Raw genomic sequence first — 144,179 nt, 5'->3', positions numbered from 1 at the left:
ACTTCAGCTGAACTACCCTCAATTGGCCCAAAGTGTGACATGACTTTATGCTTATAACCTAGGAAAAATTAGTTCAACCTATGAAAATTTCTATTTCCCCTACTAATGACATCTCCAACTCAGTCTTCATTTCATCTGCAAAACTATTGTTCATGTCATCATTACCTCCAAATATAATGTCATCAACAAATAATTCACTGACCAATATTTCATCTCCTTCAGACTTGAGATAAATGTTGTTGTCATCTCTGGTTCTAGCAAATCCTATCTTCATTAGATGTGTATGAAGTCATTCATACCATGCTCTAGGTGCCTACTGTAGACATCTAAAAATGGTCAATGCTTGCGGAGTCATACTTTAACATTTGCACATTGCCTTATTTTAGGGTTTTTGCATCGCATTAACATTTCTCCTATGATTCGCACATGGTATTTATCATTTGCGAGCATCGAGTCCTTCTTCTATATTCTTCATTTATCTTGCTTTCGAATTTGGTCTTGTCAACAACAATCTTCAGTCATGATTTTGGTCAATCTTATCCTATCGTATCAATGTGCGTGTTCATTTATTGGGCATTGTCAATCCTAATTAGGGTTTTGTCCTCTTATCAATCTTTTCATCTTGTGTTGTAGTTTTCAATCTTATCATCATGCGATCAATTTGCCATTGGTCATTCTTGTTTTCAATCTTGTCATCTTGCGATCGATTTGTCATCGATCATGGTCATTTTAAATCTTCTTGTCTTGCAATCTATTTTGTCATCGATCCTTGTCCTCTTGTCAATTTTGTCATTTTGCGATCAATTTTGTCATTGATCTTCGTCCTTCTCAATCATGTCAATTTGGATCAATTAGTCATTGTTCCTCGTCAATTGGCGCATTTCTCAATCAAATCATTTATCAGCATTGGTCATTTATCAAGTCAGAATCATGATCAAATCGATCCTTCAATCACAACCTAATTGTCATACTTGCATTGCTAGGGTTTCATGATTTAATCATTTAACCTTGTTTGTCATTTCTCTCTCTAGGATTAATAAATTATTTATTTATCCTAAGTCTTCATGTCACAATTAAATGATTATTTAATTGGCTAACTAATTATTCTTCTTTTTGTGAATTAATTAATAAATGACAAATTATTAATTAATTTACCTAATTTCTCCTAATTCCTAATTCCTAATTTTCATCAATTTCTAATTCCTAATTTCTTAATTTCTAATTCACCTAATTTCATGGGAATGACATTTCAATTTGTCATAATTTGTCATAATTGACAATCAATCAATTTTGACATAGAAATTTGTCATAAATTATCAATCAATCATTCTTGCATAGAAAGTGCATAATTTGTCATAATTTGTCATAATTGACATTCTTGATTTGCAATTTCCATTCGAATCTCTTCATGCTAATTTGATCTCTTCTCCAATTTGTCTATAAATTGGATGAATTTCTTCAATCAAGATCCCTAATCCCTGATTACTACTTGGTCGAATCAATCACGCTTTGATTATTCTTGCGCTACTTGTCAATCTTGCTTTCACATTAGGTTTATGCACTTGAAGGTGAGATCCACAAATAAAAGCTATTTGAAGAAGAAAGAAGGACAATGGAGCCACATGAAGGAGACATTCAGATCTGCATTTGGTTTGCTTAGTTTTCAAATCCCTAATGTTTTGCTTTCATGTCTTTATTGAGTGTTTTTAGGATTGATCATTGCATTTGAGCTTTTGTGATTGAGCTAGATTAGTATTGACTTGCTTGTGATGATTTTCTGATTTCCTAGCTACATTAATTGGTGAACCCGATGTGAACTAACCCCCTAACCATGCTTTTGAGTGCCTTTGAGATGATTTGCAGGTCAAAAACCCAAGAAACAGGGTAATGCAGGGCTTTCTGAGAACTTCTGCGCCTGTGTAGGAGCAATATGTGCCTGTGTCAAGCATTTTGTGCCTGTGTCAAAGACTTTTGCACCTATGTCAAAGGGATCTGTGCCTATGTTGCATCATTCTGTGCCTATGTTGCATCATTCTACGCCTGTGTGAGACATTTTGCGCATGTGTAAGGTCAGAAACAAAGGTAAAAAGCAGTGTTTCTTACTTGCAAATTATTTTGTTTTGCATTTTGTTTCTTGCATTCTAGTTTTCTTTGGTACTAATCCTCCATGCAACACCTTGGCATTATGCATGACAAAGACAAAAAATGAAACTACTAACACATTTTATGCAGGTTCGCTAGTCAAAGATCAAACATATCAAACTTCTAACTTCGTGGTTTTGCAAGTTGCCTTGGACTACAGCTAAACTTTGTGTTTGTAATTAATATTTAGGCACCTAGTATGATTTCTAAATAGGATGGAATGAATGTATGTTTGCTATGATTGTTGAGTTTGACATTGGAGTAGGAGAGTATGCTCTCATCCTTCTTAGGGTGATCAAAAATCCAGATCTTTGATACCATGGTCATGTTTTGATTGAGTGTCACCTTTAGAGGGCCTGCCTTCTCGACCATTTGCTTTCTTTTGCAAGCAAGTGACAATCATGAGAAGGGAACAACCCAAAGTGAGTAAAGCTAGAATACCTTGGCATTATAACTCACTATAAATAAATACCTAATGGGTGAAAGCTTTGAAGGAAGGGTTACGTGGGAATTGTAGTTACTTGGGAAGTGATGACCCTTGGACTCTTTCTCATATCAACATCTAAGTAGGACCTCAAGGTCTAAATAATGCTTGTGTGACTACATTTGTTTGGTATCTTGGTGGGCTTAATGTCTCAATCACACTTGCGTGACACCAAGGAGTAACGCTTAATAGAAATCCTTATTAAACACCTTGTATTTAGAGGCCAAAAATCCTTCTAGTTGCTTAAGAAGGACAAGTTTGGATACTTGGAAGAGATACTAAGTTCACCATGGGGAGATTTCCATGGGGACTGATGCTTGGCTGCCCTGAGAAGTGAGTGCCGTGGAGGGGAGCCCGTGGGGTCAAGCATCTATGTATTCTCCTTGAATCTCATAACGAGTCTACCTCTCAAGTACCTATTGTCCTTACCTACCATAAGAAATGTGTGAATGAGCATGATTGTCTTGAGTCTAAGTTAAAATATCTTGTCTTCTTTGCTTGTCAAAAGTTGAGTTGTGTCTCATTTCAAAAACAAGACAAATTGATTCAAAACAAGGTTAAACCCAAGAATTATTTCATTCAACAAAATTCAAAACACCTTCAAACATGGTTGTCAAACATTTTTCAAAATCTTGTCTCAACATTCATGTCACTTAGATTTAGGTTCATCCTAGGTTTGCATTTTGCAAATTCATTGTCAATTTACCAAGGTTAAGTTTCACCTAGGTCATACTCCTTTGCATATCAATAAGGGTCATCCATTTTGCATGTGTCCTCTTGCATTAGAGTAATACCATTTCATAATTCAACCTTAGGTTGACATTGTCGTACATTTGCATGTGCATACCCTAGGTCCCTTAATTAAGCTTAAGTCATTATCATATCATATTAGGGTCATTTGCATAGTAATTGTCCCTTTGCATATAGTGTCAAAACTAGGTTTTGTCATACTTGAGTAATCCAAATCTTTGATAAACCCTAAGTCATTGTTAGGAAGTCTAGACCTTATCAAACCTTTTCTCCTTTTGTCATCAATGTCATTTGGTCAAACCTAGCTTAGTATCCAATCATATAGGGGAGACATTGTCATTTTGTCCTTTTGTCACTTGGTCCTTTTGTCCTTTGAGGTCTAGACATCATTTCAATTTCCCTAAGGGTCTCATTTCTTAGAATTGCATTCATGAGTTTGTCAAAATCTTGAAAAAACAACCAAAAACATAGGTTGCATTCTTGCCATAGATTGCATTTTCACCTATTTAGTTTGCATTTAGTTACATATCATATATTATCCTTGAAAAATTCCAAAAAAAATAAAACATTGCATAGTGACATGTCTATTGAAACAAGGTTCCAAGAACCAATGATGCAACAAAGTTTGATGTATCAACCGACAATGCAATCGAATTTTAATCCAAGTCAATCAGAATTATATCCAACCCAACAACAAGGCAATATCGATCAAACTTTTTATGATGAAACAAGTCTCCAAATACAAAAACTAGAGGAGAAACTAGCTCAAGAAAATGAGATTTTGGAACAAAGAGTGAAAAACATTGAGAAGAATAGATCACAAATGTCCAAAATGTTTCAAAAATTTCTAGGTCAAAATCAAAGATTGAGCCAATTGATGTAAGATCTCTTCTCGAATGATTAGACATACTAGCTCTCCTCTCCCAAATAGAGATGATGAAACAATTTCAAGAAAAGAGACAACATCAATTTCAACATTACGTGCCTCCACAACAAGAACAAGGTGTTTACTATCAATTAGATTTTCAACCAATACAACCAATGGTTCAACCAATTGTTCAACATATACAACCAATACAACCAATGGTCCAATTTCAACAATATGTCCAACCAACTATACAATGTCCACAAATAGTTGAACCAATGGTGGAATATCAACAAGTTCAATCAACATATCAATGTCAACAACCACAACCAAACATTCAAAAACAAAGGTTGCAGCACACACCAACCCAAGTTTCAAACATGTCAGAACAATTGAACCAAGTCCAATATCAAAACATGACATCAGATCAAAACCAACTCCTTGCCAAACAAGTTCAAATTCCAGATTCAACTATATCAAAACCTCAAAAGAAAGGTGGCTTTATTGCAATGATCTTAAGGAAATTACCAAGTGAGTTCTTTGAGGAAGATCAAGATAATACACTTATGTCTAGCAATGCCTCATCTCCCCACAAACAAATTGACTCTCTAATGGCATCTATCCCTACACCTTTAGAAGTTTCACAAGAACCTTCCATATTGTCCTCATCAAACAATACACCCAAGGATGAAATTATCCAAGGGCTATCCATAATTGATTGCCAAGATAATCCAATTCATGATGCACATCCTTGTCATGTTTTAGAAATACAAGACCCAATGCCACAATGCACTTTATTGCCATTACCTATTTTAGAGGACCCCATTTGAAGTCCCTCTTCCTCATGTTCAAGCATTGATTCCTTGTCAGAATCCATCACAAATGTTCAAAGTGCATTTCCTTCATCCCAAAACATTGAGCCCTTGTCAGAATCCTCCATGCATATCCAAAGTCCAACCCCATGTCAAGAGGATAATTTAGAGCATGAAGAAACGTGTCTTGAAATAGATAAAATTCAAGATCTTGAAACCTTATCATCCTATCCAATTGTTGACCAAGACCCCATGTTCCCAGAGACTCATGATGATTCCCCTATTCTTGTCCATCCTATCCAAAGTCCTATTGACACTCCATTCCTTGAGCAAGATCAAGATATCCCAGTCCATCCAATCCCAAATGATCCCCTTCCATTTCATGAAAAAAAATGTCCTTTCAAATCCCATTGACATTCCACTTCCTAAGAAAGATCAAGATATCCCTTCCATCCTTTCCGATGATCCCATTAAAAGTCAAGAGCAAAGCACCTTTAAAGAGGATTCCAATGATCTTCCTCCTTGTCAAGATCAAATTATTCCTTCAGATCCTCCACAAGATTCACTTGTTCCTCCATCTCCACGTCCTAATCTAGCATATCCACTCCAAGATCACATTTCTTTTGATGATCCCATTATTTCTCCCATTCCATCTCTTGAAGAGCCTATCATTAAACCATGTCCACTACACAGTCCTAGTCCCCCTCATGATCCTAATCCCCTTCATGATTCTAATGTGTTAGTGCAAGATGTTCATGAACCCTCAACATGCATAATGGGTTCTTCCACTTTGGTGCAATCCAATCCACTTCAAGATCTCATTATTTCTGTCATATCATATCCACCTGATAATGGACTCGCGTCTTCTTCCCAAAGAAAAGAGTATCCTACAAGTCAAGATATTCATAAAGGCAAAGGAGCAGATCTCCATAAGCAAGAACCCCTCCATATAAAAGAAGATCTTAAGGGTCATGTCTACACAACTCACTCTCAAGACGTTGGTATCCCTTCAAAATCAAAACATACATCTTCCCCATCATACCTTCCATCCATCTTAGGTCCTTATATCCCTTCATCCTCTATGCAAGGTTAGCAAAGGCACACATCCTTGAGTAAATTTCATCCATCCAAAAGAACTCCATTTCATTCATATCCATCCATGCATTCCTTTCCCCCTCCAAGCAAATTGGATGCCAAGTATAAAAGTCATAAGTCTAAAAATCCACATGTATTCAAGGATCAACATGTCCAATCTAATCAACATGTCAAAGCAAAGAAAGATATGATCCAAAAAGAAAAGGAAAAATCCAAAAGGACACAAAGGCCCATTGCTCAAAAACAAAAGTCAAAATATATATGGGTTCCTAAATCCCTTGTGCAAGCAATGCACTCCAAGGAACCACAAAAGCATGAAAAATCAAAAACCATGTGGATCCCAAAGCAGCTTCTTGAAGCACAAAAAGAAAAATCCAACTTGGCATCCAAAATTGCTATTCCTCCATCCAAACCTTCCAAGTCTATTCCTCCATCACCTTCTTCATCCATTTTGGGCCCTTATGTCTACAAATCCCTAGCTATTCCTTCATCAAAATCTCAATATCCAAAACCCACTCTTCCTCCATCAGTCCATCACCCCTCAAGGTGTGTGCCAATGTTGATCTTGCCTTCATTTCCATCCACTGAAGCCCAATTCTTCCAATACCCTACCTATTATCCAATGCATATTTTTCGTCCTTCGATCCCTTTGATCCAATCCTTTGCATAAATCCTCGCCTTAGTTTCATCTTATTTTCCATGTCCTTATCCTACCAATGTCTTTGAGCATACTTTTAAAGGTCATGGTCCATTTTTTTCAAGGCTACTATCCAAACAAAAAGATGCTTGAGTCCTTCTTCCATCCCCTATCATGTGTCCATCTTCTATTGAAAAAGTCAAAATACAAAAAAAAAAAAAGTGAGAAAAAAGAAAAAGAAAAAAAAGTAAAGCAAAAATAATTCGTCCACTAGTGAAAACCTGGCAAACAGGCGCCTTGGGCAAGTACCATGATGAAAACCTGGCAAATAGGCATCATGCGTAATCTATGAACTTCTTGCATACCATACTTGGGGATAGGTTTTATCCCATCATATTCTTTTGTCCTTCATTATTCCATTATCCTATCGAACCCCTGTCATTACCCTTCATATCCTATTGTCCCTCATGTCTAGTTTCCCTTTCCACCTTTGATCTTGACAAGGCTGAGGATCGTCATGAGCATCATGCATCTTGTTTGCAGCTTTTATTCCATCATAGCTTTTGGTCTTTATCCATTTGCTTATTATAACCTTTCATCCATACTCCCTAGCTTATTGCAACTTTTTGCCACTATCCCTTAGCCTACCCCGACCTTTAGTCCATGTCCCTTATCCATTCTTGGTTTTGCTTATCCTATCCATATCTTATCACTATCCATACACTCTTTTTCATTCCTTGATCTTGATCTAACATAAAGACACAAAATTTAAACATGGTTTTAAACACCTCTTGACATGTCCCTCATGCCATGTCACTGCTTTACATTGTCATATCTAGTCTCTTGTCCCATCATGCCATAGCCCTTGAAAATTGCATCCGTATTGTCTCCATGATAAAAGGCCTTTGTCTTCCCTCTATCCACCAACATTTCAACAAGCCTATTTATTCACCTGTCATATTCCTTGCCTTGCTAGACACTGGAAGCAAAATCATAAAAATCGAATAATATCCTAAAATAAATCCAAAAAAATTGAAAAATGTCCTGAAAAAATCATAAAAATTGAAAACTTTCCTGAAATAATCCAAAAAAATTGAAAAATGTCCTGATATAATTCAAAAAAATTGAAAAATGTCCTGAAATAATCCTTAAAAATTGAAAAATGTCCTAAAATAATCCCTAAACAATTGAAAAATGTCCTGAAAAAAGTCCCTAAAAAGTCAAATAAAGTCCTAAAAAAAATTGAACACCAAAAAAAATTGTCAAAACTCGAAAAGCAAAACAAAAAAAATCCCCTTTGTGCATAGATAGATCACTGAGCATCCCTCCAATGACACACAATCACACATTGCGCTTTACTCAGATCATGCATTCATAGATGAACTTTTTCAATCAAACCAGACATTCAAACTGATCACAATTGTCATATCAATCGGATGTTACCACCAATATCATTTGTCCTTGTCACTACTATCATGGGTCTTATACCGGGTGTGGTATACTTGAAACCAGACTATGTCTTGTCTTAGATGGGGTACCACATTCCCTAAAACTAGACAACATGATCATCCTATCAACATGTTCAACTTTTGACAATAAAGATCAAGATGTTTCTTTGACTTGTTGAAATTAGCGAGTCTTATCATTTACTGATTTCTCTTCGATCATGTTCCTATGTTGCTCGATGATGTCACTGAGTGATTTAGAGTGACCAGGATGGTTCATGGTCTCTTTCTTTGTTTTGTTGTGATTGTTGTTTGTCTGCGATGTGTCTGTCTTTTGCAAAAAGGGTTGCATTTCAGCTCTGGCCTTCAATGCCATAATGCTACGCATCCATTTTGCTACATTAAATAAAGGTTCTCACCTACAAAGTGCATTAGTGAAAGCAAGTTTTTCTTCATCTCTAACTGTCCTCTGTCTCATTTCTTCTTACTAACATTTCTTCCATCAGTTTGGACAGTCAGTTCAGTCTAGTTCTCTGATCTCCACACAAACACACATATGCTGCATCCTGCATCCATTTGGTTAGTACATTTGCATTACATCAAGCATCACATCAAGCATTTTATTCATTTCACATTATACATGCATCAAAAAACACATAAAAATACATTCATACATGGTGCATAAGTCATCCATACATAGAAAAATAACTATAAGTCATAACACATTGCATCCCATCATATCAATGCATATCATATCACATATCAAAATAATATCAGAGTACAAAATTGGACTGTCTGTCCTAAGTATGGCCCGCAGGCTGACTATAAAATATCACACTACATAATGTCATCTGTCTATCCTAAGGAGCACGTGCCTCTATCACTGGGTGCTCCCTCTGTCCTCCTCACCCTTGCCATGTCTCAGAGATGATGTCCCTCCTAGTCCTGGCTGTGGTGGCCTCATAGGTCCACTCACCCCCATGCTGCTTAATGACCTCTGAGAGCGTGCCCTACTCCCTATCCTCGATCGTGCCTGATATGATGCTGCTCTCTGCTCTGGTGGAACTACACTCTCATATAGTTTCCTCCAATGGCATATCTCCTCTCTGGTCTCTACCAACATCTGTGCCATCTCACATGCACTGGCATCCCTAATCGACCCAATGTACTCAGTGACTCTCTGCTCTTCTCGCTGTGCCTGCGCTATTCCTGCATCTCAAGCCACTATGAGTCTGGCTATCTCCGCTCTGAACTGATCATGCTCTATCCTCAAGATGCCATTCTGTCTCTCTAATGTCGCAATGTAATCATGCTGACTCGCTATGGTAGCCCTACACAGCTCCATCTCCTCTATCCTAGCTATCTTTGGCTCTATGGGTATATCCTGCAATGCCTCCTGATCGCTTGAATCTGGCTCATAATCATCATCCCCCTCATCATCTCTGTCCTCATCATCCCCCTCCTCCTCATCACCAACCTCATCCTCCTCATCATCCTCATCTCCCTCCTCCTCTCCTATGAGTGGGAAGTCCTCCTGTCTCCTCGGTACTGGAATATCAGGATCTGTCAATGGCACTGGCTGTCATCGTGCAAACCATCACTCATACTCCTCTGTCATCCTGTCGTCCACCACATCTAATCTCCAATCCCACTATCTTTGTTGTAGCTATGTGAAGTCAGCATATGCTATGTGTGGCTGAATCATACTCCCCCACTGACTTTTCTCTTTGTGAGATTGGGCAAAGCGTGCAGTCCTTCTAGGTACCTCCTGCCTCTCTCCAAACTATCATCTAACTCTCTCTGGTAGGTACATCTCAATCAGTCTCTATCAGTTCACTAGTCGCCCAATCAGGTATCTCTCCTATTTGCAATATGGTAGCTCATCACTATCATCTGACCATCCAGGGCAATCAAGATATGGCCTCCATGTGAACTCTCTTAGTTTGTCTAGCTCATGTCGCCAATACAATATGTATCCAAACGGACCCTATCTCAATGCTCCCCCATAGCAGTACACATATGGTCGATGTGGTACTACCTATCTCTCTGTAATCGATTGACATATGGCTATGTGCTCAAATGACCATACCTGTAACAATGTGACTCCACAACTCAAAGTCTGAACTCCCTGATATGCTATCTAATGCAACTGAATATACAGCATAGCCAATACACATGGTCCCCATGCGTACACTGTCCCCTCTATCACCATCCACTCTAGCACTCTTCCCCATCCAATAGGGAATCCATGTCCTCGCCTGTCTCTTGCTAATAAGCATGCTATCACCACTACTATCACCACATATCATCGATCGTACTCTGATGCCATGGTCTCCTAGCCAATCTCCCTCTCTACGATATCCAAATCATCTGCGTCGCACTCAAATAATCTACACAACGCATCTCTCCCTATCACTGGGTCATACTCTATCATCTCCCCATGAATCAGAATGTGGAGGATATGCCATACATCCTCTAGTGTCACCATCGCCTCTCTAGTCGCCAAATGGAAAGAGGAAGTCTCTAAATGCCATCGCTCTACCAATGCGGGCAATAGTCCTATGTTTTCCCTAATCTCGGGCATGAATGTGATATAGTATATCCCCAGTCCAGCTAATGTATCTCTGCCCGTGCTCCTGAGTCTATGTCGTAACATGAAGTAGTCTGGTCAGTTCTCCCATGTGATCAATGGATACTATCGACTCTGCATCACAATTGGGGCATATTTTGTCAATTTTAGGGTTTTCTCCTATGGGTTTCATTTCCTCATTTCATCCATAAATTAGGGTGTTTCTACTCTATTTTGACCTATCCTACCCTTATCCCCCCTTTTCTGGATCATTTGCATGCTATTTTTGACCAAATTAGGGTTGCCAAAGCACAACTGTGCCTGTGTGCTAAGTCTTGTACCTGTGTACCATACACAAGCATAGAAGACCCTACACAAGTGCAAGATTCATCCTACACAAGCACAGAAGTTAGTTTCTGCATCTTCTGTGGGCCCCGCAATGTCTCGCCAGCAAGTCAAATTCATGAAATTGACAATATGGGTTTTTGAGATATGTACCGTTGCTCATGCGTCGTCTGGTCATCTATATGTGCATACATTTTCTTCAAGGTGATCTTCCATTGGAATGTTCACCATCTCTCTGCAAGTGTCCTTCTCCATAGCAACAAATTCTCCTCTTTGGTTAGTGCAAATGAGCAATTTTCACTCTCTTTGTCTCATTTATAGACCTTTGTCAGTGCATTGATGGACGTACACTCTCTCCCTCTTATGTTGGTCACGGTCTTTTGCACCATCATTTGCTTGTCCTTCATGAATCCGATCTCCGATTGTCAGTTCATTCGATCCTATCATTTTTATCGATCAATTGGCCTCTTTTCTGCATGTTTCCGGCCAATTCCTCGAGGGGGCATGCATATGTCATTGTCAGTTGTCTGGGGCATTTTCAGTATTGTTCTTTGAAACAATTCTTAAACTCGCATTGTCTCAAAGAGGAGCAAAATGTAGATGTCTAAAAATAGTCAACGCTTGCAGAGTCATACTTTAACATTTGCGCATTGCCTTATTTTAGGGTTTTTGCATCGCATTAACATTTCTCCTATGATTCACACTTGGTCTTTATCATTTGCGAGCATCGAGTCCTTCTTCTGTATTCTTCATTTATCTTGCTTTCGAATTTGGTCTTGTCGACAACAATCTTCAGTCATGATTTTGGTCAATCTTATCCTGTCGTATCAATGTGCGTGCTCATTTACCATCATTTTGCACATCGTCAATCCTAATTAGGGTTTTGTCCTCTTATCAATCTTTTCATCTTGCGTTGTTGTTTTCAATCTTATCATCTTGTGATCAATTTGTCATCGATCATTCTTGTTTTCAATCTTGTCATCTTGCGATCGATTTGTCATCGATCGTGGTCATTTTAAATCTTGTTGTCTTGCAATCTATTTTGTCATTGATCCTTGTCCTCTTGTCAATTTTGTCATTTTGCGATCGATTTTGTCATTGATCATCGTCCTTCTCAATCATGTCAATTTGGATCAATTAGTCATTGTTCCTCGTCAATTGGTGCATTTCTCAATCAAATCATTTATCAACATTGGTCATTTATCAAGTCAAAATCATGATCAAATCGATCCTTCAATCATGACCTAATTGTCATCCTTGCATTGCTAGGGTTTCATGATTTAATCATTTAACCTTGTTTGTCATTTCTCTCTCTAGGATTAATAAATTATTTATTTATCCTAAGTCTTTGTGTCACAATTAAATGATTATTTAATTGGCTAACTAATTATTCCTCTTTTTGTGAATTAATTAATAAATGACAAATTATTAATTAATTTACCTAATTTCTCCTAATTCCTAATTCCTAATTTCTAATTCCTAATTTCTTAATTTCTAATTCACCTAATTTAAATTATCTCCTATTTGTCTCCTAATTTCATGGGAATGACATTTCAATTTGTCATAATTTGTCATAATTGACAATCAATCAATTTTGACATAGAAATTTGTCATAATTTTGTCATAAATTATCAATCAATCATTCTTGCATAGAGAGCGCATAATTTGTCATAATTTTTCATAATTGACATTCTTGATTTGCAATTTCCATTTGAATCTCTTCATGCTAATTTGATCTTTTCTCCAATTTGTCTATAAATTGGATGAATTTCTTCAATCAAGATCCCTAATCCTTGATTACTACCTCATCGAATCAATCACGCTTTGAGTATTCTTGCACTACTTGTCAATCTTGCTTTCACATTAGGTTTATGCACTTGAAGGTGAGATCCACAAATAAAAGCTATTTGAAGAAGAAAGAAGGACAATGGAGCCACATGAAGGAGACATTCAGATCTGCATTTGGTTTGCTTAGTTTTCAAATCTTGAATGTTTTGCTTTCATGTCTTTATTGAGTGTTTTTATGATTGATCATTGCATTTGAGCTTTTTTGATTGAGCTAGATTAGTATTGACTTGCTTGTGATGATTTTCCGATTTCCTAGCTACACCTACTTTAATCCATACAAAGATTTATGCAATTTGCATACATTGTCTTCCTTATCTATCAATGCATAACCATCAAGCTACTCTATATAAACCTCTTCTTCCAATATCCCATTAAAAAATGTAGACTTAACATCCATCTAGTATAATTTGAACTTCTTATGAGCTGCAAATGCAAGTAAAGTTCTGACACCTTCTAGTCTTGCTACTGGTGCAAAATTTTCTCGATAATCTTCTCCTTCTTCTTGCACATAACCTTTGCAAACTAATCTTGCCTTGTTGCAAACTACAACACCATCTTCATTTAACTTGTTTCTGAACACCCATTTAGTACCTATACCATTCTTGTTTACTAGTCGGGGTACCAAGGTCCAAGTGTTGTTCTTCTCAATTTGATCCAATTCCTCCTCCATAGCTTTAACCTAATTATCATCACCAAATGCCTCCTTAGCACTTCTAGGTTCAAAGGTGGAGATCATGCAAGAGTTCTCTCTTATTCTCCTTCTAGTTAGTACTCCAACATCCTTATCCCCAATCATTTGTTTAGTATTGTAATTCAGTCTCACATACCTAGGAATAACATGATCATTCTCTTTAGGTTCAACTTCTTCATTATCATCTTCTTCTGAATTTATTTGTTCCAGTTGAACAAGTACATCAATATTGTCTTTACCGGTTTCTAATTTAATAGTTTCAGGTTCCAAAAGCAAGATGCAAGGATCTTCATCCTTTTTCTCTGAACTGGTTCCTTCAGAGACTTCAAGACATTCATCTACACGAACATCAGCACTCATTTATAGTCCTAACTCTTGATTGAATAGCCAATAAATATGCCTTCATCACTCTTTGCTTCAAAATTTCTTATGTAATCACCTCTTTTAATAAAACATTGTCTTCCAAATATCTTAAAATAGCTAACATCGGGTGATCTCCCATACCAGTATTCATAAAGGGTCTTGTCCTTACCTCTTTTCATAAGAACTCATTTCATTGTGTAGACAGTTGTACTTACAGCTTCTTTCAAAAAAAAAATTACTACACCTCCTTGTATCAACATAGTCCTAGTAGCTTCAACCATTGACCGATTATTTCTCTCTCCTATACCATTCTGCTATGGTGTCCTTGGTGCAGAAAGTTGCCACTTGATACCATTCTCATCACAGTACTTAATGAATTCCTCATAAGTAAATTCACTACCTTGATCTATTCTCAGACATTTTATCTTTTTGTTAGTCTCTTTCCCAACTAAGGCCTTGAATGCCTTGGATTTACCAAAATCTCCAATCTTATCCTTCAAGAATGTGACCCACGTCATCCTTGAACAATCATCAGTGAAGATCATGAAATATTTGTCACTTTGAATGCTTCTTGTTCTTATTGGTCCACATAGATCTATATGAACCAATTCTAACAAGTGCTCCACTAAGAAGGACTTTCTCTTAAAAGTTAAAGAAGTCATCTTTCCTAACTGACATTGTTTACAAAGAGCATTAACCAGTTTGTCTAGTTGAGGCAGACCTCTTACTATCTTAGACTTGCTCACTTTAACAATATTGTCAAAATTTATATGATAAAATCTCCTATGCTAAAGCCAACTATCATCTATTTTTGTAATCAAACAATTGCTAACTTTAGGATTAAGATGAAATAGATTACCTTTGGTTTGTTTCCTGGTTGAATCAATTCACCTTTGTTGTCAAAGATTTTGCATATACCATTTCCAAACTCTAGTGGGTATCCTCTGTCATTAAGTTGTGCCACACTCAAAATGTTTTTCTTTAGGCCTTCAACCCAATAGACATCATCAGCAGTTCTCTTCCCATTAGGAGAAATAACTCCCTTACCTTTAACCATACATGGTGAGTCATTGCCAAATCTGACAACCTCACCATCAAATTCCTTCAAGGAAAGAAATTTTCTCTGATCACCTGTCATGTGATGTGAACAACAACTATCAATGATCCAATCATTAGAGTTGTCCATCCTGGATACTAGTGCCTTGTGATCTGATATTTCTTCCTTAATAGCTACAAACACAATATCTTCACTAGCATCATCATCAAATTCTTCATCAGTAATACCACTATCAATAGCTACAATACAATCTCTATTGCCTTTATCCTTATACTTCTTAAATTTGTATCTCGTGTATTCATTTTCACCATTAGGGCAATTAGCTGCTATATGACCAATCTTGTTGCATGAAAAACATTTTAAAGTTAGCTTACCTCTATATTTGCCAGTGCCTCTAGGTAGATGTTTCGCCAACAATGCTTCAAGTTCCACAAAGTTGTCTACATCATCAGCATCTCTAATGGATTTAGATTCATAGCTATGGCTGATATCTTTACTTCTTCTCACAGATGGGTTAGAGACAAAAGCTCTAAATGCAGATTCTGGTGTAGAGACTTCTGGTGTTGGTACCTATGTTTGCCTACCTGTATCACATGATTGTAAGGTTGCCATCAATGACAATACCTTCAATCACCTACAATTTCTCATTGGAGTGTGCATTTGCCAACAATCTCCCCCTTTGACATTGATGGCAACACTCATGAGAAAAATCAAAAAGTGTCCAAAAGGAATTTCTTACCAAAATTTTGTTGTCAAACATCCATGCTCCCCCTGAGCTGATGATGTCCTATTCTGATCATTTTTCTCATCTCACTACTCGCCCTTTGACATCAATGACAAAGGTTGTCATTTGTTGAAAGTGGAGTGTAGTACCTGCCTGGATCCTTGTAATCGGTGGGTTACAATCTGAAAAAGGTATGCCAGTACCAAGTTTAGACCATCACTGAACCTTGTGCTATCCTTTAATGCCGCTTCTATTCTTTGAACTGTACTAGTGAGTCTGTTCATTTTCTCTTCTGGTGTCTTTAGTTCGAGAACCAAAGCCTCAGAAATTTCTTTTCTCAAAGAAATGAGGTAATCTAGTTTTGGACCAAGTTTGCATTTTAAGTTCTTTGCCTTAACCTTTATCTCTTCTTTTTCTTTTTCTAATTTTTCAATTTTCTTCTCAAGATCTACAATGTTCTCTTCAATTTCCAAAAATGAATCAGATGTGCCTATTAGATTGTTAGCAATATTATTAATCTCAGTTTGTGTTTTGCTAATCTCTAAATTTATATCCTCTGTCAATATGTCTGTTTTACGTGTATCCCTATATAGTTTCTTGAAATCCAAAATTATTTCTCGTAGTGTTGGTAATAAGTTTTCCATCTTCTCCTTAATCTCCTTCACTATTCCCTCAAAAAAAAAATCTTTTTCTTTATTCATTCTCTCTTTAAATGTATCTTCATTTATTTGATCAACTGTCAAAATGTTGTCAGTGATGTATTTAGACAATGTGTCTAGTTGACTTAAAGAATCTTTGTTATCCACAATGCACTTTGGTGCTATCAATTTAAGAATGGGAATTGTATCATCAATAGACTTATAGGCTTGAGCATTACACTCTATTATCTTCTTTATTGAGTCCAATAAGACCTATGTCACATTTGTAGGTCAGAATTCTACTATACAGGCACCAGATGTTTGTCCAATTGTTTTTACAATTTTCATGCTACCGGTTGTAGTAATAACCTTTCTTGTTTCGACCTCTGATGGGTCAATCTGTGTTTGCATTTCTACTAGAAAAGGTTTAGGCTTTTCAGCTGTTATCAGTGGCACTGCTCCTGTTTGAACCTGTGTCTCAACCTATTTCTATTCCGGTTTCTCCATCTATGTCTCAGAAGGTTTCTTTGAGCTCTTAACTGCCAGTTTCTCAGATGTAGTCTATGTATGCACTTCCAATTTCTCTTTATTTACCTCTGATTGTTTTCCAGTTCCATTTACCAGTGCTTCAGATGATTTCCCAGTGGTGTCCTCTATCTATTTCTCTGTTTTCGTAGATTTTTTTGTGTTTATATTTATAGTATCACTAATTCCAATCTCAATATTTGTAGTCAGTGGCTTAGTAGCCATATCTTCCTTTTTATTCTCAGTGGTTTCTTTATCTACCACAATATTTACCTCTTGTGTATCAATATTCATAGTATACAAAATCTCAGACTCAGGATTTGTATCCTCTTGAGGAGTCCCCATACTCTCTGTGGCTGGTTGACTGTCAGTAGTATGTGCTGGTGGAGTGTTAGAAGGAGGTGGGACTACATTATCAATTATTTTAAGGCTTGGAGGTCCACCTACCTTACCTTTTCCCTTATCCTTCTCCTTTTGATATACTCTATTTGTTTTAGGTCTTCTGAGTTCTTCATGTTTTTCTTTTTCAACAAAGAATATGTCCAATGCATCTATTGTTTCTTCATAAACTTCATTTACTCTTCCTGTCATCAGTGCTACATGCCAGTGAGCAGTTGAAAACACTATTCGGTTAGCCTCACTAATTAATTGGTCTATTTCATCAGGTGACTTAACTAGATGTACTACAAGTAATTTTTCAACTTTTATTTTCTTATCTAGCTCAACAATGGCTCTTCTTCTAGCTTCTAGTCTCATCTATAAATCATTTGGAATTTCATCAACAATCTCCATAAAAAAATTCTTGTAAATGTCTAAGTGTAAAATTACACTATTTTCTATGCTTTCTTTGTCATCAGCAAAAAGTGTGTTATACATTTTTCTAATGGTTTTGAACTTTCCATCCTCTATGTCTTGTTTTACCTTTTTCTTCTTAGGAGTCAACTTCTTTACGGGAGGCCTCACTGCTTGTTTCTTTTGTCTAGTTCTCTTGGGTGTAGGTGAGGGTGTCGGTGAAGGTTTTCTTTTTCTTTCTACCCTTTTGAATACCGTCGGTATATCACTCTCAAAAGAAGTTCCAAACGGTGAAAGATGAGCTTCCGGTTGAAGTCCTTCCAACTCACTTTCCTTGACACTAGTTTGTTTCAAAATATTTGCCTTAATTGCCTTTGCCTATCAGGTTCCTTTCCTTACTATTTGTTCAACTTTCTTGACTCTTTTCCTAGACTAAATTTCACTTTCAATTGATTCTGCATTTCCAAATATTTTCTCAGAGGGTTCCTTTGGTGCTTCAAGGAGGGATTTTGCATAAGTTTCTATGATGTTGTCATCTATTTCATACCCCATTTCTATTACCCAGATAGTCCTAGGGACAACTGCCTCCATCTAGATTTCATCTTTCTTGATTACAAAACATATTTCCTTCTGATATTTGTCCACAATTGCCTGTGACAGTCTTATTCTAGTTTTCTTTCGAGCCTTCAATGCTTGAAAATGTTCATTTATGTTTTTCTCTTTGTCTTCTCCCATGTTGTTTAGTGTATCCAAAACTTGCTTTCCTATCGGTATATCAAAGCCAAAATCTCTCCTACCAATACCAGGTACTTGCTTAGTAATATACAGTATTAAGCATACAAGTAAATTTCCGAATCTAAATGTTCCTTTCTTATGTCCTTTAATCTTCTTTATATTGTCTATGAACTCATCTTTGAGCCATTCACACACATCTATTCTAGAATTATCTTTTACCATGTCATATGCACTTTTGATACATAGGCTATAAACTAAGTTCAACCTACTTGCATGTGTAGCCTTGTAGCCTAAAATCATACTAACAAGTCTGACATTGATATCCTTCACATCATTTACCCTTAGAGATATTTTGTCAAATGTTGAGCCGATTAGGGTTGTTACTATGTCATTAGAGACCTTTTTAGTTCTATTAGGTCTGCTACCAGTGGAAGGTAACCCTATTACTGCCTTAACCACTTCTTTGGTGATCTTATGGATGGAATCCAACCAAAATAAATCGCTATGAACTCTACTTAGCACAATCCTTATAATATCCTTGGGAAAATCCAAGACACTAAGGATTTCAGTAAAACCTAGGGTTTCCACTATCTTATGTTTTGGTTTAATATTTCCAAATTTATCACAAATCATAGTCCTATATATGTTCTTGATCTCATCATCACCTAATTCATCTATATGACAATGTATGTATATCCTAGGGTCTTCACCATATACTACTCCCTTAGGAATTTGAGAAAATGCACCTATGCTATCATCTTTCTTCGCAATTTCGGGGACAAGCTTGAATACCTCAATCTACCTTAGGGATAAGTGCTTGGATTAACTGCTTGACTTCTTTGCTAAAGATGCCTTCACTTGGGAATTTTTGCACTCTCGAAGATTTGAATGCTCAGTGAATGAAAAAAGAGACAAAACACTTGCTTTATAATGTTATTTTCTCCAACTACCACATTTAATGCTTGCCGGTTAAGTCACAACTTAACTCATATGTCGGTATAGAAGTAATTCAACTTCTTACCATCAACTGAGGGTATAATAGTATGTTTTTTTAGTTTGTTTCTAAACCCCCAAAGGATTTTCCTTCAGTTAGATGAAGAGTCTCCTGCCGGTGGAGTGATACTTTGTTCTACCAGTGGAGGAGTATTCCCATCAATATTCTGATCTGACTTTTTGATCCATTGTTTTAAGAATTGTTGTTTTACCTCTTCAACCTTTTCTTTACCTTTCAAGCTAGATCTTTTGTTATTTTCCAGTGATGCCTTACTTCTACAAAATTTTGCAATATGTCCAATCTTGTTACAAGCATAACAAGTTACATTGTTTTTCATAATAGCTTTCCCATATCCTATGTCGTTATGTGTTTTGCATTGATTAGATAAGTGTCTAAATCTTCCACAAACATAACATCTTACATTCATTCTGCAATTCTTTGAATTATGACCAACTTTGTTGCACTTAGAACATTGACTAGTGGGTATGTTAGTGTTCTGATAATTTCTAGATCTACACTGATTTGCTCTATGACCGTACTTGTTATAGTTAAAGCATTTCTCATTAAATTTGTAAGCATTAGGTTGTCTTACCATTTTACTATGATCATGATTGTTTGCAGTACCGGAGCTTTCACCAACTTCAAAGCCAAGGCCATTTGTATCTCCATTGGGTTTCTGGATTTTCAATATGTCATTAAGTTCTTCTAAACTTTTCTTGAATTTCTCCTTATGATGATTTGCAGCAGCTAGTTCACTTTCCAAGATTCCTTTCTGCCTCATAAGTTCATTTGTGTCATTTTGTGTATGCATCAAATCTTTCTTCGACATATCATTTTCATGACTAAGTCTTGTGATTTCATTTCCAGCATCATTCAGTCTTCTAACCAATTCATCTTTATTCTTCTTTCTATCTTCAATTTCTTTACAAAATCTCATAGTCATATCTTGCATCTCATTCTTCATTGTATGTTTTCTTATCTCAGTTTGTTCACTAGATCATTAAGAGTTTCCTTTTCATCATCATTATTTTGCATCTTTTCACAAAGTTCTCTTCTCTTATTCCTTCCAATAGTAAGATTTTCTTGAATTCCTTGAATGATATCCTATGCAGCCTTCACATCATCTTCAAGGTTGATATTTTTCACCTTTTCTACATCATAGTCTAAAAGAGTTGTTTCCAATTTCTTCCTTAGGTTTTCCATCTCTACCGGTGTCAAGATCTTCCTCAAGCTGTTAGGCTTTTGAAAATAGAGGACCAAGCTCTGATACCAATTGTCAGGATTCCCAAAGATACTGAGAGGGGGGGTGAATCAATATCTGACCAGTATAATAATTTACTTGAATTATAACATGAAAAGCATATCAAAATTGTGTACCAGTAAACCAAAAGTAATGTAGTAAATGAGAATAATAACCACAACATAAGAGACACACCATAACACAATATTTTTAACAAGGAAAATCAGTGTGGGAAAAACCTCGGTGGGATTTGTGTTGGGAAAAATGGTGTCTCAACCTTGCATTTATGTGAGGTTACTATTTATAGTAAGTTTTCATTTGAGCACGAAATGGTGCGAAACTCTCCCTGAAGCTTCTGGTTGGCTAGATAAGCATTCTGGTAAATTTTCGTCGCAAGGTCACAGCTAGTTTTGAAGATATTAAAGTTTTCATCTTGGAGGGGTGCAATAAAATGTTTAAACTTAATTTTGGGGACTTTAGAGGCTCCGAAATGCCCTAAAAAGTTGCCGTAACCGGTGAAGTAGGTTATGAGGTGATAGAGCACTTCGCGAGCTTTCCGGCGCTTCAAACGGTTTGTCAATCAGACACCCGGTTCTCAAGTTATGGCCTCCGGAAGTTTGTACTCCTGAAATAGGAAAAATAATTTGTATCGGATACATAAATGAGCTGTAAAAGGGAGCGACACGTGTTGATGTGTGCTTCAACATGTCATAGAAGGGAGATAAGGTCGGCTACACCTTATTGGGTGGTTTTAGCCCATGGTTTTGTAATACCGTTTGACGGTTTCTTGTATTGTATCTCCTATTTATGAGGTGTGTGAGATAGAGGTTGTGTGTAAGAGTCCTATGGTTATTGAGTTGCCTCTGAATCTCTGTTTAGTGCTACTCCTGTGAAGAGCTTGCTCTGCAAGTATTTTGTAATCTGTTTTTGATTGCTGAATAAAATATTGAGCTGCTTTTGGAGGGTGGGGTTTTTCTCCCGAAAGGGTTTTCCCCACGTAAATCATTGTGTTGTGGTATGAATGTTATTATATCTATTTCTATTTTCTGTAACTGTTGTAACGATCTGAAAAAGTTTTGCATTACTCTCCTCTCAAGGTTAGTGTAGGAAGTTGTTTCTGCTACTTTACTTCCTTACAAGTGGTATCAGAGCCTGATCAGCTTTGGTTTCAATTGTGGGCAGTTGGGTTTTTTGAACTATTCCAGATTTGAGTGGGAGCTTGTGCAGAAGACATTTTTTGATCTTGTTGCAGGAATATTCAGATGGCAAGTTCGTCAGGGAGAATAGAGGTGGAGAAATTTAATGGAAGTAATTTTGAGATGTGGAAGCTGAAGATGGAAGATCTGCTAATAGATCGAGATCTTTGGGATGCTGTTGATGCAAATGTCCAAAGGCCCTCAGATCCTACTGCGGCAGCTCAATATGATGTTATGGACCGAAAAGCCAAGGGTCTAATCAGACTGTGCCTGGCAGACTCTATTCTAATCAATGTCCATGAAGAAAACTCTGCAAAGAAGCTATGGACTAAGCTTGGTGAGATGTATCAAGTGAAATCTTTATTAAATCAAATTTTCTTAAGAAAGAAATTGTATTCCTTGAAGATGGAAGAGGGTGGACGAATTGCAGACCACCTAGAAGCATTCAATATGATTGTGGCTCAATTAGTATCCGTCGGTGTTAAGATGGATGAGGAGGAGAAATGTCAGATCTTGCTTTGTTCTTTGCCTGATTCGTGGGATTCTCTTGTTATGGCTATCGGTAGTACTTCTGTTGTTTTGAAATCTAAAGACGTGGTGGGTGCCCTACTCGGTGAAGAGATGCGAAGGAAGGTATCCATCAGTTCAAAGGAAGCCCTAACCGTTCGTGGAAGACCTAAGGAGAAAGGCAAGAAGAATGAGAAGCACGGCAAGTCCAAATCCAAAGGGAGATCAAAATCTCCTGGAAAGTCCAAAGTCATTTGCTGGAATTGCGGTAAACCGGGTCACATCCGTAAGGACTGCAAAGAAGAAAAGAAGAAGAAAAAGAAAAAGTTCGATTCTGATTCTGAGTCCGACAAGGAAGATGGTGATGCATTTATTGCAGCTTTGGCGACTCATGCAGGTAATGATGCCTGGCTAATTGACTCAGGTGCATCTTTTCATATGACTTCCAATAGAGATTGGTTTTCTGAATATGAAGGATTTAATGGAGGTAAGGTGTACTTGGGTGATGATTCACCTCTAGACATTGTTGGTCAAGGTAAAGTTAGAATCAGGTTTTCTGATGGTAGAATAAAAGGGATTAATGGTGTGCTGCATATCCCTGGATTAAAACGAAACCTGTTATCTGTGAGCAAACTAATAGATGCAGGTGTGCAGGTAGTCTTTTCTGAAACAGGATGTAAGATGATTAAGGGTGCTATGGTAGTTGCTAGAGGTGTCAGGTTTGGCACTTTGTATAAGCTTGAAGCATACACTGTTGAGTGTAATAGCACTTCTGTAAAAAGTAAATTTGCGGATACTTCACTAGAAGATTTGAAGGTTTCACCTTCAGCAGATGGAAATGGTTTTTGGGTACCTAAGGGTGCTCTTTCGTCTAAAGCAAAGTTACCTGCAGAGAAGACTATGTTATGGCACCAGAGACTTGGCCACATTGGAGAAAAGGGTCTAAGGACCTTGAAAAATAAAAACCTTGTTGAAGGTTTGAATGATTGTAATCTTGACTTTGATTTCTGTGAGCATTGCATTTATGGAAAACAAAACCGCGTTCAGTTTTACTCGAGTTCTCATAAAACTTGTGGTGTTTTGGACCTTATCCATTCTGATGTGTTTGGTCCAGTAGATGTCTCTTCGATTGGAAAATCCACATATTATGTTTCATTTATTGATGATTTTAGTAGAAGGACATGGGTATATTTTCTAAAGAGTAAATCTGAAGTTTTTAGTCGTTTTAAAGAATTTAAAGCAATGGTTGAGTTGCAGACTGGAAAGAAAATAAAATGTTTGAGAACTGATAATGGCAGTGAGTTTTGCTCTAATGATTTTGATAGATTCTGTAAAGACTGTGGAATTAACCGGTAGAAGACAACTCCGTATTCTCCACAGCAGAATGGAGTTGCAGAAAGAATGAACAGGACACTGATGGAGAAGGCTAGGAGTATGTTGAGTGGTGCTGGTCTCGAACAAAAGTTTTGGGCTGAAGCTGTTGCCAGTGCTTGCTACCTGATTAACAGGTCTCCTACATCAGCTCTTGTTGATAAAACACCTATGGAAGCATGGTCAGGTCACAAGCCTTCATTGAGACATCTTAGAGTTTTTGGTTGCGAGGCATATGCACATGTGCCAAAGGAGAAGCGAACAAAGTTGGAGAACAAGGCTGTGAAATGTATCTTCATCGGGTATAGTTATGGTGTGAAAGGATACAAGCTTTGGGACCCTGTTGCACAAAAGGTAATTCACAGTAGAAGTGTTATTTTTAGAGAAATTAAGTCTCCTTCTGTTACATTGCAACTAGAACAGACTAAAAAAGAAGATGTGATTCAACTTCCTTCTACACCTGAAAGAGTTGAATCGAGACCCCTAGATAGGCAAGAATTTGAGGAGAGCTCGTCTAGCTCTGAATCTTCAGAAGAGGAGGAAGAACCTCCAACTCAGCTTGTTCGAAGGTCTACAAGACATAGACAACCACCTGAAAGGTATTCACCTGATGATTGGAGATGTATTTTTGCTCTGAATACTAGTGTGGATGAACCAAAATTTGTAGAAGAGGCATTAGGTATGAATGATGCAGAATCCTGGAAGATTGCTATGGAGGAAGAAATGGCAGCTTTGAAAAAGAATGATACATGGGATCTTGTACCATTGCCTGAAGGACGAAAACCTGTTGGTTGTAAATGGGTGTTCAAGAAAAAGATTGGTTCAGATGGAAGCATTGAGAAGTATAAAGCAAGGTTGGTTGCAAAAGGCTACTCTCAGGTTGAGGGTGTTGATTACGGTGAGATATTTTCTCCTGTTGCAAAAATGACGTCCATTAGATTTTTGCTTTCTATTGCTACTGCTTATGATTTAGAGGTTGAGCAAATGGATGTGAAAACTGCTTTCCTTCATGGTGATTTGGAGGAAGATATTTATATGACACAGCCAGAGCACTATGTGGTGAAAGGCAAAAGAAATTTGGTCTGTAAATTGAAGAAATCTTTGTATGGCCTCAAACAAAGTCCTAGGATGTGGTACCAGAAATTTGATACATATGTGTTGAGTTTGGGATTTGAACGTTCTAAATCAGATCACTGTGTTTATTATAAATCTTATGGTGATCATTTCTTATTCATTGCATTGTATGTTGATGATATGTTATTCATTGGTAAAGGGAAAGGTATGATTTCAGAACTGAAGTCTCAGCTCGCTGCTAAATTTGAAATGAAAGATCTTGGTGTAGCAAAGAACATCCTTGGGATGGAAATTAGAAGAGATAGGGTGAACAGAAAGCTATGGCTAGGCCAGAGTAAGTATGTGAATTCAGTGTTACAGAGGTTCAACATGCAGAATTGTAGACCATTGAGTGTTCCTTTTACAGTTGGAATGAAACTATCTATTTCAGATTGTCCTACATCCCCATTGGAGATGGAAGACATGAGCAGAGTGCCTTACCAAAGTGCGGTTGGAAGCTTGATGTATTCTATGGTCTGTACTAGACCAGACATTGCCCAAGCAGTGGGAGTACTTTCTAGATATATGTCTAATCCTGGTAGAGTTCATTGGGATGCAGTCAAAAGAGTCTTCAGATATTTGAAGGGTACTTCAGAGTATTCTTTGTGTTATCATGGTAATTCAGTTGGAGACATGACTTCCCTTGATATCCATGGTTATGTGGATTCAGATTGGGCAGGTGATATTGATAGCAGAAGATCCACCAGTGCTTATGTGTTTACTTTGTTTGGTGGTGCAATTAGTTGGATGAGTAAGCGACAGGCTGTGGTTGCTTTATCCACTACTGAAGCAGAGTATATGGCAGCTACTCATGCTTGTAAAGAGGCCATTTGGCTTAAGAGACTGTGTTCGGATATTGGAATAAAACAAGGTACAGTGACAGTTTACTGTGATAGTCAGAGTGCAATTAGCCTAGCTAAGAACCCGACATTTCATGCCCGGACCAAACATATTGATGTTCAGTATCATTTTGTTAGAGATATGGTCGAAGATAGTAGGGTGAAGCTGGTTAAGGTGGAAACTTTGATGAATGTTGCAGATGCTTTAAATAAGGCTGTGAGCACAGAGAAGTTCAGATGGTGTTCAGAGTCTATGGGCCTTATGGCCCCTAGCAATTGATTCATTGTGTTGACATTCCCTTCCACTCATGCAAGGTGTTCGACAAGTGGGAGATTTGTTGGGAAAAATGGTGTCTCAACCTTGCATTTATGTGAAGTTACTATTTATAGTAATTTTTCATTTGAGCACGAAATGGTGCGAAACTCTCCCTGAAGCTTCTGGTTGGCTAGATAAGCATTCCGGTAAAGTTTCGTCGCAAGGTCACAACTAGTTTTGAAGATATTAAAGTTTTCGTCTTGGAGGGGTGCAATAAAATGTTTAAACTTAATTTTGGGGACTTTATAGGCTCCGAAACGCCTTGAAAAGTTTCCGTAACTGGTGAAGCGGGTTACGAGGTGATAGAGCACTTCGCGAGCTTTCCGGTGCTTCAAACGGTTCGTCAATCGGACACCCGGTTCTCAAGTTATGGCCTCCGGAAGTTTGTACTCCTGAAATAGGAAAAATAATTTGTATCGGATACATAAATGAGCTGTAAAAGGGAGCGACACGTGTTGATGTGTGCTTCAACATGTCATAGAAGGGAGATAAGGTCGGCTACACCTTATTGGGTGGTTTTAGCCCATGGTTTTGTAATACCGTTTGACGGTTTCTTGTATTGTATCTCCTATTTATGAGGTGTGTGAGATAGAGGTTGTGTGTAAGAGTCCTATGGTTATTGAGTTGCCTCTGAATCTCTATTTAGTGCTACTCCTGCGAAGAGCTTGCTCTGCAAGTATTTTGTAATCTGTTTTTGATTGCTGAATAAAATATTGAGCTGCTTTTGGAGGGTGGGGTTTTTCTCCCGAAAGGGTTTTCCCCACGTAAATCATTGTGTTGTGGTATGAATGTTATTATATCTATTTCTATTTTCTGTAACTGTTGTAACAATCTGAAAAAGTTTTGCATTACTCTCCTCTCAAGGTTAGTGTAGGAAGTTGTTTCCGCTACTTTACTTCCTTACAATTTGTGACACACAATATTCACTTACTGGCCAATAAGGGAATATTACTGTTTACAATAGGGGTCTGCACATGCAAGAAGGCCAAGTCCCTAGAGCTCACTACTCAGATACAAAAGAAGTCACACTGACTTACAAAATTAGATTATACAAATCCAATGTGTTCTACTGCTTTAGATTAGCATCTACTATGCCAGATTTAGTACCAGTTTAAGCTCTGCTACATACATAAACCCTTATCCAATAATTCATATATTAGGTCTACTATTATCTTTTCCATACATCTCCTTCTAAATTATCTACAATGATCTCATACTTATATGAGTCATATTACAATCTGTCAAGTCGGCTTACAAAAGATTTTACAATTAATTACACAGTATATATACACAAAATTCATGTCGGCCATGGTACCGGTAATCTTCTTTTTCGGTGCCGGTGATCTATATGTCGGTGTAGAGTCTACCAGTGCTGGTGTCTATGTTTGCCTGACCGTATCACATGACTGTAAGGTTGCCATCAATGACAATACCTTCAATCACCTACAATTTCTCATTGGAGTGTGCATTTTCCAACATAGTTATCTTTGTTGAACTTCAGACCTTCTTTCTTCATCATGATCTACAATATATTTTCCTTAAGTTGTTAGGATTTTAGATTAAAGAAGGCCCGAGACGCTCTGATACCAATTGATGGTATGATGAAATAATAAGTATCCAGTAGAATACTAAGAGGGGGGGGGATGAATCAGTATACTAAAAACCTGATACAAAGTTCTAAAACTCAAATTCAATCACACAAAGTAAAGATATCACGGTCAAGATCAATATTCATAAGAATACTTGACATCAACCAGTTTGATTGTTATGACAACTTAACAGTAAAAAACTATAATCTTGTAAACATCAACAATGCTTAATCATATCTCAACATATTCATCTCTCAATGCTTCTAGTTATCATGCCTTATCAGAAGTTAATCAAATCAACAAATAAGATCATAACCACAAAAACATTCACCACTTGACACAAATGTTTATACGTGGAAAACCAAAATAGGTAAAAACCACGGTGAGATGAGACTCACAAGGATAGCTATCTAAACTCTTCTAAAGTTCATGTTGTTAGGAGCCAAGCCTGTTAAATCTTTATAATAAGTCCTGTTAAGAAGTAATTCCAGTTAGGAATCACCCAGTTAAGGGATTTACAAATATGCCTTGATGAAAAGCACAATACCCTATTAGGAGTAACCTCATTGGATGATTTAAGAATACAAGCTAATCGACCACCTTGTTACAGGATTTAATAAGTAACCAAGCTTGTTAGAGCTTACCCGATTAAGGGATTTCACTTCTATTATAATTGTTAGAAAACAAGAAGTTTTCTTGATCTGTCTGAATAGAACTATGATTTCTTGATCAAATCCTTTTAAGCTTCAATCTTCCTTTACTCAAAGTGCAGATCCATTCACCAGTTAAGTAGCTACACACTCAACAGGTTTCTACCAATCTTGCCAACAACTTTTTCAAACAACTTCATCGACCTTAAATACAAACCAATTAGGTCGGTAACACAACAAAAACCTAATTCTCATCATCGATATTACAAACAAGTCAATACAATCTTGACCATTAGAAATCATGACAATATCTTCAAATTCTTCAAGAAAATTCCAACCGCTCCATGATCACTGCTTCATCAGGCTTTGTAACTCATCATGTGCTATGCATTAGATGCAATCCACTTTGCTCCTTCCCTAGACATCAAACAAACATGCCAAAACAATCTGAACTTATCCTCATACAATGATCAAACATGTCTCCATCATTACTGCTCATCAAATAACAAAACAACAAACTTGATCTATTAGGGTTTAACAACTGATAGGGTTTATCGATTACATTGCATAGAAAGCTTTAACCCTTTACACCGGTTTACTGGTTCAACTCACAAACTTAACATACCAGTTTACAACATCTTCCACAAAGCTCTTCTTACCGGTTACTAGCCAATATCAAAAACAACAATATCAATAATAACATGAATACCATTACTAATTCAATTGACATCAATGACAACATATAATTAATGCAATCTATATGCAAAATGCCAACAAAAAAATGGCTGCAATCCAAAGAAAATGATCCAATGAAGCAATCCTCTTTGGTTCAACTTGTCATGCCCAACTTTTCGGCACAAAAACGGAACAACAAATTTTTTTTTTGACCACATGAACTCGCAATATATCCTACAATTATAATAACTTCATTAGAGTTTTGTCTTATCTAGGGTGAAAATAAAATTGTTTACTAAGGTTGGGTTAATTAACCAACTCGAACGAGCGACTTTATTTGGTGGAGATTAATTAGTATCACGGATTAGTTAGCTAGATCAATTACCTTAATTAAGTTGTCGCTAATTAAAAATGAGGGTTAATTGGTTATCTTAATGTATTAAATCGTTTCCGACCATAATGTTATAAAATAATTGATGCACACGGAAACTTATTATTTAAATCCAACCGATAAGGATTCGAATTCCTATAATGCCATTTGCCCACTAAATCCGATATTAGGCTAAAGCCAATTCTAATTTTCCCTAAACCCTTAATTTTTGACGATTTAATTAATCTGGCCAAAATCGGTCTCAAAGGCTTATGGTTCATAAAATTAATTTTCAATTTCTCCTTTTTAAATTTTCTCCATTTACAATATAACCTAACGTCCACATTTAAGTTGAGGATACTCTATTGACTAATTAAATAAATTAATTTGATTTAGTGTATAGTGTATCCAACTATATTAACCCTTCATTTTTAAACCCCTTTGAAATAACTATATTAAAATTTTAATTCTCTAAGGATAATAAGCATAAAATAATTCAATTATTTAAATAACCCTAGTTATTAGTTAAAATATTAAAACTTAAAATCAAATTTCAAAATCCTTTTAAAAAAAAGAAATTCCTTAATTCATAAAATGCTAACCCTAATTATTAATTAAAATATTAAAACTTAAAATCAAATTTCACAATTCCTTTTAAAAAAGAAATTCCTTACTCATAAAATGCTAACCCTAACCCGAAATTGGGTTAGGGTTGCATTTCTATTTATTCCCATTTTGTTTTATTTTCTTATTAATTTATACCCTAACCCGAAATGGGTTAGGGTTTATTTTACCACATTTTTTTTGTTGTGTGTGTGTAAGTGTGTGATTGCAGGTACGGGGATGGATTAGAGTACGGCGGCCATGGACATCGCAAAGGGTTTTCAAAGAGGGGGGAGCGGAGGAAGTGGCACAGGGGTCTCTGAACGCCGCTATGCGTACACACAGTGGCGGGCAACACCGCCCACTGTGTGCACACACAGTGGCGGACGGTATTACCACCGCTCACTGTGTATACACACAGTGGCGGGGCGCCGCTCACTGTGTGTAGCACAGTGGCGGCCACGGCCATTCCACTATGTCTACACACAGTGCGGTGCCTTCCGCGCTGCCCACTGTGTGTAAACACAGTGGCTCGGCCGTGAGCCGTCCATTGTGTGTAAACACAGTGGCTCGGCCGTGAGCCATCCACTGTGTTAACACACAGTGGCTCGACTGGTACCCTCATTTTCCCCCTTTTTTTTTGTTTTATTTTTATAAACACTACTATAACCAGAACATATAAACACTACTATAACCAGAACATAAACATATATATATATATATATATATATAAATATATATTTTAATGGTATCCATGGAGTATGTTTCTTTTTGATGCAGGGATATATATATATATATATACCTAATAGGGTTAGGAAGCTTATTTTGAATAATTTTAACACATAAGCATGCAACCCCTATATTTTATTTTTTTAACAACAATATACAGGTTCATATATTTATATTTTTCTGTTTCACAACTTGCAGGAGTGGGTTAAATACTAGCACATCCACTGATTTTAGATTCTCATTTTCTAGGTGTAATTTATCCTAATATACAACATTCAGAAGTTATTCATATATCTTTTTTTTTTTTTTAAATAGCTATGCAACATGTTTCCTACAGCAATGAATAAATACTAGTTCATTTTTTTCCTATGCCTAAACAGAGTTAACAGCAATAAACTAGCAGTAAATAAACTATGGAAGTAAATATTTAAACCTAATGCATCCCTTTCCTTTTTCTTTAAATTGCAGGAATACACAAGATAACAGACTTCTTTCTGAGACCAAATTTAGATATAGTCTACAGCAACATAATAGGGTTCAAAATTTAAGTAAAATTTACATTGCTTACAGAATATTTAATTACAATGGGCCATATTTAAAATGGGTGAATACTCCAACCAGTCTCTCATTCTTAATCTTGATACAGAGAATAAAAGAAAACAACTCAAAACTTCTTATTTACATATTTTTTTTTTTGCAACAATTCATAAAATTACATTTTTTTACTTTTCTACGTCTAAATAGAAAATATGTATCTGAATAAAAATCTGCAACTCCTAGATTCTTTTCCTAGCAACCTGCATATAAAATTTTAGGGCTGTGACCATGGGGTGCTCACCTCCCAACCTAGGCTTACCAGAAGCCACCCTCGAGCTTGGAGAATCAAGACCTAGACGGGGTTACAACCAAGCAACACAACAAGCAAAGGGGAAAAATCAACACAATAGTCACATCCCTTCCCAGGCTGAAACTCCATCACAAAATGTGATGCCTTACTAAGGTGGAAGTGGACCAAGTACCCTAGCGGAAAAATCTGCTAGATAGAACTTCTAGCCAGCTCATGGCACCCATGAAAGAATAACCAAAAATCATCCTTAATCCCTACACCCTTATAACCCCCAAAAAGGCAAACATGCCATATTTGCTCCCCCTTATGACCCCCAAGTGAAATAACACAAAAGAAAGCAGCAAGCGTCTCATGGACAGACCCTTGAGATCACTCTCATAATTAGAGCCTCTCACCCTAAGGGCTGTCAAGCTCCTTCCACCCCCAAGACCAATCTTTCCTCCCAAGGAAAGGATGGTCTTGAACACTCCCCAAACACAACAATACATAAAACAGAAATAAGCAAGAAATCACATAGATTTTTACAAGTACAACACAAATAAGAAATACAGCAATTTCCATTCAAGCATTCTAGAACATTTTCATATTTACATAAAAGGGAAAAGTAACACCAACCTTGACCTACCAAGGGAAATCTAGGGGAAAGCTTGATGAAGAGCTGCCCAATCCTCAATCTTTTTCTGCAATTCCTTAGCCCCAATTTTGCTATCCCTAAAACTGGTTTTTTTTTTCCTCTAAACTTTCTTCAAAAATCTCCAAGGATGGAGAGTGGGTGATTACCTCACTAAGCTTCCATTCCTAGCCTAAGAAGGCCTCTCTCACTCCTTCCAACCTCTTGGATAGAGTGAGGGATCCCCCATTGGTTTTGTCTTCCCTAGTTCTTACACACTCCTTAACCTAGGTACCTAGAGAAGGGAAATGGAATGGGGAAGAGGGATTACTCCCTTCAAGAAGGTTATCCTACCAAGGATGACACTCCTATAGATGGAATTCGTCCATCTTGGGAAAACCACTTTTTTGGGTGGTTAAAAAAGTCCTAAGGGAGAGACACATGGCCAATTTTGGCCTTCACCCATAGGTACCCCATGACGCCTAATAGAAATACTCTAAAATTGACTCTAGGAGTTGATTTGACCCTCAGAAAGTCCACCTGAAGTTAGCCTACGGGTCAACTCAGGTCAACTCTGAGTTGACCCTCCTTGTGGCTCACTAACCTAGATTTCTTGGTTCCTTCAAGGATAATTAGGAGATATAACAATGAACAAAAAATAAAACTCTCCAAAAAGGTGACATGACAAATTGCCAACACAACATACTACATAGGTGTCAAGTGATACTACAAAATAATTCCACATCACAATACACACGTGGTAATTGTCCCTTAAACAATTTAAACAATTCAATAAATACAATTTACACTCATGCAACATTTTACATTTACGAATAAAATACAATACATATGGGGTGTTGTCTCTCCAAATAGACAACCCCTCGTTTTACTAATGCACATAGGCCTACGCTTGATTCTCCATAATATTTCCATGGTCACATGGATAATTCCCTGCACATCTAAATTTAAACATTAGTACTTCCCAATAGCCTCATATAATATAAAACACATAATTAGAATACAATACATTCATTTGCAAAGACTTGTCATTATAAAATACGATTTGTCACAATTCAAAGCAATTCATCATAATCCTCAAAATTTGATCCATTTACAAGATATGCAAACATATTTCTAGCATTATAACAAATCCCAAAGTTCAGATAATAACATACATCATCACAATGTTACCCTAATCTAGAATCATATAATATTCTCTAATCCACAAGGCATAGAAATGAAGAATCAATATATATCAATATTACCAAAATCGTGGGATCATGTAAAGTTCTATATCCATAGTGTGTCAAAAATAGCATCCAAAATAGTTCCAAAATGAAAGTAACTAAAGAGATAGGATGGGTTAGGGTAGGGCCTCACACCCTCCCCCTCTAGGCATGAACGTCCTCCTGGAGTTCATCAAAAAGATGAAGGTACTGAGATCTCATACGTGTTGCATCCTCCCATGAAGTTGTAACCTCATCATAGCAATCCCACTGGACCCTAACCTGGTCCAGCTCTCGACCTCAAAGGGCCAACGTCTGGTGAGCCAAAATGCGAATGGGCTCCAAAGCTAGTTGATCGTCCGACTCCACCTGCAAGGCATCCCAATCTAATATACGAGACTCATCATAGATATACTTTCTCAAAACTAACACATGAAACACATCGTGGATGCGTGACAGGCTAGGTGGCAAAGCTAGGCAATAAGCTATTGGTCCTATCCTCTCAAGGATCTCAAAAGGTCTAACCAAGCAAGGTGCAAGCTTAGAACCCTTTTCATAGCGGATCAGACTCTTATGCGGTCGCACTCTCAGAAAAACTCTGTCTCCAACCATGTAACTCCGGTCTATCCTCTTTGCATCTGCATATTTCTTCTGCCTATCATGTGCCTCTCTAAGGCGCTGTCTAATCAAAATTACCTGCTGCTCCATATCATAGACCATCTCAGGGCCAATGGCCACTCTATCCTCAATACGGTCCCAAGTCAAGGGTGTCCTACATGGTCTGCCGTACAAAGCCTGAAAAGGTGGCATCCCCAAAGAAGTGTGATGCCCATTATTATAGGCAAATTCTACTAAATACAGATACTCCTCCCATCGGGTCTGATGATCCATGACGTACATGCGAAGCATATCCTCTAACACCTAGTTAACTCGCTCTATCTGTCCATCCGTCTCTAGATGATAGGCGGTGCTGAAATTGAGCTTGGTGCCCAATGCCCCCTGTAATGCCTTCCAAAAGGAAGAAATAAATAGGGAATCCCTATTAGAAATAATCTTGCGTGGAACACCATGAAGCCTGACAATGTCCCGCAAGAACACCTGTGCCACTGTTGGAGCTGTGAAGGTAGTCCGGACTGGTGGGAAGTGGGCCACTTTGGTCAATTTGTCAACTATCACCAAGATAGCATCATGGCGACGAGATGACATAGGAAGACTAATGATGAAGTCCATGGATATAGTATCCCACTTCCACTCTAGTATAGCATGGGACTGGAGTAACCCACCTAGATGGCGGTGCTCTGCCTTGACTCTCTAACACTCAAGGCATCGAGCTACAAATTCGGCGATAAGCTGCCACATTCCTGCCCAATGATATAACTGCCTCAAGTCAGCATGCATCTTCTTAACCCTAGGATGCGCTGCATAAGGAGCTCTATGAGCCTCCATGATAATGAAATCTCACAAACCCCTAGGAGAGGGTACATAGATGCGCCCTCTATGGCATAATAAACCATTGAACTCTACAGAGTAGTCCACAAACTTCTCCTCCAGGGCCTCTTGAGTTTGGATCCTCTGACAAACCTCTAGATACCAATCATCCTTTGGCAATCACTGCAAAATATGGTCTCTCAAATCTGTGCTCATGGATATGGTGTAAACCTCATGTCATCTCCTCCTTAGGGCATCTGTGACCACATTCTCCTTTCCTTTGATGTAGTGAACATCAAAATCATACTCACAAAGGAACTCCATCCATCTCCTCTGACCTGCATTAAGGTTAGGCTGGGTGAAGATGTACTGCAAACTCTGATGGTTTGAATGAAGCTCGAAGTGATGACCTAATAGGAAGTGTCTCCACCTCACGAGTGCATGTACAACTGCTGCAAGCTCTAGGTCATGTGTAGGGTAGTTAAGCTCGTGAGTCTTAAGTTTCCTAGACTCGTATGCTGTAACCCTACCCTCCTACATAAGAACTGCTCCCAATCCATCTAAGGAAGCATCTGTGCATACCATGAAGTCGGCCGTGGGGTCTGGCACAATAAGAATAGGTGCACTAGTAAGTGCCCTTTTTAGATCCTGAAAATCCCTCTCACATTTCTCTGTCCACTCAAATTTCTTCCCTTTTCGCTAGAGGGATGTGATGGGGTGTGTAACTCTGGAAAATCCCTCCACAAAATGTCTATAGTATCCTGCTAAACCCATGAACCTCCTGACCTCTGTCACACTGGTAGGCACCGGCCAATCCATAATGACTCTGATCTTTGATGGGTCAACTGAGATCTCATCACCAGATATAACATGCCCTAGGTACTTGACCTCTGATCTAAAGAAAGCACACTTCGACAAACTGCCGAACAACTGGTTGTCCCTCAAACACTGCAAAACCTACCTCAAATTCTCTTCATGCTCCTGCTGGTTCGGGGAATAGATCAATATGTCATCGAGGAACACAATCACAAATCAGTCGAGGAAGGTACGAAAAACTCTGTTCATGAGGCTCATGAATACAGCTAGAGCATTCGTAAGACCGAATGGGACCACAGTGAACTCGTAGTGGCCATATCTGGTGCGAAACACGGTCTTGTGGATATCACTTTCCACAATCCTCAATTGATGATATCCTGACTTCAAATCTATTTTGGAAAACACTTTAGCACCCTGAAGCTGATCAAACAAGTCATCAATCCTCGGCAAGGTATAGCGGTTCTTGCTAGTTACTTTATTCAGTTGCCTGTAATCCATGCACAAACGAAGCGACCCATCCTTCTTTTTCACGAAGATGACTGGTACACCCCAAGGGGAGATGCTAGGATGAATGTGACCCTTCTCTAAGAGTTCCTCTAGCTGCATCTTGAGCTCCTTAAGCTCATGAGTGGTCATCCTATAAGGTGCTCTTGAAACTAGCTCGACTCCCGGTACCAAACCTATGTGGAATTCAATCTTTCTGCTAGGCGGCATACCGGGTAGCTCAATTGGAAACATATCAGCAAATGCCTCAAGGATGGGATGATCATCTATAAAAGGCTCCTTCTCATTTTCTTCTTCTCTGTCACTGATCGTGATAGAAAACAACTGGCATCCCTTCCGCATGCTCCGCTTAAGCTGCATAGCAGATACAATACGAAGAGACATGAGTCTCTGAATCCCAGTGATTACTATAGGAGCACCATGATCATCCTCACACTCGATCTTTTTCAAGTGACAATCCATCTTGGCTCTCTGGGCGTAAAGCCAATCCATGCCAAGTACGACGCCATAAGATCTAAGCGGTGTAACTCTAAGGTCTACTAAGGTGGTGGTATTACCAATCTGGAGCGGACATCCCCTAACCTCTGAATCCACTAACACTCTAGCCCCTGAAGCTAACTCCACTTCCCAGCTGACACTTTGCTTTACTGCCACTAGCCCACAATGCTCCACAACCAATGGAGATATAAAGGAGTCAGTCACTGCTGAGTCAAATAATATAGAAATACTGCTACCTCTGATCTTACCTACAACCTCGATGACTGTGGCCTGGTGCTCTACCTGGCGGTTGTCAACCACTATGAAGACTCTATGGGACTTTCCCATATCCCCAACTATAGGCTCTAATGTTGCCATCCTCTGATTTCCTGTCGTCTGTCCCTGTGGACACTCTCTTGCCATGTGCCCCATGGCTCCACACATGAAGCAATTACCACATTCCTGGAATTGTGCACCCTAAGGCCTAGAAAAAGGATGTCCACCTGTCCGGCTAGAACCACTATACCCACCCCTGGAGGACTGCTAAGCCCGTACTGGGAGTGTGTATGTACCCTATGCTCTTTGGTCACACCTAGGACCCTATGACTGCCACTGCTTCGGGTTGGAGCCCTGCTATCCTTGAGGGGGCCTCTGTCTCTGACTCTGCTATGACTGTTGTGGAGGAGGGGGTTTATAGGATGCCGAAACATTTCTGTGGTTGCCTTTCCAATGGGGTTTCTGAAACCTGAAAGACTGGGGAGCTGGGTTTCGGTTCTAGAATCGATCCCTCATGTCCTGTGGCCTGATCTGAATCTCCTCGGCTATAAGGGCCTTCTCTAAGGCAACCCAAAGGCTTCTGGGAGCGGCCATTCTCATTGGTCCTGCTATCCCAACATTAAGTCCCCTGACAAATCGATTGACGAGCAACTTCTCATCCTTCAGGTAATCTACATAAGGTAGGAGCTCAATAAACTTACTCTCATACTGGGTCACTGAGAGACCCTTCTGCTGGAGGTCGTGGAACTCATCGATCCTACGCTGCCTGAAGTGCTCTAACAAGTACCTCTCTCTGAACCTCTCTATGAATATTTCCCATGTGATGGTATCTGCACTGATTCTGCACTTGAATTCCTCTTGCTTCCACCATGTGGAGGCTGTCGATCTCAGAAGGTGGGCTACAACTCGTGCCTTCAGATTGCTTTCATAAGATCACAATGCGAAGCACCGATCTAGGCTCAAAAGCCATGCCTCAGCCTCTACTCCATCAGTAGATCCTCCAAAAGATGGTTGCTAGAGGTGCAAAACCTCTCTAATCAGATCTCCTGGTTCCTAACATGCTCTCTCAAGGTACACAGGTGCTACTACTAGAGGTGGTTCGGGCAGGTGAACGAACTCTGGCTCATGCTCTGCCTCGCCCTCTATGGGATTAGGAGGTGGACTCCTACTCCGTTCCCTATCTACTGACCTATGACTCCCTGAGTTCTGATTGTCTGCATGAGGGTCCATTGCTGGAAGCCTATCCTGCACTATCCCAATCAAGTTCTGAAGAGCTAGAAAGATGTCTTAGTTAGGGTCAACCGGTGGTTCGGGAGGCACTTCTGGGTTCCCTTCAGGATCCGGTTCCTCCCTATCAACATCCTCGTGTGCCATACATGTACGCTTAGGACCCCTTCCGCGCTTGGGAGCTTGCCGCGTAGTCGGAGGCATCCTAATGAGAAAAATAAAAATAAAATAAATAAACAAATAATTTAATTTTTAGATATATATATATATTTTTTTTTTGGGGAAAAAATATTTGATTAATATAGATAATTAAAGTGAAACGTAATGGAGAAAGGTTCCTATTGTTGGAAACCTTGCTCTGATACCAAAATGTCATGCCCAACTTTTGGGCAAAAAAACGGAACAACAAATTTTTTTTTTGACCACATGAACTCGCAATATATCCTACAATTATAATAACTTCATTAGAGTTTTGTCTTATCTAGGGTGAAAATAAAATTGTTTACTAAGTTTGGGTTAATTAACCAGCTCGAATGAACGAGTTAATTTGGTGGAGATTAATTAATATCATGGATTAGTTAGCTAGATCAATTACCTTAATTAAGTTGTCACTAATTAAAAATGAGGGTTAATTTGTTATCTTAATGTATTAAATCATTTCCGACCATAATGTTATAAAATAATTGATGCACACGCAAACTTATTATTTAAATCCAACTGATAAGGATTCGAATTCCTATAATACCATTTGCCCACTAAATCCGATATTAGGCTAAAGCCAATTCTAATTTTCCCTAAACCCTTAATTTTTGACGATTTAATTAATCCGGCCAAAATTGGTCTCAAAGGCTTATGGTTCATAAAATTAATTTACAATTTCTTCTTTTTAAATTTTCTCCATTTACAATATAACCTAACGTCCACATTTAAGTTGAGGATACTCTATTGACTAATTAAATAAATTAATTTGATTTAGTGTATAGTGTATCCAACTATATTAACCCTTCATTTTTAAACCCCTTTGAAATAACTATATTAAAATTTTAATTCTCTAAGGATAATAAGCATAAAATAATTCAATTATTTAAATAACCCTAGTTATTAGTTAAAATATTAAAACTTAAAATCAAATTTCAAAATCCTTTTAAAAAAATGAAATTCCTTAATTCATAAAATGCTAACCCTAATTATTAATTAAAATATTAAAACTTAAAATCAAATTTCACAATTCCTTTTAAAAAAGAAATTCCTTATTCATAAAATGCTAACCCTAACCCGAAATTGGGTTAGGGTTGCATTTTTATTTATTCCCATTTTGTTTTATTTTATTATTAATTTATACCCTAACCCGAAATGGGTTAGGGTTTATTTTACCACATTTTTTTTGTTGTGTGTGTGAGTGTGTGATTGCAGGTACGGGGATGGATTACGGCACTGCGGCCATGGACATGGCGAAGGGTTTTAAAAGAGGGGGGAGCAGAGGAAGTGGTGCGGGGGTCTCCAGACGCCACTGTGCCTACACACAGTGGCGGGCAGCGTCACCCACTATGTGTACACACAGTGGCGGATGGTATTACCGCTGCCCACTATGTATACGCACAGTGGCATGACACCGCTCACTGTGTGTAGCACAATGGCAGCCGTGATCGTTCCACTGTGTCTACACATAGTGCGGTGCCTTCCGCGCTACCCACTGTGTGTAAACACAGTGGCTCGGCTGTGAGCCGTCCACTGTGTTAACACACAGTGGCTCGACTGGTACCCTCGTTTTTCCCCTTTTTTTTTGTTTTATTTTTATATGATGTATTTTTAAAAATATAAAAAATATATATATTTATATATATATAGATATGTGCACATATTTATATATATATATATGTTAATATATATATTTGTATATATATATTTATATATACATATAAACACTGCTATAACCAGAATATAAACATATATATATATATATATATATATATATTTTAAAGGTATCCATGGAGTATGTTTTTTTTTTATGCAGGGATATATATATATATACCTAATAGGGTTAGGAAGCTTATTTTGAATAGTTTTAACACATAAGCATTCAACCCCTATATTTTATATTTTTAACAGCAATATACAGGTTCATATATTTATATTTTTCTATTTCACAACTTGCAGGAGTGGGTTAAATACTAGCACATCCATTGATTTTAGATTCTCATTTTCTAGGTGTAATTTATCCTAATATACAGCATTCAGAAGTTACTGATATATCTTCTTCTTTTTTTAAAATAGCTATGCAACATGTTTTCTATAGCAATGAATAAATACTGGTTCATTTTTTTGCTATGCCTAAACAGAGTTAACAACAATAAACTAGCAGTAAATAAACTATGCAAGTAAATATTTAAACCTAATGCATCCCTTTCCTTTTTCTTTAAATTGTAGAAATACACAAGATAACAAACTTCTTTCTGAGACCAAATTTAGATATAGTCTACAGCAACATAATAGGGTTCAAAATTTAAGTAAAATTTACATTGCTTACAGAATATTTAATTACAATGGCCCATATTTAAAATGGGTGAATAACCCAACCAGTCTCTCATTCTCAATCTTTATACAAAGAATAAAAGAAAACAACTTAAAGCTTCTTATTTACATTTTTTTTTTTTTGCAACAATTCATAAAATTACATTTTTTTGCTTTTCTGCATCTAAATAGAAAATCTGTATCTGAATAAAAATCTGCAACCAAACAAATCTGGAACTCCTAGATTCTTTTCCCAGCAACCTGCATATAAAATTTTAGGGTTGTGACCATGGGGTGCTCACCTCCCAGCCTAGGCTTACTAGAAGCCACCCTCGAGCTTGGAGAATCAAGACCTAGACAGGGTTACAACCAAGCAACACAACAAGCAAAGGGGAAAAATCAACACAATAGTCACATCCCTTCCCAGGCTGAAACTCCATCACAAAATGTGATGCCTTACTAGGGTGGAAGTGGACCAAGTACCCTAGGGGAGAAATCTGCTAGATAGAACTTACAACCAACTCATGGCACCCATGAGCATAACCAAAAATCATCCTTAATCCCTACACCCTTATGACCTCCAAAAAGGCAAACATGCCATATTTGCTCCCCCTTATGACCCCCAAGTGAAATAACACAAAAGAAAGCAGCAAGGGTCTCATGGACAGACCCTTGAGATCACTCTCATAATGAGAAGCTCTCACCCTAAGGGATGTCAAGCTCCTTCCACCCCCAAGACCAATCTTTCCTCCTAAGGAAAGGATGGTCTTGAACACTCCCCAAACACAACAATACATAAAATAGAAATAAGCAAGAAATCACATAGCTTTTTACAAGTACAACATAAATAAGAAATACAATAGTTTCCATTCAAGCATTCTAGAACATTTTCACATTTACATAAAAGGGAAAAGTAACACCAACCTTGACCTGCCAAGGGAAATCTACGGGAAAGCTTGATGAAGAGCTGCCCAATCTTCAATCTTTTTCTACAATTCCTTAGCCCCAATTTTGCTATCCCTAAAACTGATTTTTTTTTTCCTCTAAACTTTCTTCAAAAATCTCCAAAGATGGAGAGTGGGTGATTACCTCACTAAGCTTCCATTCCTATCCTAAGAAGGCCTCTCTCACTCCTTCCAACCTCTTGGATAGAGTGAGGGATCCCCCATTGGTTTGGTCTTCCCTAGGTCTTACACACTCCTTAACCTAGGTACCTAGAGAAGGGAAATGGAATGGGGAAGAGGGATTACTCCCTTCAAGAAGGTTATCCTACCAATGACGACACTCCTATAGATGGAATTCATCCATCTTGGGAAAACCACTTTTTTGGGTAGTTAAACAAGTCCTAAGGGAGAGACACATGGCCAATTTTGGCCTTCACCCATAGGTACCCAATGAGGCCTAACAGAAATGCTCTAAAATTGACTCTAGGAGGTGATTTGACCCTCAGAAAGTCCACCTGAAGTTAACCTACGGGTCAACTCTGAGTTGACCCTCCTTGTGGCTCACTAACCTAGATTTCTTGGTTCCTTCAAGGATAATTAGGAGATATAACAATGAACAAAAAATAAAACTCTCCAAAAAGGTCACATGACAAATTGCCAACACAACATACTACATAGGTGTCAAGTGACACTACAAAATAATTCCACATCACAATACACACATGGCTATTGTCCCTTAAACAATTTAAACAATTCAATAAATACAATTTACACTCATGCAACATTTTACATTTACGAATAAAATACAATACATATGGGGTGTTGTCTCTCCAAATAGACAACCCTTGGTTTTACTAACTCACATAGGCCTAAGCTTGATTCTCCATAATATTTCCATGGTCACATGGATAATTCCCTGCACATCTAAATTTAAATGTTAGTACTTCCCAATAGCCTCATATAATATAAAACACATAATTAGAATACAATACATTCATTTGCAAAGACTTGTCATTATAAAATACGATTTGTCACAATTCAAAGCAATTCATCATAATCCTCAAAATTTGATCCATTTACAAGATATGCAAACATATTTCTAGCATTATAACAAATCCCAAAGTTTAGATAATAACATACATCATCACAATGTTACCCTAATCTAGAATCATATAATATTCTCTAATCCACAAGGCATAGAAATGAAGCATCAATATATATCAATATTACCAAAATCGTGGGACCATGTAAAGTTCGATATCCATAGTGTGTCAAAACTAGCATCCAAAATAGTTCCAAAATGAAAGTAACTAAAGAGATAGGATGGGTCAGGGTAGGGCCTCACACCCTCCCTCTCTAGGCATGAATGTCCTCCTAGAGTTCATCAAAAAGATAAGTGTACTGAGATCTCATACGTGCTGCATCCTCCCATGAAGTTGTAACCTCATCATAGCAATCCTACTGGACCCTAACCTGGTCCAGCTCTTGACCTCGAAGGGCCAATGTCCGATGAGCCAAAATGCGAATGGGCTCCAAAGCTGGTTGCCCGTCTGACTCCACCTGTAAGGCATCCCAATCTAATATATGAGACTCATCATAGATATACTTTCTCAAAACTAATACATGAAACACATCGTGGATGCGTGATAGGCTAGGTGGCAAAGCTAGGCAATAAGAAATTGGTCCTATCCTCTCAAGGATCTCAAAAGGTCCGACAAAGCGAGGTGCAAGCTTAGAACCCTTTCCATAGCGGATCGGACTCTTATGTAGTCCCACTCTCAGAAAAACTCTGTCCCCAATCATGTAACTCCGGTCTATCCTCTTTGCATCTGCATATTTCTTCTGCCTATCCTTTGCCTCTCTAAGGCGCTGTATAATCAAAATTACCTGCTACTCCATATCACAGACCATCTTAGGGCCAATGGCCACTCTATCCTCAATACGGTCCCAACTCAAGGGTGTCTTGCATGGTCTGTTGTACAAAGCCTGAAAAGGTGGCATCCCCAAAGAAGTGTGATGCCCATTATTATAGGCAAATTCTACTAAATGCAGGTACTCCTCCCATCGGGTGTGATGATCCATGACGTACATGTGGAGCATATCCTCTAACACCTGGTTAACCCACTCTGTCTATCCGTCTATCTCTGGATGATAGGCGGTGCTGAAATTGAGATTGGTGCCCAATGCCCCCTGTAATGCCTTCCAATAGGAAGAAGTAAATAGGGAATCCCTATCAGAAATAATCTTGCGTGGAACACCATGAAGCCTGACAATGTCCCGCAAGAACACCTGTTGCACTGCTGTAGTTGTGAAGGTAGTCCGGACTAGTGAGAAGTGGGCCACTTTGGTCAATTTGTCAACTATCACCAAGATAGCATCATGGCGATGAGATGACATAGGAAGACCAATGATGAAGTCCATGGATATAGTATCCCACTTCCACTCTAGTATAGCATGGGACTGGAGTAACCCACCTAGATGGCGCTGCTCTGCCTTGCCTATCTGACACTCAAGGCATCGGGCTACTAAATCGGCGATAAGCTACCACATTCCTGGCCAATGATATAACTGCCTCAAGTCAGCATGCATCTTCTTAACCCTGGGATGCCCTGCATAAGGAGCTCTATGAGCCTCCATGATCATGAAATCTCACAAACCCCAAGGAGAGGGCACATAGATGCGCCCTCTATGGCGTAATAAACCATCGAACTCTAAAGAGTAGTCCACAAACTTCCCCTCTAGGGCCTCTTGAGTTTAGATCCTCTGACAAACCTCTAGATACCATCCATCCTCTGGCAATTACTACAAAATATGGTCTCTCAAATTTGTGCTCATGGATATGGTGTAAACGTCATGTCGTCTCCTCCTTAGGGCATCTGCAACCACATTCTCCTTTCCTTTGATGTAGTGAACATCAAAATCATACTCACAAAGGAACTCCATCCATCTCCTCTGACGTGCATTAAGGTTAGGCTGGGTGAAGATGTACTACAAACTCTGATGGTCAGAATGAAGCTCCAAGTGATGACCTAATAGGAAGTGTCTCCACCTCACAAGTTCTTGTACAACTACTGCAAGCTCTAGGCCATGCGTAGGGTAGTTAAGCTCATGAGTCTTATGTTTCCTAGACTCGTATGCTATAACCCTACCCTCCTGCATAAGAACTGCTCCCAATCCATCTAAGGAAGCATCTGTGCATACCATGAAGTCGGTCATGAGGTCTCACACAATAAGAATAATTGCACTAGTAAATGCCCTTTTCAGATCCTGAAAAGTCCTCTCACATTTCTCTGTCCACTCGAATTTCTTCCCTTTTCACTGGAGGGATGTGATGGGGTGTGCAACTCTGGAAAATCCCTCCACAAAACGTCTATAGTATCCTGCTAAACCCATGAACCTCCTGACCTCTGTCACACTGGTAGGCACTGGCCAATCCATAATGGCTCTGATCTTTGATGGGTCAACTGAGATCCCATCACCGGATATAACATGCCCTAGGTACTTGACCTCTGATCTAAAGAAAGAACACTTTGATAAACTGCCAAACAACTGGTTGTCCCTCAAACACTACAAAACCTGCCTCAAATTCTCCTCATGCTCCTGCTCATTCCGGGAATGGATCAATATGTCATCGAGGAACACAATCACAAATCAGTCAAGGAAGGTGCGGAATACCCCATTCATGAGGCTCATGAATATAGTTGGAGCATTCGTAAGACCGAATGGGACCACAGTGAACTCGTAGTGGCCATATCTGGTGCGAAACGTGGTCTTGTGGATATCACTTTCCACAATCCTCAACTGATGATATCCTGACTTCAGGTCTATTTTGGAAAACACTTTAGCACCCTGAAGCTGATCAAACAAGTCATCGATCCTCAGCAAGGGATAGCAGTTCTTGATGGTTACTTTATTCAGTTGCCTATAATCCATGCACAAACGAACAGACCCATCCTTCTTCTTCACAAAGATGACTGGTGCACCCCAAGGGGAGATGCTAGGATGAATGTGACCCCTCTCTAAGAGTTCCACTAGCTACATCTTGAGCTCATTAAGCTCATCAGTGGTCATCCTATAAGGTGCTCTTGAAACTGGCTTGGCTCCTGGTACCAAATCTATGTGGAAGTGAATCTCTCTGCTAGGTGGCATACCGGGTAGCTCAGCTGGAAACACATCTGCAAATGCCTCAAGGATGGGATGATCATCTACAGAAGGCTCCTTCTCATTTTCTTCTTCTCTATCATTGATCGTGATAGCAAACAACTGGCATCCCTTCCGCATGCTCTGCTTAAGCTACATAACAGATATAATACAAAGAGACACGGGTCTCTGAATCCCAGTGATTGCTATAGGAGCACCATGGTCATCCTCACACTTGATCTTTTTCAAGTGACAATCCATCTTGGGTCTATGGGCGTAAAGCCAATCCATGCCAAGTACGATGCCATAAGATCCGACTGGCGTAACTCCAAGGTCTACTAAGGTGGTGGTATTACCAATCTGGAGCGGACATCCCCTAACCTCTGAATCCACTAACACTCTAGCCCCTAAAGCTAACTCCACTTCCCAGCTGACACTTTGCCTTACTGCCACTAGCCCACAACGCTCCACAACCAATGGAGATATAAAGGAGTCAGACGCTCCCGAGTCAAATAATATAGAAATACTGCTACCTCTGATCTTACTTGTAGCCTTGATGACTGTGGCCTGGTGCTCTGCCTGGTGGTTGTCAACCACTATGAAGACTCTATGGGACTTTCCCATATCCCCAACTATAGGCTCTAATGTTGCCATCCTCTGATTTCCTGTCATCTGTCCCTATGGACACTCTCTCGCCATGTGCCCCATGGCTCCACACATGAAGCAAGCACCGCATGCCTCGAACTGTGCACCCTGAGGCCTAGAAAAAGGATGCCCACCTATCCGGCTAGAACCACTGTACCCACCCCTGGAGGACTGCTGAGCCCTTACTGGGGGTGTGTATGTACCCTGTGCTCTTTGGTCATGCCTAGGACCCTGTGACTGCCACTGCTTGGGCTTGCAGCCCTACTATCCCTGAGGGGGGCTCTGTCTCTGACTCTGCTATGACTGCTGCGGAGGAGGGGGTTTATAGGATGCCAAAACATTTCTATGGTTGCCTTTCCAATGGGGTTTCTGAAACTCGAAAGACTGGGAAGCTAGGTTTCCGTTCTGGAATCGATCCCTCATGTCCTGTGGCCTAATTTGAATCTCCTCGACTATAAGGGCCTTCTCTACGGCAACCCAAAGGCTTCCGAGAGCGGCCATCCTCACTGGTCCTGCTATCCCAGTATTAAGTCCCCTGACAAATCGATTGACGAGCAACTTCTCATCCTTCAGGTAATCTACATAAGGTAGGAGCTCAATAAACTTACTCTCATATTGGGTCACTGAGAGACCCTTCTGCTGGAGGTCGTGGAACTCATCGATCCTATGCTTCCTAAAGTGCTCTGACAGGTACCTCTCTCTGAACCTCTCTATGACAATTTCCCATGTGATGGTATCTGCAGTGAGTCTGCACTTGAATTCCTCCTGCTTCCACCATGTGGAGGCTGTCGATCTCAGAAGGTGGGCTACAACTCGTGCCTTCAGATTGCTTTCATAAGATCACAATGCGAAGCACCGATCTAGGCTCAAAAGCCATGCCTCAGCCTCTACTCCATCAGTAGATCCTCCAAAAGATGGTGGCTGGAGGTGCAAAACCTCTCTAATCAGATCTCCTAGGTCCCGACATGCTCTCTCAAGGTACACAGGTGCTACTACTGGAGGTGGTTCGAGCAGGTGAACGAACTCCGGCTCATGCTCTACCTCACCCTCTATGGGATTAGGAGGTGGACTCCTACTCCATTCCCTATCTACTGACCTATGACTCCCTGAGTTCTGATTGTCTGCATGATGGTCCACTGCTGGAAGCCTCTCCTGCACTATCCCAATCATGTTCTGAAGAGATAGAAAGATGTCTTAGTTAGGGTCAACTGATGGTTCGGAAGGCACTTCCGGGTTCCCTTCTGGAACTGGTTCCTCCCTATCAACATCCTCGCATGCCATACGTGTACGCTTAGGACCCCTTCTACGCTTGTGAGCTTGTCGCGTAGTCGGAGGCATCCTAATGACAAAAATAAAAATAAAATAAATAAACAAATAATTTAATTTTTAGATATATATATATTTTTTTTTGGGGGAAAAGATATTTGATTAATTTAGATAATTAAAGCGAAACATAATGGAGAAAGGTTCCTAGTGTTGGAGACCTTGCTCTGATACCAAAATGTCATGCCCAACTTTTGGGCACAAAAACAGAACAACAAATTTTTTTTTTGACCACATGAACTCGCAATATATCCTACAATTATAATAACTTCATTAGAGTTTTGTCTTATCTAAGGTGAAAATAAAATTGTTTACTAAGGTTGGGTTAATTAACCAACTCGAATGAGCGACTTTATTTGGTGGAGATTAATTAATATCACGGATTACTTAGCTAGATCAATTACCTTAATTAAGTTGTCGCTAATTAAAAATGAGGGTTAATTGGTTATCTTAATGTATTAAATCATTTCCGACCATAATGTTATAAAATAATTGATGCACACGCAAACTTATTATTTAAATCCAACCGATAAGGATTCGAATTCCTATAATACCATTCGCCCACTAAATCCGATATTAGGCTAAAGCCAATTCTAATTTTCCCTAAACCCTTAATTTTTGACGATTTAATTAATCCGGCCAAAATCAGTCTCAAAGGCTTATGGTTCATAAAATTAATTTACAATTTCTCCTTTTTAAATTTTCTACATTTACAATATAACCTAATGTCCACATTTAAGTTGAGGATACTCTATTGACTAATTAAATAAATTAATTTGATTTAGTGTATAGTGTATCCAACTATATTAACTCTTCATTTTTAAACCCCTTTAAAATAACTATATTAAAATTTTAGTTCTCTAAGGATAATAAGCATAAAATAATTCAATTATATAAATAACCCTAGTTATTAGTTAAAATATTAAAACTTAAAATCAAATTTCAAAATCCTTTTAAAAAAAAGAAATTCCTTAATTCATAAAATGCTAACCCTAATTATTAATTAAAATATTAAAACTTAAAATCAAATTTCACAATTCCTTTTAAAAAAGAAATTCCTTATTCATAAAATACTATCCCTAACCTGAAATTGGGTTAGGGTTGCATTTCTATTTATTCCCATTTTGTTTTATTTTCTTATTAATTTATACCCTAACCCGAAATGGGTTAGGGTTTATTTTACCACATTTTTTTTGTTGTGTGTGTGTGAGTGTGTGATTGCAGGTACGGGGACGGATTAGGGCACAGTGGCCATGGACATGGCGAAGGGTTTTTGAAGAGGGGGGAGCAGAGGAAGTGGCGCGGGGGTCTCCGGACGCCGCTGTGCGTACACACAATGGCGAGGAGCACTGCCCACTGTATGCACACACAGTGGCGGACGGTATTACCACCGCCCACTGTGTATACACACAGTGGCAGGGCGCTGCTCACTGTGTGTAGCACAGTGGCGGCCGCGGTCGTTCCACTGTGTCTACATAAAGTGCGGTGCCTTCCGCACTGCCCACTGTGTGTAAACACAGTGGCTCGGCCATGAGCCATCCACTGTGTTAACACACAGTGGCTCGGCTGGTACCCTCGTTTTCCCCCTTTTTTTTTGTTTTATTTTTATATGATGTATTTTTAAAAATATAAAATATATATATATATATTTTTATATATATATATATATATATTTATGTGCACATATTTATATATATATATGTAAATATATATATTTGTATATATATATTTATATATACATATAAACACTGCTATAACTAGAACATAAACATATATATATATATTTTAAAGGTATCCATGGAGTATTTTTTTTTTGATGCAGGGATATATATATATATACCTAATAGGGTTAGGAAGCTTATTTTGAATAGTTTTAACACATAAGCATGCAACCCCTATATTTTATTTTTTTAACAGCAATATACAGGTTCATATATTTATATTTTTTTGTTTCACAACTTGCAGGAGTGGGTTAAATACTAGCACATCCATTGATTTTAGATTCTCATTTTCTAGGTGTAATTTATCCTAATATACAACATTCAGAAGTTACTGATATATCTTTTTTTTTTTTTTAAATAGCTATGCAACATGTTTTCTATAGCAATGAATAAATACTAGTTCATTTTTTTGCTATGCCTAAACAGAGTTAACAACAATAAACTAGCAGTAAATAAACTATGCAAGTAAATATTTAAACCTAATGCATCCCTTTCCTTTTTCTTTAAATTGCAGAAATACACAAGATAACAGACTTCTTTCTGCGACCAAATTTAGATATAGTCTACAACAACATAATAGGGTTCAAAATTTAAGTAAAATTTACATTGCTTATAGAATATTTAATTACAATGGCCCATAATTAAAATGGGTGAATAACCCAACCAGTCTCTCATTCTTAATCTTTATACAGAGAATAAAAGAAAACAACTTAAAGCTTCTTATTTACATATATTTTTTTTTGCAACAATTCATAAAATTACATTTTTTTGCTTTTCTGCATCTAAATAGAAAATCTGTATCTGAATAAAAATCTACAACCAAACAAATCTGCAACTCCTAGATTCTTTTCCCAACAACCTTCATATAAAATTTTAGGGTTGTGACCATGGGGTGCTCACCTCCCAGCCTAGGCTTACTAGAAGCCACCCCCGAGCTTGGAGAATCAAGACCTAGACAGGGTTACAACCAAGCAACACAACACTCACATCCCTTCCCAGGCTGAAACTCCATCACAAAATGTGATGCCTTACTAGGGTGGAAGTGGACCAAGTACCCTAGGGGATAAATCTACTAGATAGAACTTACAGCCAACTCATGGCACCCATGAAAGTATAACCAAAAATCATCCTTAATCCCTACACCCTTATGACCCCCAAAAAGGCAAACATGCCATATTTGCTCCCCCTTATGACCCCCAAGTGAAATAACACAAAGGAAAGCAGCAAGGGTCTCATGGACAGACCCTTGAGATCACTCTCATAATTAGAGCCTCTCACCCTAAGGGCTATCAAGCTCCTTCCACCCCCAAGACCAATCTTTCCTCCTAAGGAAAGGATGGTCTTGAACACTCCCCAAACACAACAATACATAAAACAAAAATAAGCAAGAAATCACATAGATTTTTACAAGTACAACACAAAAAAGAAATACAACAGTTTCCATTCAAGCATTCTAGAACATTTTCACATTTACATAAAAGGGAAAAGTAACACCAACCTTGGCTTGCCAAGGGAAATCTAGGTGAAAGCTTGGTGAAGAGCTGCCCAATCCTCAATCTTTTTCTGCAATTCCTTAGCCCCAATTTTGCTATCCCTAAAACTGGTTTTTTTTTCTCCTCTAAACTTTATTCAAAACTCTCCAAGGATGGAGAGTGGGTGATTACCTCACTAAGCTTCCATTCCTAGCCTAGAAAGGCCTCTCTCACTCCTTCCAACCTCTTGGACAAAGTGAGGGATCCCCCATTGGTTTGGTCTTCCCTAGGTCTTACACACTCCCTAACCTAGGTACCTAGAGAAGGGAAATGGAATGGGGAAGAGGGATTACTCCCTTCAAGAAGGTTATCCTACCAAGGATGACACTCCTATAGATGGAATTCGTCCATCTTTGGAAAACCACTTTTTTGGGTGGTTAAACAAGTCCTAAGGGAGAGACACATGGCCAATTTCGGCCTTCACCCATAGGTACCCCATGAGGCCTAATAGAAATGCTCTAAAATTGACTCTAGGAGTTGATTTGACCCTCAGAAAGTCCACCTGCAGTTAACCTACGGGTCAACTCTGAGTTGACCCTCCTTGTGGCTCACTAACCTAGATTTCTTGGTTCCTTCAAGGATAATTAGGAGATATAACAATTAACAAAAAATAAAACTCTCCAAAAAGGTGACATGACAAATTGCCAACACAACATACTACATAGGTGTCAAGTGACAGTACAAAATAACTCCACATCACAATACACACGTGGCAATTGTCCCTTAAACAATTTAAACAATTCAATAAATACAATTTACACTCATGCAACATTTTACATTTACGAATAAAATACAATACATATGGGGTGTTGTCTCTCCAAATAGACAACCCTTGGTTTTACTAACTCACATAGGCCTAGGCTTGATTCTCCATAATATTTCCATGGTCACATGGATAATTCCCTACACATCTAAATTTAAACATTAGTACTTCCCAATAGCCTCATATAATATAAAACACATAATTAGAATACAATACATTCATTTGCAAAGACTTGTCATTATAAAATATGATTTGTCACAATTCAAAGCAATTCATCATAATCCTCAAAATTTGATCCATTTACAAGATATGCAAACATATTTCTAGCATTATAACAAATCCCAAAGTTTAGATAATAACATACATCATCACAATGTTACCCTAATCTAGAATCATATAATATTCTCTAATCCACAAGGCATAGAAATGAAGCATCAATATATATCAATATTACCAAAATCGTGGGACCATGTAAAGTTCTATATCCATAGTGTGTCAAAACTAGCATCCAAAATAGTTCCAAAATGAAAGTAACTGAAGAGATAGGATGGGTTAGGGTAGGGCCTCACACAACTTCTGGACAAAGACAAAAAAATGGGCGTACATTAGGGTGTGGCATGACTGTTTGATCTGAAGGAGTATCGAGTTGTGGTCTATGACATTATTGACAACCCATGAGATTAAAGAGTTTGATTCATGTGTCTTTTTGTTCAGAACTAGTGAAAACAAAGGGATTTCAAAAGATCTTCGAAGAACATACAGTTCAGGTTTAGATTAGAAATTAATCTGCTATTGTGTTCATGAGTGTTTTTTGTGTTCTTGTTAGATATCATACAAACATCTTGCAAAAATTCCAACAAAGTCAAAAATCACTTCAAAACTTGCAAAAATTAGAAAATCCCATAGATTGGCACATTTGATGTTTCTATTAGCACATTCATTACAAATAGTAGCACATTTTAATAATACTATAGTGCATTTAACCCATACAGTAGCGCATTTTCTAAGATAGTAGCACATATCCTTTAGTGCATTTGAGATAGCGAGTATCTCCAAGAAGAATTTCAGAGATCTAGAAATTGATTGGGATACCCTTTTGGGTCTTCTCTCAAATCCAATTATCTCAGACAAGATTCTTCAAACAAATCAAAGGAATATCATCTAGTGATCTAAGTTTCACATTTCCACCAAATATCAAGCATCAAATACTGCTAGCTATCTAAGTCAGTCAAATCAATTTTTGCTTCCAATATGAGGATGTATCATCCTAAAACAAGAAACTTCATCATATCATTTGACACACTTAATCATATCAATAGGGGAATATTGAACCCCCTATTTGACTTAGAAGGCTTTGCTATCAAAACAAGGTATTTGTTCTCATATCAACCTATCCAAAATTGAAAATTTGATCACTTGTATGACCACCCCTCAACACTTAAAGAGGAAGAATCTATTAGGGTTCCCACAGTTACTGAGAGGGGGGGGTGAATCAGTATCTGACCGGTAATGAAATTTCCTTAAAACTGAATATGCAGAATATAAAGTAACAGTATACCAGTATTCAAGAATTAATGCAAATGACAGAATTAAAAGCATCCACATGAAAAGAACACCATAACACAAGATGTTTAACGAGGAAACCCGATGTGGGAAAAACCTCTGTGGGATTTGTGACCCACAATATTCACTTACTAGCCAATAAGAGAATATTACTTACAATAGGGGCCTGTACATGTAGGAAGGCCAACTACCTAGAGCTCACTGCTCAAAAGAAGTCACACTGACTTACAATGAGGATTTACACAAATCCAATATTCTGTACTGCTTTACAATAGCATCTTCAATGCCAGATTCAGTACCGGTTCTTGCTCTGTTCTTTACATATACCCTTGACCTATAAATCACACATTAGGTCTATCTTATAATTTATTATAGCATTCTATCCATATCCTACAAATGACTACAATGATCTCTTTTATATACAAGAGTCATTTTACGATTTGCCAAGTCGGCTTACAATAATAAAAAAAATATTACATATCAAAAATCCTATCGGCCTTAGTGCCGGTATACATATTTCCTTCAGTGCCGGTGCCGGTGTAGATTGATCTTCTGATGCCGGTGCACTATCTTGCTTGTGTTATATTTTGCCGGTATAATATCTTGTCGGTGCCATAGGATTGCAAGGTTGCCTGTATAATGCTTTGCCGGTATAATGTCTTGCCGGTGCCATAGGATTGCAAGGTTGCCTGTATAATGCTTTGCTGGTATAATGTCTTGCCGGTGCCATAGGATTCAAAGGTTGCCATCAATGAAAAAACCTTCAATCACACATAATGTCTCATTGGAGTGTCCATATGCCAACAGAATCTTCATCAAAAGACTGATTTGAAGAGGAAAAATCCTAGTCAAGAGAAGATCTTGAAGAATACATAAACCACAAACTCCTTCTGGAGAATCAAACTTTCTTACACCATTTTTGTAACTATCTACACAGTAAAGGAACTAAATTTGACAAGGAATCATTAAAAACGTGTGCCTTCACACAAAGGTTGACACTATCATAACATCTCAATTTTCGTGGCAAGATAAATTTGGCTTATCTTCTTACAGAGCCAATCACCTATTGAATCACGTTTCAGGTAGATTCTTCACATGCCCATTTGGATGAGATCCCAGAGCTTGAAACAAAAGGAGATAGAAACAAAACCAACCATGTCATATGAGAAAAAACTTTGGAATAAATATTGAGAGATGGACATAAAAGATATAAGTGATGATCAAATTCAAGAAGCCCAACAAGATCCAAGCTCCAAAAATTCATGGAAAGGCTTCTAGAAAATGATAAAGATAAGTATATCTTAATGCTAAAAAATCATGGAGCGAAAATACCTATTGATTTTGACCAAGATCAACCCAAGAAATGTATAATAGAGAAAAAGAAGAACCAAACAACAACAACAAAAACAATCACCCCTTGAATGCATTAACTCAATAAATTCAAAATCTCCAACAAAAAAAGTAGGATATGTAAAGGAGAACAACAAGGAGGTATAAAGTGGAAGACATTTGTCCCTATCCATTTTATAGGAGCATAATCATGCCTCCTTTTCCACCAAATAGTGATATTCCAAAGTATGACAAATACAATGGCAAAAATGACCCACAAGATCATGTGAGGAAATTTTGCACTATGAATTTGGAATTTACACATAACGAGTCTTATTTGATGAGATTATTTCCAAGAAGTTTAGGTGGATGAAGCATGAAACGGTTCTAAAAACTTCCATTGGGAATCAGAACATTCAATGAGTTGGTAGACAAATTCGTATCTCAATACTCATAACATTCAACATGAGGTCACCAGGCTTAGTTTATGCAATACAAGACAAAAGAATGGTGAAACTTTTGGCACCTACTTACAAAGGTGGTGAAGATTGTTTTCAAGGGATCCTTGAGATGTACCCAAAATGGAGAAGATGGACATCTTCATTAACACCTTAACTGATGAAATGTGTTACCAAATTCAACTGCAATGTCCACCATCTTTTTTAAAAGACGTTTGAAAATGGTCTCAAAATCAAAGAGGCTCTTGTCAAAAAAGGAGTGATAAAACTTCACAAAGAAGGAGATAGTCCTTCCAACAACTACAACAACAACTACAATAACAACAACAATAACAATTTTGATAATTCCAAATTCTGGACAAATAACAAGAACATCGTCAATGACGGTATAGTCGACGCTCAAAATGTGAAACCAAAATAACTAGTGTTGAACTTATCAAGAACTACACCTAAGAACAATCAAGGAAACAATAACACAAAACCAACTCCTATTCAATATCGATGAAAATTCACACCTTTGGGACAATCCCTTGGATTAACATTCAAACAACTTTTGGCAAACAAACTCATCACATTGCCAAACACAAGGGATTTTGAACCACAAGTCAAACCAACATGGTAGAATGACACCCATCATTGCAAGTATCATTGAAGTAAAGGTCACCAGACTAATGATTGTCTAAGATTGAACAACTTGGTTCAAGATCTACTAGACAAGGCTAACATAACAATAGATAGACATAAAACCAATGATGATCATGAAGCATTTAAAAATCCCCATCCCAGCTATGATAAGGGAGCAACATCATCCTCAAACAATAAGGGGGCTTGTATAAATTATGTGTATAACAACGTCATCAATCACATATCAACATGTGACAATCAAGTCAATGTCATAACAATCAAGGACAAACAAGAGCATGTCCTGGTAAATGTGACTACATGGGCCCAATCCAAGTATGTATTGAAAGGAAACACCTCCAAAGTGTTGACTCCTCCTAAAAGTCAATACAACCTGGTAGATCAATTGCACAAAACACCCACCCAAATATCAATACTATAGCTTATCATGATCTCACTAGTGCACAAGGATATACTAGAGAGAGCTCTTGTAGACACTACAATCCCAAACAACTTGGATATTGATCGATTCCAAGCCATGGTGGGGCATTTAACCATGCCTCATAATCCATTATTTTTTGAACATGATAATGTCTCTTTGAGTCATCCACATAATACCCCGCTCCATATAAAAGTTTTTATCTATAAACATTGAGTAAAATGTGTACTTATAAATGGAGGAGAAGGCCTAAATATTTGTACTCTAAAACTTATCCGTGCATTGGGATACTCAGAAAAATGCTATTGATCCAAAGAAAAATATAACCATAAAAGCATATGATGACAAAGAAAGATCATCAAAAGGATTAGTGGTACTACCCATCCAAGTGGGACCAGTTCAAAAATAAACCATCTGTCAAGTCTTAGACATAGACTTGTATTACAACATACCCTTGGGTCATCCTTTGATTAATGAGATGCAAGAAGTACCATTAGCATATTACCAATGCTTGAAATTTCCATATCAGAACACTAATCCCTTCTAGTATTGCAACAATCTCAAAATAGATTAGAATGTCCTAGTACCACACAACAAGGAAGCTATTGCTTCCACATCATCAAGCAACAAGGATCCACTCAAATCTCTATCCATAGATTTCAAGAATAAGATGCAGTTAAGGACAAAGGCATGGACAAGTATTCTTTTGAATCATCCCTATGTTTGTCACAGTTGCCAATTTCACCAAGGTCTCATGGACAACCATCAACATCAAAGCAAAATCCTATACAACCTATCAAAATTTTTGATGGTGTATTTATCCAATCGGGCACATTAGAATATGAAACAATGGACAAGGACATCCTAAATTGGTTATACAAGGATGAAGAAGAAACCAAAGCAACAAATTTAGTAGTTACAATCCCCACAAAATAGTATGGCAATGGATTTAAGATCATACAAAGGATGGGGTACAAAGGCAAGGATCCTATTAGAAAGCATCAAGAAGGAATCATAGAGTTGATTCAACCCTACTCACAACTCACCAAGGATAAATCTGGACTAGGTTATGTACAACATCAAAACTAACAACATCGACAACAAAATGACGATCCTATGCGGCAACGACAATGACAATAGGAATTAGAACAACAACAACAAGAGTATGAACAAAGAAAAGAAGACCTTACCATCCAAAGGGAGGCAACTTCTCAAAACCTCTATGAATAGATTTATAGTTTACAAGATGCTTTAGAAATAGATTCAAATGAATGGGAGTGGGATTCACCTAATATCTCTTTTGATGAGAAATAAATTGATGTGGTTCACACATATACACCCACATGTAATAAAGGAAAAAGCTCAAGGTCTAGAACATTTTAATTCAGACCACTACATATCCATGAGGTTAGTGAGAATGAGTAGATTCGATATGAGATGGGAAATCCTGAGGAGAATATTATCATAGACCTTGATATTACAATTGACAACTTTAACAATGTCTCTATCATGACCCTTACGACATCAAACTTTATTTCACCTAACGATTTCCTACCCCTCATACATCCTGAACTCATAGATTGGGAAGAACCTGAACTACTCAATATACCTACCTTCTAAGATGATGACACTATTTTTTATTACCTCTATTTAGTAAACTCTAAAACATGCTCCACTAGTTAATCTCATAACGATATCTTCAACTAGGGGAGTGCCAAATCTTTCAATCACAAAACAAACAAAACACAAAATAGATCTAATGGTGAAAACCATCTAATGGCATTGTTAGATCATTAAAAAGTAAAAAGATAGGATGTATCAAATGATGAAAACCTCTCTGAGGCATTGATGGATGAACGACTTGATACTCTTCTTGAGCACTATCAGGAGAGATCACCAATATTGATTGAGCCAATAAAATCAAGAAATATTGGCGCAAGACAAGCAGTAAAGACCTTACATGTAGTTGCATCCTTAACAAATCAGGAGAAATCAAGTTTCACAAGGTTTTTTGAAGAAAATAAAATGAACTTTGCTTGGTCATATGCAGATATGCTAGGGGTAGATCCAGATTTGATCAGGCGTCATTTATCCATAGCTCCAGGAACTAAGCCTATCAAACAAAAGCTGAGAAAAATGAATCCACATGTAGCACTATTAGTCAAAGAAGAACTTAAGAAACTACTGGATGTCGGTTTTATCTAACCAATTGACTATGTAGAGTGGATCTCCAACATAGTACCTATTTGCAAATTGGACAAAAGTATCAAAATATGCACTGACTTTAGAGATCTGAAAAAGGCTTTCCCTAAGGATAATTTTTCTTCACCCAACATCGACACAATTATAGATTTAATAGTAGGACATGCCATGTTATCGCTTATAGATAGTTTCTCCAGCTAAAATCAAATCAAAATAGCACCAAAAGATCAAGATAAAACAACATTTACATGTCTATGGGGTAGCTACTGTTGGAATGTCATGCTTTTTGTCTTAAAGAATGTAGGAGTGACCTATCAATGAGAAATGACCATAATATTTCATGATATGATGCACACATTCATGGAAGACTATATCGAAGACCTATTAACCAAATTATTCACAAGGGAAGGACATCTGAAGATTCTTGACAAAATCTTTTAGAGAATGGAACAATTTAATGTGTGACTAAACCCAAAAAAGTGTGTCTTTGGTGTAACATCTGGAAAACTATTGGGATATATTGTATCAGAAAAGGGCATTGAGGTGGATCCTACCAAAGTACAAGAAATCATGGAGATGCTACTTCCAAGAAATATCATTCAGTGAAGATGTCTACAAGGATCACTACATTCCATTAGAAGATTCATCGCTCAACTGGCCAACAAGTGCCTCCCTTTCACTCACCTACTCCACAAGAATGTTCCTTTGAGATGGGAGGATAGATGTGCACAATCATTCCACCAATTGAAGAAGTATCTAATGACTCCACCAAAGTTGGTACCACCAATAGTGGGAAAACATCTAATTCTCTACATATTAGCCACAAAGGTATCATTAGGATCTTTATTAGCACAAGAAGATTCAATAGGCAAGAAAAGAGTGATCTACTACATCAGCAAGACATTGAATGGATATGAGCTCAATAATACCTTCATCAAAAAAGATTGTTTATTTGTTGTGTTTTCTTCCCAAAAATTGTGACACTATATGCTAGCTCACATAATCAAATTGATAGAAAAAATAAACCCATTAAAGTACCTACATAGGCAAGCATCTTTAATAGGAAGACTAGCTAAAAGGGTGATTATTTTGTGAGAGTTTGACATCCAATACAGAGATAGAAGAGAAATTAAAAGTTAAGCTATAGAAGATCAATTGGTGGAGGAACCATTACAAGACAATCATCTGCTACATGTTGAATTTCTTGATACAGATGTTCTCATAGTCATAACATAATCATGGGTCTTGTACTTTCATGGATCATACATATAGCATGGATCAGGTGTCAGCATCCTATTCATCAGCCCACAAGGACACGCCATTCCAAGATCTTATATATTAATGTTCCCTTCCATGAATAACATAGATGATTATGAAGCTCTTATCACAGGAATCAAAGTGGTAGTTGAATGGAAGAACATAGAGTTACAGGCATTTGGAGACTCCCAATTAGTCATAAATAGGGTCAATGATGACTATCAAACAAAGGATGACAAGATGATGCCATACAAAATAATGGTGGATAATTTCAAGAAATACTTTGTGGATATCAAATTCAAACAAATCCCAAGGCTAGATAACAAAGCTACAGATGTCATGGTGACCATCATTTCACTCTTACAAATACAAGAAAAATACAATCGTTATGAGTTCCTGGTGGAGCAATTATTTTCCACTGCCTATGACAATCCCGCATCCCAAGTCATATGCAATAGTTCTAACACACCACTCTATAGAAATATCTATGCCTACCTAAAAGATAATACCCTTCCATGAAATCTATCTAGAAACTAGAAACGCAACTTTATCTATCAAACAACTCGTTATACCCTAACCATTGACATGCTTTTTCAACGAGATCTAGATGGTACTCTCACACTATCAATCAAGAGTTTCGATCATAAACTCTTATCAATTAGGGAAGACAATCTACCCCATCCTTATTGGAATTATGGATGAATTGATTATGTGTTTCATTGATGTTTTGTCATTGAGGTCAACACTAGCTGATATGGATGGTTACCGATAGACAAGTTTTGGTTACTGATAGAAGATCTGGTGTTGCCAACAGAAGAGATTATCTGATGACACTTTCAACATGTTTGGATTAGTGAAGTATATTGGATTTCATGATTTTATGCTCCATGAGAATGTTTTGGTCAGTGGGTATTGGCTTGGTTATTGGATCTTCTCATACACTCTGGTAAACCCTTACTAGCACTGGTTTAAGGCTTTACCAGTAGAGCTTTCATTGAGGAAATGTTATAGGATGCATAATTGGTGTTGGTGCAGCTTCTTCATGGACTTCAGGATACTGAAGATATTATTTGATCATGTTTCAAATGCTTGAAGACTTTTCTTTAGCGTGGTGGACCTAGAATAGGTCTGGTACCTATCTAGGTTATGGAATGGTTTCATGTTAGCATGTACTCTACTCGTTACCTGGATGATCCAAGATGATTTATGGATTTGTTATTATTGTTTTGTTCTTAAGACGACATGGCATATCATTGTAATATGGAATTATGTAATGATCTTATTGTAATATATTTTAGGTGGCCGACCCAATTGGTTTAGGACTTAGGGCTTGTATAAACAAGAGGTATAAACTCTTTGTAAAGTATCATGGTTATTGAAAAGGTCATGTTCAATGAATATAATGTGCGAATATTGTAATATCATTCAGATAGAGGAGTTGATCAATCATTGGTGATCGAATTGGATTCAGAAGAGGATTTAGTCCTCCGACATTGAGCTTAACGAGGACTGTAATCAGGCATAGTAGATGTTATTTCCAGCAATTCACTCTATTGGATTATTGTCCATTTATCTTGATAAGGTTGTAGCCTCTCTATAGTCAGTGAGACTATTTTGTAATGAGTAGTATTCTCTAGGCAGTGTGCCTTCCTACAAGTGCAGGCCCCTCTTGTAACACATACTTTCTGCAGAAGTATCATATGCCTGTGCGTAGGTTTCCCACCATGGTTTTTCCCTTTCTGGGTTTTCGACATACAAATCATGGTGTTATGTGGTATGGTTTCTTTGCATTGATTATCTGGTTAATTGTTAAGTTGTAAAGTTTACCGGTATCTATTCCTACTAGCATATGTCTGTGGTTTACAGGTACTTGATTTTTTGAAGGTTGTATTGCTGATTAAAAGTTATAATTTGTTAACAACTACTTCACCCCCCCCATCTTAGCTGTTCACCAGTTATCCTAACATTTGGTATCAGATATTTGGTCCTCTTTTGCAGAAGCTTAACCACTTGAGGTAGATCCTATGGCAATTAACACAACTAATTCACTAGCAGCTATTTTCAGAAGAGAAATCCCTAAGCTTGATGGAACAAATTATGGGATATGGAAAATTTGAATGGACACTCATCTTAGATGCCTTGGCAAGGATATTTGGGAGATCACTGAGAAAGGATACACACCTTATGATCTGACATCTGGTAATCCTTCTCCTGGAGACCTAGATAAGAATATTGAAAATGATTGCAGAGCCAGAGAAGCCCTTTTGTGTGCACTTGCTGATCATCAGATCATGGGATGGACTGACAAATCATTGGCTAAGGTTATATGGGTAAAATTGCAAACTCTGAATGAAGGTGACCCTACTATCAAAATTTCTAAACTTGATGGTTATCAGGTAAGGTATGAAAACTTCAAAATGGAAGATAATGAAAGAATTGTTGTGTTTATGGAAAGAGTAAATGAGATTGTTTTGGGAATTCAATGTTGTGGAGGATTTCTAAGTGAAGATGAAATAGTTTAGAAATTATTGAGAGCCCTTCCACCAGCTTACAAGATGAAGGCGACTATTATTAATGAGTTAAGAACAATGGATAATGCTTCAATCAATAGAGACATTCTAATTGGGAAATTATCTTCTTTTGAGCTTGAAGAATTTGGATCTTCTAGAATTGTAAAGTCTAAACCCAGTTTTTATGCATCATCATTAACATCTAGTAGAAAGAAATATTGGAGAGCCCTATATCCAAAATAATTGGAAGACATGAGGAAATAAGATGTAGAACTCAGGAAACTTGAAGCCTTATTTGCTATAAGAATACCCAAAGGTCCAACTAGAAGTAAGTATGAAGGAAAAGCACCTTTTAAATGTTTTGCATGTAATAAGATTGGTCATTTTGCATCTAGATCTCCTGAAAGGAATGCAAGGTTCTAGGAAAGAGTTCAGAAAATATTTAAGCCTAACCTGAATATATATAGATTCAATAAAAGTAAACAATGCTACATAGCAGATGAGAAAGGAGTAACTATTGACTCTGGAGATGAACCGGAAGAAGACTCTGCTAGTGGATCTAGAAATGGAAAAGAAAGGGTGTTCCATGCTTTGAACGAAGATGAACCGAAACTGGCTATAAAAAATTAAGAGAAGGCCCTGGAATTAAAAGTTGAAGATAAAGATGAATAGGTAATTGATAGAGGATGCTCACATCATATGACTGGAGATAAAGGGAAATTTTTGTCCCTACAAGAATACAATGGCAGTCAAGTCAGATTTGGAGATGACAAGGCATGTATGATCAAAGGTAGAGGTATTATTTCTTTGGATGGAAAGCATAATACTAATAATGTCTATTATGTAGAAGGTTTAAGGCATAATTTTCTTAGTGTTGGTCAATTAGTTGATAAGGGTTTTCAACTTCAGTTTAAAGATAGAAAATACAAAATCATTAACAAGACTGGTTTGGAAATTGCAACCGATATTCAGACATGAAGTAATATTTTTTACTTGAACACTGGTAATAAGACATGTTTGATTGCTCATATTGATGAGAGTTGGCTATCACATAAGAGGTTGTGTCATGTTAATTTTGATTTCATTTATAAGATTAGTTCAACTAAGGAAGTTAGAGATATACCTAAGATTATGAAGCCTCATAATGCGGTATGTAAGGAATGTCAATTGGGTAAGGAAGTCAGAAGTTCTTTTAAGAGCATACATGATGAAAATTCAACTATGACTGATGATCAGAGCAGTAAACTTGAAGTACAAAAGACACCAGGGTATGTAAGATTAAATCATTCTAGAGATCAAATTATTGGAGATAGAAACAAGGGAGTTCTAACAAGAAGAAAATTGGCAAATAGAGAGGTATGTCTTATTTCTCAAGTTGAACCAACAACTTTTATTGAATCTTGTAAGGATAAACATTGGTTAAAGGATATGGAAGATGAATTAGATCAAATAGAGAAGAATGAAACTTGGTCTTTAGTTTCTTGGCCTAAAAATAAGAATGTTATTGGAACTAAATGGGTTTTTAGGAATAAACTGAATGAAGATGGTCAAGTTATAAGGAACAAGGTTAGATTGGTTTGTAAAGGATATTCTCAAATGGAAGGAATTGATTATGGTGAGACATTTGCACCTGTAGCTAGAATTGAAGTTGTGTTAGACTATTTCTTGCCTATGTAACTTATAAGAGCTATAAGGCTTATCAAATGGATGTCAAATGTGCATTTCTAAATGGTGAGCTTGAGGAAGAAGTTTACATTGAGCAACCTAATGGATTTTCCTGATAGATGACAAAGGCATGGTTTGCAGATTGAAGAAAGCTTTATATGGTTTGAAACAGGCTCTTAGAGCTTGGTATGCAATGTTGGATAAATATCTTTTGAAGCTTGGTTTTACTAAAGGTAGTGTTGACAGTAATCTATATTATAAGATCAGTGATAATGATATTCTGATTATTGAAGTTTTTGTTGATGATATCATTTTTGGAGGAGAAGATAAATTATGCATGGAATTTTCTAACAAAAAGAAGAATGAATTTCAAATGTCCACGATTGGTGAGATGAAATTTTTCTTCGGTTTGCAGATTACTCAAATTGCCAAAGGAATTTTTATCTCTCAAACTAAGTATCTGAGAGAATTGTTGAAAAAGTTTGGTATGGAGAATTCTAAACCAGTAACTACTCCTATGACTACAAGTGAGAAATTATCTATCAAGGATACTTCTACACTAGTAAATCCAACAAGGTATAAATATATGATTGGTGGTCTATTATATCTAACTCAGACTAGACCTGATATTATGAATGAAGTAAGTATTGTTTCAAGATATCAAAATAATTATAAAGAAAATCATGAATGTGTAGTAAAGAGAATATTTCAGTATTTGCAAGGAACAATAGAATATGGTTTATGGTATTCTAAGATGATGATTTCACTTTATGTCCATATACTAACATGGATTGGGCAGGTGATACTGATGATAGGAAGAGCACTTCTAGTGGAGCTTTCTTTCTTGGAAAAAAACTGGTTTCATGGATAAGCAAAAAAAAAGTCATGCATTTCTTTATCTACTATAAAAGATAAGTATGTTGCAGCAACAACTAATTGCACTTAAGTTTTGTGCATGAAGAAAATGTTGAAGGACATTAGAGTAAATTGTAGTGAACCAGTAGTTATCTACTATGATAACTCTGCAGCTATTGACATGTCTAAGAATCTGGTATTTCACTCTAAGACTAAGTATATTTCAATAAAGTATAACTTTCTAAAAGACAAGGTAGAAGCAAAGGAAGTCAAATTGGTTTATGTGAACACTAAAGAAAAGATTACAGACATATTCACTAAACCGTTGTGTAAGGAATCATTTGAATATTTAAGAGACAGGTTAGGGGTTTCTACCCCTCTGACAAAGACTTGATTGATGAAGTTTGTCATCAATTCGACATGTATTATTAGAAACATTATTCATTCTGGCACTGTTGAGTAGTGCTACTACTCAGGGGGAGTAGTCAGCTTTGAGATTCAGAGGTTTATATCATTGCTTTGATATTTTTTTCAGTTTTCTGGCATTGATGTGAAAGGGGGAGTTATAGTAATTTGAAAAAAATCATTCAGAACCTTACAGAGATATCTTTCACTGGGGGAGAGCTATTGATTTTCTTTTGTCTTCCACAGGAGGAGACTTGTTTGGAATTATGGATGAAATGATTTGTAATGTGTGAATATTGTAATATCATTCAGATAGAGGAGTTGATCGATCATTGGTGATCGAATTGGATTCAGAAGAGGATGTAGTCCTCCAACATTGAGCTTAACCAAGACTATTATCAAGCATAGTAGATGTTATTTCCAGAAATTTACTCAATTGGATTGTTGTCCATTTATCTTGAAAAGGTTGTAGCCTCTTTGTAGTCAGTGAGACTCTTTTGTAATGAGTACTATGCTCTAGGAAGTGTGCCTTCCTGCAAGTGCAGGCCCCTATTGTAACACATACTTTCTGTAGAAGTATCATCTGACTGTGGGTACATTTCTCACCATGGCTTTTTCCTTTCCTGGTTTTCCACATATAAATCATGGTGTTATGTGGTATGGTTTTTTTGCATTGATTATTTGGTTAATTGTTAAGTTGTAAATTATTTACTGGTATTTGTTACTACTGGCATATGTTTGTTCTTTATCGATACTTGATTTGTTTAAGGTTGTTTTATGGATTAAAAGTTATAATCTGTTAGCAACTGATTCATCGCCCCCCCTCTCAATTTTTCACTGGTTATCCTAACAATCCTATCAATAACATCGGTCACATATCCATTGACACTTGGAGTTTCAATCATAAACTCTCATCAATTAGACCTATCCTATCAGTAAAAAAAAACCACATAATTCAACAAGTCCTATCATGATCAAAGTTCAAATTTTAACAATATATGATTAATCAAGATCTATCAATCATCAAAACACATATCATGCATCACCAAAAACATAATTGTACCATTTTCATTTTTCAAAAAATTGAAAATCATAAAAAAAATCAACATTGTCTCAAATGCACTAATTAATTTTACACATGTGCTAATTTAAAAGTGCTAAATATTCATACAAATGAGCTAAATCAAACATCAAAAGTGATAATTCACATTTCAAATGCACCACAGAAATAATCAAATTGACCATGGCAAAAATCACATGCACTAATCTAAAAATCAAATACACCAAAAAAAAAAAAAAACCTAGGGCACATACGAGAAATATGGGAAAAACATGAAAAAACCTAAAAATCTAACAAAAATGCTTTGAAATCAAATGAGTGATGTAGAAAAATCCACTTATTAGAGGTCCATGCATTGGAGGTCTCTCGAATTGATGAACTCTCTCAAAGCGCTGACGGTAGAAGGGTGGCACCATTTTTCTCTCCTCTCCTCTTCTCTTCAAGCTCCCAATCTCCAAATGACAAGTGCGCAAATGAGATGGAAAGTGAGTCTTTGGGTTTTTTATATAGTGCATGGTGATGAAAGCATGGTGTGCCACCTAGATGGATAGAAGAAATGTAGACACCTATTTATGTCCACTTAATTAAATGCGTTTTACATTCATTTAATTATCATTTATTTTATTATTAATTAAATTAAATATTTTAATTAATTTATCATTTCTTCTATCCAACCATTAATTAAATCTAGTATTTGATTAATTAACTCCCTTTTCACCTTTTTGCTATTAATTAAATAAATTATCCAATTTATTTGATTTAATTCACCTAACCAATTTCTTCTATTAATTGAATAAATCATATTTATTTGATTAAATTCCCTTTCCACATTTAATTAAATTTACATTTGAGTAAATCCATTCTTCCATATAAATAAACCAGTATTTATTTATAATCCCCCCACCCACTTGTATTTTCCTAAAAATGCAAGTTGCATAATTTAATTGAAATAATTGATTTAATTTTAATTAAAAATCCCAAAATCCCTCCCACTTGCATTCTCCTACAAAACCCACTTCTCAAAATATGAGAAATTCTTCTAAAATCATTTCAAACTTGCTTTCTCCAACAAGTTAGCAGGAAAACCGGTGAGAGGGTTTAAGTGGTAGAGACAAAGTACCGGTAAACTATTGCAAGTGTGACAGTTGAGATAAAAAGTGAGGTGTAATCAGTAAAGAAGGCATCTAAGTGTGACTAAGTGTGTTGTGAGGCTGAGAGAGAAGAAGAGGAGACTATTAACTGATAGAGATCTATTTGATTAAGTGTTACTGAACTCATTTGCAACTAGAAGCTATAATTGTATCAAAATTGTATTTCAATATAGATCACCAAGTTAAAACTTGGTGCAAGGGTTGGTGTTCCTTGGGTTGGTGGCCTAAATATTTGTAATTCATGGTTTCACTTGTGAGGATGGATTGGAGCAGTAGTCTCGAACAATATTTCTCTCTAATATTTTTCCCATATTGGGTTTTCCTTGTATATTGGGTGTTGTGGGTTTCATTTGTGTGTTTGTCTCTTTTGGTATCCTCATTTGTCTTACTGGTTTGACTCTTTGGTGCTAGGATAATAATTAGTATTCTAAGGTTGTTTTAAAAAGGAAAAGAATTTAGGTACCACTGATTCACCCCCCACTTAGTGGTACATTGTGTTCAACAATTGGTATTAGAGCCTAGGTTCCCTATTGATTAAACCTTGGGTAGATTCTAGTCTTAGAACACAATGGCAACAAATGATTCTACCTCCTCAAAAGCTCCCATGTTTTATGGGTCCAAATATGCCCTTTGGAGTAGAAAAATGGAGACCTACATTTCCTCCCTTGGTTTTGATGTGTTGATGTGTATCAAAAATGGGTATACTATCCCTTCTGTTCCTCCCACTAATCTGGATGCCAAGAAGGATTATGAGAACAATGAAAAGGCTAAACATGCTATCTTGAGCGGGATGTTTGATAATGAGTTTGTCAAGGTCATGCATTGTGCATCCGCCAAGGATACTTGGGATAAAATGCAGAGGTTATTTGAAGGTGATGCAAAAGTAAAAGAGGCCAAGCTACAAATGCTAAGGGGCTAGCTTGAAGGCATCAGAATGAAGGATGAAGAAAATATTACAGATTACCTTCACAGATTTGATGAAACTGTGAACACCATCAAAGGAATTGAAGAAGAAATTACAGATGAGATTCTTGTCAAGAAGGTACTTAGATCTCTTACACCTAAGTATGATACTAAGGTGTCTCTCATAGAAGAAGCCAAGGATCCAAAGACCTTCACAATGGATGAGCTATTTGGCTCACTCACAGCCTATGAAATGAGAACAACTAGTGATACATCCTCAAGGACAGAGGCATCATTCAAGGAAAGAGGCAATGTCCAATTATACTAAGAAGGGTAAAGAAGTGGTTCCTCATAAAGGATCCATTGAAGACTCTGATGCAGAGGTAGAAAAATTTGTCAGAAATCTCAAAAGAGGATCTGGAAAGTATAAAGGAAAGCTACCACTTAGATGTTTAAACTATGGTAAAATTGGACACTTTTCTTCAAAATGTCCTTATAATGAAATTGGTGGAGATGAGTCAAGACGCTTTAGCAGATCTACTGGTAAAGATAAAGAAAGAAATTTCTACCAACAAGGAAAAAGAGGCTACCTAAAGCAGAACAACCTATATAATATTGAGGATGATGCCACAAATGAAGAAAGTGCATCACAAGATGACTACCATGAGAATGACAGAGAAGTTAATCTCTTTATGGCACTTGATGAACCCGTTGGTGAAGATGAGGAAGAAGAATACATTGAGGTTGAAGTAGATCTAGAAGGTGAGCTTATAAGTGCTCTTGAAGAGCTGAGTAAAACAAGAAGAGAACTCAAGAAGTTCAAGCTTGTTGTAGTAGATGAACAAGATCTCTTGAAGCAATCCTTGGATGAGTCCAATCAAGTTATATTTGACTTGAAACTATAGTTGGAAGAAGCCAACAAGATATGTGAAGTTACATCCTCTGATCTAATGAAGAAGGAAAAGGAGCATCAAGATCTGGAAGCAAAAATAGTGAATCTTAGAAAGGAGCTTGAAGAAAGTAAGGAAGAAATAAAAGTGAGAAGCAAATATGAAGGTGGCCTTGAAGCCTTAGACAAGATGTTGAGCAAATAGAAGCAATCCAAAGATATCTATTTCTTAGTATTTGAATAAGGTCAAATCTCATAGAGAAAAGACACATCGGGTAAGGAGATATAGTTCACTTCTTCCAATGAAGGTAAAGAGAAGAAGACATTCACAGTAAGCAAGGATACCGATAAGAAGACATCTGCAGATGCTGTTAGAAATTGCCACACAAACTGATATACACAATCAATGAACTGAAAGCAACCCTCAATATACTGACATGCAGATCCAAAGAGAAATGAAAGATTTGACCATAAAGGATTCACCAGAGTTGGCAACATGAAAGGAAGACCCCCGATGAGGTAGTCATTTGCAGGACCAAGGCAACCTAACCATTATGTTTCAAACTTTCATGGTTATTGTTACCGGTGTAACAAATTTGGGCATAGAATAGGTGACTGTAGATTAACCAATAATCCCACTATGAGTTATGAAAGTAGAAATACTTTTAATGCACTCTAGGATATGAATTTTGTATGTTATCAGTGCAATGGATTTGGTCATAGGAGTTTTGAATGTAGGAAGAATAAACCTGTGTCCTACAATAATTTAAAAGATTCATCTTTAAATGAAAATGTGAAATGCTATAACTATTAAGAGTTTGGAAATATAGCAATGTTTTGTAAAAATAGGAAGATCAAGTAGAAGAAGAAAGATCCTGATCAAGAACTGGTAGTTGAACCAGAGCATAAAATATCAGCTGACAAGAAGAAGGAAACCAAACCGGTATGGGTTGAGAAAGAATAAAGAAAAGATAGAATCAAGTTTGATAGTGTAGATTACTTTACATGTTGAAAGGAAAAATTTATGGGTTGTAGACAGTGGTTGTTCCAACCACATGATCGGTGATAACAAGAAATTTATCAAGCTTGAAGACTAGAATGGTGGTTCAATAAGATTTGGAGACAACTCATCCATCAAAATAAAGGGAAAAGGTACTCTAAATGTTGATGGAAAATTGAAGGCACATGATGTATATTATGTTGAAGGTCTAAAGAACAATCTGCTGAGTGTGAGTTAGATGAGTGACAAAGGTTATAAACTCACCTTTGACTCTACTAGCTGCAAGATAAAGAAAGAGAGTATCGATCAGGTTGTGGTAGAAGGAAAGAGAATAGATGACAATGTTTACAATCTCAAGGAATGTTATGAGTCCCAATGCATGATGGGATAGGTTGATGAAATTTGGATGTGGAACCAAAGATTAAGCCACATAAAATTTGATAACTTAGTTGCAGTAAGTAAAAAGGGGTCTGTAAGAAATATTTCACCTATCATCAAACCGGTAAGAACATTTTGTGATGGATGTCTGAAGGAGAAGAAGACTAAGGTGAGATTTAGGACAAAAGAGAGCAACACCTCAAGACCACTTGAAATTGTACATACACATTTGTGTGGTTTAACTAGAACAAGAGCTCTTGCCAGTGAAAGATATTTTATGCTCTTTATTAATGATTATTCAAGAATGACATGGGTCACTTTCCTACAAGATAAATCACAAGCATTTGGTAGATTCAAGATCTTTAGGAAGATGGTGGAGAAGGAAAGTGGATGGAAGATAAAATGTCTAAGATCAGACTGGGGTGGAGAGTTCACATAAAATGAGTTTGAATATTATTATGAAAAACATGGAATTAGAAGGCAATACTCAGCCCCTAGGACACCACAACAAAATGGTGTGGTAGAAAGGAAGAACAAGACCATCAAGGAGATGGCCAGAACCATCTTAAATGAGGCCATTCTACCAAAAATATATTGGAAGGAAGCTATTCATACTGCTGCATATACTTTGAACTGGGTTCAATTTAAGAACAAATGACATAATGACACCTTACGAGTTGTGGTATGACCGGAAACCTTCTGTCAAATACTTCAAGGTATTTGGAAGTAAGTTCTTATCAAGAGAGATATGGATGGTGTAGGTAGTTTTGACTCTAGGAGTGATGAAGGAATCTTCCTTGGTTACTCATCTAGCAACAAGACCTACAAATGCTATAACAAAAGACTAAGAAGAGTCATTGAGAGTGTGCATGTAAAATTTGATGAGGATATGCACAAAGGAACTCAATCACAAGTGAACCTATGTGATGATTCAAGTGATGAAGGTGAGGAAGCTCAGTCAGAAAATGAACCGAAAGAAGCATCTAAAAAGGCTCCCAACTGGTATGTTCAATTGAATCACCCGAAAGAGCAAATTCTAGGAAATAAGAGTGATGGTGTGCAGACTAGAAGAAGACTTGCCCAGAATGATGAACAAGTCAACTTCTGCCTCATGACTGAAGTAGAACCTAAAACATTCAATGAGGCCAACAAAAGACAGGAATGGATGGATGCCATGGAAGAAGAAGTACAATAGATTGAGAAGAAGAAGACTTGGGAATTAGTCCCTAGACCAAAAGAGAAGAACATCATCGACACTAAATGGGTCTACTAGAATAAGATGAATGAAGAAGGTAAAATTGTTAGGCATAAAGCTAGACTTGTGTGAAAAGGATACTCTCAAGTAGAAGGCATTGACTTTGAAGAAATGTTTGCACCGATAGAAGATTAGAAGCAATTAGAATGTTTCTAGCCTTTTCTACTTACAAGGATTATAAAGTATATTAGATGGATGAAAAATCTACGTTCCTAAATGGAAATTTTGAAGAAGTATACATGGAACAACTGGAAGGGTTTCTGCTAGATGGTGATGAAACCTTTGTATGTCGGTTGAAGAAGGCCCTGTATAGTTTAAAGAAAGCTCCTAGAGCATGGTATTCAAGATTAGATCAGTACCTAAAGGAGAAAGGATTCAAAAAGGGGAGTGCTAACAACAATCTATACATAAAGAAAGATGGAAACCACATGATCATTGTGGTTGTGTATGTAGATGACATTATTTTTGAAGGTAAGAAGGACACCCTTTGCAAAGAATTTATTGATCAAATGTAGTTAAAATTTGAGATGTCAATTCTTTGTGAAGTGACATACTTCCTTGGTTTGCAGATATTATAGCAAGATAAGGGAATCTTTATCTCACAAACCAAGTATGCAAAGGATATGTTGAAGAAATTTCAAATGGAGGATTGCAAACTGGTAAGTACCCCCATGGTGACCATAAGAAAATTAAGAAAGAATGATGAATCACCAGTGGTGGATCAGACATTGTATAGATCCATGATATGTAGCCTATTGTATCTAACTGCTTCTAGATCAGATATAGTACAGGAAATGTGCATGGTGGCTAGATTTCAAGCTGCACCTAACCAGTCACATATGAATGTTGTAAGTAGAACCTTTAGGTACCTCCAAGGAACACTCAGTTATGATTTGTGGTACCCTAAACAAGGGGCATTCATCTTGGAAGCATACATTGATGTTGATTGGGAAGGTTTCATTGATGACCAGAAGAGAACAAGTGGTGGTGCATTCTTCCTAGGTAACCGGTTGGTCTCATGGCATAGTAAGAAGCATGATTCAGTCTCCTTATCAACTACTAAAGCAGAATATATTGTTGTTGCTACATGCTTCTCTTAGGTACTTTGGATGAATCAAACCCTCAAAGACATATAGGTGGACATCACTAATCCTATTCTTATCTGGTGTGATAATTCGAGTGCCATCAACATATCAAAGAATCTGGTGATGCCTTATAGGACAAAGCATATAACCATCAAGTATCATTTTCTCATAGAGAAGGTTGAAGAATAGGAAGTAAAGATGGACTATGTCCCTACTGGAGAACAAGTAGTAGACATTTTCACCAAACCATTGTCGATAAGCACTTTTGAGTACCTAAGACACAAGTTGGGAATTATGTCACCTTGCTTATGCACTTGAGAAAGGAAGGATTTATATGGTTCAGGGGGAGTTCATAGAAGAATCTTTAACTCAAACCACATCTTAGTATTGACTGCAATCACTAATAGCAGCCTATGGGGGAGCTAGGTATGGATCAAAGGGGGAGTGTACAATACCCTTTGTCATTGTGTCAAAGGGGGAGAAATCTTCCAGTATGAAGTTTCTTGCAATAAGTTGAAATCAATGTGAAAGGGGGAGAGACATTATTAGCATTAAGTTGTCATTGATTTCAACTAGTTTGGCAAGGTCACCGGTAAGTAAGAAGTGGTGAGCGGTATAAGAAGAGAAAGACATATGATGGCAATTCACATGTGAGTGAGCAAACCAAAGAAAGGCTATCGGTACACATGAATTGGGTCATCTACCAGTAAAGAAGGCTTACCGGTAAGGCACAAACTAGGATGAATGTTGGTTGTTTGTTTGTGATGAAGAGGCAAAATATTAAAAGAATCACAACAACACCCAGTGAGCAAAACAAAGAAGATGGCATGAAGACTTATAGGAAGGAAAGATGAATTATCAAGAGGATATGCTACCAGTACAAAGGATTTTTGTTGGTCATACCAGTAAGGAAAAATGAGCTAGTAGCCAACAGTGGTGAACAAAGAATGTCAAACCAACATAAAAATCCAAGAAGAGATGGATGTCAATAAACATGACAGCTAGATGCCAGGTGGTGATATTGTATAGGTTGGTGGAGTGTGCATTGATGTAGAAAGTTATCAAGTAGGTCACCTTTTATGAAGAACCTACAAGTCATGAAGGATGCTAGAGGATTTTGGCTCGAGGAAGGCAAGCTGGCAAACAACTGAACTGATCTTGCAAGACAATTTGATCTTCATACCTGGTTGCTAAAGGAAACAACAAAGCCATTAATGACGTATGAGAGAGAAAAGAAAAAAGCATGGTGCAGACCTCTTGATTTAGAAAACACACATTAGAATGCAAAGCTTTGCTAGTGTTGATCGATGACATGAAGATCATATCCCTGGAAAAGTAGATTGAATCTAATCAGATTTGGATCAAGCTGGAGAAGGTAAAACCTAACATGACATTGTTTGAATGCATTTTCTTGGTGAGAATCTAAGATTATAAATATATGAGCTCGAGACAAGAATGATTGATGCTTGATGTGAAGAAGTAGAGTGAAGAGATATTGAGAATAGGGAAGGATCATCTTCCTTAGAAATTATTCTAAGAAAGTTGCAGAGTGAGTTAGTAAGAAAACCGATGAGAGGGTTTAACAATAAAGATAGAGTACAGATAAAATAGTGCAGGTTTGATAGTTTAGCTAACAAGTGAAGTGTAATCAGTCAAGAAGGAATCCAAGTGTGACTAAGTGTGTTGTTAGGTTGAAAGAGAAGAAGATAAGACTATCAACTAGTAGATATCTGTTTGATCAAGTGTTGCAGAACTTATTTGCAACCAGAAGCTAGATAACTGTATTAAAATTGTATTTCAATATACATCACCAAGTTGGAGCTTGGTGCAAGGGTTGGTGCTCCTTGGGTTGGTTCCCTAAATCAATAGGGGTTGGTTCTCCTTGGGTTGGTGCCCTAAATCTTTGTAATTCATTGTTTCACTTGTGAGGCTGGATTGGAGCAGTAGTCTCCGACAATATTTCTCACCAAGGTTTTTCCCATATTGTGTTTTCCTCATACATTTGGTGTTGTGAGTTTTATTTGTGTGTTTATCTCTTTTGGTATCCTCATTTGTCTTACTGGTTTGACTATTTAGTTCTTAGGATAATAACTATTATTCTAAGGTTGTTTTAAAAAGGAAAAGAATTTAGGTACCACTGATTCACCCCCCTCTCAGTGGTACATTGTGTTCAACATGATTGACCAAAACCTCTGCACATCATTACAACTTTATTCACACATAGATAATCCCATAACCCATCCATAACCATGATCTACAAAGAGATATTACATCATATACATACAAACTTGGAACCTAAACAATTAGGTTGGCCACATAAAATATAATACAATAAATCTACTACATAAACCCATAAACCAATAATAATCCAAGTTGGCCTGATGTTGCAATAACATAATTAAATCAATAAATCCAGCCGGTAACAAATCGGGAGCATCCACCAACACATTACACAAACCGGTCCATAACCTAACACAATAGCATTGAACCTAAAATAGGTTACCATAAGCCAAAAGCAACACCACCAAACAACTAGAACATAAACATGATAACCAATAGCATCCTAATAACCTTCTAGAAGCCACACCAACACCACTTATCGAATCCATCAAAACATATTCAACAATGCTCTACTAGTAAAACCCTTACTAGTAACCAAAAGGCTTACTAGAACACATGATAGCTTCTGGATCACCAAGTCCTGAACCAACTAAATGTGATACACAACTAAACCACATAAATGACCAAACCAAACCAATTCCACAAACCGGAGAAAACTAGAGATGAATTTCCATATCAACATCACAATCCAGGCACTCTATCAAAACTCAGTAGACAACCAAACAAGCTAGTGTTGACATCAATGATAAACATCAATGCAAAAAATAGTCAATTCCTCCATATTGACAACAATCTCCCCCTTTGGCATTGATCACAACACTAGATGTGAAAAACATCCAAGTGCCAAGAAATGCCAAACAAGTCTCCCCCAATGGAAGACATCCAACAAATGATATAACAATGAAGCTCTGAACCAATTATCCATCTAAGCCAAACATCCCCTATGACTGATATCTTTGTTAAGCTCTATTTTTCACATGTATATCTCTCCTCCTTTGACATCAATGCCATAAATCTCACATAAACATCAAAGAAAACCATAAAACCTCTGAAGTACAAAGCTAACTACTCCCCATGAGTAGTAGTACTAACCCATCAATCCAGAATAAATAATATCTCAGACAATGCATACCAGACTGATACCACTAAAAATCACTTAAGTCTCTACCGGAGGGGAAGAGACCCCCAATCTATCTCTAAAGTACTCAAATGATTCCTTGGGCAAAGGTTTAGTGAAGATGTCTACAATTTTCTCTTTAGTGTTCACATAATCCAATCTGACTTCATTTGCTTCTACCTTCTTCTTCAAAAAGTTATACTTGATTGATATGTTCTTTTTCTTAGAATGAAATACTGAATTCTTTGATATGTCAATAGCAATATAGTTATCATAGTGAATAACTACTGGTTCATTATAATCTATCCTTATATCCTTCAAAATTTGCTTCATCCATAGAACTTGTGTATAGTTAGTAGAAACAACAACATACTCAGCTTCAATACTAGATAAAGAAGTACATGATTATTTCTTGTTGATCCATGAAACAAGTCTCTTTGCAAGAAATAAATCTCCACCAGATGTTCTTTTCTATCCATCTATATCTCCAGCCCAATCTGCATCTGTATATGCACATAGTGTAAAGTCATCATCTTTAGGATACCAAAAACCATATTCATTTATTCCTTCTAAATATCTAAAAATCCTTTTCATTGCACTCTCATGATTCTCTCTAGGATCACTTTGATATCTTGATTCAATACAAACAACATTCATTATATCTGATCTAGCCTGAGTCAAATATAACAAACCTCCAATCATGGATTTATATCTTGTAGGATTTATCGGTGCTAATATATCTTTCTTTCTCAATTTCTCACTTGTAACCATAGGAATACCAACCGGTTTATAATTTCCATACCAAATTTATTCAACAACTCTCTAGCATACTTAGTTTGATAGATGAAAATACCTTTATCAGTCTGAGTAATCTACAAACCTAAGAAAAATATAATTTCTCCAATCATAGACATCTCAAATTCATTCTTCATATTATCAGATAATTCCATACATAACTTCTCCTCATCTCCAAAAATGATATCATCAACAAAGAACTTAATAATTAATATGTCATCATCAGTGATCTTATAATAGCAGTTACTCTCAGCATTACCTTTAGTGAAACCAAGCTTCAAAATATATTGATCTAATCAGGCATACCAAGCTCTAGGTGCTTGCTTGAATCCATATAAAGCTTTCCTCAATCTACAAACCATGTTTTTGTCACCTGAAAGTGAAAATCCATTAGGTTGCTCAACATATACTTCCTCTTCAAGATCTCCATTTAGAAATGTAGACTTAACATGCATCTAATAAACCTTGTAGTTCTTATGAGCAGCATAAGTAAGAAATAATCTCACAGCTTCAATTCTTGCTACCGAAGAAAAAGTTTCATCATAATCAATTCCTTCCTTCTGAGAATATCCTTTGTAGAACAATCTAGCCTTGTTTCTCACAACTTTTCCATCTTCATTCAATTTATTCCTAAAAACCCATTTAGTTCCAATAACATTCTTATTTTTAGGTCGGGGAACTATAGCCCATGTGTTGTTCTTTTCTATCTGATCCAATTCCTCATCCATAGCTTTCATCCAACATTCATCCTTACATGAATTAACTACTCTTTCTAATTCAAATTGAGAAATTAAGCATACCTCTTCAGCTGCCAATCTTCTTCTTGTCATCACTCCTTTTCTCTTGTCTCTAATGATCTAATATTTTGAATGATTCGACCTTATATACCTTGGAGTCTTCTTACTTTCTATTTCTCTGCTCTAATCTTCAGTTATTGTTAATTTTTCTGATACTGCTGGGGTAATTGGTTCAACATTCTATTCTAGTAAAGGCATTACCAGGTCAGTTATGATCATTTCTACTACCAGTTCTCTCTAATAAGGTCTGATTTGACCTTTGTACTACTCATCCACCTTGACATTAGCGCTCTCCATAATTCTTTGCAATATTTTGTTATAACATCTATATTCTTTGCTTTCATTTGAATAACCAAGAAATATCCCTTCATCACATCTAGCATCAAACTTTCCAATGGAATCATCTCTGTTGATATAGCATTTACTACCAAAGATTCTGAAGTACTTAACTATAGGTGTATGACCAAACCATAACTCATTAGGTGTCTTACCGGTGTCTCCTTTGATATGAACTCTATTTAATGTGTATACTATCGTGCTCACAACTTCTCTCCAATAGATATGAGGAAAATTATCTTCCATCATCATAGTTCTAGCTACATCCAAGATGGTTTTGTTCTTCTTTCCACAACACCATTCTACTGAGGTGTCGGGGTTTCATATAATTGTCTCCTTATCCCATATTTCTCACAATAAATGTTAAATTCACTGGATGTGAATTCACCACCCTAGTCCGATCTTAACCATTTCATATTCAACCCTATATCATACTCAATCATAGCTTTAAATATTTTGAACTTTTCAAAGGTTTCAAATTTCTCCCTTAGAAAAGTAACCCACATCATTCTAGAATAATCATCAATGATTAGCATAAAATATATATCACCCTTAAAACTTCTTATTTCAGAAGGACCACATAAATCAGTATGAATAAGATTAATAATATCATTAGATTTGTCTTGCATACTCTTAAAAGAAGTTCTCACTTGCTTAGCCATTTGACATTCCTTACATACCAGATTATAAGGCTTCACAATCTTAGGTATATCTCTTTAAAATTTACAGTGCAATCAAAATTTTACTTGAAATAACCTCTTATGCCATAACCAACTCTCAACAATATATGCAATCAAACATGTCTTCTCACTAGAATTCAAATGAAAGATGTTACCTCTCCAAACTAGACTTGTTGATGATTTTGCATTTTCCATTCTTGAACTATAATTGAAATCCCTTATCCACCAACTATCCTACACTCAAAATATTATGCCTTAAACCTTCAACATAATAGACATTATCAATGTTATTATTACCATCTAATAATATAGTTCCTCTTCCTCTGATCATGCATGCTTTGTCATCTCCAAATCTAACCTGCTCACCATCAAATTCTTGGAAAGATAGAAACTACCTTTTATCTCTAGTCATATGATGTGAACATCTATTATCTATCACCCATTCATCCTTGTCTTCAATTTTAGTAGCAAGGGCCTTCTATTTATTTTGAATAACCAATTCTTAAGAATCTTCCTTGATAGCTAAGAATATCCATTCCTTTCCATTGCCAAATCCACTAGCTGAATCTTGTGTTGTCTCTCCATCAGAATCATTAGTCACACCTTCCTCATCAGCATAATAAAATGATTTGTCTATGTTCCTCCTGTACTTATGCTTTTTCTAATATTCAAGGTTAGGCTTAAAAGATATTCTATCTCTTTCTTCAAATCTTGAATTCTTCGCAGGACATATAGATGCAAAATGACCTACCTTATTATGTATGTCCTACCAGACCTTTAGGTACTCTTCTAGCAAATAAGTCTTCAAGTTTCTCAATATTTTCATCTAATTTCTTCATATCCTCCAGTTCCTTTGTATATAGTGCTTTCCGATCTTGCTTGTCAGTTGATGATGTAGATGCCTTGAATGTAGAATTTGTCTGTGCTGCTCCTTGGGGACCAAATTCTTCAAGCTCAAAAGAAGATAACTTTCCAGCCAAAATGTCCCTATTAACAGAAGTGATAGACATTGTTCTCGGCTCATTGATTGCAATTGCCTTCATCTTATAAGTCAATGGGAAAATTCTTAATACTTTAGAAACAATCTCATCTTCGCTCAAAGATCCACCACAATATTGAATTCCCAAGACAATTTCATTGACTCTTTCCATAAAAGTAGCAATTCTCGCATCTTCCTCCATTCTTAGGTTCTCATATCTCACTTGGTAACCATCAATTTTAGCAATTTTAAAAGTAGGGTCACCTTGATTCAGAGTGTCCAACTTATCCCATATAGATTTTGCAGATGATTTTTTTGTTAATCCCATTACTTGTTGATCTGAAAGGGTGATCAATAGGGCTTCTCTAGATTTGCAGTCATTTTCAATGTTCTTATCCAAGTCTATCGAAGAAGGATTACCAGATGCTGGATCCTAAGGAGTATAGACTTTCTCAGTAATATCCCAAATCTCTTTGCTAAGACATCTCAGATGAGTCTCCATCTAAACCTTCCAAACTGTATAATTTATTCCTTCAGGCATAGGGTTGTCCTTTTGGTAAGCGATTGAAGTTGAATGATTATTTTCCATAGGATCCTCCTCAAGGGGTTAATCTTCTGTAGAGAGGATCGAGCTCTGATACCAATTGTTAGGATAACTAATGGACAACTAAGAGGGGGGACTGAATAAGTTGTCAATAGATTATGAAACTTTAAGCACTTAAAACCTTTTACTTAAATGCAAAAATCAAATACTAGGATAGCAGATATATTAATTAAGGATAAACATAAATCATAAACCAAATACCATGCATCCACAACACATAACACAAATATTTGTACATGGAAAACCTGATAAAGGGAAAAACCACAATGGGAAGCCTACCCATAGTCCGATGATAATTCTACAGTAAGTATGTGATTACAATAAGGGGCCTGCACATGCAGTAAGGCTAATAGCCTAGATCGTATTGCTCATCACAAAGGAGCCTCATTGACTACAAGAAATCTTTGGACTACAATTCAGAAAAATGATTGAACTACAAGAATAGCATCTCCTATGCCTAAGTACAATTCTAGTTAAGCTCAATACCAGAGGTCTTAAACCTCTTATACAAACCTAATTTGATCACCTATGATTGACCAAAACCTCTGTATATGATTATAAATTTATTCGCAAATAGATAATCCCATAAGCCATCCATAACCATGATCTATAAAGATATCTTACATCATATATATACAAACCCGAGACCTAAACAATTAGGTTGGCCACCTAAAAGATAATACAATAAATCCACTACATAAACCCACAAACCAATAATAATCCAAGTTGGCCTAAGGCCGAAAAAACATAATTCAATCAATAAATCCAACCGGTAATGAATTTAGAGCATCCACCAACAAGTTATACAAACTGGTCCATAATCGAATAGAATACCATCGGACCTAAAATAGGTCACCATAAGCCAAAAGAAACACCACAAAACAACTAGAACATGAACATGATAACCATCAACATCTTGATAACCTTCTAGAAGGCGCACCAACACCACTTATTGATTTCATCAAAAGATCTTCAACAAAGCTCTACCGATAACCAAAAGTCTTACTAGAACACATGATAGATTCTGGATCACCAAATCTTGAACCAACTAAATATGATACACAACTAAACCATAGGAATGAATGAACCAAACCAATTCCACAAACCAAAGAATACCGAAGATGAATCTCTAGATCAACATCACAATCCAACCACTCTACCAGAACCTGGTAGACAACCAAACAAGCTAGTGTTGACATCAATGACAAACATAAATGTAACACACAATAAATTCCTCCTTATTTCCAACATAATTAAATGCTTCTATTTCAATTTGAGAAATTAAACATACCTCTTCAACAGCTAGCCTTCTTCTAGTCATCCCACCTTCCCTTTTATCTCCAATGATCTAATCTTTAGAATGATTTGGTTTCACATACCTAAGAGTCTTTGAATTTTCTTGGTTTCCTAACTCTTTCGGCTAGTTCAATTGTGATTGTTGAATTTTTTAATGTTACCAAAGTCACTGGTTCAATGTTCTGAACAAATTCTTGCACTACCCATTTTGGTCTGATAAATTCATCTTTCAGTCTATAGTCATATGATCTCATCTGATTATTGCCTTGCTCGTCTACCTTGACATTTATGCTTTCCAATATCCTATTCAATCATTTGTTATAACATTTATATGTTTTTCTCTTAGTGGAATAACCCAAAAATATTCCTTCATCACTTCTAGGGTCAAACTTTCCTAATGCATCATCTCTTTTAATATAACATTTATTTCCAAAAATTCTAAAATATATTACATTAGGAGTATTACCAAACCATAATTCATAAGGAGTTTGTTGATGTGGTTATATTTCTTGCATTCTTATTGATTTTTGAGTTGGTGAAAGTAGTTATCAGATTTATTAAGTTTTACTTGCATTAATTCACCCCTCCCTCTCTGTGCCTTATAAGTTTATCAATCTTACCGGTATCACCTTTTATGTGTACTCTATTGAAAGTGTATACAAAGGTATTGATAGCTTCTCTCTCATAGATATCAGAAAATTTAGCTATAGTCATCATTGTCCTTGCAACATCCAATATGGTTCTATTCTTTCTTTCCACTAATCAATTTTGTTGTGGGGTTCTAGGTGCAGAAAGTTGTCTTTTGATTCCATTCCTTTCACAAAAGTTGTTGAACTCACCGGATGTAAACTCACCACCTTGATATGATCTTAAGAACTTTATCTTCAATATTGTCTCAGTCTCAACCATAGTTTTAAAGACTTTGAATTTCTTAAAAGCTTCTAATTTTTCTTTCAAAAATGCAACCCACATCATTCTATAATAATCATCAATAAGTAACATAAAGTATCTATCATCTTGAAAAATTTAAGTCCTTGTTGATCCACATAGATCAATATGAATAAGATCAAGATTTTCATTAGATTTATCATTTATACTTCTGAAATAAGTTCTAACTTGCTTACCCATTTGACATTCTCTACATACCAGATTATGAGGTTTAACAATCTTGGGCAAATCTCTGACAGCTTGTGTTGAATTGATCTTCACTATGTAGTCAAAATTTACATGACACATCCTCTTATGCCATGACCAGCTTTCATCAATTTGAGCAATCAAATAAGCTTTCTCACCGAAGTTCAAATGAAATATGTTTCCTCTAGTCTAGCTTCTGGAAGCAATCACCATTCCAGATCTATTGATGATCTTTAATTTTCCATCCTTGAATTGCAAATTAAATCCTCTATCCACCATCTGACCTACATACACTTCAAATATTATGCTTTAATCCTTCAAAATAGTAAACATTATCAGTATTAGTCTTACCATCTAATGATATTGTTCCTTCGCCTTTGATCCTACATGCCATATTGTCTCGAAATCTGACTAGTTCGCCATCAAGTTCTTGCAGTGTTAGAAATTTTCTCTTGTCACCACTCATATGATGTGAGAAACCACTATCTATAACCCATTCATCCTTCTCTTCAATTTTAGTAGCTAAACCCTTTTCCTCAGTACAAGTTGCTTCAATGAAAGGTTCTAGAGAATCATCCTTGATAGAAATAAAGACCTAGTCTTTATCGAAGCTTCCATTGTTGGATCCACTTACAGGTTCATCATCATCATCATCATCACTAATACCAAAATCATCATCACCAACATAGTAACATTATTTATCCTTATTCCTTCTAAATATAGATCTACTCAGATATTTCAGATTAGGCTTATAATTCCTTATAAATCTTTCATGATTCTTAGTAGCTCTTTCATGACATCTATAAGCAAAATGACAAATCTTATTGCTTGGAAAAAATTTAAAAGGGAATTTTCCTTCATACTTACTTCCAGTCAATCCTTTAGGAATTCTTCTAGCAATTAGGGATTCTAACTCTTTAAGTTCTTTGTCTTCTCTTTCAATGTCTTTCATATCTTTAGCATACAACTCCTTCCAATCTATCTTCTACTTACCAGAGGTAGATGCTTTAAAAGAAGTCTCTATTTTAGTAGCACTTTGATCTCCAATTTCATCAATCTCAAAAGAAGTCAATTTCCCAAGCAATGTATCTCTTGTAACAGGGGTACTTGAAATTTTCCGGACTTCATTAATTGCAGTATCCTTCATCTTTTAAGTCAGAGGTAGAACTCTTAGAGTATTTGACACAACCTCATCCTCACTAACTGATCCACTACAATATTTGATTCTCATGACAATATAATTTACTCTATCCATGGAATAACTAATCTTCTCATCTTCTTCCATCTTCAAAGTTTCATATCTCACCCGAAAGCTTTCAAGTTTTAGAATTTTTACTGCTTGGTCACCTTCATAAAGAGTTTCAAGCTTTATCTAGATCTGCTTTGCATTCTCCAACTCTATAACATTCAATATCTTTTCATCAGATAGGGCACTTAGAAAGGGCTTGTTTTTCTCTGTCATCATTTTCAGCTCACTTTTGATCATTAGTAGGTGATGATGTTCAAGAATTGGGACCATGAGGTATATACCCTTTCTCCACTATCTCCCAAACTTCAGCTCCAAGACATCTTAGATAAATCTTCATTCCCTCCTTCCATATTTTGTAATTTGTACCATTAAATATGGGACTCTCCTTCCAATAGGGGTTGAATGTAGAGTTTGAAGTTGATTCCAATTCCATCATATATCCTCAAGTTGTTTAGCTTTTGTAGAGAGGACCTTGCTCTGATACCAATTGTTAGACAATTCAAATATCAGGAGAAAACTAAGAGTGGGGGGTAAATCAGTTTTCTACCAATATTAGTAGTTAATGCAGATTATAAACTTTAAAATGGAGCACAAGGAAACCAACACAATGAAAGATAAATCATTGGAATCACAATACACACAAAACCAATATTTTGATGTGGAAAACCCAATAAAGTGAAAAAACACAGTGGGAAACCCTACCCACAATCAGGAAATACTTTTGCAATAGTATGTGAAATAATTACAATGGGGATTGCACATGCAATCAGGCCAACCACCTAGATCTCACTGCTCATTGCAAAAGAGAAGTCTCACTAACTTAGAAAACATCGTACTACAATTTAGAGAAAAATGAACTATGAAAGTAGAATCCACTAATGCTTGATATAGTTCTGATTAAGCATAGATGTCTACCCTGCAACACCAAAACCTTCACATACCTTCGCTAAATCATCTAACCTTGTTTGCACATAAATCTCTTTTTGATAATGTGGGCATGACCATCAATTCCCATACCATGTACAATTACATGAACAATTCACCTATAAATACAAATCATCAACCTTACTGATAAGTTCGGCTAAACCCTAAACCCATAAACCTATAATTACAAAAATTACATCACATGATGTCACTGAACCAAAATCATGATTTATATTACATAGCATGGATCTAATTCAAATTCTCAATTAATTACATCTATTGGAAATGTAGCTAAGATAAAAATCCAACACGTTTCATTAGCTGGTAGAAACCCTTAGTGAAATAACATATAAAGTATAATCAGATCCAAATAGGACCATCATAACAACATGCCAGCCAATGCAAAGTAACCAAATAATTAGGACATGATCAATAAGCACCTTCAGCATGATACAAACCCTTCTCATAATCTGGATCAAAATTATCTAACCAAATCATCAAATATTGCTAACCGGTAAAGCTAACTAGTACCAAGAAATATCAACCGGGAATGAAAGTGATAGCTTCTTAAGCACCAAATCATGAACCAATAGAATATGGAAAGCATATAACCATCCATAATAAGCATCCAAAATTGAATCCAAGGATTTGATCATATCGGATCAAAATCATAGCCAAAACCAAGGTAAACACCAAGTCTAACCAGAATCGGTCCAATTGGGATACAATGTTGACATCGATGACAACACTTAACCAGGTCCAACATATTGCCAATAATATAAACATCATAATCTTTATCATATCATAGCTTCTCAATATCATATCAATAGATCTTAGTTTCATTTACATTTAGATCTTTGTCAATTCATCCTACATTTTTTAGGTAGACATTCTAAAGATCAAGTGCTCAAGCATATCTGAAAAATAACCTTGATTTGAAGAATCCTTGGAGATAGAGAATAATGGAATGATTTGAGTAGACTAATGATCTAACTTGTTTTGTTCATTTTATCTCTTCTATGCAATGTTTCATTGGTATGCAAGTAGTTTGGACTCTTGATCGATCAACCCTCATTTCAAGCATACACTTACATAAAAAGATGCTTCAATATGGATCACAACAATTTTTAATTCAATAACACTTTTGAATAATTCTATCAATCATTATTGAGCTCTCATTTGAATATTTATTGCAGTGAGTGTTTTTATGGATGGTTTCTATTTAATGAATAAAGTAATTCATTTCATGAAAATACTATTGATGGTTATCTTTAGAGGGTAAATAAAGTAGGACCATATTTTTTCATTGATCAGTCTTAATCTTGTAAGGAAGTAGTTTTTATTTAGATATTGAGATGTGCTATATTGTTGTGAGGAAAATTTACACATTTTGAAACTCTATAGCCCAAAATAGGCCTTGATTTGATTTTTTTTTTTTGGTCCCCTAGTCCTAGAACCAATTCAAAATGTTGTATCATAAGAACTTTATAAAGTATTTGTAACAATTATAGCTTTTATTATAGAAATATAAATTTTTGCAAGAATAATGATGTTTTCGTGTTGTATTTTTAAAATACTTATCATAATGTATTTGAATAGGTTTTCTAGGAATCATTTGATTGTCATAGTGCACATAATTAAATGATACCATAAGGAGAACCCAACTAGGCTATGTAAAGCTTGAAATTGTGTAGAGGATATTGATCTCAAAATTGAGTTTTATGTTTGTTGGCTAGTCTACAAAGGTCCTTAACTATAAAATATTACTAAATTTTAAAGATTATTGAGGAATTGGTTAAAGCAACTATATTGGTGGTAGAATTAGGGTTTAATGAATCAAGATCTAATAAAACCACTAGTATTACCTAGATAAAAAATACATTAAAAGAGGAGGATAAATTCAATAGATTTGGCCATAATTCAATAAGGAAAATGGTTGAAACACTAGATAAATTTGCCAATTTGTTATCTCCCTATTTTGAGTTTAAATTTAGATGTAAATTGTGAAGTTTATGATAAATCAATGGATAATTAGAGAAAAAAAGTAGTAACAAAGTGATAGATATTGGATAGAGCCACAGATATGGATTTGAGTAGAAGGATAGGATGAGAACCTATTGCTAAAAGTTTGGGCTGGACTAGTGTAGTCATGGTGGTAGTTTGTCTTGGTCCTATAACCATTGGATAGGCGAGTGTAATCTTTTATTTATTGAGATGTATTGGATCCACTATTGGAAGATCAAGAAAAATTCTCAAGATCATAGTGGTAGGTCATCCTAGTTCTTTAATTTTTGCTCAAAAATTTGATCCTATTCATCATTGTCAACTCTATTGGAATATTTTGTCATTGCTCCTTAATCAAGAAAATGGTTTATTGATAGGGTTTGTCTTGAGTCAAACCCTGGTTTAGGAATTAACCTTGAAATTGAAATATTAGTTGTAATGGAAATAGAACTTAATTGTAGTGAAATGCAATACTTTTGAGGGAAAGACTAGATCTAAAATTGAATATTTGTAATTGAAGTGTATACATTGATGAAGCTTGATTAAATACTCACACAAGGGTTTTGCAATGTCATGTATAATCCCTTCATAGAAGTTTGATCCTAGATGACATCTTGAATGCTTCAACTTGACTGGACTTCTCCTTTGATTCTTGATGTATACTTGATTTCTTGCTCACTTGAATTGAATTTGCTAAAGTGAAATTAGGATCTTGATTAAGGTTCTTCAAAAGTTAGGTTTTCAAATGAGAGGGGTAGGCCTCCTTTTAAACTTAACCATTTGAAAAATATTTGAATTTATGAAGTAGGCTGACATGAGACCTAAATTTCCACTAACTTGATGTGACTATTGTGAGGACCAAATCTAGAATCTAAGAGGACTAAAGTACTTTGAAACCATGCTCCTTAGCTAGTACCAAGGTGGCCTAGTACCCTAGTCATGAGTATCAAGACTCAGCTTTGGAGAAGAAGCAAAAGAAAAGTGAAAATTTATGTTTATGGGAGGTGTGAGAAAAATCAAAGTAAGCATCGACCATTGAAAGACAAAATGACAAGGTGATGTCTAAGTAAGGGCAAAATTGTATGTTGATATATTTTATGACACTACATTTAGCCCCCACTTTATTAGGAGTCTGAGACTACATGCATACGATAAATTACAAACTTATATTGAAAAAATTTCACTAAGATACCAGAGAGACAAGACACACCAACCCCCGTAGAATTTACGATCTTATCACTCTAATATTGATATTAAAGGGACAACATATGAAAGGGAAAGAGCATGACTATATTGGTTGTAGTGTCATAAATTTTCGTTAGACCAATTTACACCTCATGTTTGTTCCCCTAAACTAGTGTGTCTCCCCCTCATCTCCTATCTAGGTCTAATTTGTTCTAATTCTCCAGTTCTGATGCCATGTACAGCCACTAGTTGATTTCCTAGAGTGGTATCCTTCTCCTTGGATCTAAATTAAGATCTTTAACTGAGAAGGACTGGGACACTAGTTCCCTCACCCTAGTTCCTCTTAGTTGGTCCCTATTTTAAGATGGGGCAAGAGTCTCAGTTCTCCAGTTGAAATTCAACTTTGTGGCTCTACATGACTTTTGGAGGTCATCCTAATCGGTAAATAACCTCGATACCCCTATATAAAGAAATTTAATATCAATCAATCTATTTTAAGTCTCCATATCCAAGAAATCAAGTATCATTGCATCTGTGAAGCATTCATCATCAATAATTTTTTATAGATTCAAGGCTACATATTCTTCATTTGATCATTGTGGAGAAAAACTAAATTATTCATATGCAAGCATGTGTGTGTGATTAGGGTTTTGTCATGTCCATGCCATTTCATACAACATATGTGATAACATCCAAGAAGAAAAGAATCATTATTAATAATCGTAGATCTGAGGTATATCATTCCATTATTTATTTCAATATTTGCATTCATTCATTCAAGGTTATTTCCTAAATTGTGGTTTTGTTGGAATCCAAGAAAACTAAGAGGGGGGTGAATCAGTGTTCTTGCAGTATGATTAATTTTAACCTTATTAGCAAAACAACTTAGTAACCGGTATGCATAAAAGCAAATAACAACAAGTAATAATAATGCAACCACAAATATGAACACCATAACAAAAAGATTTATACATGGAAAACCTCAAAGAGGAAAAACCACGGTGGGATTTGTGACCCACTATATCTATAATGGGTGAAATCACCATAATGGTTCCCACTTTTTTGCCACTCTTGACACTAAGATGAATATTTTTAAAATAATCTTCAACTTCTGAGAACTATAACTTTTAAACTATTAAGAATTTGAAGATGATGTAAATTAGTGATTTGTAGCATTTTGTCTGTAGATTCTATATATTATTTTTTCAAATTTGTTTGAAGGATTTTTTTTAATTTTGCCATCTCCCTCGAAAAGTAGTTTTTAATAGCATACTACATTTTTTTAAGAGTGATGTACCCCCCAAAATGCATAACATTTTTTCTATAAATGATAAAAACTCAATTCTTTCGAATTTTGGTTTTTTACATCAATATCTAGGGCTTGCAGTTGGTTTGATAGTGATATGTTGAATATTTTTCATTTTAATAAGTTTTGAAGTCTGACTAGTCATAATTCAGACATAGGTTTAAGGTTGCACACATAACTTGTTCTATATATATCGAAATTCAATTTTATTTTATTTTTTGAAAGAAGACATCAATACCTGGGGCATAGATATTTTTTAGAATTTTTTTGAATTAGTTTCCTATTTTTCCCAATGCATAGAACAAAGAAGTTCATGTTCGGTGAAAAACCAATATTCCATAAAATTAAAAAAAGAACATAATAAATTCACAATGTAATAAAATTATACTCATTGGAAAGCTTGCTCCAAGTACTACCATCTTATATTTTTGGGTTATCAATATTATTTCATTTGTGCCTTGAACCAGAGGTCTAAAAGAAAAAATTTCTCAGAACTCTAAAAAATTTGGGGAGAGACCTCTAACAAGCGAGTTCGAACGAACACTAGTCCGAGTGAAGGGGGGTGGGATTGAACCCTAACAGGTTCGATCGGACCCCCCTTCGCTCTAACCCCCTAGGCAAAATTATGATGCACACATTCATATAACAATTGAGTTCGAACTAACCCAACCTTTTGTAACTGTCAGCATTCATTCGAACCCATGCCGACCCAATTTTTTTTTTAACATTTTACTAGAGTTGTATAAATATACATAATTTTTTCATTTTTTACACACAAATGATTAAAAAAAATCACATTTTTGGATGAAAGAAGACATTTGAAAATTATTTTGAGGGCAATAATTTGAAGATATTTGACAATTGTTTTAAAAGCATGGGGAACAAGAAGAGAAGGCAAAATATGACTTCAAGAAATTATTCTCTCGAAACGGAACAAAGATATTGAGAACAAAGAAGGCAAAGATATCATGATGCAAGTATGTATTTTTATTTTTATTTCTATTTGATTTTCTATGTATTACATACCAAAAATTGTGTTTATTTGTTAGCATTAGTTAAATATTTTTTATCTAATATTTTTAATGAAAATTATTTTAAATAATATTAATTTAATTAATTTAATTTATATAATAATTCTATCTTAATTAATTCGAAATGATGTTATTTTTATTAAATTAATTGGAAATAGTAGGATTAAAGATAATCTCATTTTAATTAAAATTAATTATTCTTTAATTTGAAATAATATGTGTATTTGCAAATTTCAAATTTTGTTAACTTGCTTGTTGTGTTATTGACATTTTCTCCCCCCCTTAAGTCCATTTTTAATAGATCATGGTTTTAATATAAAATTTAGATCTTTAGGACCCCTCTCTTTCCCATTTATTATTTATAATTTATAACTTAATTTAGATAGTCCATAAATATATAATTTAATTTAGATTTTAAAACCATGTGTCTTTATAGTTTAGCAAACACTTCAATTGGTGCTCTAAAATTAAAAAAACTTGTCTTTTATGTCTTCAACAATAGGCTTTTTTGTTTTATCCTTAGAAAGGGGCCCACCTCCCAAGTATCCCTTATGGCTTGGTGAGAGGGAATGACCCAAAGTGGTAACAAGCTAAAGCCAAGCTCTTCCAAGCCACTATAAATAAATGTATTTATGACGAAAGTTGCAAGCAACGGGTGTTACATGCTTCTATAATGGCATTATGACTCCCCATAAACCCTATAGAATGCAACCTATATAGGATGGGAGGCCTTCCATTTAATGGAGCATAACATGTTGCTGTTTATAGCCACTCGAACGGATGCCCATACTAGACACCTTTTGTGTTAGAAGCCAAAAACCTTCTAGTTGTTGGTGCAGGAGGTTAGACCTCTAAAGTGGCTCACACTCTTACTATTCTTAGTAGAGATACAAAGTTCACCACGGGGATTTTTCATGGGGACTAGTGCTTGGCTTCCTTAGAGAAGTGAGTGTCATGGAGGAGAGCTAGTGGGGTCAAGCACCTAAGTATCTGCTCTGAATTGTGTAGCTCGGGGTAACCCCCCAAGTCAGATTCAACAACTGTTGTCTCGTCCAGCCCTAGGATTTGTGCTTGCAGGATCAAAATAATATTGAACACTTTCAAACAAACAAACATTGTGTCTTCTTTGTTTTCACGTGTATGCAAAAATATTTCACATTATACTTGACTCCCCTTAAAACCTATATTATGTGATACTAGGACCTATTATGTGATATTAAAACCTATTATCTACGATAATACCTAGATCTTAAATATTACATAGTAGAACCTATTATGACATAATAGGTCTTATTGTGATTTAACAACTATTACCAAAATTGGGCACCTGCCAAATTTGGTACACTAATGAAGCCTTGTACCCATATTGAAAAGGTCCAAATCATGGCCAACTAACTAGAAATGCACTTTTTGTCTAACTTGTTTACTTCATGTGCAGATATAGGAGAAGCAATGCAGCATGTGGGTTAAAATGGGATCCCAAAGAGGTTGAGCTCAGCATACTAATGTAAGAATGTCAAAATTTTCCCTGCCACATGATCAAATGGCGACAAAAAGAGGCTTAGAGATTTCCAAGCATCAAGCTCAGAGATTTTTGTGACAAATGCTCAGGTGCAGGTTGCATACAATAGCAGGGGCTGTGAAAAGCATTTGTCCCACATTGGTAGTGGGGAGGAGCATTTTTGTATTTAAAACCAAAGTTGCATTTATCCTTAGTGTCAAAACTTACAAGCTTTTGGCTAGTTGCCGATTAAAGAAGCCATGGGGCCCCATGCACGCGCACATCTTAAGGCGATCCAATTTTTGCATCAAACATTGGTAAGAGCCATGATTTGTTATGATGATAACCCGATGAAAAATTTTTGAAGCAGTGCAGATGTTCATTGGGTATCAAAGAAGGAAATTTCGATGTTATCCTGATGATCTGATATAAAAAGCGCGAAGCAATGAGGCCGACATCAAACTTCGGAAGCCCTATGTTGAAGTTCTTGTTGGCATTGCACACTCCAATGAGAATTGAAGATGATTGCAGGTGTTGTCATTGATGGAAACCTTGCAATCTTATGGCACCAATAGGTACTGGCACCAGCACTGACAAACTCTACACTGGTAGACAGTTCACCTACAACGACAACAATATATACCAGCACCCCAGCCGACAGGATTTTGATTATTGTATTTGATTGTAATATCTTTTTGTAAGACAACATGGTATACTGTAATAAGACTCATATATGTATGAGATCTTGTAAATCATTTTTATATTTATGTATGGATAGGACATGGATAGAAGATGAATAAGGTAGAAATGATGAGTGAATTATAAGGTAGATTTTGTATAAGGTTATGGTCATAGTATGAGCTTAAATCGGTACTGAACCTGACATAGAAGATGTTGAATTGTAGTAGTAAATTATATTGGATTCTCATAATCCATTTTGTAAGTCAGTGAGACTTCCTTTTGTATTTGAGCAGTGAGCTCTAGGTAGTTGGCCTTCCTGCATGTGCAGGAACCTCATTGTAAGTAATATCCATTCATTGGTCAGTGAGTGAATATTGTGGGTCACAAATCCCACCAAGGTTTTTCCCACTCCGGGTTTCCTCATTAAAATCTTGTGTTACGGTGTACTTTTTGTGTTATCTTTATTGTTCATATTTACTGCATTAATTCTTGTTTATTGGTACATTGTTTTGGAATGCAAAATACTTAATAAGGTCCAAAATTTTATTAACCAGTTAGATATTGATTCACCCCCCCCCTCTCAATATCTTTGGGACTATCATCAGTCCTAACAATTGGTATCAGAGCCTGGTCCTCTATTTTCAAAATCCTAATAGCTTGAGGAAGATTCTGACACCGGTACAGATGGAGAACTTGAGTAAGAAATTAGAAGGAGCTCTTGCAGACTTTGATGCAGAAAAGTTGAAGAATATCAAACTTGAAGATGATCTGAGGACTGCACAGGAATTCATTCAAGGACTTCAGGAAAATCTCACTATTGCTAGAAACAAAAGAAAAGAACTTCATGAGAAGATGCAGAGTGGTGATGATGAAAAAGAAACTCTGAATGATCTTGTGAACAAATTGAGGCAATAAAACAATACTATGAGGAATGAAATGCAAGATATGACTATGAGGTTTTGTAAAGACACTGAAGACAGAAAGAAGAATGAAGATGACTTGACTAGGAGACTCAATGATGTTGGAAATGAAAATCTAAGACTTAGTCATGAAAATGATATGTTGAAGACAAATCTAATTCACATGGAATATGATAAAATTGAACTTACGAGACAGAAGGGAATTTTGGAAAATGAGCTGGCTAGTGCAAATCAACATAAAGAGAAATTCAAGAAAACTTTAGAAGAACTTGAAGATATGCCAAAAATTCAAAAACCTAATGGAGACACTAATGGACTTGGTTTTAAATTTGGTGAAAGTTTTGGTACTACAAACAATCATGATCATAGTAAACTGGTAAGACAACCTAATGCCTACAAATTTAATGGGAAATGATTTAACTATAACAAGTATGGTCATAGAGAAAATCAGTGTAGATCTAGAAAGAATTAGAACATTAATGCACCCACTGGTCAATGTTCCAATGCAACAAAATTGGTCATAATTTAGAAAACTACAGAATGAATGTAAGATGTTATGTTTGTGGAAGATTTGGACACTTATCTAATCAATGCAGAACACAAACCGACATAGGATATGGAAAGGCTATTCAAAAGAACAATGTGACCTGTTATGCTTGTAACAAGATTGGACATATTGCAAAATTTTGTAGAAGTAAGGCATCACCAACAAATAATAAAGGACCCAGTTTGAAAGGAAAAGAGAAGGTAGATGAGGTAAAGAAAGAATTCTCAAAATAGTGGATTAGAAAGAGAGATCAGAATATTGATGAGACTATTCCTTCACCGGTAGAACAGAGTATTACTCCACTAGTAGGAGATTCTTCATCCAACTAAAAAGAAACCTTTTGGGGGTATTGCAACAAGTTGAAAATTAGCAAGTTTACCCTCGGTTGATGGTAAGAAGATGGACTTCTTCTTTACCGGCAAGTGTGTTAAGTTTGACTTAACTGACAAGCATTTATTATGGTTATTGAAGGAAAATACATTATAAATCAGTGTTTTTCCCTCTTTTTTATTCACCGAGCATTCAAACTTTCAGAGAGCACAAAAATCCGAGCGAAGGCATCCAAAGCAAGAAGTGAAGCAAGTTTTTTTTCAAGCATCCAAACCTATCGGGCAGATTAAGGTATTTATCAATGGCTTCCTCCTCTGCTCCAGAATTTATTGCAAAACCTATTGTTATAGAAGTTGTGAAACTCCCTAGGCCAGTTATTAAAATCATCCCTGAGATAGAGAAACAAGATGATACCCTAGGATCTTTTTCTAAAATTCCAAAAGGAGTTGTATATGCAGAAGACCCTAGAATCTATATTCATTGCCACATTGAGGAGTTAGGTTTAGAGGAAATATTGAAAATGTATAAAAACGTTATCTATGATGAAAGTGGAATTGTGAAGCCCAAACATAAGGTTATTGAAACTTTAGGTTTTATGGAAATCCTTGACATCCTAGAGTTTCCTAAGGAAGTAGTAAGGATTGAGCTTAGTAGAGTTTAGGGTGAATTCTTTTGGCTAGACTCTATTCACAAAATCACTAAGGAAGCAGTTAGGGAAGTGACTGGCTTACCCTCCACCAGTAGTAGGCCAGATAAAACCAAGAAGGTTCCCAATAACACAGTGATGACATTGATAGGTGCAATCTATGATAGCAGATCCCTAAGAGTGAATGATGTTAAGGATGTGAATGTTAGATTCATAAGCATGATCTTAGGATATAAGGCCACACGTGCTAATTGACTCAACTATGTTTCCAGTCTTTGTATTAAAAGTGCATATGATATGGTTAATAGTGATACAAAGATAGATAAATGTGAGTGGTTAAAAGATGAATTGATAGATAATCTGAAAAAGATCAAAGGAGATAAGAAAGGTAATTTTCATTTTGGCAATCTACTTGTATGTCTGATGTTGTATCTTACCAAAGAGGTTCCCGGTATTGGCAAGAAAGACTTTGGTTATGATATACCGGTAGGCAAAAAATTATTAGATATCTTGACTGATATGGGGACAGACAAGGATAACAATATCACTAAGTATTTCAAAGCCTTTAAAGAAAAACTAAAAACAAGAGAAAGATTACCACAAAACATTGTAGATAAATATGAGAAGGAAATATGTTTTGTAATTAAGAAGGATGAAATCTGGATGGAGGCAGTTCTTCCTAAACTATATGGGTAACATAAATGGGATATGAGGTTGATGTAAACATCATTGAAACATATGTCAAATCCCTACTAGAAGCCCCTAGAGAACTAAAAGAAAAAGTTTTTGGTAATGCTGAGACAATAGAAAGTGGTGTGCAGACACTAAAATAGAGGAAGAAAAGAGAAAACTGCATTAGAAGTGCAAAAAAAAATCAAAGGAAATAAAGGAAAAAATAATGAACATAACTGGTATTAAGGAAAGTGACTTAAAATGGTTACAACCGTAGGCTCATCTCTCACCAATTGGTACTTCATCCAATAGTGAAATTCTTGTAGAATTTAAAAGAATAGATAGGAAGAGAAAACCCTCATTGGTACCCTCTTCTACACCCAAGAAGACAAGGAAGAAACAACAAGCAGTGAGGCCACCAGCTAAGAAGCTGACACCTAAAAAGAAAAAGAAAAAATAGGTTATACCACCACTAGACAACCTAGTGAATGAGATAACTGATGATGGAAACTTATCTAATGTGATAAAAATGTATGATACATTTACTGATGTAGAGAAAGAAAGTATTCAAAATAGCATTATCTTACATCTTGACATTTATAAGAAAGTGTTAATAGAAGTTGTAGATGATTTGCCTTGTGAACTATATAGGCAGTTAGATGCTAAGAGGTTAGCTATTATGGAGCTAGACAAGAAAATTAAAATTGAGAAACTACTTGTTGTACATCCAGCTAAATCTGTTGAAGAAATTGATGAATTGATCAATGAAGCAAATAGAATAGTTTTTTCAAGTGGACACCGGCATGTGAGCCTAATGGCTGGTAGGGTAAATGAAATTTCAAAAGAGACAGCTGACAAATGGGACATTTTCTTTGTTGAGAAGGAAAAATGAGAAGAATAGAAAAGACCTAAAAATTTCAAAGTCTATCAAAAGGATAGGGACAAGGGTAAAGGAAAGGTAGGTGGACTACCAAACACTAAAGTAATTGATAACCTACCACCACTTTCGGTTACTCCATTGGTACAGACTGATAGTACACTGGCTACTGAGAATGTGGGTGCACCACATGAGGATACCAACCCTGAGTCAAAAATTTTGTATACTATGAACATTGACACTCAGGAAGTTAATATTGTAGTTGATAAGGAAATCATAGAGGAAAAGAAAAATAATGTTGCTACTGAGCAACTGGCAAAACACATTGAGATTGGGGTACAAGCAGACCAAACTGAGCATTCAATGGAACCCTTGGATACTGGAATGATTGTTGGCAAATGCACACTCCAATGAGAAATTGTAGGTGATTGAAGGTATTGTCATTGATGGAAACCTTGAAATCATGTGATACCAGTAGGCAAACACAGGCACCGGTACCGATGGACTCTACACTGGCATATAAAACACTGACACCGAAAAGAAGAATACCGGCACCCTGGCCGACAATAATTTTGTATAAATGCATTTTGTAATTAATTGTAAAATCTTTTGTAAGCCGAAATGGTGGATTGTAAAATGACTCATATATGTATGAGATCATTGTAGATCATTTTAATGTGTAGGATATGATGCAAAAAATAGAAGGTAGCAGACCCAATATGTGAATTATTGGATAAGGGTTTATGTATGTAGCAAAGCTTAAACCAGTACTGAATCTGGCATAGTAGATGCTAATTTGAAGCTATACAAGAATTTGGATTTGCATAATCCAATTTTGTAAGTCAGTGTGAATTCATTTGTAATTGAGTAGTGAGCTCTAGGCACTTGGCCTTCCTACATGTGCAGGCCCCTATTGTAAGCAGTAATATTCTCTTATTGGCTAGTAAGTGAATATTGTGGGTCACAAATCCCACCGAGGTTTTTCCCACACCAGGTTTCCTCGTTAAAATATTGTGTTATGGTGTGTTTCTTATGTTGTGGTTATTGTTCTTAGTTGCTGCATTAATACTGGTTCACCGGTACATAGTTTTGATATGCTTTTCATGTTATAAGTTAAGAAAGTTTTATTACCAGTTAGATGTTGATTCATCCCCCCGCTCTTAGTATCTTTGGAAATCCTAACAATTGGTATCAGAGCTTGGTCCTCTATTTTCAAAATTCTAATAGCTTGAGGAAGATCTTGACACCGGTAGAGATAGAAAACCTAAGGAAGCAATTGGAAACAGCTCTTTCAGACTATGATACAGAAAAAGTGAAGAATATCAAACTTGAAGATGATCTGAAGGCTACACAAGATATTATTCAAGCACTTCAAGAAAATTTTATTATTGCAAGGAACAAGAGGAGAGAACTTTGTGAAAAGATGCAGAATAATGATGATGAAAAGGAAACTTTTAATGATCTGGTGAACAAACTGAGACAATAAAACACTACAATGAAGAATGAGATGTAAGATATGATTATGAGATTTTGTAAAGAAAATGAAGATAGAAAGAAGAATGAAAATGACTTGGTTTGAAGACTGAATGATGTTGGAAATGAAAACACAAGACTTAGTCATGAAAATGATATGTTGAAGATAGATTTGATGCATACACAAAATGACACAAATAAACTTATGAGACAAAAAGGGATCTTGGAGAGAGAACTGGCTGCTACAAATCAACACAAGGAGAAATTCAAGAAAAGCTCAGAAGAACTTGTTGACATGCTGAAGAATCAGAAACCTAATGGTGATACAAATAGCCTTGGTTTTGAAGTTGGTGAAAGTTTCGGTACTGCAAACAATCATGATCATAGGAAACCGGTAAGACAACCTAATGCTTACAAATTTAATGGGAAATGCTTTAACTGTAACAAGTATGGTCATACATAAAATCAATGTAGATCTAGAAATTATCAGAAGACTAATACACCCACCGGTCAATGTTCTAAGTGCAACAAAATTGGTCATAACTCAAAAAATTGCAAAATGAATGTAAGATGTTATGTTTGTGGAATATTTGGACACCTATCTAATCAATGCAGAACACAAACCGACATAGGTTATGGAAAAGCTATTCAGAAAAACAATGTGACTTGTTATTCTTGTAACAAGATTGGACATATTGCAAAATTTTGTAGAAGTAAGGCACCACCGGCTAACAACAAAGGTCCTAGTTTGAAAGGTAAAGAAAAGGTTGAAGAGGTAAAGAAAGAATTCTCAAAACAATGGATAAAAAAGTCAAATCAGAATGTTGATGGGAATACTCCTCCACCAACAAAATAGAGTAACACTCCCCTGGTAGGAGACTCTTAATCTAACCAAAGGAAAATCCTTTGGGGGTTTAGCAACAAATTGAAAAACATGCTATTAATCCCTCAGTTGATGGTATAAATTTGAAATTACTTCATTACCAGCAGATGAGTTAAGTTGTATCTTAACCGACAGGCATTAAATGTGGTAGTTGGTGAAAATAACATTATAAAGAAAGTGTTTTGGCTCCATTTTCATTTCACCAAGCATCCAAATCTTTGAGAGCACGAAAATTCCTGAGCGAAGGCATCCCTAGCGAAGAAGAAAATCAATTCATCCAAGAACTCATCCTAAAGGCAGATTGAGGTATTTATAATCATGGCATCCTCATCCACTCCTGAATTTATTGCAAACCCTACTATGATTGAAGTAATCAAGTGCCCTAGGCCTATATTTAAGCTTGTTCCCAAAATCACAAAGAAAGATGATACCCTAGGTGCATTTTCTCGAATTCCTAAAGGATTAGTATATGTTGAAGACCCTAGGATATACATACATTGTCACATAGAGGAATTAGGAGATGATGAAATAAACAATATGTATCAGACAATGATCTATGATGAATCTGGAAATACTAAACCTGAACACAAGATAGTAGAAACCTTAGGTTTTGTGGACATCCTTATCATCCCTAATTTTCCTGAGGATATTATAAGAATTATTCTAAGCAGAGTACATGGTGAATTCTTCTGGTTGGATTCAATTCACAAAATCACCAAAGAGGTAGTGAAGGCAGTTACAAGGTTACCTTCCACCGGTAGCGGGCCTGACAAAACAAAGGTGGTCTCAAATGACACAGTGATAAACCTAACTGATGCAACATTCGACAAAATGTCTCTAAGGGTAAATGATGTAAACGACATCAATGTTAGATTTGTTATAATGATCTTAGGTTATAAAGCTACACATGCAAATAGGTTGAACTTAGTTTCTAGCCTATGTATCAAAAGTGCATATGACATGGTTAATGATAATGCAAGAGTAGATGCATGTGAATGGCTCAAAGATGAGCTAGTAGATAATCTGAAGAAGATCAAAGGAGCTAAGATAGGAACATTCAGATTTAGAAATTTGCTTGTTTTTCCAATGTTGTACATCAGTAAACAAGTACTCGGTATTGGTAGAAGGGATTTTGGTTTTGATATACTGGTAGGAAAGAAACTGTTGGATCTATTGAGCAATATGGGAGAAAACCAAGAGAAAAACTTAAATGAACATTTTCAAGCATTGAAGGCTCGAATGAAAACTAGAGTAAGACTGTCACAAGCTATTATGGACAAATATCAGAAAGAAATTTGTTTTGTAATCAAGAAAGATGAAATCTGGATGGAGGCAGTTGTCCCTAGAACTATATGGGTAACTGAAATGGGCTATGAAATAGATGACAATATTATTGAAACTTATGCAAAATCCCTCCTTGAAGCTCCAAAAGAACCCACTGAGAAAATCTTTGGAAATACTGAAACAATTGAAAGTGGAATTTAATCAAGGAAAAGGGTTAAGAAGGTTCAAGAATCAGTTAGGAAGGGATCTCGACAGGCAAAATAAATTAAGGAAGATGTCTTGAAACAAAATGGTATCAAGGAAAGTGAGTTGGAAGGACTTCAACTGGAAGCTCGCCTTTCACTGGTTGGAACCTCCTCTGAAAGTGACATACTGACAGTATTCAAAAGGGTAGATAGAAAAAGAAAACCCTCACCGATACCCTCACCTACACCTAGGAAAACAAGGTAGAAACAATAGGCAGTGTGTAATGCCCCGCCAGGAAACCCCTAAGGGTTTAAGTTAAAAACACTCAAATAGAGTGTAAATATATATATTTTTTTTAATAATAATTAAGAGAGTTAATAATAGTTACAACATTAAGATATTTTGGAGTTATCTAAAACTTAGATAACACAGCGGAAGGCTAAACGATCCTAAGGAGTTTCCCAACGTGATTACGTAACCTTACACCTAACTCAACTTGCGTCAATTGACCCAATAAGCTGGATAACTTAATTACGAGATAACGCATGAGTCATGGATATATACATGTTCAATAAATTGACATCTTAGAGTTTTAGGAAGCATTCATTTATTTTGGGTGGATAGGAGGCCATCGTGAGGTTATTTACTCAATGCACTTTAGAACATAATTAATTTAAGAGGCCTCCCATAAGGTTCAATGTGATTAATATCACGAAGTTCATTCATCTGGGTTTAAGGTAACCACCCACATTTGATATCTTTCTTAAATATTAAAAGTATGGTTGATAAGATGAGATTTCGTTCATTAAGGATTAACTACCATTAATAGAGTGAGGTTCCCTCATTTGAATTCAAGCATAACCAACTAATGAGTCGTAGTTCTTTATGGAGGATAGAATGTAAGTAGCAATAGAGTTCATTCATTGAAGTTTTAATAATCCTAATAGATGGACTAAAATTCATTAAGGAAAAAATGTATTAGGAACACATGATTTCATCCTTTAAATTAAAATATAGTTAGCAAGGTGATATTCATTATTACAGGATTAAAATATAAGTTCATAATGACGTTCTTCCATTAGGATTAGAATATAACTATCTTATTGCATGTCACTCCTTTTAGTTAAATGAAGTTAATATGAAAATATACATTTACTAAGATTAAGATATAAACAACTATACAAATACTTCCCTTTTCAATTCAATTTTAGCAATCATAAGAGATTCTTTTATTAGGGTTATAATTATGGATAAATAGTTGATTTCACCCAATTATCAAGTTAGTTTGGTAGGGATTATCTGTTAAGATTAAAACGTGAAATAACTAAACAAATTCATCCAATATAGTGAAACATAATTAACATGGCGATACTCATTTACTAAGATAAGAAGGTAAATACCTATATGAGGTTCATCCTTTAAATTTCAACTTAGAAATTATAACACTAATTCTAACTTTGTTTCCCAATCACATTCGTTCATTTTACATGCTTAATAACAAGTTAATCCAATAATGGTAACCTAGCAAGATTCTTTCCACTATTACTACTTCTAATTAACATAAACAAAATATTTTTCCATAATCATAATTACAATGTTTTATGACCTGATTTCTACATTTATCAAGATGACTGAATTTATACCCTTTGATTTAGCTTCATTAAATTCCCATGATACACTTACATAATGCAACCATACATGATAACTTAAACTATGAAGTAAGAGTGACACAAGCATCGCATAACACAGATATGATCTCGGAGTTCACCCCTAAAGGGCTACATCTCCGGGTCTGCTCAACTGCAAGACCCTTCTACCAATAAAATTTGTTTAGGGTTACATAAGTTACATGACATATACATTTTTGCCATTTAGGCGAACACAACCATAATACAAACGACCACTTCGGTCAGTAAATACATCTCTACAAGTTTTCCAACCAAGTTCACATAAATGAGCATCACTCATCCAGATATGTTACTTAATCCTTAGATAAACATCATTGACATATTGGTTTAGAACTATACCCTAATACCCCTCTCTAGCAACACAACTATACCCTATTCAAAAGAAAATATACTTTGGAAGGAGACTTTGAAACGAAAGAAAACGCTCCCCAATGATTTATAAATCTCTTGCGTATATATATGAAGCAAGTATACGTGAATCTCAATTTATATCTAGCCGGTTAAAATTAACATCTGAGCACTAAGGGTTAATTCACTGACAGTATTCGTTACAAAAGGACCTAGAAGCCACATATAATTAATATTATATATTGATATATGGATTAACTAAAATAACATTTATTAAACATCCACATTTAACCATAGTTAATAATTAATAATGCCATATATATAAATCAGAGTGTAGCAAAAACATATATTACTATATGGGTTATCTAAATATCAATTAGCTAAATTCCAAATATTATTTAATACTCAAATTAAATAATATTAACTAAATAAAGAAAAAAAAGACTAAATTTAAATAATTAAAAACTACATTTAAATTTTTTTATTTTATTTTATTTACTAACATATCATTAATTTATTGTTTTTATTTTTATTTTTTATTTTTTTTTTCTTTTAAAACAATAAATAAAAACTAATATAAAAAAAAAACATATTAAAATTGGGGTTACCCACGTGGACCCTCATGTGGGCCCCCTTGGTAGCCCACACTACCATTGGTAGCGCTGCTACCAAATGGTAGCAGGCCGCTCCCTCTGGTAGCGCTGCTACCATTTGGTAGCAGTTCACTACCAATGGTAGCGCTGCTACCAACTAGTAGCAGTGCTACCCTTGGTAGCCCATTACCTCCTAGCCGTATGGGGTTGCAATAAATTTTTTTTTTTCTATATTTTTTTTAAAAAAAATTTCTTTTAAAATAACAATAACAGACCCAAGCAAAATTGCCAAAATGTGCAATCAAAAAAAATCTTCCTAGTCATGAAATACTCTCATAAAAATTATTTTTACTCATTGAATATATATATTTTTTAAAATAGTATATGCAAGTATTGATAAAAAGGTAAATAACTCACCAAAATAGTCCACACAGTCTGAAACACAGACTTAAAACATTTTCCAACAATCCCCCATTTTTTTTTTGAAAGAAAATCATAGTCACATACACATTTATTTTTCCCAGAATGTCAAGGGTTTCAAAACAATAAAGGAAATTGTTGAATAACCCACCCATTAAGAAAATCTTTGGCACAAGGAAACTCACCTCTCACACAAAGATCCAACAAAGCTACCCTTTAACAAATTTCTACAATAAAACTCACTCATGGACAACAATGGAGAATCTAAAAACCGAAATTGCAAGAAAACCATACAAGCCCGTTTTCTTTTTTTTTGTTAAAAACAACTTAAACAAATCGATAAAAGAGATTCCTACCTCAACAAGCTTTCCTGAAAGGATTGTTGATGATGAGCCCCCAAATCTGCTGCTGTAAAACTCCATCTTTTTCCAAAATCTCCAATCTCCCTTCCAAAACCATTTTTTTTCCAAAAAGATGACCAAAGGAAAAAATCCCCAAAAATATTTCAAAAACTAGGTTAAATGAGAAACCCCCCCCTTTTTTGACCTAATTTTCAATTTCGAATTTAGGCATTTATTTTTTTTAAAATAAAAGAAAATGAAAATCATTCCTTTCCGCTATCCAATACATCTTATTCGCTTTTCTAATTAAAATTAAAATGCTTCTATTTCTTCTTTAATTCTAATTTTAATTTCTCCATATTACTTTAGCCAACATTTATATTTTGAACTATTAACAAGGGTAAGGTATTTAAATTAATTTAAATTTCCAAAAATCAATCCTTTATACTATATCAGCTTTACAAGTAAAAAGAAAACAATTTCTTTTAAATAATAAAATTTACCCTTTTTCTTCCAAAATGCAAAAATGATTAATTTATTTCTATTTCCCAATGACTTTAAATCTTTCCTTTCTAAAACGCATAACTCATTGAATTTAATTATTTAAAATTAACTATTAAATTAACTTGCTACAATATAATAAAGCACCCCTTTTTAATAAATGACTAATCTCATGAAGGAACCTATTTATTTTAATTCCTCAACTATTAATGTGTAAATGAACACATTATTTCAATTTAAATGCTTAAGCTTGCTACAAATATAAATAAAGTGATCTCTTAAATTAACGATTAATCATATAAAAGAAAACTACCTATTTTAAATTTCTAAATTACAAATGCATACATCCTTACATTAAATTGGATTAAACACTTTGGATTAAAAAAACTCCACTTACCGTGTGTAAGGCATGCAAACTGAGGAAGTCCACCAAATCACACGACATGCAACCCAATGAAAAGAAAGCCCCACGAACCACACACGATGCTCACTTGACCATGGCTAAGGCAAGATGAGAGTTTTATTACCCCCAATTCCGAATTCTGAGGATGGAGGAGGTCTACTCAAACCTGCAAATCCCGAAGGAGATGAACCTCGCCCTAGGCGGTGTTGTACTTGCAATCTCCTACACCCATGAATCACGCAAGCATACATATACATATACATATTCAATGAAGGCGTTAGCTCGAGATTTATCACAAGAGTTAGGAAACAATTACATTTACACAAGAATCGATGCAAAAGCACAATAATAGGTATGCACGATTATTTAAATTATCTAAACTACACATTGCATCACGGTTAACCTACCATTCAAGAATACCACATAAGAAGTCAACCAAGTGTTGGATACAATTGTTTAATTGTGTATTGCCTTTGATGTTACACAAATGTCATATCAGTCTACCGAGTTCAGAATGTTCGGCAAAGCAGTTAGACAGAGTCTACCGAGTTCAGAATGTTCGGCAAAGCAGTTAGACAGAGTCTACCGAGTTCGCAGTCTTTACCGAGTTCAGTCGGTCTTCGAAAAAAAGAGGTGAAGGAAAGTCAGTCTTTACCGAGCTCACAGTACTTACCGAGTTCAGTCGGTTACCGAAGAATCAGCAGTGTTCACCGAGCATCAGTGAAATGTTCATGCTGTCGACCAAAGCAATATTTATTAATTGAAACTTGTATATGTAGCCGACCTATGTAATATTTATTGTAACTTATAATTGAGCTGACTTGGTAACCTGAATGGTATATATGAGAGATCAAGTTGTGATTTTGAAGTGTGGGAAAAAGAGTGAAAAATATAGAAATGTGAAGGAGCAAAAATGTGCGAATTCTGATGAAGGATCAATGATATCCTTGAGGTGCAGAAAAGATATATGTGATCAGTAAGGATCTATTGGCGCAGAACAGAGATCTGTATTAGCAAGATAAGTTGTGTTTAATTCAGGTCACTTCATTGTTGCTTTCTAACCATTGTAGCAGTGATTCCGAAATCTCTTAACAGAGTTGGTCTAACAACCATTTTTGTAAATCCTCTGACAAGGTGACAATTCTGTTGAATTGTTTTTAAGACCTTTCACAAGGCCACTCCTAGCAGGGTGATCAAATCCTCTAATAGGGTCACACCTAACAGTGTGTTTTGTAACCTTTAACAGGGTTGGCTCCTAACAGGGCTCACTTCAGAAGAGTGAAAATCAGTAACTAGTTACATTGGTGGTTTTCCCAAAATTGGGTTTCTACGTTATATCTGGTGTTACTTGTGTTCATGTTATTTGTTTCATGCATATTAATGTTTGATGAACAATGATAAGCTAATTTACCGAGTCACAGCAGTTTATATTAAAGACATCTAAGGGACTTGTGGATTTAATTTTTGTGGTAACTGATTCACCCCTCCCCTCTCAGTTACTCCATCCATATTTCCAACAATTGGTATCAGAGCTTTCGGTGCTTATAGGAAGGTTTTCAAGGATCTAAGCTAAAGATCAAGATGTCTTACAAGAGGGAAATTCCAAGGCTAAACAGAAATAACTTTTCAGCATGGCAAGGTCTCATGAGACTCCATTTGGCTTCCATTGGAGATACAGGATTGACACATCTTGACACAGAATATGTGACACCCACTGGTACACTAACTGTTGCTGATATTGCTGCAAAGAAGACTCATAACACCATGATGATAGACATTGCATCTGCCCTAAGCTATGAAGAGTTTGATGATGTCAAAGATTGCAAAACTGCATTTGAAATGTGGAACAAGCTGAAAGATATCTATGGTGGTGATGACAATGTGAGAAGAGCCAAAGCAGAAAGCTTGAGAGGACAGTTTGATCAATTAAAAATGAGTGAGGATGAAAATATTGCAAAATATGTTGAAAGAGTCAAAGCCAGTGTTAGTGCAATCAAAGCTTCTGGAGGTGATATCTCAGAGGAAACAGTCATAAGCAAAGTTCTCAGAACATTACTACCCATTTATGCAATCAGAGTTTCTGCAATTCAGGAAAGAAGATGTGAAGCAAATCACAAGATAAATTTAGAGGCCATAGTTGGAAGATTAACTGCATTTGAGTTAGACAACTATGACAACTATGTTCCAACTTCCAAAAACATGGAATCAGCATTTGAAGCTAAGGTTTCACTCAAGGAGAAAGGCAAAAAGAAAAAGGAATCTCGGTCAGAAAGTGAAGATGAATTAGAACCAAGTTCAGACAGTGATCTTGAAATAATTGAAGCTCTTCTAGCAAAGAAATATTCCAAAGGCAGAGGAAAATACAGAGGCAAAGTTCCTCTAATCTGTTTTTCATGTGATGAAGTCGGTCATATTGCTGCTAGATGCCCAAACAAGCAGAGCAAAGATGAGAAGAAAGATCACAAATGGAATGGCAAAAAGGACTACAAATCATTCAAAGGTAAGAAAACATGCTTTATGGCTAAGGATTCTGATAATAGTGAAGATGAAATTATTTATATTGCTATAAGAGATGATTCTGATAATGATGAGGAAGATGAGATGGCACTTATTTCTCATATAAACAAAAATGATATTTGGATCATAGACAGTGGTTGCTCTCATCATATGACTGGTGATAAAACCAAGTTTGAACATTTTATAGACTATGATGGAGGTAGTGTAAGGTTTGGTAATAATGAACCTCGCTACATAAAAGGAAGAGGTAGAATTCCTATAACCAAAGAACTTGTATTTGATGATGCCTACTAGATTGAAGGTCTCAATCACAACTTGATGAGTGTGGCACAGCTACTTAATAGTGGACTCAAGGTGGAATTCATGCATGGGAAGGCCAGACTGCTAAATAATCAAGGAAAGCTGATTGCATCAGGCACTCAAACAAAAGGTAATTTATTCCGACTTGAAACAAGTGAAAATTCATGTTTTATTGCTCAAGTTGAAGAAAGTTGGTTATGGCACAAAAGGTTATGTCATGTAAATTTTGATAACCTAGTGAAAATAAGTAAATTCAGAAAAGTAAGAGGTATACCAGATATAAAGAAACCTGAGGTCGGTCTATGTAAGAATTGTCAAATTGGAAAGATGGGAAAGACTAGTTTCAAAAGCAAAAACTATCAATCTGAAGATATATTAGAAATTGTGCATACTGATTTATGTGGACCCATAGGAACTGAAAGTTATACTGGAGAAAAGTTCTTCATTCTTTTTGTTGATGATTACTCAAGAATGATGACTGTCATGTATTTAAGGAACAAATCAGAAGCATTTGAAAAGTTCAAATGGTATCTGGCTAGAGTAGAAAAAGAAACAGGTAAAAGACTTAAATGTCTAAGGTCAGACAGAGGTGGTGAATTCATCTCTCATGAATTCAATAACTTTTGCATTGAAAAAGGAATCAAAAGACAAGTATCAGCCCCTAGAACTCCTGAGCAAAATGGAATAGCTGAAAGAAGGAACAGATCTATCATGGATTGTGCAAGAACCTTAATGATTGAAAAGAATATTTCTATCAAATACTGGAAGGAAGCTATCAGCACTGCTGTTCATACCTTGAACCGAGTACAGCTGAAGAAGGACTCATTCAAAACCCCCTATGAATTATGGTATGGCTACAAACCTAATGTAAGTTACCTAAAAGTATTTGGAAGTAAATGTTACATTTTGAAAGAATCTAGAAAAGGAAAATTTGATGTGAAAGATGATGAAGGTATATTCCTCGGATATTCTTGCAAGAGTAAAGCATATAGATGTTTGAACTTGTCTACTCAAAAAGTTATAGAAAGTGCACATGTGAAAGTTGATGAGTTTGCAGAAAGATCTGAAGAAGAAAGCAAAAGAGAACCAGAAGATTATAGAAGATTTGTGTCTATTGAACCTGATACAATACCAGATACATCTGCAAATCAGGAATCTTCTACTCCCGAGTCATCAGTAACCGAGTTACAGAAAGAGAAAACCGAGCCAGTATCTACCGAGTCTGATGAACCAGAACCAGTGTCTACCGAGTTTGAAGAAACCGAGCAAATATTTACCGAGCCAGTTGAAGAACAAGAGGACAATGATGAAATTCATTCTAAAGGCAAGAAACCTGTATTAGCCGAGTATGTCAGACGACATCACTCAGCAGATCAGATCATTGGAGACAAATCTGAAGGAACCATGACAAGAGGTAAGTTGAAAAGTAGTTGTTTACTTGCTGATTTTGAACCTAGAAATGTCAAAGATGCATTGGGAAATGATAGTTGGATAGAGGCTATGAAAGAAGAGATAGATCAGATAGAGAAAAACAAGACATGGACTCTTGTACTCAGACCTAAGGATAAAAATGTGATTGGAACTAAGTGGGTATTCAGAAATAAACTGAATGAAGATGGCAAAGTTTCAAGAAACAAAGCAAGACTAGTATGTAAAGGATATGCTCAACAAGAAGGAATAGACTATGGAGAAACTTTTGCTCCTGTTGCAAGATTGGAAGGAGTCAGAAACTTACTTGCATATTCCACCTACAAAGGATTCAAAGTTTATCAGATGGATGTTAAATCTGCATTTCTTAATGGTATATTGGATGAAGAGGTTTATATTGAACAACCTGAAGGTTTTGTTGATCCACAAAAGAAGGACATGGTCTACAAATTACATAAAGCATTGTATGGTCTGAAACAAGCCCCTAGAGCATGGTATGAAAGATTGCATAACTATCTTATTCGGATTGGATTTCAAAGAACTAATGATAACAGTAGCTTGTATATCAAGGAAGGATCAGATAACAAAATTGTCTTAGCAGAAATATTTGTAGATGATACTATTTTCATAGGAAATGATGATCTTTGCAAAGAATTTTCAGTACAAATGAATAAGGAATTTGAAATGTCTATGTTTGGTGAGATCAAATTCTTTGTTGGTCTTCAAATTCAACAGAACAAAAATGGTATCTACATTACACAATCAAAATACATCAAAGAGATACTGAAAAAGTTCGGTATGGAAGATTGTAAACCAGTTGGAACTCCTATGTGTACTGGATTGAAGCTTACCAAGGAAGATGAATCAAAAGAAGTAGATCAAACACTGTATAGATCTATGATTGGAAAGTTGCAGTATGTTGTTCATACTAGGCCAGATATTGCTCTTGCAGTTGGTATTGTTGCAAGATTCTCAGCAAAGCCAAGAGAAAGTCACATGACGGCAATCAAAAGAATAATGAGATATTTGAAAGGAACTGAAGAGTATGGATTATGGTACAAATTTGGAGGAAATTTTGATTTGAAAGTATTTACTGATGCTGATTGGGCAGGAAACATTGATGACAGAAAAAGTACAAGTGGAGGAGCATTCTTTCTAGGAAAGAGATTGGTTTCCTGGACAAGCAAAAAGTAGAACTGTATATCCCAATCTACAGCAGAGGCAGAATATGTTGTTGCAGCAGTAAATTGTTCAAATGTTGTTTGGTTTAAACAGCTATTGACAGGCATGAAAATGGAAATCAAAGAACCAATTGTTATGTTCTGTGATAATACAAGTGCAATTGACATATCCAAGAATCCAGTGATGCATCCCAAAACCAAGCACATTGCAATAAAATATCATTTTGTCCGAGAATTGGTGCAGGACAAGAAGATCAGATTGGAATATATTCACACAAAGGAACAAATTGCTGACATATTTACAAAACCATTGGCTAAGGATGCATTCTTGTATCTAAGAGGTAAGTTAGGGGTCACTCCCCTATCTGAAATACACTAAAGAAAAGTTTCTAGTGATGCATCAACTCATCCTAAGTGAAAAATCTACTAGTTGATGCACTATAATCAGGAAAATATTGCATATGAATCAGTACAAAAGGTACATTATAACTTAGATGAAGTTTTATTGTCTTTGGCATGTGTTGTCAAAGAGGGAGAGTCTTACTGTCATATCCTACTAAAATTTGAAAGAAAGTTCATTAAGATAAAGAAGGAGAGTTGTTTGATAAAGAGGGAGAGTTTTACTGACCAAAAGATGAAGTTACTTCACAGAGGGAGATTATTGAAAGAGGGAGTGTTCTCTATCCAAAGGGAAAGTTATGTTGGCATGTTGTTGTCATAAAAGAAAAGACCTGTTTTCAAATTTCATTCTGCTATGACATGTTGTGTTTCCATCAATGCCAAAGAGGGAGATTGTTGGATACAATTGTTTAATTGTGTATTGTCTTTGATGTTACACAAATGTCATATCAGTCTACCGAGTTCAGAATGTTCGGCAAAGCAGTTAGACAGAGTCTACCAAGTTCGCAGTCTTTACCGAGTTTAGTCAGTCTTCGAAAAAAAGAGGTGAAGGAAAGTCAGTCTTTACTGAGCTCGCAGTACTTACCGAGTTCAGTCGGTTACCGAAGAATCAGCAGTGTTCACCGAGCATCAGTGAAATGTTCATGCAGCCGACCAAAGCAATATTTATTAATTGAAACTTGTATATGTAGCCGACCTATGTAATATTTATTGTAACTTATAATTGAGCCGACTTGGTAACCTGAATGGTATATATGAGAGATCAAGTTGTGATTTTGAAGTGTGAGAAAAAGAGTGAAAAATATAGAAATGTGAAGGAGCAGAAATGTGCAAATTCTGATGAAGGATCAGTGATATCCTTGAGGTGCAGAAAAGATATATGTGATCAGTAAGGATCTATTGGCGCAGAACAGAGATCTGTATCAGCAAGATAAGTTGTGTTTAATTCAGGTCACTTCATTGTTGCTTTCTAACCATTGTAGCAGTGATTCCGAAATCTCTTAACAGAGTTGGTCTAACAACCATTTTTGTAAATCCTCTGACAAGGTGACAATTCTGTTGAATTGTTCTTAAGACCTTTCACAAGGCCACTCCTAGCAGGGTGATCAAATCCTCTAACAGGGTCACACCTAACAGTGTGTTTTGTAACCTTTAACAGGGTTGGCTCCTAACAGGGCTCACTTCAGAAGAGTGAAAATCAGTAACTAGTTACATTGGTGGTTTTCCCAAAATTGGGTTTCCATGTTATATCTGGTGTTACTTGTGTTCATGTTATTTGTTTCATGCATATTAATGTTTGATGAACAATGATAAGCTAATTTACCAAGTTACAACAGTTTATATTAAAGACATCTAAGGGACTTGTGGATTTAATTTTTGTGGTAACTGATTCACCCCTCCCCTCTTAGTTACTCCATCCATATTTCCAACACCAAGGTCAAATGGGTTTTACAAGTCCGACCAGGGTAGGGGCATTACACAGTGAGGCCTCCAGCGAAAAAGTTGACTCCTAAGAAAAAGAAGGTAAAGAAAGATATTGCTCCATTGGATAAACTCTTGAGAGAAATAAATGAAGATGGAAAATTGAAAAACATCCGCAAAATATACAACACACTATCTGTAGATGACAAGGAAACCATAGAGAACAGTGTAATTTAACACTTAGATATATACAAGAAATTTTTTATGGAAGTTGTTGATGAAATTACAAATTATCTGTATAGGAGATTACAATTTAGAAGGTTAGCCATCGTTGAGCTAGATAAGAAAATTAAAATTGAATAGCTACTTGCAGTGCATCCAGTCAACTCACCAGAAGATATTGATCAATTGATTAGTGAGGCAAACTGGACTGTATTCTCAACAGCTCACCAGCATGTAGCGTTGATGGCTGGTAGAGTAAAAGAAGTCTCAGAAGACACAACAGATGGATGGGATATATTTTTTGTAGAAAAAGAAAAAGAGGAAGAACTAAAAAGACCAAAGACTATTAGAGTCTATCAAAAGGACAAGGATAAGGGAAAAGGAAAGATAGGAGGTCCTCCAAGCCTTAAAATAACTGATAATGTGCCCCCACCTCCTTTAGATACTCCACCAGTAGATATTACTAGCAGTCAACTGGCCACTGAGAGTATAGAGACTCCATTAGAGGATACAAATCCTGAGTCTAAAATTTTGTACATTGTAAATATAGATACTCAAGAAGTAAATGTTATGGTTGATAGAGAAACCACTGAGGACAAGAAGACAGATGTGACTACTAAGTCACCGGCTGCAAATGTTGAGGTTGAGGTAAATGAAACTATAAATATAAACACAGAAAAACCTACTCAGATAGAGCAACCGACATAGGATACCACTAGTAAACCAACAGAGAAATCGGAAGTACATATAGAGGCTACACCTGAGAAACCGACTGTTGAGAGCTCAGAAAAACCTTCTAAGACACAGATGGAGAAACTGGAATAAGTACAGATTGAGTCACAAGTTTAGATAGAAACAGTGCCACTGGTTAAAACTGAAAATCCCAAACCTTTACTTATAGAAATGTAAACACAGATTGACCTACCAGAGGTCAAATCAAGCAACATTATTACTACAACTGGTAGCATGGCTATTGTGAAGATAGTTGGACAAACATCTGGTACTTCTTTGACAAAATTCTGACCTACAAATGTAACAAAGGTCTTATTGGATTCAATAAAGAAGATCATAGAATGTAATGCACAAGCCTATAAGGCTATTGATGATACCATTCCAATTCTTAAATTGATAGCACCAAACTGCATTGTTGATAATAAGGATTATTTAGGTCAACTAGATACATTGTCTAAGTTCATCATCGACAACATATTGACTGTTGATCAAATAAATGAGGACACATTCAAAGAAACAATGATTAAAGAAAAAGAAAAATTATTTGAGGAAATTGTAAATAAGAACAAAGAGAAAATGGACACATTATTACCGAAACTTGGAAAGACAATTTTTGACTTCAAGGAACTGCATAGAGATTCTTGTAAAACAAATATTCTAACAGAAGATCTAGACAAGGAAATTAGCAAAGCACAAGATAAGATTAACAATATTGTTGACAATTTGATAGGTACATCGCATTCATTTTTGGAGATAGAAAAAAAGATTGCAGAGCTAGAAGAGAATATCAAGAAGTTAGAGAAGGACAAAGAGAGAATAAAGGATAAAGCAAAGGACTTGAAATGTAGACTTGGTCCAAAACTAGATTACCTCATTTCTTTGAGAAAAGAAATATCTAAGGCTCTGGTTCCTAGACTAAAGACACTAGAAGAGAAAATGCACATACTCACCAGTACAGTGTAGAGAACTCAAGAGGCGCTAAAAGACAACAAATCATTCAGTAATGGTTTAAATTTGGTTTTGATAGATATTTTTCGGATTGTAACCCATTGGTTACAAGAATCCAAGCAGAACTCCACTGACAGTAAATGACAACCTTTGTCATTGATGTCAAAGGGGGAGTAGTAGAGATGAGAAAAATTTAAAAGTAGAGATTATCTACTTAGGGGGAGCATACATTTTTGTCATACAGTTTTGATAACACATTTTTGGACATACAGTTTTTGGCAAGATTTTTGGACTTCAATTTTTGGATACATTCTTGAATTTTTCTCATGAGTGTTGCCATCAATGCTAAAGGGGGAGATTGTTGGAAAATGTACACTCTAATGAGAAATTGTAGGTGATTGAAGGTATTGTCATTGATGGCAACCTTGCAATCATGTGATACCGGTAGGTAGACACAGGCACCGGCACCGACAGACTCTACACCAGCATATAGAACATCAGCATCGAAAAGAAGAATACCGACACCTTAGCCTAAAATAATTTTGTATAAATGCATTTTGTAACTAATTGTAAAATCTTTTGTAAGTTGACATGGGGGATTGTAAAATGACTCATATATGTATGAGATCATTGTAGATCATTTTAGTGTGTAGGATATGATGCAAAAGATAGAAGGTAGTAGACCCAATATGCGAATTATTGGATAAGGGTTTATGTATGTAGCAGAGCTTAAACCGGTACTGAATCTTGCATAGTAGATACTAATTTGAAGCAGTACAAGACTTTGGATTTGCATAATCCAATTTTGTAAGTTAGTGTGACTTCATTTGTAATTGAGCAGTGAGCTCTAGGAACTTGGCCTTCCTACATGTGCAGCCCCTATTGTAAGTAGTAATATTTTCTTATTGGCTAGTAAGTGAAGATTGTGGGTCACAAATCCCATCAAGGTTTTTCCCACATCAGGTTTCCTCATTAAAATATTATGTTATGGTGTGTTTCTTATGTTGTGGTTATTGTTCTTACTTGTTGCATTAATATTGGCTCACCGGTACACAGTTTTGATATGCTTTTCATATTATAAGTTAAGAAAGTTTTATTACCGGTCAGATACTGATTCACCCCCCCCCTCTCAGTATCTTTGGGAATCCTAACAATGATTACTGACAATATTGATGCAAGCACTGAGAAACCAATAGAGACAGTAACTAAGATACCAACAATAGAGAATAAGGAGAAACCAATTGAGATACTGGTAGTGGTTAATGCAGAGAAATAGACAGAGATGTCAGTAGATAACATGGTGAAACAAGTAGAGACACAAGAAGAGAAACTGAAAGAGTCATAGGGACACATTAAGGTAGTGCAACTGACCACCATTGAGAAGCCAAAACCATTTCTAGTGGAAATGCAAACACAGACCGACCCACCAGAGTTTGAGACAAGTAAAGTGGTTACTCCCACCGGAAGCACTAAGATTGTAAAGGTAGTTGGGCAGACATCTAGTACTTTGTTGACAGAATTTAGACCTACTAATGTCACTGAAGTACTCTTGGATTCAATAAAGAAAATAACATATTGTAATGCTTTGTCCTATAAGGAAATTGATGACACAATTCCTATTGTTAATTTGATTGTACCCAAATGCAATGTAGATAATAAGGATTCTTTGAGTCAGTTAGACACATTGTCTAGATATATTACCAGAAATATAGTGACAATTGACCAAATAAATGAAGAAACATTGAAGCAGAAAATGGAGAAGGAAAAAGAGAAATTCTTTCAAGAAACAATAAAGAAGTGCACAAAATATATTGATACTCTTACCGGCACTGAGCACAATAATTATGGAGTTCAAAGAACTATACAAAGATACTTGCAAGACAAATCTTTTGACAGTGGATATTGACAAAGAAATAAAAAAAGTTCAAAAGCAAATAGATGACATAGCTGATGATATCATTGGTTCATCTCAACCAATATCAGTTATTGAGCAGGAAATTGTTGGATTTGAGGATAAATTGTAAAAGTTAGAAAAAGAGAAGGAAAGTATAAAGGAAAAAGCCAGAGAGCTTAAGTGCAAACTCAGCCCTAAGTTAGATAATCTTATCTCTCTATGGAAAGAAATCTTTGAGGCATTGATTCAAGGACAAAAGACACTAGAAGAAAAAATGCATCATCTCACCAGTACAATTCAGAGAACTGAGGCAGCCTTGAAGGACAGTAACAGGTTTATTCAGAGATTGAATTTGGTTTTAGCAGACTTATTCGAGATTGTAACCAACTAGTTACAAGGTTCAAATTGATAACTACACTCATTTGACACTTTTTGACAACCTTTGTCATTAATTTCAAAGAGGGAGTAGTAGGATAGAGAAAAATGACCTTCAGAAGAGATCATCTGCTCAGGGAGAGCACACATTTTTGGTAAAATTTTGGACTTCAATTTTGGGACAATTTTGGATTTTTCTCATGAGTGTTGCCATTAATGCCAAAGTGGGAGATTATTGGCATTGCACACTCCAATGAGAATTGAAGGTGATTGAAGGTGTTTTCATTGATGGAAACCTTGCAATCTTATGGCACCGGTAGGCACCAGCACTGACAGACTCTACATCGATAGACAGTTCACCGACAGTGACAACAATGTATATCAGCACCCTAGCTGACAAGATTTTTATTATTGTATTTAATTGTAATATCTTTTTGTAAGCTGACATGGCATATTGTAATAAGACTCATATATGTATGAGATCTTGTAAATCATTTTGATATGTATGTATTGATAGAACATGGATAGAAGATGAATAAGGTAGAAATGATGAGCAAATATTAAGGCAGATTTTGTATAAGGTTATGGTCATAGTATGAGCTTTTACCAGTACTCAACCTGGCATAGAAGATGTTGAATTGTAGCAGTACATTATACTGGATTCTAATAATCCATTTTGTAAGTTGGTGTGACTTCCTTTTGTATTTGAGTAGTGAGCTCTAGGTAGTTGGCCTTCCTGCATGTGCAGGCACCTCATTATAAATAAAATCCATTCATTGGCTAGTGAGTGAATATTGTGGGTCACAAATCCCACCTAGGTTTTTCCCACACCAAGTTTCCTCATTAAAATCTTGTGTTATGGTGTGCTTTCTATGTTGTCTTTATTTTTCATATTTATTGCATTAATTCTTGTTTACCTGTACATTGTTTTAGAATGCAAAATACTTAATAGGGTTAGAAATTCTCTTAACCAGTTAGATACTGATTCCCCACCCCTCTCAGTATCTTTGGGACTATCATCAATCCTAACAGTTATGTCGATAACCTGATAAAGTGCAAAGTGGTGCGGGAAGGCATCGAGTATCGATAAAACTCTTGTTGATGTTGTCCCGAAGACCTAATAAGAAGATGCAGAGCAGTGTAGGAAAAGTGTGAGGCAATGTGGGGGGGCATCGGGTATTGGAATAACAGGTTTGAAGTTGTCCTAAAGGCCCGATAGAAATGTTCAAAGAAGAGATAGAGAAAGCGTGATGAGTTGGAAGAAGTCATCGGGTTATCGAGATCCCTACATAGAAGTTTTCCTGAAAGCCCAATGAAAAAAGTGGTGAGAAGAGCATCAGACATCTGAGTAGTAGATTTGATGTTATCCCAAAGGCCAATGGAAGGAGCGATAGAAAAGGTGTGAATGCAGAAAAGTCATCGGTTATCGGTAATCTCATTCTGATGTTATGCCGATGAGATGATAGAAAGTGTGAAGTAATGTAGGAATCATCTAGCCCTTGAACCAGCTTCGATGAATTTTCCCTTTCGATGAAACAGCAAAGCCCTCCTTTGATTTCTCATGTTTGACCATAAAGTAAGTTTGATGAAACTTTCTCATGTTTCTTTGATCTTTCATCCTTTGATAAGAAAGCTATCTTTGGTCAAAATCTTTTGTGCCTCTTTGACATCATCCTCTCCTCGAAATAGTCTTGTCGAAGAAACATCCATTGTTTCCTTCGACTTTATTCTTTCGACCAAATTCCATCCTCGTAGAGCTATTCTCACGTCTCATCGAAATCTTATTTTTACTGATGCCCTTATCTTATCAGTAGGACCACTTCTGATTTCCTCAATCTATCTTCTTGTCGATGAAACTAGTGTTTTGGTGAATCCTTTTGGGGGCCTATCATAGCCAATGTTTGCTCGATAAGTTATTTTTAAAAGTGGGCCCAGGTTGAGATGATAGTCCATATGGCAGACAAAGTGGATTCACATGGAAAAGTTCTACAGACGAGCGGATGTCTATATTTTTTAAGTCAACTTTGAACTTGAACTTTGAACTAGTTCAAAGTGGTTAAATAGTTCAAAGTGGTTCAACCGGTTCAAAGTAGTTAAATAGTTCAAAGTGGTTCAACTGGTTCAAAGTGGTTAAATTGTTCAAAGTGGTTCAAATGTTTGAAAGTTCATTATCGTCACTCGTTCCCATGGGCCTAGGATGAAGAGGTGAACTCAAGAAATGGTGGGTTCAGTCTAAAATATTGAGACTTAAGTGGAGCTCAGGTTGAACCACAAGCAAATTATGATGTAGCATGTGGCAAGTGTCTGCAGACTCAAAAGTGGGCTCATTTTGAAGGTTAAAGTGGAGGTAAAGGCCAAGCAAGTCCAAAAGGATCCAAAACTTCTCTCTATTTTGCAATAAAAAAGTGCCCGAACATTAAGCATGCGGATATAGAAACAAACCACCATTAGTCCCAAGCAGTTAAAGGAAAGTTTGTCATGTGTTGACAGTTAGTATAGGTGGTTAAGGCAAATAAAAATTGCGCAGTGGACTCAGAACTGGTTGTTTGCATAGTGAAAAGCCCACCAAGAAAGGAGATGAATTTTTGCATGAAAGATTAATGCAAACACTAATCAATTGTCCATAATGCAAGTGTTGCATACCATTGGAAAGCTTGCAAAATAGAGAGATGCATTTCTTCAATCATTTTTAACAGAATTTCCAGCATGAAGAGCAGTTTCCAGGGAATACATTCAATATTTTCAATGGTATTTCTTTTAATATAGTCACAGTTCAATTCGTCATGCAGATTTCACATGGGGATAACCATTTTTCACACATGAATATGCAGATTTTCAAACAAAGGGTTCTTCTTTTTCAGTGAAGCTTTGTTGGGTGGGACTGGCGATTCCATATTCAGTAAAGAGATTTTCTTTTCATGTAGGATTAGTGGCAGTCCTTTTGAGCAATAAATATTATTATTTTACACTATTATGCATGATTTTTTATGCCATTTTTCGGCAGATTCACCCAAAGCTTTACTCATATAGTCCTTTTAGGGTTTTTTAGGAGATTCATCAAGATATCTATATATACTTTCTCTCCTTCTTTTTCACTCTGGTTCTTTCTTTTTGCATAAACATTTTTGCAAAAAAGTATTGTAGCTCAGCAGTATTTGAGCTTTTGTAACAGTGGACTTCTTTATTTTTTAGTAATATAGCAACAGATCACCTTCTTGGTATTTCTTGGTCTAGTGTTGAATGAATGATTTGATGATTTCCTATGATTTTTATCCTCCAATTTGTCTCATTTAGTCAATTTGTGGTGCAAGAAAATACAACTTAGTTGCAGGCTCTAGTTTGTGTTAGTTGATTTTAATTGCTTGGAGTTGTGAAAACTTGTTGTTTTCCTTCACACACGCATTAAATTCATACCCTTCTAGAAAATATTTATGATTCTAAATGTTCAATTGAGTTGTGAGATTCAGAGTTATTTGCTAGAAGATTTTTGTGAATTAAGAAAGTTGTAGATCTCAGACAAGATATTTGGTGCATCACCTTCATTAAAATAGATTTTCATTACATGAAAAGCTTTCTATCCCTTTCTATCCCTTTTCTTATAAATAATATTTACAAGAGATTCACCAAATAGGAAGCCGACCTAATCTCTAGGGATGCACCTTCAATTTGAGCAACCCATAGGCTCAAAGGTGTTTCCATGTTTAATAGGATTGCTTGTTCTTGAACTTAGCATCACGGGTACAATCCTCAGTGACAAGAGTTTTTGGTAGGCCCGTTGGGACTTGTTTGAGTTATCCTAGCTCAAAAAAAATTATTTTTTGTTGTTTTTATATTGACAACAACATTTCAGCCTATTGAGGTTATTTTTTCTAAGTACCTGGTGACTCTATTTTTATGATTCTATGTGCAGAACAGGTATTAATAGCATATGAAAAAGTATCAAACCAAACATAGCGAGGATCTGATCGAGCATATTAAGCTACCACCATCACAGAGAAGGTCAAGGACAATGAAAAAGACAGAAAAAACAACAAAGTCAGCAGTTGAGTTTCCAGAACATTCGTCAGTTGAATTTTTTCTTGAAACTCCATATCTTAATCTTCTGTCAAATTCTTCTCCTCCACCTAATCCTCACCCTAATTTTTCCACCCGCATAAATCCTTTTTTTGCAACTACTCCAATTCAGTCATCTATTACCTAGAATCTGATAGTAAATCCTCCAATATTTACAATGGTTGTACCAAGAGTGCATGCTTTTGGTACCCTTCAATGGAGGCATCCCTTTGAATTTGACCCAACATGATCCTATACTAGGAGCAACCCTGAAAAGTCTTCCTAATTTTACTTGTAAAGACCACATTACACCCATTGAGGACATAAGAGATGTAGCATCTCTATGTGAAGTTCACCATATAACCCAAGAGAATGTAGCACTACAATGGTGGGTTTGCAAATTAATTCAGTTAATGATTGGGATGATTTGGGTGATAAGCTAACAAAGCAGATTGTAGATAAATCAGATCGCCTATCATTGGTTGAGTAGATGACCACTATCAAGAGGGCACCGTAATAGCAGATGACAGATTTCGATTATCATTTTGAGCGAACCTGGAATAGAATTCCTACAACGATAAAACCCTCTCTTGAACATGCATTTTATATTATTTGAGAGCTTTAAATAGAAATATCATTGTTATGATTCAATCTATGGGAGGGGTTACATTACTAGAAGCTTATGATATATCTATTAGAGCAAAAACCAACCTTATACAAGCTGGTAAAATTTTCCCTAGGCCTCCTATGCCTATTTTTCTTGATCTACAACCATTAATACCTTTACAAGTACCCCCTTTAGTTGCAGTACCTGTTGTTCCAACACTAGGTTTTCAAAATTATGTTCAAAATAGTATTATAGTAGACTCATCAAAGCAACTACTGATGTTACAAGAGATATTTATAAAGAATGTTGAAGCAATTCAACAAATCCAGCAGTCTATGCAAAATTTTAGCAATGAATTGGTGAACCTCGAGAAAAATCAGAACCAAAATCAAAGGTATCAAGCCCCATATCAAGCTCCTTATCAACCCAATAGGCCTAACTACCAAGCTGATGCTCAGATACAAAGGAGGAACTACAATAATAGGAAAAACTAGCAGTATAATCATAATACTTCTAGCAATTCTAAAGAAATTTTTCCTACTCAGAACAATATGGCACAAGAGTGGTGTTTTCCTTGCCAACAACCTCATAATCAAGCATCATGTCAAAATGTAATGAATGCTCAATCAGAAGCTTTGATGGTTCAGAATAACATGTCTTATCATGATGTAGGTACAAATGAAGAACCAAGAGGTCTTGAGGTAGCTATGATGAATTGGGAAGGTGAGGAATTTTGTGGAGTTAATCATCCACGAGCATAAAATACACCTTTTTTACCTATTGTGGCCAATACAAGGTCAAAAAAGTGTGCTATTGACATTGGACAACAAGCTACAATTCATCAACGGCAAGTTGTAAGTAATGGACAGTATAAAAATAAGTCCAAACATCAGCTAGATAAAGGGAAACATCAAGCTTCCACAAGTCAACAAGCTATTAGTACACCTCCACCTGTCCAGAATGTGCAGATTTTACCAAGAGGACAGCCTGCAGCACCTAAAGAATAGCAGAAAATTCAATCTCAGTCAAAACCAGCTCATCAAGAGCCTGCTGTTCCAAAAGTACAACATAAGGTTAGTGGTGTTCCATTTAATATTGTTGAATCTATGGAAAAAACCACTATTTACATGACAATGATAGATGCATTGCAAATTCCTAGACAAAAGGAATTGCTGAGAGATAAATTGGATAATCTTTCCTTGACTAATGAGCCTCAGAAAGATTAGCCCAAAGTTGCATTAGCTAATGATATCCTAGTTAAGAATAATCAGCCAATCCAAACACCAAAGCCTCATCTATTTTTTGTAACATGGATAATTGGCAACCATCTAGTCCACAATTGCTTGATAGACTCAAGAGCCAATAGTTCGATTATTCCCAAAGACCTTGCAGATAAACTTGGTCTAATTCATGAGTCTATTTCTAGAGGAGTTGTATAGTTATATGGAGCAGTAGTTAGTCAGTTGGATTGGTCAAAGATCTTGGTTTTACCTTGCATGCTTGTCCTAATTTTGTAATACCTCAAGACATGTACATAGCTGACTTACCTCCACATTTTACTATTTTCCTATCTAGAGATTTCACAACAAAATTAGGAGGATACCTTTCTGCTGATTGGTTACACTTATTTTTTAGAACTCAGTATGGTACTAAGGTTACCATTAAGTCAGAACCTCAAGCCACTTACAACTTAGAACCATATACCCCTAGTCCTATAAATGCAGATCTTGTTATCAGAGGCCATGAGGAGTTACCACTTATCCAAGATCTAGATACACCTATTCAGTGTATACCAAATGTCAATTTGGATGAGTGGGCAGCCTAGAATACTGTAGAAGATCCTTTCATCATCATGGATGAAATTGGTCTAGGTGCTTATATGATTCATGAGGAGGATGTTATTATTCCTAAGCTTGACAAAGAGGAAATTTTGCTTGACTAGTAGTCAAAACAACAACAAAATTCAAGTTTGGCAGCTTTATTTTGATGGTTCAAGAGGTAAAAGTGGTTTTGGAGGTGGTGTCATGCTAGTTTCACCTGAAGGTATGAGATAATTACTGCTTTTAGATTTTCATTTAGCTGTACAAATAATACAGCAGAGTATGAATCACTTGCACATGGCTTAGAATGGGCTAGGCAAAGAAAAGTTAAATGTTTACAAGTTTTTGGTGATAGTGAATTAGTTGTGAACCAAGTAAGGAATATCCATGTCACCAAAAATGATGTTTTGAAAATGTATAAGCATCAAAATTGAAATTTAATTGAAGATTTTGATGCATTTAATCTATTGTCCATTCCTAGAAGTCAAAATATAGAAGCAGATAGACTTGTTGCTTTAGGAGCTCAGTTCAACATTCCAAAAGAGCTAGAAAATATTGATAGACAATAGTATGTCAAAGTTACAACAAGGCCCTCAATTCTAGATAACACTGTTAATTGGCAGGTTTTTGACTCAGATGAGCAGATTACTAATTTTCTAATTGAAGAAGCCGAGTTTTCTATCAAAAATCAGCATAAGTTCAATAAGCAATATGAAAATCAGTTTGTCCAATTGAAAACTAACAAGCTGCCCAAGGGTTTGGTAACCCTTGAATCTATTTTTAATATAGATGATCAAGTCAGAAAGGATAAAGGCAACATGTTTGTGAAGGAATAATATTATGAACCTGTTGAAATATTCAAGGATAAGGTACTTAAAATTGGCAAGGTATGTACTCTTGAAGAAAAACATGCTTTTGTAAAACTTTTTCAAGAATTTAATGGCATATTTGCATGGAGGTATGAAGGTTTGAAAGGATTTGATCCTCATTTAGCTCATCATACCATAGAGCTGGTAGATAATGCAAAACTACTAAGGCAGAAACAAAGGCCTCTTAATCCTAAATTAGAATATCTTATGAAGACTGAGTTAAATAAGTTGATTGAAGGAAATATCGTATTTCCAATCAAGCACACATCTTGGGTATCCAATATAGTTCTCGTTAGGAAGAAGAATGGTGAACATAGACTTTGTGTAGATTTTAGAGACTTAAATAGAGCATCCCTGAAAGATCATTATCTATTGCCCTCAATGGAGCAAATTTTGCAAGTTGTCTCAGGTTCAGAGAGATTGTCATTATTTGATGGTTATTCAGGATATAACCAAATTCTGGTCAAAGAAGAAGACCAGTACAAAACAACATTTACCACCAAGTGGGGTATAATGACTTATAATAAAATGCCATTTGGACTGACCAATGGAGAAGCAACATTTCAGCATGGAATGGATATGGTGTTTGAAGGCCCGATTAACAAGTTTGTTTTGGTTTACCTAGATGATGTAACTATTTTTTCTAAGAAGAGTAATAAACATGTTGACCATCTCAAACAGATATTTGAAAGATGAAAGGAATTTGGAGTTTCATTAAATCCCAAGAAGAGCATATTTATTGTTCAGGAAGGCAATTTGTTGGGATATATTGTTTCAAAGCATGGGCTTTCAATAGATCTTGAGAGGATCACAACCATACTTACATTGCCATTACTAGCACATAAAAAGGGACTCTAGAGTTTCATAGAAAGGATAAACTTTATCAGAAGATTTATTCCTAATATTGTAGCATTGATGTAGCCACTTACAACCATGCTTAAGAAAAATATTCCTTTTTAATGGACTAAGGAAGGTAAGAGCAGTTTTGAGCAAATTAAAGAAGCAATTGCAGCAGCCCCTACTCTCATCAATCCTACTTTTAAGAAAGATTTTATTTTATATGATTTTGGGAGTGAGGATACCATTTCTGCAATGTTGTGCCAGCAAAATGATGAAGGTTTAGAACAACCAATTGCTTTCTTTCATCAAATTTTGCATGATTATAAGAGTAGATATTCATTTGTAGAAAAGAATTTGTTAGTAGTAATAAGAGGCCTTAAGAAATTTAGGCACATGCTTTCTCACAATAAGATTCAGCTTATGGTTGCTCATCCTATAGTGAAGGAGTTTTTTCTTAGTAAAGACATAAATGAAAAAAGGGTAGGTTGGATCACTAAGGCAATGAAATATGACATTTCTATCAAGGTAACCAAGCTAGTTAGAGGCAAGGGTTTATGTGAAAAGTTGGCTAGAAGTACAAAAAGTGGTAAAGAAGAGGAGCAAAAAGTTTAAAGAGTGCTTAATAATGAGGAACAACCTGTCATCACAACTATACCAATCACTTGGAATCAACAAATTGTCCATTATTTACAAATTGGTAACTGTCTAGAAGGCTTAGATAGATCAAAATGAAGGTATTTCAGGCTACAAGCCATTCCTTATGATTTAATAGATGGTATTTTGTTCAAAAAATATTATAACAACGTTCTATTAAGATGCATTGAGCCAGATCAGATTGAAAAGGTTCTAAAAGAGTTTCATGAAGGACCTACAGGAGGTCACTTTGTAGCAAGAACAACAGCTCTAAAAGTTATCAGAGCTAGTTATTATTGGCCTGAACTATTTAAAGATGCTCACTAATGGGTAAGAAAATGTGAAAATGTTCATTATTTGCAGGCAAACAAAGGATGGAAGCCTTGCCTTTGCAACCACTTGAAGTAGAGTAGCCCTTTGTAAAGTGGGGACTTGATTTTATAGGACTCATTAATCCACCTTCTAGTGTATGTCACCAATGGATTCTTATAGCAACTGATTATTTCACAAAGTGAATAGAAGAAATTCTATTGAAACAAGATAATGAAACTTATGTCCTGAATTTCTATCAAAACTTAGTGTCTAGGTTTGGAGCCCCAGAATCAATCATTTCTGATAATGCTTTAGCTTTTATTGGTCTTAGAGTTTCAGATTGGTCAGTTAAGCATAATATATTTTAATACTTCATCCTATTATTACCCTCAGGGAAATGGACAAGCTAAATAAACTAATAAGAAATTCATCAATATCATTAAGAAGACCATTGTTGAGAATCAGAGAACTTGGCATTAAAAGCTCAAGTTAGCTCTTTGGGTTGACAAAATTGTTAGACACAATGCACCACTGAGAGGGGGAGGGGGTGAATCAATGGCCCTCAAATCTTTCCCTTTTAGAAAATCTATGTGAGCATACAGGTTTTATGGATCAAACACAATTCAGACTTACTGGTTAGTGAGGAGACTAACTCAAATACACACACACAAAAGGGGACATCACATAATACCAGGATGTATGAGGAAAACCCAAAATGGGAAAAAACTTGGTGAGTAATGTTGCTGGAGTCTACTACTCCAATCTAGCCTCACAATGAAAACACACTTACAAAGTTTAGGGCACCAACCCAAGGAGCACCAACCCCTAACTTTAGGGCACTAAATCATGGAGCTACAACCCCTGCACCGAGCTACAACTTAGTATTCACTATGAAAACATCAAATAGAAAAGTAGTTGTCTTGTTACATGTGAATCTTGCAACCATTACATATATCTTACTATGTCGGTGAGATACCTTCTCTGCTACATCGACTCACTTCTCTTGCTGCTCTTCACTTGCTGCTTCTCAACAGGTAAGCCCTACTAGTACACCTCTTCTACTCTTCTTCTTTGTAGGATCTCCTCCTCACTACTCTTCTTTTTACCGGTGCTAACACTATGTCGGTTCTCTGTCTACCTTCTCTACAGCCTCCTTCACTTCTGCTCAACCGATATGAATATTATTGGTTCTTCTCTCCGTCTGGTTGAATGCTTCAACTAGGTTCTCCCTCTCTCTCACTCACTTCTCTTAGATGCTCATTGAGCACTTGGCTGATTTTCTCTTACTTACATAAGTATCCCACTTAGCAATAGCACAGTGATCTTCTATCTAGCAGCACCAAACCATCTCTTTCACCTTCATACTTATAGCCAGATTTCCCTACAAAAACCAATTTGAAATATGGGCAGTTAGGGTTTTCTCATCATCCTCAAGGAAAACCAAATCCAATCAGATCTTTTCTCATTCTGATGTTCCTGACATCCATCTGTTCATCTCCATGATTCACGTGCCTTCTAAAACATGTTTTCTAGATATAGGAAACACAATCTTCTATCTCAATCTACGTCTGTCAAACCACCATTAACACCTATGTTGTTTCCTTCTCGAGGTCTCGTAAAAATTTGATCTTATTGCTTTTATTCAAGCACCAATCAACTCCCTAGTTTTTCTCTATTGGTCATTCTTCCTCGAGCCACACACTTTTGATCCGATCCACAAATCACGGGATCCACTTTCAGTGCACACCTATTGAGATACCTAACCCCACACGACACTTCACCAACCTCTATGAGCATGCCTCCTTGATCCCATGTGGCATCTACATCAACCATCTATCAACTTGTCTTTTTTAGTCAGTCCAGATAGGATCAGCAATCAACCACTCTACTAGTTCCTCTTCTTGTTTGGTTTTCTAACCCATCCGGTCTCAGTCACTGTATTGGTTACCTCATCATATCTACCCTTATCTTGAACAATCGATGGATCTCTCAAACTAGTCTCCAGATAGGTGAATCCAAAGTATGCTCATTTCTACATGTAGGAAGTCTTCTGCATTTGCACCTTGCTTATATAGCCAGTGAACTTACATATCGGTTACCACTCTTGATAACACCATGTCATCAACCTTCACAAGACTCCATCTTCTTTTAGTCAGGTCAAATTCCTATGTTTGCATCTACTCAGCTGTGCCTTTACCTCTTCACTCTTATCTCACCAAACTATAATGCACTCAATGCATAATAGGATGTGAGCACATTTGTTGTCATTCATTTCTTCTCATGATGACTGCATCTTCATCCAGTGAGAGTCCTACTATTCTCCAACCTCACAACATACCAGTTTATTCTTGTCTTCCTATGTTGATGTGATTCAAGTAACATTTTGCCTCTAAATCACAAACAACCACACAAATACCTTGCCCATTTGTTAACACATCACTTGCTAGTTTTCATACTCTCCTTACCTTACCAGTAATCTGCAACACAAGGTGATATCCATGATATCACATCCTGTACTCCTCCATAGAAGTGTTGGATAACCATGTCTTCTACCAAGAGTCATCCCATACCAGTTGACATCAATGACAACACAATGCCAAAAATTTCCCCCTTTGGCATTGATGTCAACACATGTAGTATCCATTATACTACAAAAAACTTCTCCCCCTTTCACTGAAATAAGGATTCACAAGATATGTAGTATGCAGTATACTACAGAATCCTTCTCCCCCTTTAACAACAATGACAAAGGGCACTATCAGGATATCATTTCTCTTTGTATGTACTAGTCACTGATAGAATACTTTCTCCCCCTTTGTTTTCATTTGATGTAACACTTCCTTTGATACCATTTGTTATCTTGTCACCAGTTGTTACTATGTGTGTGAAAAGTGGTATAAATCTGTATCTACAAGACACAACACTTCAATCAAGTTATTACATGCATGGTTAAATTGATATAATCAATGAGTATTAAAACCATGGCAAATCGACCCATTGCCTTATAAAAGATGCGAGTATATGATTGCTCTCAGATTATTAGCAATACCAGTGACTAGACAACATCAAGACGAAGGATTTTATCTATATGAACATGATGAATGTTAGATGGATGCAGTATTGATCTAACAAGATTCAAGCAATATCAATCTAAATGATTTAAGTCAATATGAAATAATTAATATGCAATGAGCCTAGAGCAAAAATAGTATAATAACGATATATTCTCTAGCCTTTTTTGAATGAGAGATGAGCCTAAATTTATAGAAAATTCAAAAAGAAACCAATGGCTAAGATCAAATGATGATGAGCGGTCAAGATTTTCCAACAGGAAGCACAATCCAAGTGAATTGATGTGATTGGATTCTTTTATCAGCTTTAAAGGAAATTGAACTAAAATTTAAGATTAGAATCAGAAAAAACTGATTTATTCTCTATTTCATTCAATTTTAAGATTTAATTGTTTTAATTGCTTTCTTTGAGATTATTTATCAATTTTTAATTTGTTTTTCAAGATTATTTCCAATTGATTTCTTTTCTCAATTAATTCCCTTTTTTGTCAATTAATTCCTTTTTTGATTTATTTCTTTTTTTGAAGATTTGTGCTCAATTGATTTATTTAATTTAAATTAATTCCTCTTTTTGATGATTTAATGGCAAATTGATTAATTTAATTAAATATGCTAGGATATTTAATAAAATAAATAAGATAATTGTTTAACATGATTTACTTGGGATGATCTATTAATTAAATAAATATTTAATTAACATTGAGTGATTGATTTTGCCATGTGACATTTGATGATTAAAGAATTAATTGTGTGCTCAAGATTGATTTAATTGCCTTTGGTTAGGACCTTGGTGATGTTGTTGAGATTAGGGGCCCATGGTTTAGATGACCATTTTTAGGGTATTACATTTGCCCCTCTTTGAATTAATGTGTGAGCAGCGCATTGCTTCAAAGAATAGTTGATGTCTAGGAGATGCTAGTTCTGAACTTGATTGATCATGAACTAGATGAAAGCGAGGTGTTTAGCTTGATTCGAAGCGACAAAGCTGAATGAAGTCTAATTAAAGCAATACCATTCCCGAACTTTATTGAACTAGTAACGATAGAAAACAAAAGATATCGAACTTGAACTTGATTGATCAAGAAGCGGATCTTACTAATCTAGAACTTGATTGATCTAGACACAGTGAGTGATGATAAAAAATGATCTTGAACTTGATTGATCAAGATACGATGAAGATAAACTATTCAGCTTCATCAAGAAATGAATGAAACTAAACACCTGCTTAGATTGAGTGTAATTAAAGATACTCTTTAAACCCTTGATTGAGTTTAAACGAATAATCAGCTTGATGAAAAGTGATGAAACTGATTAACGTTAAGAGATTGATTCAGATAAAAGACAAATATCAGTTTGGTATGAAGCGATGAAACTGATATGCCCCTAGAGATTGATTTGATTTAGATGATTGATAAATCTCAATTTGATATAAAGCGATGAAGTTGAGATGCCCCTAGCGATGAGGTCTTGTTTGATTTTCTTTAGTTGAAAAAGATTTCTGCTCAACTTTTGGTGAAGATTTGAAAATTTTCCTCGACATTTGAAGATGTGAGGTCATAAGGTCACGAGTATGCCCCCTCGAGAGTGAAATCGAAAGATAGCGAGAGTTCATGATGATAGGCAATTTTTAGCGATGATAATGATTTGACCACAAATTGATTCAGAGGAATTTTTTTGAAAATTTTGCATTGATTGATAGGAAATTGAGCGCAAAGTTGATTGTAGAAATTAAATTGAGATTCAGCGTTGATTGATGAGAAATTGAGCACAATTAAAGAAGAAAGAATGAGCATTTGATGAAAAGAGCACTAAGTGGTCCAAATTTTGAAATTGACTAGCAAAATGATCTTGATTTTCGATTTTGATCTCGAAAATGGACTTAGGACGGTCAGATTAGCTAAGGGTACAATTTTCGTGTCCATTGGAGCAAGTTGAAAAATTAGGTTTTTGGCTATATATGGGACAAAAGTGTCATTTTCAATTCATTTTAACCCTCCAAGTTTGAAAATTCAAAAAGCCTTCTGTGAAGAAAATGGTGGTCCCTACTCGTTAGCATCGATTCAAGCACCAAAGAAGACATAACTAACCTCAAAACTATGAGCCAGTGGTAAGTGATCGATCTTAAGCCTGTTTGTGTTTCCAATTTTGGATTTTTTTATGAATTTGTCAAGTTTTTTGCGTGTTTTGGGTCGAGTGTCTTGGTTTATTGTGCGAGACAAGATCATGTCTCATACAAGAAACTGGTAAAGTTTCTTTTGTCATTTGAGCCCATTAGTTTTGTCGTTCTAGGGCCACCCATGTCTCGTACGAGAGGTCTATAAAAGGACCCTTTTGTCATGCGAAGTCTGATAAATTGTCATTTGAGCTTTTTTTCTCGTACAGTAGCTATTCCTGGCTCGTACAAGATGCTACTTTTCTGTGTTTTCATGTATGATAGACAGTGAGCATTTTTGAAGGTGTAAACGTGAATTTTGGATTTTTCTTTTGACTTAGTTGGATTTGCACGATGTTTTACTTCTCTTGTAGGCTCATTTGGAATGTTTTTTTGATGCTTCATTGTTGGGTTTTGTTGTTTGCAGGTTCGATTACCTCCTATGTTATTCAGATGTGTGTACCCTCCTACCATGGCATTGGTGCAACATTTATCTGAGGTTGAGCAGGCTCATGTTGATCTGTGTGAACCATGGTATGCTAATAGCGTTGGTAGAGAGATTTCATTTAGAGCATAATGCATTTCATTTGCCAGTTGGGGAGTTGACTATCACTCTCGAGGATGTGTACAGGATCCTTCGTATCCCTTTTGCTAGGGATAAGGTGGATTACGATACCACGTTGTTACCTGGACTGCAGTCAATCAGGCATGTCTTTGGGGATCCTAATATTTTGACTCGTTCCATGAATTGGGATATCTTGATGAGCAGGTACAGTGAGGAGTATCCCCTAGCATGTGTTCTAGTAGGGTTCATCGGGTGATTTTTGATGCCAGATAGGGGGCAGTAGGGTTTCCAGAGTAGATGGGGCCGGATGCTAGAGAGGTTGATAGGGACCCCTCAGAGACTTGGTTGGGACTCTTGTTTATTGGCCCACATGTATCGAGAGATGCATGAGATCATATATAGAGAGGGACGTAGCATGGCCACTGGTGTATATTTTGTAGGTGTGGGCTTGGGAGCACCTTCCCGTGTGTCAGTCAATAGTAGTAGATAGCAGAGATCTTGGGTAGTCGAACATTTATAGGTATGATGGATATATTACATAGCCCCATCTTGGCAAGATAGATTTCTAGAGACAGCAGCTCAATGACTTGATAGCCATTGTATAGAGACCATACAGAGGGTTGGAGCCATGGGATGAATGACGGCTAGTTTGTAGGGACCTATTTCTTACACACCCACTGATTGGGAGATCACAAACTATTGCGGAGTGATTCATCATTTTGTGAGTGATGAGGAAGTATGGCTGGCCCCAAGGGATTTCATAGGAGTATACAGCGTATGCTCGATATGCAAATGAGGAGAGATAGGGATGGTCTCCATGGTTATCATATGTGCTGGTGATGCAGGTGTTGACAGGGTTACACTGTCTAAGGTGGGATTACCTGGATGATGTAGCGAATGCAGGGGTATTGGCCCAGTACAGAGATCATTTTCAGCAGCATTCGTTCCCTCATTTTACAGACCTGGGTGAGCAGGCTCCTCATATTAAGGATGTTGAGGAGGATGCCCCTGCATCAGCTCAAGGACAGGGCCAGAGAAAGGGCTAGAGGCAAGGTCAGAGGCAGGGTCAGGCACAAAGAGCTGAGGCTCCACGATGGGGTAGTGGTTATCCAGGTGCTAGCAGTAGAAGGGTACTAGCTGAGGGAGGATAGTGGAGGGGTCAAGGTGGATCCCTAGGGCAGGTGGGTGGTATGGAGGAGGAGCGAGAAACTCCTAGATAGGTGTGACAATGAAGAGAGGAGTTAGGTGGTGGTGGAGGTGGAGATGGGGGTGGAGATGGGGGGCTTGCAAGAGAGTAGGGGACAGATACTAGACGGTCGATGAGGCTACGTCTTGCAGAGCTGCAGTCACAGTTGACAGTGGTGCACACTCAGCTAGAGGAGTGAGACCAATAGCTGGCTGAGGTGAGGGCCGAGTGTGATCGCCAGATCATGGCATTAAGAGCAGAGTCGAGAGCAGAGATAGAGTCTCTTCGATAGGAGGTCCTTCTCCAGAGCAGTAGAGCAACGTATTACATAGCAGCGTATAGTGTTGTAGTTCCTATTGCACAACAGGTGCAACCCTATTCGTAGTATATGGCATGATCAAAGGGAGCTCGGGCACCTCGTCAGGATCCCGGGCATCAGGCTCCTCCTCCTCCACCAGGCGATGAGGGAGAGGGTGCTAGCTAGATTATTTCTTTTTGTAGCTTGGATAATTTTTGTAGACACACCCATTTTTTGTAGCCTATATGATTCTTGCTCCGATGGGAGTTTGTATATGTCTTTTGACATCATTTTGTACCTTAGACTTGACATGATATATATATGAGATCCAATTTGACTTCATCATACTTGTGTTGATTCGCTTATGAGATGTCCTTGATATGCTTTATTCTATATGTATGCATTTCTTTTCAGTTATGGATGTATGAATGCAAATGATCATGATTGTCTATTTTTGTTTTCTTTTCATATGCAAATAAATGATGATGCAAATGAGTGATTTGAATGAGTAATGCAATTTTTTCATTTTTCTGTGCAATAAGATGAATGCAAATGAATGATGATGAATGATGCAATGTTTTCATTTTTTCTATGTAATAAGATGGATGTAAATGAATGATAGTGAATGTATGAAGCTATATGAAATGCTCATGTATGTAGCTAACATCTCAAAACACAAGTACTCGATTGGAGAAATGATGAAAAGAAACCACTTAGCGAAGAAATGATGGCATTCCAACTCTCATTCAAAAGATAAAGAGAAAGCATTGTTACTATACCGAAATCACTCTAAATTCATGGGATGTAGAATGAAATGCAAAGTGAGATGCAAAATGAGATGCAAAATGAGATGCAACCTAAACCTAGTCATTGGATTTGAATAACTTAATTTTCATCATTGAGCACTTTACAATTATAGCAAGTAGAATAGAGGTCATTTCTTTGCATTTGCAATATTAATTATCTTGTCCACAATGACCCTTTTATTGTTCATATCCTGGGACAGATTTCACAGGGACTCGAATTGCATAGGAAAGAAATTCCCTCAAACCAGACAAAGAAATAATATGGACCTCCCTATAACATTCAAAGAAGTGGAGTCGAGGTATGTGAGGTGATTCCACCTTGATGTGAAGGCTCTTATCATAGACACCCAACTAATTTAGATGTTTCTAGATCATTGGGATCATTCCTTCAAGCAGAAAACAAAGAAAATGTTATGCCCCCAATCCTTGCTCCTCTTAGTTACAATAGACTTCCTTGAGTTACTCAGAGGGATAATAATCGAAAACCAATATAAAAGACAACACATAAAGAAAATTTTAGGCATAGCTCAAACTATTTAGTTATTGTTTTCCGTTATGTTGTTTTGCTTGTTAACTCAGTGATAAAACTCTTCAATAGTCAAGAGATAGGTAACTGACTCGAAGTGGATGACTAGGTTTCACTGACCTAAGGTTGACTTGGTTGACACTACTTAGGACATGTAATGTGCTCTTGTCGATTACCTAAGACTAGGACATTGATCAGTTTCAAGCCATGAGGCTTCCAATGAACTAGGATGTCACAAAAGTGACTAAAATATGTACAAGCGAAAGCAAAGATGCATGAAAGCGAGAATGTCGACGTTGCATTGATAGATGGAGCACTTGAGTACAAGAGGCACCTGTTTGCCAAGTTTTCACCTACTTGGTAGAGATGCATATATTTTTTTCTACCAAGGAGCCCATTTAATAGGTTTTCACCAATGCATTTTCTCTATTTTTTCCTTTTTTTCTTCTGTTTTTCTTTTTCTTTTTTTTTTTCTTTTTTTGAATTTTTTTAGGTCTTTTTATGAGTTTTAGGATTTTTTCAAGACTTTTCAGAGTTTTATGATTTTTTCAGGCCTTTTTCCACTGTAAAAAGCTGCTGGAGTAGAGAATATTTAGGTGAAGAATTTTTTTAGATGGATGGTGTTAATCGGTTCGTGGAGTTGTTATCCTTCCGATGTTAAAAGTTGATAAGCACTAGAGCTAAAAGTTGTAGTAACGATATAGGGACCCAGCCAGTTGGGTTCAAACTTCCCTTTGTTATCTCGAAACTGTTGATTTTTAGGATTCTCTCTGAGAACTAAGTCACCAACCTAAAATTCTCGGTGTCAAACTTTCTTGTTATATCCTCTAGACATTCTCTTTTGATACACTCTAAGATGATCAAATGCCACTTGTTGACGCTCATCTAGCAATTCGAGATCTTGTAATCTAGATATTCTATAGTCTTCATCAGTAACAAGACGTTGCAAGGAAACTCTTAGAGATGGTATTTCTACTTCAATGGGTAATACTATTTCAGGCCCATACACCAAAGAAAAAGGTGTAGCCCCAGTAGGTGTTCTGATACTTGTTCTATAAGCCCACAGTGCAGGATTGAGCTGCAGATGCCAATCCTTCCCAGATTTGTTCACTGTTTTGTTCAAGATAGTCAGTAGGTTTTTGTTAGATGGCTCTACTTGTCCATTACCTTGAGGGTAATATACTAAGGACCAGTTTTGTTTGATTTTAAACTTCTCACAGAGTTCATCTAGATCTTTGTTCTTAAACTGTCCTCCATTGTCTGTTATAATTGATGAAGGCATACCATATCTACAGATGATATAGTTAAGAATAAATAGAGCTACTTATCTTCTTGTTGCCTTGATGAGTGGAACTACTTCTACCCACTTAGTGAAGTACTCAGTGGCAATGATAATAAATTTATGTCCATTAGATGACATAGGATAAATCTGGCCTATCAAATCGAACACCCATTGTTGGAAGGGCCAGTGTGTCACAAAGGGTATGAGATCCCTTGCCTGAGTGTGGATAAGGTGTCCATGCAATTGACACTTTTCACAGGTTTTAGCAAATTTTATAGCTTCTTTCTCCATGTCTAGCTAGTAGTAGCCAGCCCTTAGTAGTTTTCATGCTAAAGTTAGACCATTCGAATGAGATTTGCAAACACCTTCATGAACTTCGGGTAATGCGCATTGAGACTCCTCAATTTCAAGACATCTAAGAAAAGTATTATCTAAACCTCTCTTGAATAGGTCATTAGCAATGATGACGTACCGTGATGCATTTCAGATTAGGTTCCTTTTTTCATTTTGGGAAAGATTAGCAAGGACGACTTGGTCACGTAGGTAAGAGTAAATGTGGCTATAACGAGATGAGTCATGTCCAATAATAGAATAGACTACTTGGGACTTGGGAGAATCATAGGCAAGGTAATGTAACTCTTCCACTAGGAATTCAAAGTGAAAATTAGACTCCTGTAGCTGTGGTATAGATACCAAAGTAGCCATCGGATCCGCTGCTCTATTTGTTGTTCTGGGTATCTGTTGAAATGATATAGAAGTAAAATATTGCTTGAGGTCATCCATCATTCTATTGTAAGGCATTAGTTTCTCATCTCACATCTGATATAGATCATTGATCTGGTTGATAATGAGTTGAGAATCTCCATAGATGTGTAATTCCACGATCTTCCACTCAATGGCCAACTTGATCTCATTTACCAAAGCTTCATATTTCGTAATGTTGTTTGTGCAAGGGAAGAGAATATTATAAGCTTTTGGAATTAAGTATTTTTGGGGAGTAATAAATAGTATCCCGGTGCTAGAGCCATGTTGAGTAAAAGACCCATCAAAGAACATTTTCCAGGATTGTTCAGTAAGGTGCATGATTGATTCATCTGGGAATTCTATATGCAGAGGGTGATCATCTTCAAGTGGAGCTTCAGCAAGTTGGTCTATGATAACCTATCCTTTGATGGTTGTATGTTCTACATATTCAATGTCAAATTCTGTAAAGACCATGACCCATTTGGCCAGTCTTCCTGTAAGCGTTGCTTTACTGAGAAGATATTTAAGTGGATCAATCTTGGCTACTAGCTTAATAGAATGTGCCAACATATAGTGCCTTAATTTTTGTGATACAAAGACCAATGCTAAGCATGATTTTGTTATTATAGTGTAATTCATTTTATATGACACCAATGTTCAACTGATCTAATAGATAGCTCGTTCATTTTATAGTGCCCCCAGTGAAGTATCTATAGCTAATATGTACAGGATCAGTGGCTTACCTTGAATCGATGGCATTAATATGGGTGGAATAGAAAGATATTCTTTGATTTTCTATAAATGTAGTTCACAATCCTTATCCCAGTTGTATTGAATCCCTTTCCTTAATACCTTCGTGAAGGGCTGAGCTTTATTAGCTAGCTAAGATATAAAATGCCTTATGGACTGAAGACGGCCTTGTAGACTTCTCATCTGACTGATATTCTTTGGTGGAGGCATCTCCATTATAGCCTGGACCTTTTTAGGGTCAACCTCAATTCCTTTCTTGGATATTATGTACCCGATCAATTTTCCTGACATTACCCCAAATGCACATTTCTTTGGATTTAAGCGGAGCTTGAATCTTTCTATTTTCTCTAATATGAAGCCTAGCTCTTGAATGTGTGTAGATCTCTTCATAGTTTTTACTAGGGTGTCATCAACATAATCTTCCATGTTTTTATGTATCATATCATGGAAAATAGTGGTTACTACTCTTTGGTAAGTTGCTCCTATGTTCTTTAGACAAATGGCATAACAATCCAATAGAAGGTTCCCCATGCACATGTGAAAGTTGTCTTCTCTTGATCTTCAAGCACTATCTTGATCTGATTGTACCTAGAGAATCCATCCATTAATGAATACATCTCATATCCAGCAGTCATATCTACTATCATGTCAATGTTGGGCAATGGAAAATCATCTTTTGGACATTCCTTGTTGAGATCCCTAAAATCTGTGCAAACTCTAATGGATTTGTCTGCTTTTGATACAGGTACTATGTTGGATATCCATTCTGCGTAGTCTATAGCTCTGATAAATCCAGCTTTTAGTAATTTCTCTAGCTCAGCCTTGACTAGTATTGCCACATGAGGATGCATCTTTTGGAGTTTTTGTTTGACTGGTTTAACTCCTGGCATGATAGAGAGATGATGCATGATTAGATCAGGATTGCATCCTAGCATATCTGAGTATGTCCATGCAAAGTTGATCTTCTTTTCTAAAAATAGATTGCTGAAATCATTTAACTCTTCTGCTGATAGTGATTGAGCTAAATGAATGATATTCAGTATCTCTTGACTCCCAATGTTCACTGGCTGAGTTGGCTCGATCAATATGGAAGATCTCTCCTAGAAGTGACTTGGTAGTATATCAAGTATCTCACCTTCAAGCGCCTCAGAGAGGTTTTCACCCTTAGGTTCATCCTTTATTTTCTCTTTTTTAGAGTCTGATACTGCCACAATGTGGTTTTTGCCATCAGATATTTTATTCTTATTTTTCTTGTTTTTGCGACTAAGATACTTGATATCCTCTTCGGTCATGTTTTCATTCTATTTGTTGGTGGAAGAGTACATGGGTTCAACTGCATTGAGATAGTAGGATAGTGTATAGTCATTGGCAAAAGTAGGCACATTCAAGGGTTGATTATAAAGGGTGCAATCAATCAGTTCTGGATGTATTAAGGATAAGGTTGGAACAGGCTCAAGGGAATTCATGGTACTATCATCATTGTTATGGACTAACCAATCGAGTTCCAGAATACTACCTTGCGTATGTGTCTTGAGACCAGGAAGAGTTGCGACATGATTATCAACATTCATGTTAGTATTTATTGGACTTAATTCAATCGACCTACTTCTAGCGTTGTCACCTAATTCAGACTGGGCTACATACCGTGGTATAACAGTAGATAGTATTTCATCATTCATGATAGAGTAGTCATAATGTGTTGTTGAATAGTTGTTGTCATAGATAGAGCTCCTGTTTGAGCCATCAGAGTCATAGGATGAAGTTGCAGACTCGTCTTCAAGTGGTTTAGTGAAGGCATATATAGTATCAACAACCACATCTTTGGTGCTGCAAGTTCCTTCATGATTTGGTTCATTGATTTCTTACATTTGACACACTTGTGGAAATGACTTTGACGGTTCCTGTTAACCCCTGTCATCTGTTCCATTCAGCTTCTTCTAGACTAATGACTTATTCTCTTGCTCTAGCTTCTAGTTCTTCTTGTGTGGTTCCGTACTTGATTTGTCCTATCTCATTAGGAGGATTGTTAGGTGAAAGACATGCTTGTGTCCTTTCTTTCTTCAGCTGTCAGTCATAGTCTTCTTATTGTTTTAATTTGATTTCTTCTATTTCCTTTTGCATTCTTAGGCGTATCAGCTCTTGTGCATCATATGCGGTATCCTTGAGTTCTTCAAGAGTTTCTATAGTAGATATATCTGAGATGTGATCTGGACCCCATTCATACTCATTTGAATTAGTTTCTAAGTCATCTACTTGTTGTCTGTTAGTATATGTGACCATAATGTTTAGTGGTGCAAACAATTCTCTAATTCTATATATTTCATCCCTCATATCCTTTGGAGCATCTACTTCATGTGGTATCATAGCTGATACTGGAACTTGATTACCATCTGTTTCCTTTCCCTAGGTGGGCAATTCTTGTTGTTCAGCATCACTCTTCCTGAGTTTGGTGAACATTAATCTCTTGTATGGTTAAAGGTAGTACCTTCTTCTTCCACTTACATTGATAGTGAGGTGTGCATTTCTGATTTGAGTGCTTGTTTGGATCATATCCTAGTCCAACTTAATCATTGACAGACTTGGTTTGCAACTGAATGGGTTCAACAATACCTTGTTGATGCTTTCCTAGAGGACCAGCACCTAAATATCCCATGCATTGAAGCATCTTATAGCCTGGACCATATTGTGTCACAGAAATTGTACAATGTCATACTTGATTATCTACACTATCTTCTTTGAAAAGTGATTTAAGAGCATCATCCCCTTTTATTTCACCTGTGAGAGAAGTACAGGACTGTATAAAGGTGCCATCATAAATGACCTTTGGGGTTGAAATTTGTGGCTTCATACCCTCTGATGGTTTTCCCAACTATCTTGGTGATGGAGGAAGTGACATCAGTGAGGGTATAGGCTCTATCTTGTAGCCATCCATGCCAATGTTTGTGATTTTCAGTTTCTTTTCCAAATCTTTTAGCAAAGATTCTGAACTTTCAGTTGCAGAAGCTACTCTATTGTTAGGAACAAAAGCATCAGCACCCTATGTTAATGCAATGCAGGTATAGCTTGTATCGGCCGGAATACTAACCTCTACTCCATTATAAGGGAATTTCAAGCATTGATGGTACGTAGATGGTACTGCTTTCATTTCATAAATCCATGGTCTACCTAGTAAGATGTTGTATGAAAGATGAAGATCCAGGACTTGAAAAATGACATCTCTCTCCAAAGGTCCTACTCTGATTGGTAATGATACCAATCCCTTAGAAGTTCTTTCTTCTTCATCATAAGCCTTGATTGTTATTTTCTTTGTTGGATCAATAACATTTTCAGAGAATCCTAGCTGTGTTAATAGATTGTAAGTACAAATATTCAACTCAGCACCTCCATCTATCAAAACACATTTAACATGGTGTTTATGGATCATGGCTTCAATGTGCAATGGTTGGTTATGTGGATGACTCAGTGAGTTATCATCTTCTCCAGAGAATGTGAGGTAATGAGGGGAGGTCAAATGACCTACCATAGATTGAAACTGACCTACATCTTAATCTTTAGGAACACTGGTGGTAAGTAGAGCCTTGTCCAGGATCTCTTTACAGGTAGAGGAGATCTTAAGCAATTCTAGAATGGAGATTTGAGCATCTGTTCTCTTCAATTGTTCCACAATACTATAACCAGGAGAAGATGATGAAACTGGTTACTTTGACTTGGCCATGATGGTGTCTATTTGTTTATTTGGTAGTTGTGATGTTGTTTGATCAAAAGCGGAGGAGCTTGCTCCTGGGAGAGAAATATTCTTTTGAGCGCGAGTCATGGCATTAGCAATTTGTGCTTGACTTTGGTGATCTTGGACAATGATTACATTGCAATATTCAGGTTGTACAGATTCAATCATGTTGATCACATTATTGTGATTAGTGTAAGTATAATTGACTCTAGCTCCTCCCTTGGATTTGAAGGATTCCCCTTGGTCATAATTGGGTAAGGGATCTTTAAAAGCCTTATGATCAACATTAGTCATGTGGCTTGCAATAGTGATCTAGCTTGCATCGATGAAATCTTGAATTTCATGCTGGAGTTTTAGGCAGTTGTTTATGTTATGTCCCTTGTTTCAATGATAGTCAAAATATTCATTTTCTCTCCACCATCTGGGTCTAATTTCTAGATCATATGGTCTAGAGTTGTCTAGTAATGTTATTAGATTGTTTGCCAATAAAGTTTTAAAAGTCAATTCATATGACTCATCTAGAGGAGTAAACTCATGCTTAGGCTTTGAGACCCAAGGCTTGTCTTTAAACCACTCTCTTGTTTTCTTTGGGGGATTCTCTATTGTAGTTTTAGCTGCCTTAAGTGCTTGTGTGTCACTGGCCAAGTTAAATATTGTGGATTTTGTTTTCGCTTGGACAGTATCTACCACTCCATCACTAACAACATTCTTGTTGAAGTCTTTGCTATATTTCCAGTATTTACTCTTTTCTTTAGAGCTAGAACCTTGTGATGTTTCTTTCCAAAGTGATATATCTCCCTTTTTGATAAGTACATCTTCCATTCTGAGGGTGTTATCTACTATTTTTTTGAATGAAGGGTGTACTTGCATCCAGACACTATATTTCAATTCAGGGACTAAGTTGTTGATGAAGATGTCCATTTTCTCAAGATCTGGGATGGTTCATGAATATCTAGAGAACATCTTTCTCCATCATTGGAGGAAAGTGAGAAAGGGTTCTCCTATCTTTTGTCTAGTATTGCAAAGCTCTATCATAGTGACTGGGTGATGAATGTTGTATGAGTATTGTTGTAAAAATAGTTGGATTAGTTCTTCAAAAAAATGTATTCCTTTGGGTAGGCTTGCGAACCATTGCATTTCTTGACCCCCTAAACTCCTTGGGAAAAGGCGCATGAGGTATGTTTGATCATGCATAAACTCCATACAAGTGGCACAAAACTCTCTGACACAATCTTGAGGATCGGAGGTACCATAATATTTGTCAAATTTTGGGATCTCAACTCGTGAAGGAAATGGAGACATGTAAAGGTTTTTGTCAAATGGGAATGGGCATATTGTGTCCAAAGAATATTGTTTTGGTGTTTTATCTTTGTTTTCTATTCTTGTGACTGCAATTTGTAGTGCTTACATCTATTTGCTCATTTTTCCCCATGGTGTATCTTCCTCTTTAGCAATGAGGGTCTCCACATTATAACCAGTAGGGAGTTTGGCACCTTGTTTTGCTAATTCTAGGAAATAGTCTTCCTTTTCCTTAGCCATGATGACCTTCATCATTTTCCAGAATTCTTTATTATTCTAACACCTATGTACTTCATCTTCAGGAGGTCCAGGGAGCTCAGATTCAGTTGATGAATCACTGTCAGTGGCTTGATTGCTGAAATCTTTGTGGGTGTTTCATTTACTGGCTTCTTTTTCTTGTCTTTCCCCAAACATGGTGGGAGATAAGGGCTGACCAAAGATTGGTATATCATAGACTGGTATCTGTGATGAGGATGGCTTATTGTAAAAAGGATTTTCTTTGTAAAAGGGATTGTCATTGGTCAAAAAGGGTGTCTCTTTTTCTTTGTCTCTTTTACTGTGAGATTTTTTGGTTTGAACAGACATTTTGTAACCGACAGGACCAAGAGCGGGATGTGTTACAGAAGTCAAGATCAAATTGTAGCTAGTATTTCGTTTAACGTAGTAATTAAGAGAAGTAACTTAAGATCTGGTTTGGTTTCAGGAATGATCTATCCCATGTAAGACATTATCCAAGTTGAATTAGGTTAGATAAAATGTTCATTTGAAGTAGCTGAGAAATGATTGACAAAATCATGCAATGCAACTACAGAGGTACACTATCAAGGTTGTTTTATGCTTAGGAAGATGATAACCATTTTTGGGCTCACTATAAAACTATTTTGGACAGGTTTTGATTATTCTCGATTAACAAAACCAGAGACTCGTACGACTATATTTCTGGAACCGTATGACAGTATAATAGGTGCAAGACGACAACAGTTCTGTTTCATACAAGTTGTTGCCTAGTACCATACGACAAATGGGTAGGTCCTAGATGACAAATGATTATGTTCAATTCTGTCTCATACAACACAAGACATGGCTAAGGATGACAAACTACTAGGTCTCGTACAATAGAGGATTGGGCTCAGGATGACAATATAGTATACTCGTATGACATAGGATTTGGTGTAGGATGACAATTTACCAGACTCGCACGACTATTCATAGATCAGAGACTAAAAAAATTTTGGGTTTTTTTTTTCAATGACTGGATAAGGCAATTAAACATGACCAATTCTAAGGTGGACTGATATCTGACCAAGATAGACTGATTTGTGACATGAACAGAGTTTTGATCATTGAGTTTGTTGATTTGTGTTCTCCAATTTTAGTATTCTAGTTTCAGTTTGGGAGATGAAAGAACAGAAGATCACAACATGCAAACCCTATGGAAGTTGGCTTAGAGAAGAAAAACTTTGCTTGCTGACTTAGGTACACACCCAATAGCTAATCAGAATATGGCTGCTAAGTCTCATGCAATGGATTCTCAATGCTATATTAGCCGACTCCAAATGCTAATGGGGGCACGATATGGCAAGTGTCTTGGGAGAGTTACTATCTCTCTTGCACAAAGATCATCAACCTTTCGGAGGTGAATCGGGTAGCTTCTAACTTTTATTGGATCTAGTAAGGGTTCTATTTGGCATGTCGAGGTAAAAACTCAATTAAGAGGTCTCCCAGCCTTGAAAACCAAGGTTTAATATACCCAAAGGTATTGAGGAGATCTATTCCTGAGCACTGCCGTTGACTTGATTTTCATCAAATCACATTTATTTTATAGTGGGTTGGAGTACTTGGCATTTAGCCATTCCCACTTAGGTCATTCCCCTCTCATTGGCCATAAAGGCTATAGAGTTATTAGCTCCTCGGGAGGGCAGGCTTGCTAAAGATGTACAAATCTCAAACAAAAGAAAAAGCCTCAAGGGTCTAGATTTCTGATTGTCTTAGAAAGACAAGAGCATACTCTCCTACCTCTCAGAATTTTCCAAAAAGACACAAAAGACAGATTTGTTCATTTACCCAGATAACAAGTTAAGTGCCTAGAAAAATTAAGGAATACACAATGATTGATTGATTTCTCCTTAGGCAACCTGCAAAAACAACGCATCAATAGTCATATTGTTTTCATTCTTTGATAGGTGTATGTTTGGTTGATAAATTCTTTGACAAACGTCCTACAAAAAATAGGTTAGGCTATGAAAATATCAGGTAGACAGAAAATAGTTCAGGGTTAGCGTTAGCATTAATCAAAATTTAATCCAAAAAAAAAAAAAATCTTGAAAAAGTAGTCTATTTTTAATCTGTCAGAAAAATCATATGACAATCTTCATAAAGCAAAATGACAGAAATCTTTTATCATACGAGTTATAAATCAGCATAGAATGACAAAAGATAGAACGAGCAGTATGTCATACAAGTTAAGAATCAACACAGAATGATAGAGTATAAAAGAATCAATATTTCATATGAATGACAATCCTGATTCGTACGACAATTTAAAGGATATGATCTTGTTTCATACGATAAACTGCAGGTGTCAATATAATGTCATACGATCCAGTGAAACTGCTCATATGATATTTCGCAGAGGTTGTATAGAC

Source organism: Cryptomeria japonica, chromosome 11 (assembly GCF_030272615.1).
Source record: "Cryptomeria japonica chromosome 11, Sugi_1.0, whole genome shotgun sequence".
Taxonomy (NCBI): domain Eukaryota; kingdom Viridiplantae; phylum Streptophyta; class Pinopsida; order Cupressales; family Cupressaceae; genus Cryptomeria; species Cryptomeria japonica.
The sequence above is the reverse complement of the archived record's forward strand: the minus strand, read 5'-3'. Positions refer to the sequence as shown.